Consider the following 131,472-nt stretch of genomic DNA (forward strand, 5'->3'; position numbering starts at 1 on the left):
TCAACTGAGTGATGGAAACAAAGTCTACTCTGGCTTCTCAAAGTTTTCTGCCCTCCAAAGGCATACTGAGTGACAGCCCGTTCCGCTAATGGCAGGCCAGGTCAAACCACCAGAACAATTTTCACTGGCTGATCAGTGACCCTGAAGGCAAGATGTCGTGTTCTAGTAATTTCTGAGACCGACGTAACCCTTTATGGGTGTGACAGCCAGAAACGGAGCTGCAAATTGTCAGGTAGGCAGAGGGCAAAAGCCCACCTCGCCCAGCTCCCGCTGGTGTAGCTATGGATCATCAGCAGTCTGGTGTCAGTTTTAGCTGTGGTAATGGGCTTGCTGCACACGCATACTGCACGGAGACTCTGCACACATGTATAGCCCGGGTGGGGGGGTTGCTTTCCAGCTGTGTTCTAAGGGAAAAAGAGTCAATGGTTGTGGCTGACATATATATGACCTCCCCCGATGAGAATTATCCTTTAAGAACACATAGGAACAATAAGAATTTAGACAAAACAGAGGCGGCAAAGACACGTTATGATTTCTGCTAGGTTATAAGAATGTCTTGCGTGTCCCATGGATTCAGGAGGATGGAGGAGAGAAATGCCTCCCACCAATTAAGTCCAGCAGTGTAATTAACACGCCGGCCGGTTCTGGATGATCCCAAGCCATTAATGAACCTTGGCACCACTTTAATTTCTGCAGTGCCCCACCGTCTTATTATTAAAACCAAGAGTGGGTTCTGTCAAATACCCCTTGAAGGAAAAAAAAGGGAAAGAGAGAGAGAGAATCAGGGCAGGATTCGTCTCAGTGAAATATGATAGATTCGAGTTTGCAAGAAAGTCAGAGTGGGGGTGGGGAGGGTATAAAATGTGAAATGTGTGTGTCTGCATGCACATGCATGTGTGTACACGTGCGACTGTGTGTGTGTGTGTGTGTGTGTGTATATATATATATTTTCTTTTGAAATGACCTCCTTATGCCCCATCCATCAGCCTGGGGTTGGCTTATTCTAACCAGCAGATTCTTTTCTTCTGTATAACAGGCCCATCAGACACAATCTGCATGTCAATTATTGGAACAGACCCCCTGATACTGAAAAATGGAAATTAGCTGTCAAGCGAAGGCATCAGCGGCCCAGGTTTGCATTCCCTGCTCGCTTGCGTTCCCTCAGTCAGCGGCTCATATGCATATGCACTCTGTTCTGTGGGCAGCCGTGACAAGGGAGCCCCCCATGGAAAAAGTCATCTAAAATAAAATAATAATAATAATAAAAATGCCCGGCACATTTTATTGTTCTGCGTGTTAGTTGCCAACACTTGGGGCTCAACGCAAAATTCCCTGGAGAGAAAGAACCATTCGGGGGAGGAAAAAAAAGGCATTCTGATAATTGCATTTTGGTGGTGAGCAGATCAAGCATTCCAATAAAAGGACATGCAAAGGAAATGTTAATGTAAGGGCAAATGGATCAGGCAAGGCAACGGTTTCCACGCTAGACTCAGACTCGCCACTTCCCCACTTAGCTGTGCACATCGTCAGGCACGCATGTGGGGCAGCAGCTCAGGGGGGTTTCAGCCCGGATCGTTCCAGGCTGGCACTGGCCTGTTGGAACAAATTGCCCCGGTCCTGACTGCTCTGCCCCGATCAGCAGAGCCATGGAGCGGCTGACTTGTTTGCAGCGCAGAGCTGGGCCCTGCTCTGAGCGTGGTGTTCATTTAACATCGACATCTCTTCTCCCAGCCTTTCGGAGGGGTTCCCAAACATGGAGAAAAGACGAGACATTCCCCCGGATTTGTATCAAGCCCTGCCCCCATTTCGCCCCTTTACTCTTTACCCTCCCCCTCCACGGCTTTCACTTGCAGCACAACAGTGCCTGTGTTGATTCCTATCTCCGCCAGAAGGGGTGCAGCTTCTTCACAGGACCTCCGCAGCTGTCCTTAGAGAGGTGGTCGGGCTATCGGCCAAAACTCAGACACATGGGAATGGATCGATCTGCCCCACATGCTCGGAGCAAGGTCACTACGAACGAGCGGGGAAGTCCAGAGCCCCCCTGCTCCCACTGGAAGAGCTGGAATCGGGAGTCTGTCACTGATCGACCTGTGACCTGTCCAGCTTGGATTTGCACAGCTTTTCACTGCTGTAAATCCAAGGCACCTTCCCCATTCCTTAAGCGAACATATTGTGTTTAGTGTCGTGCAGGACAATGAGCAAACTATGGCTAATCCGGCAGACAACACCATTATCACCTCCATCTGCTCTTCTCAAAAAGGACATGGCACCAAAAGAGGGGGTGAAAGCCAGGAGCCAAAGCTGAGAGACCTGGAATGATTCTGCTATGGAGAAAGTGGCACGACCAGGACTGGTTAATTTAGCGAGAACATGGCTTTGTGCCCCCAGGAAAGTTCTACCAGTCAGTACAGTTATCCAAGTTATTGCTGTCTCAGCACTCCCATGATGAGGTTGACACTCTTCCGTGTGTGGTTCTTTTCGTTGACACCTAAATCCCTTCCCAAGCAACATGAGTTCAACCAAAAATAACCCTCTCTCATACCAAAATAAGAGAGTCTAATTGGGGGGTGGGTTAGTTTGAGAGAACTACATCATGTGAATTTAAACCAAACAACTTCCCCATGTGGATGAGATCTAATAAGAACAAGGTGTCCCAACTTATGGCTGGGTTCTAGGAGGCAGGTGGGACTCTTCTTTAAATACAAGGACAGATGATGAAACTCAAAGGTAACTCATTGAAAAGTGAGACAAGGAAATACTTTTTTGTACAATGCCCAATTAATCCTTGGAACTCATTGTCACCAGATTCCATTTGGACCAAGACCCTACAGGATTTGCGAAAGAATTAGATATTTGGTATGGACATTAAGAACACCCACAGTCACATTAGGATAACCAGGTGGATTGTTTTAGAAGGGGGAATACCCTCCAGTATTAGCGTTTGCCAGGGGAATTTTATACCCCATGCACTCTGCAGTGCCAGATGTCTGATGTCTCCCAAAGTGTGGGGCCCACTCTACTGAGGGGGTGCAAAAATCTAGCCCAGGTTGGGGGACACAGACAGACCTTTCCATTGTTTTCCAGAGTCTCAGCTTCCATTTTTAATAAAGTATGTCTCTAGCTGAATCGGTTGCAAAGGAAACCTCCAAACCATGAAACAAATGTAATGGCTGCCGTTGTGTCTGCCTGACTTTGCAGGGAGCCTGATACTATAGCTCTGAGCTGTGAGCTGCCCCTTTCATCTCAGCAGATCCTAACTCAGATGTCAGCAATGGTACTTAAAGTGTCAACTCTGTTAATTCTCTGGCTGCTCACCAAAGCACCTAAGAAAAGAGAGGGGTGTATTTTGAAGGTCTGCATCATCTGCTCTGCTTTCTTTGGCCACTCATTTTTGGTGCCGTTTGCAGTTAAAGGGGAGAACAACTGGTTTCTTATGCTGCAGAGAAACTAATGCTCGTAGAACACAATGGTTAGTCATTTAAAATATTAACATTACTATGTTTCCACATGAGCTGTTCTCTTGAGAGGGGATTTGATAGCAGCCGTCAGCTACTTGAAGGGGGGTTCCAGGGAGGATGGAGCTAGGCTGTTCTCAGTAGTAGTAGATGACAGAACTAGGAGCAATGGTCTCAAGTTGCAGTGGAGGAGGTCTAGGTTGGATATTAGGAAAAACTTTGTCACTAGGAGGGTGGTGAAGCACTGGAATGGGTTACCTAGGGAGGTGGTGGAATCTCCATCCTTAGAGGTTTTTAAGCTGTGGCTTGACAAAGCCCTGGCTGGGATGATTTAGCTGAGGTTAGTCCTGCTGTGAACAGGGGGTTGGACTAGATGATCTCCTGAGGTCCCTTCCAACCCTAATCTTCTAGGATTCTCTGATTCTTAATAACAGCCCCCTTCGATATGGACCTTGGGTCAGGTAATAAATCTCGCTATGAGGTGCTCATAACATTTTGAAAGTCAAAATTTTGGCCGGCTCAGCAACTGGTGGAAAAATGAGAAGGGAGGGGGAAATCTATGCAAAACTTTGCCAAAGTGTTTCCTAGTTTTTTTTCCAATTTCAAAATTTCCGTGCAGGTTTTGCCCAGCTCTATTTATACAGAACACCCAAGCGCGGTAGGCGATAGACAGATATAAAAAGACAGGACATTCCCTCGGTAATCTCACACTCTCATTAAGACAAAGGGAGAAGAGGGGGGGCCCTGACAAAGGCACGGAAAGATGCCGACTGTGTGCGCAGGAAGCGAGCCACACTGTGATGAGTGTGTCAGGAACCAGCTGTGTGCATGGGAAGGCAGCATGTGTACAGGCCGGGACCCCACCGGGTGCACGGGGATGCTCCACCACCACATGCCAAGAGCTAGGCGGGTGGCTGGGCGGGCGGGCAGGCTGGGGGACTGGCCCTGCACGCGCTGTGTTTCTTGCCATGTGGCAGAGATTGCCAGTCCCAGGGGGACTCTACGGTACAAGCGCAGGGATGAGCGCTCCAGTGGGAGAATCCTTCCCCAAAGGCAAGGAGCTGCTGAAGCATGATGGCAGTCTGCACCGCGGGGGCAGTGACCCAGGGGACAGGCCATGGCGACAGAGGGGGGGAGCGATGGGGTATAGGATCGAGGAGAGAATGGAAGGGGGGAGAAGAGGGAGGGTTGAGGGGGAAGAGCAGACCGGAGGAATGATGATGTGGAAGGAGGAGCAGACAACAAAGGGTGAGAAAGGGAGGAGGAGGACAGATGAGTCTCAGTGGGAAAAGCCCAGGGCAAAGGAGGGAAGCAGCAGGGGCAGAGAGCACAATACCCTTCTGGGGAGCGACCCGCATGAATCGTCCCTGCAGCCAGCAAGGAGCAGCCTGCAGCCGTCACTGGGCCCCTCTGCACACGGCGCTCTGGGGTGAGGATAAAGAGCGTTGGATTGTGCAGCTCAGGCCTAGCTAGCGGGCGGGAGTCGTGTGAGCCAGGGGAAACCCTATGCGCCCTTCCAAGATGGGGAGGAGGGGTTTCTTCAGCTCCCTGGCTGTCCAGCTGGGGAATAGGCCACCACTGCCCCCCGGCCTGCCAAGCCATGAGATCATACTGCCTGCCAATAACCAGGGCACGCCACCCACCTACAGCCCAGCAGAGCCCCTCTGCTCTGGAGTGGGACCCTTCCCCACGTGCTCCCTCCCCACCACTTACTAATATATTCACGGGGCCCGTGTCACTGCAACACCTGACAAATATCACTTAACCTGCCTCACTGCTCCATAATAACCTCATCTATCAAATGGGAAGAGACCGCAGGGCCATTGCTAAAGGGGCTCTCTTTAACCAGCGAATATCATTATCCAAAGTCCCCCGCTCCCCTGGCTTGAGATGCAAAAAGCTCGCCGGCTCCCCAGGGTCCCTGGCAGAGAAAATGCCCTGCAAAACGGACATTTGTTATGTTGCCGGAGCTGATGCATTGCCCGGGAAAGGTGAGTGATTACACCGCTGGGCGACTTTCCGATGGGCCGAGCAGAGCCAGGCTGACACCCGGTGGCATGCAGAAGAAAGGCACCTCTTTGGGAACTGGGCCCAGGGCAGGAGCAGGGTCGGATGGACTGGTTTGGGCTGGGGAAAACTTGCTACATTTGAGAATGGTCCCTCGGGGTCTAGGGGGTTTAGCCACTTCTCAAGCAACAACTAACTTTGGCCCCAGTGGTTCTGGCATTCGCCAGGGTTGGCCTTACCTGCATGGCTGCTCTAGGCCGAGTGTACGTGTGGGCCATGCCCAAAGGGTCGAAATGCTGACAAGGGAATGTGATTGTCAACGGCAGCTCGGGATGCACAGGAGGTGTCTAGGTATCAGTCCCCAGCCCCAGAGAGATGTACCCCACGCGCTCAGCTGTAAGGAGGCAAGCAGGCCTGTTTGGTCCAGGGTAGGCGCTCCAGCCATCTGCAGAGGCAGAGCCCACCCCTGGAGCTGTCGGTGTGTCCATGCAGCACCCAGCACAGTGGGGCCCTGGTTTTGTTTGGGGTCTCTAGACCCAAGAGGAATACAAACCTGCCCCGGCTTCCACCTAAGCTATGTACTTCTCCTGCCCTTTCTTCCTGAGTGCCTCGTCACGTCATTCTTCTTGCTCCCCCATTTTCTCTCTCACCTTTGTGCCCATTTTTTTCATCTCCCACTTTCTGTCCTCTTCCTTGGGTCTACCTCTCCTTCCCCCTCCCCATGTCTGTTTCCCCAAGTCCCCCCTCGTTCTGGCTCTCCTTGCACCCCATCTCGGTGGAGTCTCCCCTCCAGCCTGTGGGGCAGGCCTGATCCCCGCTGGCAGCTGTTGGCGGGATGGGTGCATCGTGCTGCGGGAGGCTAGCCCAGCAGGCACATGGCCCACCCGCTCTCACCTGTGGTAGGTGTCCAGTCACTGCTCGTTCACACGTCTGGTGCTAACCCATCGGCCAGCCCCCAGTGCTGTATCCTGTGGCCAGCGGTTCCTGCCACTCACAGCCTGATCCAGGGGCTGCCCATACCTGCCGGCAAGTGAGGAACCAGCTGTAGCCACAGCCCCAGGAGCGAGTGCAGAGGATTTGAGCGAGGACAGGAACTGAATACGCAGGCCCCCAAAGGTGCATGGCCATGGAGAATCAGGCCTCGGGCACTGAGGGTCAGGGCTCCCAGCAGGACTAGCCAGGCAGAGGCTGGGAAAGGCAGGGACTAACACAAAGTGGAGAGGGCCTGGCACAGGTGCCATGGGGAGGGGCTGGCACAGGGCAGGAAGAGGGGCATGGGTGGCATGGGGAGGGGAGGGGCCAGGTGCAGCTGGGGAGGGGCCCGCAGGGAGCTACTTAAAGGGGCACAAGCCCTGCAAAATACCTGCTGTGTTGCCTCCCGAGGTAGGTGCCAGGCCCCGGCTCCCGTGCCCAGTGTGGTAGCAGGCCAGAGCAGACTGGGTTCGGTGAGGCGCTGGGGCCTCCTGTGGCCCCACAGCTACTGGGCCACGGCTCTATGGTACTGAGCTGCAACATGAGGCCCAACCTGCCGCTGTGGCCCTGGGCGGAGGCAGCTGCTTATCTTGCCCTGGCCTGGGGGAGCCAGGCCTCAGCACTAGAGGCCAGCAGGGAGCCAGGGGAGGCTGCAGGGGAACAATGGTCCCAGAGAGCCCAAAGGCTGCATGGGCTGGAAGGGCACCTCCACCCCGATCCTGGCCTCTGGGTGACGGAGGCAGTAGTCCTGGCAGCACTGCACTGCCCCAGTGCACGGCCAACCCCCTCCCCCGGCGGTCCGGATGGGTTGAGGGCAGGGGTGTAATTCCAACCACCCCTGGAAAAGTCTAGCCCCTAGCGCAAGGGCGGTTGGCCAGACCACCAAGCCCTACCAGTAAATAAGCAGGATGGGCCGCATTGCGTCAGCCACTCGCTTTATTCAGACTCCACTTGGTTTTCCTGGGAAGGGGGGTCGGCCCCCACAGCGGAGCTCCGCCAGCCCTTACTCTACGATGCAGCGGAAGGACTGGACAGTTGGGGACACAGCCCCCCAGTCAACGGGCTTGCGGTACTCCCCTTTCTCCAAGAGGTACTGCCTGCCCCGGAAGTTGGGGTGCTCGTAGAAAACCCAGGCCCCCTCCAGCACTTTGCAGGCGTGGATTTCCCGTATGTGGAACTCGTCCATGACCGAAGGGCAGTCCTCCGTGGATTCGTGCATCTGGCCACCAAAATCCCCCTTCTCAAAAACCTGAATCCGGTGCTGGCCTCCGCTGGGCTGCAACAGGAGACAGAGAATCACATGTGGCTGGGTGCAGCCGGGCGTTTCCAGCTCCTTCTCCTCTCAACACAGGAGCTGCCTGGCCGGATCGGACCCAAGGTCCCTCTCATCCAGAATTTCGTCTCTGACAACAGTCAGATGCTTCCGAGGCAGGTAAAGGACCCCACAGTAGACCGATGTAAAAGAATTTACCTCCTTAGGCTTCGTCCTACCCCTCGGTAGCTAGGGCTTGATTTACACAGTGGAGCGTTTCTATTTCCCTCCCACAACTCTTCGTAGCACCAGCTGCAAGTTCCCTCGCTCCTTGCCTGCCTGTGCAAGCCCCTTCCTCGGGTCACAGCAGCTTTGGATGGGGGGCTTGGAAGGCCGCTGGCTGCGGAGACCCGAGGTTTGCGTGTGACTGCGCTGTTTATGAGCAATTAACAATTGCGGACAATTAAACAGGCACCTTTACAAAGAAAGGGTGGGACACCTTCCTGCCCTCCAACCCTGGGGAATGCAGATGATAGGAGTGCATTGAATAGGGAAGGGTAACTTTGGGGACTATAAAAGGAAGGGCACTACCAAAACAATCTCCTGCCTTTGCAGTTCACCTAGCTTAGGCTATTGCACTGCAAGGTGGCCATGGGGTCTCCCACCACCTCCTTGTGAATTTTATTCCTGTGCCAGTAGCGGCCCCTTCACTTGAGCATGTCCCTGGAAGCTGAGGGGCTGTTTCCCCTCTGCTTTACATCTCGTGTAGCCCATCTGCAGAGGGTGCTAGCCACTGCCTTCCTGCTGTGCCCACGGTGGGAGCCCCATTGCCTGGATGGAAAAGACGGGGCAAGGGGCCAGGCAGGGCAGAGCCAGGCTCAGCGTCCAAGCCCCCAAGAGGGGCAGTGGATGGGGCACGGCTGGTGATCGCTAAGAGATGCAGCATGGCTGGCAGTGGCTGCAGTTCAGGGTTTTAAACAGATTCCCTCGGGGTGGGAGGCTGCCCGCTTCAACTCTTGGGCTGCTGCACGTCTCAGAACCAGAGCAGGCCCCAGCCCAGGAAGTGGGTAAGGAGTTGACAACACGGCCTGTGTTAGCATTTCACGTGTACAAGGCATTATATGTGCTGAGATTTGAAGCGCTGAATAGCCTTACATGCTGCACGTATGTTAAGATGCAGCTTCTTGTGCAGCTCAGCACACCTCATCCCACCCTCCCCTGCTCTGTTATCACCATCTCCAGCCTGAACACCACTGTTCTCCATGGAGGTGAACAGCCCCTCCTCAGGGTAGCCAGTTCCTCTCTCCATCCCCATGGGAATGGAGCGCTTCACTGCCCCCTTGGACGTACTGGAACCCAATGCCCACGAGGAGGCGTTTCCCAGAGCTCACACTCATCTACCGGCCCCCTAGCTGAGGGCACCCACAGGCTGGGTCTTTCAAGCATTAATCTGGAGGTTGGGGGAAGCAGTGCAGGAGGACAAAAAACTTCAAATCAGTTCGCAGCTGGCTGGGCTAAAGGTCAGAATTAAACACATCATTAAATCTTTCCACACAGTGTTTAATTATAAAACATGAGCAGGGCTACTTGGCTGATAAAGCAAGTGGGAAGTGGCAGCTCTCAGAGATCAGGGGCAGGGAAGGAAGTGTTCTTTGCTGAGCCCGCCCACTTGTCTGGGAGGGAAGTCCTGGTGTGCTAGAGTCCCCTACAGGAAGGTGGGCTCTGGGTGTAAGATGCTGAGGCAGCTGCCCAGGCCCATGGAAGACAGAAATGTGCAGTATTTGTTTGGATTTCCCTCCTCAGGCCAGGGTACCGGTTTATTGCCTCAGTTTATGCTGCTGTGATATACAGCATCACCTTTAAGCACAATGATTGCCTGCAGCATGACCCCGAGAATGGCCCCTCAGCATGATCTGCATTTAATATTTCATGGGCCAGCTGCAACATGGAGCTACGACTTAGCATTTGACCAGATAAAAACATTTTCCAAGCAACAAACACAGGAAAGATGATGCAAAGGGATGCGTCGTACCATCAGTGAAACACGGCTGAGCTGTGCCCCTTTAAAAAGGAGTTGTGTCCTGTATTTCTGATGCACCTGTCTTATTTCCTTCCAGGGGAGGTGGTCACATGAATGCCACTGGTGACTTTTCACAGTCTAGTCATGGCAATGTGTACCTTACGCTGGCAGGAAGCAGCAAAGCCTTGCTTTAAGAGGAGGGCAAAACAGCCAACCAAGAACTGCGCTCTCCTTTTAGATCAATGGGAGCACCCAGCGTAGTGAGGCAGGGGGATGCCCTAGGGAAACTACCTGCACATTGCTCAGGGTCACTTTGCCTGTACGCAGGGGTACCCACCTTTTGTTGCTCTACCCTCAGTTACCCAGTCAGACACAGTTAGCCTCAATGCCAGGCTGTGCCCATGTTCCCTGCCTCTAAGCTTCTGGAAGGAAGCCAGAGCTCCTCCTTTCCCTGCTCCCACCATATGCTTCAGCTGTTTCTTTTGCACCACTAGTGAACATGTGCTGGCCCTTGCTGACTCGGCAGGGTGAGCTGGGTGCCAGAGCAAGCTACAGGACAGAGCTTATCTCCATTCCTGCTGAAGAGCAGGTAATCGTGTGCACAGCCAGAATTTCCGAAGGCCAAGCCCCGTGCTCAAGTAGTGCTGGCTAGCCTAGGCGCTACTGAAATGCTTGGAGGGAGAGATCTGTGACCATGGCAGAATGAGAAATCTTAGAGCCAATGCCTAGATACGTTGTTTCTGCACTTCGGTCAGGTGAGAGGGGGGCTTAAAGGTCCCCATTTGCACTTTCTATTCTCGGGCAGCTGGGGGGGAGGTGGCTATCTGGCCCCCAGGGTAATTGAGAGCAGCCTCAGGGCTGCTCTAACTCACTCTGCTACCCATGGTGTGCTAAAGACCCTGAGAAACCAGAACAGCCCTTCCCAAAGCTCTAGCCCAGCAAGGAAGTTCTGCTGAACCCTTGTTTTTAGGAGTTGTTGCCGCCCACTGCTCCTGTCTGCTGCCAGTCTGCCAGCCGAGAAGACTCAGTGCAGTGGAGAATCGCCCTCTACTAAAAGTCTGAAATCAAAATGGAATTGGCTTTATTTACCATCATCATGGTCCTTTGCAGCCCCTGCCCTAGAGAACATGCTCCTTCCATCGCGGTTGCACACGCTAGAAAGAAGCCAGAAATTTGACTGACTGCAATGGAGGAAGTCTGTTTTCAGTTGATTCAAGGGGGAAAGCAGTCAGCACACTGCCTCTGCGTATCCAAACATACTTCTAAGCCGTGGGAGGCGGGGAAAGCAGTTTTGTTTTCAATTAACCTTCTTTTAACTAGGCAGATGGGGTGTAGGATCTATGCACAAAGTCAGGCACCTGCGACCCCTCACTGGCGGAGCGCTCCTCTGCGAACCATCCCCTTACCTGCGCCCCACCTTTGCCAGCCAACTCCTCTCTCTAATGCCAGTCACACTGAAACTGAATGACAGGGAGATTGGTTCGAGAAGGGATCGGCGCAGGAAACAAGTTACAAAGGTTCAGACAAACCCAGGGGGCCACAGTCAGTGCAAGGGAGATTCTCCAAAGCAACTGAGTTGGGAGCACAAATCCCACTGATTGAAATTCCCCAGGCGCTTGTGCCCCTAACTGACATGGGTGCTTAGGGAAATCCCAACCAGCGTACACACCAGCTGCTGCAAACTCTGTCTGCAACGAAGAGGAACAAGAGCAGAGGAGCAAACCACCACTCCTGGACAAATTCCAAACCCCAGCTGCCTAGAAGCAAACTGCAGCAACGTTATTTCTGAACAAAACGAACACTGACACCTGGATTTTTTTTAGATGTAACCACTGAAACTTACCCACAACCTGCTCAAAGCAAACTGTTTTTCTCATTGAAATCAGTGGGGGAGTTTCTCTTTATCAGTCGATATCAAACGTCTTTGCCACTGCACAGGGCCATGGGAAAGCTCAGAGCATTTCCCTGCATTGTGGTTTAGACTGAGCTGCTACAGTGTTTCAATAGAACTGCAGCCGGGTTCTACCTGAAAACACCATGGCTTTCCTGGGAAGGTTTTCTTACTCTCCCTTTCTCTTCCTGTCTTCCCAGGGTTGGGGCTTTTCCCTTGCCTCTCAGATTACAACCTACTGATGATGCAGAAAGAAATTGTCCCATGTCACCCGTTGGGATTCTGACAGTTAGTTTTCAAGTATACCTAGGACTATCCCATCTGTTGTATTATGGAGGAGCAGCAGCAACATGGGAACTTTGGGGAAGAGCGGGTAGAGGAAGGGAAGGTCACAGACTTACTAAGTGAATGACTTTGCATGAGCTGAGGCGGTCATTAAGGCCCATCCAGCGCTGGTACTCGGGGTACTCGCCCTGGGTCAGAACGTACATGTTCCCTGCAAAGTTAGGCCGTTCATAGACAACCCAGGCACCCCCCTCCACTCGGATGGAGTTGCAGCGGCTTAGGTAGGTGTGAAAATCAGGGCAGTCACTGTCACACTCATAGCGACGGCCCTGGAAATGCTTGTCTTCATAGAACGTGATCTGAAACACAAGCAGAGAGAGGGGAGGTTCCTTATCCCAAACATGTGGCAACTTCTCAGTCAATGGCTCTTGGGCAAAAGGAGCCAAGAGTCAGGCTGAGGGGACGCTGCAAATGCTGTCACCGAAGCAAACATGCGTTAGTTGAAACCGCACCAGTTGAACAAGACTGACTCCTTAGCTGCTGCCTGTAACATAAATGTGCACCATTAAATGTGAGCGGTTAAAGAGGACTGCCAGGGGAGAAAATGACAAAGCCCAATATTATTGGAACCGTTTGAATGACATTCAAAGAAAGATGCAATAAAAAAAAAAGGGAGGTGGGAGTATTGCTTACATTTAAATTGCCTGCAGTAGGCCCAATCCTAAGAGGCCTTGTGCCACCAATCATCCCTAGAACAGCGAGTAGCCTCAGGGAAGTCAATGTAATAAAAACTGCTGTTTGCAACCCAGACACCGCAGTTCTGTTTTAATTTTGCTGAATGAAATGGTCTATTTTCATTATCCAAGCTAAGGGAAATGCAAAAAGTAAACAAACCATCAATAGGAAAAAAGCTAGTTCGGTTCAAATCTCTGTCATTTTAATTATTTCAGGGGTGGTTAGTAACACAGGTAGACATTTAGGCTCCAGTCCTCCAAACGGAGTGCGAGGTCGATGGGGCAGTTCATGTGCTTTAAAGCTAAGCACGTGCATGTTTGCATGATCAGAGCCATATCTATTACCTGCATGATTTGTCCTCTAACACTCACCCTTTCATAGTTCTCACAGTCTCTGTGTATGATTCACTTCCTACACCATTGTGCCACTACATGACCATTTTGTTTTGCCAGTTAAAAACATTTTCAAAAGTGAAAATTTGCAAAATATATTTGATTCTCCTCCCCCCACCCCCACCCCCAATTTACTTTAACCAAGCAAATCAAAGTTTTGTAGTCAGAGAACAATTCACTGCTCCTCTTTTCAGGCTGCTGTTCCCCCTCCATCTTCAAACATGACCACCAAGAAACTGGAGAACCCCTAAAGGCTATGACCACAGGGCAGAGAATGGACTAATCATAAAGATCAGTATGTTTAGCCTTCCTGAGAAGAGCTGATGGGAACATGTAAAGAATACGCTCCTTCCCACCAGCCCTCCACTAAGCTCCTTTCACACACACTGACTTCACTGCATGTGGACAGAGATCCTCATTTCAGGTGAGGGAGTTCAGCTCTATCTAGAGCAGACTCACTTCTCACCTGCAGGGAAGTCACAGGTGAATTCTGGATTGCGGTTCTAAACTCTCTGCCCATCTCTGCAATGGGCTGACAATACCCACACAGTGCCAGTAGCTCAGCAGCCTGAAATACAAGGTGTGTGTGTGAAATTCCAGCCTCTCAAACCACCAATCTCTGAGTATAACTCTAATCTGTTAGCAGCCCGAACTCCAAGGTAGGGTCTCCCCAGCATATAATGTATTTCAGGTAATAGATATCGCCTGAGTGCTTATGTGGGGCCCCCATCACCATAGCATGAGCCAGTTACAATCGCTAATGCAGTTACCTTCACAACAGCCCACGAGACAGGGCAACAGGGCAGTGCTAGTGTCCCGATTATACAGGTGCCGAGCTGAGGCACAAAGAAGCTAAGTGACTTGCCCAAGGTCAGACAGCAAGTCTATGGCACAGAAGGGAACTGAACTCCGGTCTCTCACGTCCTAAGCTAGTGTCCTAACCACTGGCCCAATCCTTCCTTTCGGAGGACACTAGAGCCTCATGCTCCCCACAATTTAACGTACAACGTCAGCAACGAGCAAACAAGCTCCTGTCCCCAGTGGAAAAGCCACATACATTTCTGAAACGCTTTTTATTCATCCTCTAACTTGATCTTCTTTCAGAGAAAAATCAGACTCTCCTACCACTGTTCTAAATTCTGTTCCATTACCCCTAAGCTCTTCCTGCATTTCTGCCAAGTTTGTAAACAAAAGCAGCTTCCTAAATTTCATCTCTTCCCATCTGAAAGATATGCAAACAAACTCACCCTAGATCCTGTTTTGGACATTTTCCGTTCCAAGCACCACACCCCAGCTGCTGCAGGAATTCCAGAAGCAACTGCAAAGAGCCAGAATCTGGGGGCCCCTTTTTATAACCGGCTCCTTTATTCCAGACATTCGCTTTGTCATGAGAATGGGATCCAAAAATTGAGTCAGTGATTCGAGGGTTATGGATGGTTTCTAGAAAAGCAAACAGGATTATGGAATAAAGGGAGGCTTCGCTGCACCCTTTATTTTTTGCAGTTGCATCATCGGAGCTGAATGGTCTGCTGAGCCAGAACATCAGAACTCGGCCAAAAACATTCCAACTAAAAAGCCCCCTGCCTAAGGGGATGCGACAGTTTGGCTGCTCTCTCTCCTTTGAACATGCTAGAAAAAAGATTGATAGCCGACTAGAATCCAGGGTTCTTATGCCTTGCACCCCTCTGTAAAAAGGGACCAAGATTTGTGAAAACATTTCTCAAGTGCTGCAGGGTGCAGTGGGGAGATCATAAACACATGCTCAGTAGAAGGGTGGGAAGAGAGCTGGAAAGAACAGCCTCTGCTTAGAGGACACTATTTGAAAGATCTTAGCAGGAACGTCTGTGCAGCAGTGATAACATGTACTAGGCAGTGCAGCCTAGTGGACAGAGCACTGGACTGGGACTCACTAGACCTGGATTCCATGCCTGGCTCTGCCAATGGTCTGCTGGGTGACCATGTCTCTCTGTGCCTCAGTTTCCCCAACTGTGAAATGGGAATAGCGATACTGACCTGTGTAGAGCACTGAGATCTACAGATCGCTAGGTAAGACCTAGGTATTTTTACTATAGCACCTTCTATTCAAGGGGTTCAAGCTGCCATTACAAATATTAACAGACATACCCAGGGAAGGGAGGTATTGTTATCCCTATTTGACAACGAGGGGCATGAAGTACAGAGGGATTAAGTGAGGTGTCCACAGTATCACAGGAAGTTCGTGTCAGAGCCAGGCACAGAACTAAGATTGCCTGTGATTCAACCTCAAGACCATCCTTCTTAGGGACACCCTTACATTACTGAATACATTGAGCAAGGTAAATACTTACCACGATCAGAGGGGGAGGGACAAAGCAGGAAGCACAGGTGTCTGTGCCCCCCAAAAATCACTCTCTGTTATAAGCACCTCTCCAGCTATTGCCGGCACCAAGCCAAAGGCTTAGAGAGACAAAGAGAGCAGATGAATTTGGCATAGCAGAGCCTGAACCACATTGCTATTAGTTCAAGTCTGTCAGAATGGATCCATTTCATCCCAATGATTCTACATGCTGCCATCTACACAGTCACACCTTCAAACCCTGCAAACTCCAGAGGCACCCCAATGCCAACAGGCTGAACCAGAGATCCTCCCAATAATATCTCATTTTCAATAGCATCTCATTTTCCTCTCTGCCTAATCCTTGAAGTATCAGGGTATGGGCATTCCACACACTGGTTTTTTACTAGCAGGGTGTGAGTGCATTCACCGTCGTTAATCCAAGAGCTGTTTATGAAGATCCCAGCATCCAGACTAGGACTCGCTCCTATTGAAAGGTGGTACAGTGGCTCGGTATATTAGTCCCAGAGCTGGATTCCCTTTTGCTACCCCATGTTCCCCATTTAAATGCTGGGTAGGTGAATCTCAGAGCCAACACCTCCATTCTTTCCCGGACCTAGGACAGACATCCACGTTTGTTGGGGGGAGGAGTTTGCTTGACTAAGTTGTCCTGTGCAGGGCAAAGCTGTGACATTACAAGGCTATGGGTTTGGGTTGCCAAATTAGATTTTTATCATCAGCCTGAAAATGTGCAAGACAGAATCATCATCATCCACTTTGGACTGGGTAGTAACTCAAGGGTGTAGCTGGGTTTGCCTAAGGTCCTTCCTTCACTCGTTACTCATGCAAAACAAACACTAGGAGAGTGTTTGGCTAGGAGAGTTTTGGCTGAACAGCTGAAGGCTAGATCACCAGCTGCTGTCAATCCGATGGCTCCTCCACTGAAGTCAATGGAGCTAGATCAACTTGCACCAGATGGGCATGGGAGCCCCACTGTTTCTCCTCAAAACATACCTCTCAAATGCCCCCTTCTCTCTCCCACTGACTGGCGATAGGAGGCTGTTAGAAACGCTGACTAATGCATGCATAGTTCCAGCAGACATCACAGCTAAAGCATAAGATCCTGCTATTTTCCTTGGATCCCTCACGTTTGGTTTCACATTTGCCAGTTGGGTGGTTAAGATAAACACCTTGCCGTGTTACATTTAATCAACCAACCAGGCAACAGTTTGCCTCACTAATTGCAAACTGGTCACTTGGATAAATGTCCGGCAGCCCTGCGTCAGCTGACTCGGGCTTGTGGGGCTAAAAATCACAGTGTAAACATTCAGGCCCTCTGCCCTTGCAGCGTCCCAGAGTTCAGGCTTCAACCCAAGCCCTAATATCTATACAGCAATTTTTCAGCCCTATAGCCTGAGCCCTGTAGGCCTAGTGAGCCGACCTCGGCCAGCTGCGGGGCTTTTAGAAAACACGCTTAGAGACTGGTTGTTTCGATAGCAGAAAATGAGGATGAAGCCCACTCCAGGCGATTTTCAACTGGGAGAAGCTGAAACAATGGTGACAGAAAATGCTGCTCAGGTCATACTACTGCTGTACAGGGATGCCACTGCTGATACTAAATTCAGTGAGCTGCAGGACTGAAGTCTCACCTGCTGTTGCGAAGGGAATTAGCGTTTTCCCACCAAGAGAACATGATCAGGTTTACACTTCATAAGAGCAACACAGGAGCTAGGACCATAGGTGACTGGTGAAAGTATTCTTTGTAGTGGTGGGGTGCCGAGTCAAACTATCAGAGCCTGCTTTCCAGTGTGTGGCTGATCTCTAGGGCAGATGGCCATGAATGCTGGGAGCAGCAGCAGGCCCATACGTAAACAAGGGGTGAAGAGGGAGGTTGTGGGGATTGGAGGCTGGATGAGATTTTAAGAAGTGGATTTATTGGGAAATGATGAGCAGTGCCAGGGGAGGCTTTAGGGAACGGAGGAAAGGCTTGGGGGGTGGGTTAGGCAGGGCGATGGTTTATGGGGGTATTTATTTGGGGAGATGAAGGCTGGCATGGCAGGGCAGTATGATGTGACGGGAGGCGGCTTTGGGTGGTTGGGGAGTAGGAAGTTGGAGAGTTATCTGGGGCTGGGTTAGCAGGGGTTTGGATGGTTTAAGCAGGGGTTGGGGGGGTTAATGGGGGCTTGGCACCAGCTCCAATTCTGTTCACAGGCAGCAGCAGCAGGACTTGCCCCCACCACACCAGCGCTGGCCACATACAGGACAGACTCTGCACGATGCTGGGGCCTGGCTCACCCCTGCTGCTGCTGCCATGGGGACTCTTCTTGCTCATCCTGCTACTTGGTAGCCAGACAGCTTAGTGTCAGGTTGGCCCTGGAACTACTAGCGGCGGAGCTTTGCCCATTAAGCTGGGCTGGGGTGGGGTGCTCAGATCTGGGAGACTGAGCCCCCTCTATCCCTAGCCACCTTGTTACTCAGAAATCTTTCCCTAGGCAGCATCCCTGGCTTGGCTCGGAATTCCATTTATTGAAACTTCACAGACGCAAGGAGGCAGCAAAGAAAGAGACATAGGCAATTTCATGAAAGTTCATCCTTTAAGTGCTAAAGCATCTCCACATAAAAATAACTCTAGTGAATTTTATACACTTGGAAGGGGGGGGGGGGGGAAAATCAAACATTTGCTTTTTCATTTAAGAAGGGGAACAACAAGCTCTGCCTCACACAGGTGCATACAACAGCCATGGTGACCCTGCAGCCAGCTTCACACCAGGCCTAGAATTTTAACTCTGCACCCCGCCTCTTGCCTAAGAGGACCATAGCAAAGCACAAGCTTGCACCACTTTCCCTTACCATACAATCTTCGTCTGGTTTCCTCCTGAAGCTGGGTGGGGTTAATAGGACACATGTTGACGTATTCCACTTCCTGGGAAGGGGCAAGATGATGCAATGATGTCCTCAGCAGGACAAAAAAAAAAAAAAAGAGTCCAGCTCACGTGGATATTCATGGTCCGGATCTCCTAATTCATTAGCATCAGCACAGGTGTGTCTAATCAGTATGGCCCCAAAGTATTAACTGGAAACCACCTTCAAATCATCACCATCTGTCTTCAGAACACTGTAACAAAAACAAAATTTCACTCCAACCATGCAATCACCAGCAATTCAACGACTTCCCATCCCCAAGCCAACACTTGCTAGAGAAAAACTCAGAGCATGATCAGTTTGATTTAACAAACAATTCCTCGTCTTTTGAAATGTGTGGTGATGGTACCTATACCATGGACAAGTGCCTGGCTTTTTGTGCACCAATACTTGGAAATTCAAGAGAGATTATATGGGAAAGAATTCTCCGAAGCATCAAAGAAGTCACCGCTAAGAGTTTGGGTTCTCCCCCAAGATGCACAAGCAGCGGGCAGAGGAGGGGACTGAGCAGGAGCAGGCCTATCTGAACCCTCCGCACCGGCTGGGCTCCACGCCACCAGGTAGGGAGGGCGGGTGCTTGTTAGTTACTTTTAGGGCATAGCCCGGGCCACGTCTACATGCTGGAGGGCAGTAGCTGTGGCGCTGGGGCAGGCTGAGCCAACTCCTCCTGCAGGGGCATGTAAAGGTCAGGGGTGGAGCGTGAACAGGAGAACAGGGAGAAGGTCGGTGCCGCCCCACTCTCCTGCCCCGCTTCCCCAAAGACAGGTGTCACATGCCGCCCATGAAAATAGTGTAGATAGTATATGCCCTCCATGGCACAGGCTTGTAAAGAGTTGATGTCTGAGGCTTTAACCTGAGACAGAAGCGAAATGCCCAGCTGGAGAAGACAGCGTTTTGAAAACGTGGGCCGAGAAAGGGACGCAGAGGCTGGGGACCCAAAGGCTCCCTGCTTTCAACCACCAAAAAAGGCTGCGGCAGCCATGAGGCACTTGGCTCAGTAACTAGCACAGTGGGGTAGTAGAACAATAATAAATTGTAATGACAGATTACATGCCAAAGCTCCTTCCATAGGATCTGCATCCTCAGTCCCAGCCTGGGTTTCTGGCTGGGAATCACTCACAGAGCCAGAACCAGGGTCCTAAATCCCAAAGAGATCCTGACTTTCTGGGGAGAGGCCCTCACTGCTCTCCTTGTGTTCTTCCTCTGATGACTCTTGCTGCTTGTCTGGGATCTACAGGGGGAGCATCAGGGTCCAGAAGCTCCTCGGGTTGGTAATGATGTAATTGATCAAAACCCCATCCAGCGCCTCAAGAAATGGGCAGAATACAATTCCACTGCTGGTCCTCTTCCTGGCACCCCAGGCTTTAATCTAAGTCCTCCTGAGTGGTTTGCTCTTTATCCAGCATTGGTCAGCATCCTGGTTGTGGCCTCTCAGGGACATCTACTGAGGCACATCCACAAAGAGATCCTTAATCTGGTGGCTGCCCACAAGAGCTTGCTGCACTGACCTTCAGATAGCGATGAGATACAATACACAAATAGCAATGCGATCTGGGGCTCAGCAAGGCTCCAAGCGGCTGTTCGAGGCATGTTGTAAAGGCTGCTGGAGTGTGAAGGGATGCTGATATATCTGAATCCAGGAGCAAATAGGCAAATTTTGTTCCCATGACAGTTTTTAAATGGGGGAAGGAATATCCAGTCAACTTGACCCCAGAGCAATGGAGGGTGCACAGGTAAACAGATAAGTCAATAATGGACACATGCACAGCAACACGGGATACCAGGACTGCCAAAGTAGTGCATGGCAGCCAACTGCACTAACTCAATTTGCGTCAAACATAATATACTTTGAGAGAGGATTCCAGAGCTCACGGTATTACCGAGTTCTAATGAACTGCATCGTGAGTACACAGGCATTTTCACACCAGTCTAACTAGAGCTAATGCGGATTAAACCCCCATGTAGACAAGCCCTTAGATACCTGCTGAGCAACAGGAGATATGGGCAAGTAAGAGCATCTGAACAACTAGGCTGTTCTGATTTGGTTTCAGACCGTGTCTGAAGCGCACATTTTGTTTAAGCGGACACCTGCCCACTGATTTGTCAGAGACAGATACAATACACAGACCAGAGGTGTAAGTGAAGTGCTTCAACTTCATTTCAACATTATTCCTTCAGAAACTGAAATCAGAGATCCATACAGAGCTCTTCAGCCAGAAAGGCCATGGGGATGGAAGGAAGTGGAGTGCACAAGTGAGCAGACAGAAGTTCAGGGGAGATTTTGGCTCAAACTGAAAACCAAAGCCAGATCGGAGACTGTAGGGAAGAGGCCCATGGAACACAATTTCACACTCATTTTCCCCATCTGGATACCATGTGCACACAAATGTATGTGAAGTATGACAACTTCTCTATCATGTAGCACGAGAGAAACTGTCCCCGTACTCACCCTTCCTTTCCTTCTGTTAAAGGAAAGCATCCTATCCTGCTGCTTGCTTGGAGCCTGCTGCAGGAGGCACAAGGCTGTCCAGCTGCTGACGATGTCCTGTGTGAATCAGCCATTCATAGAATTTGTTCTCCACCAGCACTTGGAACTGCTTCCTCTGATCCCTGAAACCCACCAGAGCAGCAACACAGCAAGTGAAATACAATCTTATAAACATTCACACCACACTGCCAAACCTCTCTCCTTGGCTATCCAAACGAGTAGCCTTTTCCATCCTCACTGAAAATAAGCAACAGATCTACACCTTACCATGGCTAACAAAGCTGTTGGGTTTGGTTCCCCCATCGCCCACACTGGGAGATTGAATTCACCAAATAAAAACTATTATTTATAATAGCTCTGAAAGAGAGACTGCTGGTGTTGACATAAACCATGCAGACTTCCCCCCATTGCTGTTTCCTTACCTCTGTCCTGAATGACTTGTTATTCTGGTCCTAAGGTTCTTCGAGCGCAAACAAGCAATTATACCTAAGGCTACGAGTCTGTCACGTGATTTTATGTGACCGCCACAACTTCAGCCACAGGCGGCAAGGCTCTGGTTTCCATGATTTAATGTTTATTGCCCGCATCCTGTCTGTGACTTCTACTAAAATTACCCATGACAAAATCTTAGACCAATGATACTACTCAATCTCATTGGAAAGCTGGCTTCATCTAACTAAACTGAGAACTGGGACCATCCAAAATTAAAGACAATTCAGAGAAGCTATAGAATCTCTCCATGACTGGGCTAACATAACTGATTCAAAATATAGGAGCCCTAGGCTGAGCCCAGAACAGGAAAAGAAGCAGCTGAACATAGATGACTTGAACATACGCTAGGGTTGCTTCCTTCTCTTCTAGCCTTTAAAATTGAAGATTCAGATTTCTACCTCCATTGTGGGTTTGTGAAGGAGGTTATGTTGCAGTCTGTTTGCATCAAAATGATACCAAGAATAAAATTATGAAGACAGGGCCAGCTAAATTCAGAACTGTCACTATATAGAACCTTGCATGCCTATCCAGCCAATTGAGCAAATGAACATGTTTTAACTTATTCAAAACTTCGTAACAGATTAGGTGCTGAAAAAGCAGAAAGTAAACATGTATATCAGTTACAAAAGCATACTAAGTAGGCTGAAGACTTGATTCTGTTAGTATGTTTCACTTACAGAACTGCAAGCTTCTCATTTTGTGTTTGAGGAGTCAATATATTTAGAGTGAATCCCACAGTATGTGTGTTGCTTCATTTCATAAAATGGTTACACGATTTTTCCTGTATTTTGAGAACTTGGAATAAAACCATACACCCCCACAACACATTTCCTTAAAACCAAATAAGATGGCAGGAGTTTTCAATACAAAAGCAGGATACCAAATCCTATCAGTTCCTCACACTCCAGTGCACCCATGCACAAATCACAGACTAGATAAGCAGACCTCATCCAAGGGCATTTTTGTTCATTGATGTTGAGTCAGAGATTTCTATTTGTATGGACAAGTTGCGTTTCAGAGCATTAAATATACAAGCCTCCCCCCAAGCCAATTACTCACTTGGTCAGTCCTGCCTCCTTCACAGTTTTCTGCCAGACCTGTATCTTCTGTTCTCGTTGACTCAGTGCCTTTTGGTATGCATGTGGCAGCCCCCCAGGCGTTTCTGTCGTATCTCCTTCCATCTCGAAAGGAATAACAAAGGTATAAAACTCATTGGGGGGTAAAAGTCTGAAGACACTCACATCGCTGTTCTCTTTGCACACCAACATTGGACTATCCCAGTAGTTAGGCACTGTAGCCAGGCCTGTCCGGCCCATGTGGTCCTCAAGCATTGGGTAATGGGTGTGGTAAGGGGCAAAAGTCACTGCTTGGTTACCCAAGAGAATGAGAGGATGTGTAGGTGTGAGAATGTTGAAGGTGCAGCCTGTTGTAGAAGAGACAGACAGACGGTGGCAGATGCCAATGACTTTGACGTTATCACAGCTGTGAAGGTGAACGGCTGTCTGCACAGGGCCCAGGACAAAAGTGCTATTCCTGCACTTCTCAATGGTCACAGATCTGAAAGGGAGAAAGAACACAAGTAAGCCAGGAAGCCCAAGAACGGCACAGGGCCACACACTGCTCAAGTAGGATTGCCATGTCTAAGGGGAACCAGGAAATACCTGTGCAACCCCACCCAAAGATGCTTTACTGCATCCCAGGAGAACTCACCGTAAAGGGGACAGCAGATATATGAAAGATTCATTGCAGCGATGGATCTTCACATGAGCACCCACCAGGGTATCTGAGCTCTTGGCCAGCGTCTGTTTATAGACCTGGCTCATCACCACTATGCGGTGAACTTCAGGAACCATATGGGTATTGCAGGCAATCTTTGCTCTCTTGGTTGTTCCTTCAACTGCAAGGAAAAAATTACACACATTAGCAAAAGAAAAAAAAAGCACAAAAAGGAAAGTTTGAAAACACTTCCTAAGCACATACACCATGACATCACATCACTCACCACATTTCACCTGGCAGCCACAAAATAAATATTCCATCAAAACCACAGGGCCACCCTGCTGCTTGGGATTATCTAGGAGGTCTCAGCTCATTCTGTAAGATTCTTCTTCAACACAAGGGCTCTTTCTGCCAAGCTGAGATTTACAGCCACTGGCAGATTTTCACCACTGTGTTGAAGGAATAAGGGTATGTCTGTTCCAAGGAATAAGGGTATATCTGTTCCAAGGTATTCTTACCCAGTGGCACACTCCCTGTAGGTATACAGCCCTCAGACTACCTTGTTACCACAGGATGTTCTTCCACTCTTCCTGCCATGCAGTGTGAGAAACACAAAGGCCTAGCTTTCTCTCTCTCTGAAAACCTGTAATTGCATGTTAAATGAGATCAGTAGTCTTCATTCTGATGCCCATGGGCATTTGGCACCATCACAAAGGAAGTCCTTGCAGTTAAAGCACTGGCTTCGATGCCATGAAGTCTGGTTCAATTTTGAGCTCTGTCTCAGGGTGTGCCTACAGAGCAATCAGGAGGTGAGAGTGGCAGCACACATAGACATACCTAAGCTCACTTGGATCTAGCATGCTCAAGTAACCACAGCAATGAAGCCTTAGCAGCATGGGCAGCAGCACAGACTAGCTCTGCCTGTCCAAGACCCTGGGTACATACTTGAACAGCCACGACAGCTTCAACTGCTATTGTTATGTCAACACCTCCTAACTACAGCGTAGACACATGCAGAGACTGCACTCTGCGACCTTGGACAAGTCACTTAATCTACACTGTGCCTAAATTCCCATCTGTCAAATGGGGGTAAGAATGCCAACCCATCTCTGAAGGGTGTTTGAGGATAAATTCATTAATGTTTGTGAGGCATTCAGATACAACAGTGACCGAGGCCATGAAAGTACCTGAACACCCAGAGAGCTGGCCCTTTCATCTGTTAGCCCCCACTTAGGAACAGAAGTGTCGTAACACTAGTTAAGACTGAATTACAGTGACAGAGCTATATGGAGCAGCTTACACAGGGATTCCACGTAACCCTGGGTTTAGCCTGTGCAATCAATCCTTTGCTTTCTTGGGCATTAGTATTTGCTATGCAGAATACACTCCCAAAAACAAACAAACACATGTATCTTTAATAATAGTCTGCTAACAATAGCCAACATACACAAAGCACAATGGGGAGGGGGGAGGCACATGCAAATTAGAGAACGGAAAGGGGGTAATGAATGTTAAATAGGAGAGTCTGGAAACAGGAGGTGAAGGCACTCTGCATGACCAGCCCTTTCAGCTATGAACTCCTCCTTCTCTCCTATAAAGAAGACAGGCAAGAGAGACCCAATGCTCACACACCTGATTCCTGATCAACAGGAACAGAGGAGAGTGGAAAGTTGATCCTAAAACTAAGGAGCAAAGCCAAGGCCTTCATATACCTTGCTGCGCCCATGCAAGTTTCTTCCCAGACTTGAGGCAGGCAGATGTCCCAAACGGGCTCCCGGTCAGGCAGACTCTCAGCCAGGCCTCTAGCTTGGGGAACGAGAAGGTTTTGGTAATCTTTGAGTAGCCGTTCTTCGCATGCAAGGGCTGCCACAGAGCAAGCTCGTGAAGGGGATGGACAGTCCTGGTTTTGTTAACAGTCCCTTCAATGAGAAAGCTGAGAGATCGAACGGCTTCAGGAGAGACCAGGCTACTGTGAGTGGAATGGGAAGAGGCTGTGAGCTGGTCCGGGTCCAGTAGCAGTTCCAGCAGATCCAACAGGTGGTTCTGCACAAACGCTTGGTGAGTGTAATCATCCCAGTTCTTAGAAATCAAAACAAAAACAAAGAGGAGCTCTTACAGGGCTGATTCACTTTACCAATGCAATATCCATTGCATCCTGCTCAGATCCCACCCACAGCAGCTCTAAATGGAGAAAGTAGTAGAAGTAGAGTACAGACTCCTTCCCCTGCTCCTTTAAGTCTGCAGGTCTGCTGTTACCCACAACGGATTCCCCCAGCAAATAAGGGCTTGTCTACATTCATGGTTATGCCAGCAAAACTTTGTCACTCGGGTGTGTGAAAAAGCACACACCCCGGGCAATATAAGTTTTGCTGGCATAAGCAAGAGTGTAGCCACGTTAGGGTTAGAGAGCTCTCCCACCGACGTGAGCAGCAGCCACTATGTCGACAGGGAGCATCTCCCACCGACATAGCGCTGTCCACACTCACGTTTATGCCAGCAAAACTTATATCACTCGGAGTAGGATGCTTTTTTCACAGCCCAGAGGAAAAAGGTTTTGCAGGCATAACCGAGAGTGTAGACAAGCCCTAAAGGAAACTGGATCCACTAGCCATCTTCAGAGTGGAAGAGGTTCAGTAGTCCTACCTGCTGTGGCCATAACCAACCTTTCACTGTATTAGTTAGAATGGGAGAAGGAAATGGATTCCCATTCCACTCTGCTGAACCTTTTCATGAACTCTGGTACTGGGAAACGAGGGTGGGAATGACCTGTAATGAACATCTGATAGTCTAAGCCTCCGAGAAAGCAATTATGGTTACTTTAAAACCTAGATGTTTAAAATAGATGCAACCAAATACTAACTTAGGAGGAGCTGTGTGAAAAACTTCAGACAGTCCCTTACAAGGAAAAATCCCATTAAACACTCATCTGAAAGGATCATTAACTTATAATTCAAATGCTGAAGGTCTCCATACCAAGGGAAGACAAGAATGTGTAACAGCCACTGATGAAAACTCTAAAAGACATGAGCTTATGCTGGACAGGCCTCACTGGACCATGCAGAGAGTTACAGTCATCTGGAGTACCCATTCCAGATAAAGTTACTGTCAATGGTTCACAAAAAGATAACCCAAATGAACAGAGCCCCCCTACCCTGTGGGGGAATGAAGCTTCTGAAAGAGATATGGCAGATCCTTTATATACTCATGAGGCTTTGCAGTATGACCAAGTCTACTTTTGAACTTGAACTGCAGTTAACAAAAATCATCAACTATAGAATGATGCTGAATGCCCTGAACAGTACATGAGAAGAGCAGCATTCAGTACAATATCCTGGATAAGGACTTTCCCCCTTTTCTATTATAAGTCTTTGTGTTTAAAGTCCACTATTCCCCCATTTTTAGTTTCAGATGCTCCTGACTTGCAGTACAACAATTCTTGTTCCACGTGACACTACAGCATGTATGGTATTGATGTCACACTCATGACAGAATCCTGCTGACACTGGCAGCTGGCCTTTTTTCAAGGCACGGGTCACATAAGTGTCTCTATTGTGGCGCTGTTGGTTTGTAATTCACTTTCAAATATGGCAGCAGAGCAGGATTGGCCTACCTAGCTAACTTCAGACACTTCTGAATGTGAGATACAAGACTTAACCACCTGCATCTGATTATATTTGACTAGCTTATCTATTGCTCTGAATCATAGCTTTGTGTAACTTACTCAGACATTGCTCTGTGAACGGCTACCCTAGAAATCTGAACATGTACTTAGGGAGGAGCAGCCTCTGGAAAAAAAATGAACGTTTTCTGCTTTGTTACACTCCTCTAATTTAAAGGGTTACGATTTTGGGGCAAAATTTAAAAAAAAAAAAACGGTCACAGATTGAGACTGGATGTGAAAGTTCAGTCTGCAGCAAGTTTTACGGGCAAGCTAGATTTCTGAAAATTAATGTTACAGTGAACATCCCCAAATGATCTTAATCTCATTCATTGTTTAGCTCAATTGATTAAGTGCACCTCCAGGTGCATACATAAATCACCTTGGGCAGGGTTCACTCTCCCAACAAAGCAGATCTGTTCCCCATCCCACTTTAAGGTGAAGGTTTTGCAGCCCCTTCCACACAGTAACCTCTGCGGGGACAGAGTTACAAACAATACCTTATTTTGACAGGTGGATTTTCCAGTCAGATTGGCAGACTGAGATTTGGCCCTGGGACTTGGCCACTCTTCTCCAATCAGAGATGTCCGCAAAGAAACCTTGTTTAGCTGCTGAATGTACAAGAACAGCAGGAACTGCAGAGTGTCTACTGACAGCTGGCCAAGAGGAGAACACAATTATTAACACATAGCAGAACATGACCAATGCATGCAATCATTCAACTGAAGAGCCTATTCTTTCAGAATTTAGACAACAGGGTATCTACAATATCACACCTGATTGTGACTCCCTGACAAAAATAGATATGTTCAGTTACTCTTAGCTATTATATAACCCTGAAAAAAGCTCTACTTACATATACACACTGAGATTAGGAGGTTTATAGGTTTTGACAGGTGCCTGCTTGGTTTCTACAGGGTTTTTGTTTGTTTTTAAATACATACCCCTCCTTTACGAGCCTCACTGGTTACACATTACACCAGGCAAAAAACTCAGTCTCTCACACTATCTACATTACAATATTTACCATTGCACATGCCTTTGATAACCTTTGAAAGACACTCATTCTCAAAACCTTTTTCCACTTGCCCATAATTTCCTAACACCACTTTTCCTTGGACTCAATATGCATCGTTTGGGGCACCAAACAAACAAACAAAAGCACTAGGCCCCCCGAAAAATATCAAGTGCCTGATTTAAAAAAAAGAAAAAGAAAAAAAACCAGTTAAGTGTCATCTTCAGGGAGTGTGTTAAAATTGTTTTCAAATAGGTATACGTTTTTCACTCTCTAGCTCAAATGGCTGACCTGTGTTCAAATCCTGCCCCTAAAGGCTGTACATTGCAGAGAACAGTGTGCAAGAAGGCAGTTCTAAAGAAACCTGTTTTGCAGTCTTGACTATTGCAAGTGCTACCGAAGGCCCACTATGATAATAGCACATATACTTTGTGGGGGAACACAAGACTAAAAAGGCCAGTGCAAATGACTAATGGATAATTGCTCCTAAGCTAGGAAAGGTACCCTCAGGACTCCTGCTGTTTATGCTCTCCAGATTTCAGGACTATCACATGAATCTTTTAGATGTGCACTCCTTAGCATACCTCTTTGCACCACAAATGAGTGCATCATAGAACAGCACTACAATTTCCACTGGCTTTTCCAGTACAGAGCAAAGGAAATGAGGTCAGGTTCCTCCCACAAGAATAAGTCTTCATCCAGACCCTTCCACCTGGGCCACAATCAACAAATGCTAAAAGTGTTTAAAATTTAACAAAAAATGTGGCAAAAGTGGACTTGGGCTTTTTTATGTATTTAATTTTTATTTTTTTGCTTCTTTATGAAAGAAAAACAACCCAAAATGCGTGGCCCCCCTTCCCCCCACAAGGAGGACAAAAGCTTTCTTCTGCTTTCCCCCATGCCCCATTACAAATTTGGTCCCATCTAGCCTTACGATGACTAGAGAATAAATGAAACATTGCAAGAGGCAAGAAACAAAGAAGTGGATTTTTAATCAGACTTCAAATCTTGTTTCTGTTAACACCAAACTAACATGTTATAGTATGACTTTGCTGAATGGTCCCACCCTTTGTGGGGGAACCTACATCCTGAGATCTTTCTTTTTTCCCCTTCTCCCTACAAGTCAGCCAGCCAGCAAAACCAGAGGGAAAAAAATAGTTGACAATCCTTATAAAGAGAAACAAACAGAAAAAAAAATTTAGATGTTCCAATCTCTTTTATACAAAGCAGCAAAAAGGACTAGGCTAATTTAAATTGTTTGCAGGTCACCTTTACAGAAGTCTCCTTTGTGCACATCTTCCTATGTTGTGCAGTAAAACAGTAGTGTGTTAGAAACAAGTCAGACTGGATATTTCTCGCTTTTGAGGGTTTAAAGCAATACCCTGGGGTTTTTTCATGTCAAATGTTTTACTTTAGAGAGGTGTCTTAATTGGTTATACCAGCCATATGCATATATTAAAAGCTATAGTAGCATTAAAGAATTAATGTCACTCTGAGATGCAGATCTTGTTGCTGGTATTTATCCCAGCAAACAGAAAATACTAACAACTTGAATGATAGCATGATCTGCATTCACAGACACAATTAGCAGAATGATTAGGGCTTCCCTGCCATGAAGAGTGTGGGAAAAAGGCTGTTGGAGATGCGATTGTACAACACCTCAGATCAAAGGGCTGGATATGATCCCAAATGACTGTGCCAGAGTGGCAAAAGACCCTAACGACATAGACTCAACTGGCACACCCTGTGCTCAAATGCCTAAAATGGTTCACAACAGAAAGATTACAAAATTATATTTCATGCCTTATTCCTCTGCTTCTCTAGTTCCTCTTCTGACGTGCAGCTGGATACCATCTCCGCCCATTCCAGACGCTCCTCTGGAGTCCGTTCCATTAGACTGTCAAATATCTCAAAGTAGAGCCAGGCCAAATCCTTGGCTAACTGCAGCTTCCCACATGCAATGTGCCGCCACATAGGCCAGAAAAGGCGTGGGTAACAGCCCTCGCTGGCACGCGTTCGGACATATGTGGACATCTTCCGGAGATAGTGCATGCTGAACTTGGATGGAGGGGGGATCTGCAAAGCCCCCACCATGAAGGGTTCCGTTTTCACCCAGAGGTGGACCACAGGCTGATCCATTTTAACCGGCGCTGGGAGTGCCACATCTAGGGTTGAACTACCTCCCTGACAAACAAACAAACAAACAAACCAAAACAAAACATCATCCATTGATTTGAAAAACACTCAGCTTCACTGGCTCCTATGCCACCACCAGCTCTTGGGGGCCAGAGCCAGCGTCTGGCTCTGGGTTTGTACAGCGCCTGGCGCAGCAAAACAACCTGGTAGGGATGATCCCTGCTACGGGAGGCCACGCACCACATTTCGGGCCCGCTAGTGTAGACCCGACTTCCAACAAAACCAGCAGGCGCAGGCCCGCTGGGGCCAGCAACGGGCGTTACAGCGGGGGGGAGGGAAGGGAAGGGAAGGGGCAGTCCCAATCGCCTCTTCCCCACCCCCAGGATTCCCCACTCTCCGCAGGCAAGGCCCGGGGAAGATCTGAGGCGGGACCGCCCCAGCAGGGAAGCCGGCCCGTGGGGGCTGGAGGAAGGCTTTCTCCCGTCCCAGCCCCCCGCACTTCCCCAGAGCCCCGCCCCCCGCGCGTTGCCAGGGCTCCGGGCCCCGCCGGCCCGGGGAGGGCTGCACTGGGGGTGCGGCGGGCCGGGCCGGGCCGGGCCGGGCCGGGCGTGCTGGCTGCAGAAGGGGTGAAGGCTAGGCCAGGCTGCCCGCGCTCACCTGCGCGGGCCGGCCCCGAGTCGGCCGGGGGGTGGGGGGTCCCCGCTCCGTATTTGAATCCAGAGCCGTCCCGCGCGCGCCGCTCAGCTGCTGCACGTAGCAACGAACCACGCATGCGCATTGGCTCGCCGTTATTCGCAAACCAACGAGATGCTGGCTGGCCCCCGACAGCCTCGAGACAAAGGCTAGATGTGCTTGCCCCGGCCGCCACCGGGCTCCTTCCGCTCGCCGGGCCACACACGTCACGTGCCCCCCGGCTAGAGCGTGTCTGTCTGTCTGTCGGGCCCGGCTCGCTCCCTCTGTGCTCTCCAGCCCCGGGATTTACATATTGCCGTCAATTTGTGCTAGACCGTTGGGGCAGGGGGGTGCGGGGGAGGGGCAGTGTGGGCGGAGACCCAGGAACAGCTCCTGCAGCTCTCTCCGACCGGCTTTTCCTGATGGAATAAGACCCACCCTGCGCCGCGCGCTGCCAGTCTCAGTAGCGAGGTTCTGATTGGTGCGTTTGAGGATCATGAGAGAGGGGCGTATCATCCGCTCCGTGATTGGCCGGGGGAGGGCACGGCCGGCCGCTGATTGGCTAACCCCTCAGAGCTGCTGTGAGAGGTCCCTTTCAGTTGGTTTCCGGTAGTGAAATCACTGTCCTTCCTGGGGTTGCGATTGGACACTGGGGTAGGAGACGCAAGCAAACAGTGATTGGTCAGATGGCTCACTGATGACGTAGAAGGATATGATTGGCCAGTCCGGCCGGTCGGTTGATGAAGTGTGCGACTGTGATTGGTGCGGTGTGACTGGGGCTTGCGTGCTGTGCCACTCTCTGATTGGCCTGCTCTCTTCGCCGGGCTCCGTTTCATATCTATGGTTACCGGCGAGTGAGGAGGCTCCGCCGCTGCGGGACCCGGCCGGAGCGGAGCCACCCCCGCGAGCCTCGGCGAAGCGAGCCCCGTCCCATCCCAGCCCTGTGCAGGCTCGGCGGGGAGCGAGGCCGCGCCGCCGTCATGGGCCCCCGCTCCCTCGGCCGCCTCTGTCTGCTGCTGCTCTACCTGCTCGGGGAGGCCAGTGCCGGGTGAGTCCTGCCGGGCGGGGCCCGTGTGGGGCCTAGTTCCACTCCACGCAGTGGGGCATCATCCCGGCCCCAGGCCGAGCACCTGCCTCCGGCCCTAGCCAGGCAGCCCGCCACCTGCCCCCGCCCTTATCGCGTTCCAGTCTCCGCCTACCCTCCCCCACCCCCGATCTTGACCCACGCACACCCCGCCCATTCCCCCCCCCATTCCCCCCCGTCCTCCCAGCCCTTGACATCTCTTCCCCCCGCACATAGCCATAGCCACATAGCCGCTCTTTCACCCCCCATCTCCCCCGCTTCCCCCATAGCCCCCGATTATCCCGCCCGTACACCCGCCCCCCCCCCCAACCCCTGACATCCCCTTCCCCACGCACACAGCCCGTGGTCTCTGTTACCCCACAGCCCCCACACACTCTGTCTTGGGCCAGTCACTGGATGTATGTCTCCGTGTCAGCTCAGTTCCTCCTCTGTAAAAAATGGGGGGTAGCCCTGATTGAAACTCTCTGGTGTGCCAGGTTCACTACTGTTTGAGTTGTTTGGATGCTGCAGTGGCGCTGGTTTAATACCAGCGCCTAACTAGATGGGCTGCACATGTGGAATAGCACCATGTGATACAGACCGCAACTAGCTGCTTATTTTGCTTTGTATTTCTCAGGAGAGATTTCTATAAGATTCTGGGGGTGTCCCGCAGCGCATCAGTAAAAGACATTAAAAAGGCCTATCGGAAACTGGCTTTGCAGCTTCATCCGGACCGAAACCCTGATGATCCACGAGCACAAGAAAAATTCCAGGATCTAGGTGCTGCCTATGAGGTCAGTGAGTTAATCAGGTATCTTCTCCAAGTACTAATACAAATATGATTTTCCTGTATTGTTGGCATCTCTGCCCGTCTTCTCATCTGGGGAGAGTGGAACAGCTGCTCTTCTGGAATCTTCAAACAGATTATACTATTTTGGGATTTCATAGGTGTACCTCAAATAGATCATTTCAAATTATTTGTAGTTACTCTGCCCACTCCCATACCTGGGATTTGTCCCTAGGTTAGTAGGATACAGTGTAACCCTTCTGCCTGTCAGAGTCAGCAGCAACAAGGGCTAGGTTCAATATCCAGGGGGTTCAGTAACCTGGGACAATTACACACCACCCCTTGGATGCCTCTAGACATGACGCTTCCCCTCTCACAAGCACAGAGAGTGAGTATAGGAAAGAGATTTTTAATCGAAGAGGAAAAGTAACCCAGCATTAACTTGGAAAAATGCTCCAAGCAGGATTCACACATAAAACCATGAACAAAACACCCACCCCAGAGTACATTGGGCCAATTTCCTTTTGCCTCAGCTTTCTAAATCCAGCAACAGGAAGTTCCCTTTACAGCAACCTACTCATAGGTGTTATCCTAAAGGTCAGACCCAGAGTCTAGAGGTGTAGTTGCAGAGTTCACCTCCCACCCTGGTTAGAGGAAAGGGGGGGAGGAAGAAGGCACCTTACTTGCTCTGCTATCCGGCTGCTAGGTTTCAGCCGCCCTTCAGGCTGCTCCTTCTGTGGGCAGCCACCCTTCGCACACTATCATCTGCTACTACCTGCTTCTCCGTTGACTGCTGCAGGGACAGTCTCTTGACGTTCCAACCAGCTCTCTGATTCTCCGCTCTCAGTGCTGAAGCTGGGCAGGAGTGCTATGCTACAGTAGATGATTTCAGCTGTAGTGAGCACTTAAAACAAAAGAATCCTAAGGGAATCTTAATTAGCTGTATCTTTAAACATACAGGGGGAGGAGGAGGTTAAACCATTCCTAGGGCTCATAGACAGTGCCCACACTTCCAAGCAGATATACTTGTCCCCACCCCCATCCACCTTCACAGGGCTCTGGCATCCGTGCCTCTTGCTTAGCTAGTTCAGTTCAGATAATAGTGACCCTTCAATCAGAACAGGCTAAGCACAGTTCTGCTGCCCTTTGTTCATACACTAAGGGGACCAACATTTCATTACCCCTCCATTTAACACTAAAATGATTTGTAACCCAATATCAGCCAAAGGGATAATTTGGGCAAAGCAGTCCCATCACACTGAGTACCTAAGCAGGGTGAGTGAACAGCCAGCTATACTTGTTGCTGCTGGTAATTGTTCTAATACCAAGCTAAATTAGCAAACAAAAGCTACATTTAGTGGCAGTTAAGGTTGCATCAAGGTGCACCCTACTCCCTCAAAACCTGAAAAGCATGGAAATATGAAGTTAAGAGGAAATACTTGTGCCTTCCTTTTCACCTTCATATTGATTATAACACTGTCAACAACACACTCCAGTACTCCATAAGACTTTTGCTTCAATCTCCAATAGACACCCAAAAGCTGTTTGTATACCAGCTTCATCAAATTCTCACTCTGATGCCGAATTTTAACAGCCACCTCACATGCTTTTGGGTCAACAGAGCCATACATCTGATTGTCACACATTCCATGCATTTGGGAAGTTATTCCTCCTTAACATTGTTGAAGTCACTGCTCTCATGCTCGCTCGCTCGCTCCTTCCACCTCTCTCTCCCCCTCCCCCCCCCCCCCCATCTATGTTGTCCCAGGAGTGCCAATGTTTGCACCATAGCAGATTTGTCATATTTGGTGGCTTCACCAAATATGGTACTCAAACTTGGTTGTGGCTAAAAAGTTATAAAATGCTCTCTGGACAAATGTTCCTTCTGTATAACTGATATTGGGGCAAGGAGCAGGAGGAGCAGCAATGCTTGTTTACAAAGAAGCATGACACACTTCTGTGAAAGACTGCCAAAAGGGGTGTATTTTTGAACTCCTATTGTTCTCTCTATCAATTCATTTTCTATTGGACCACCATGAAAAATTCAAAGAGTGTTGAATTATATTGTGTCGTGGCTTTTACCATTCTAATGAGATGAATGCAAAATAAAGGTTTATAGCTCTTGTTAAACTGAAAACTTCTGACTTAATGCTAATTATGGAGTCATGACCAGCACCACCATAATACAAGCTATGTGGGTGCCTTCATTGCCTCTTGTTCCTCATTTAGGAATAATGGCAGGGTTCATCTCAAAAGCCTTGTCTAAATAACCCAGTTCACTCTACGCACTAGTGTTTATTGTCCCACATGCTCTGCCCTTCCAGGTGCTCTCAGATGAGGAGAAGAGAAAGCAGTATGACACATATGGCGAGGAGGGACTGAAGGATGGTCACCAGGGTTCCCATGGAGACATCTTCTCACAGTAAGTTTTCACCCCTGCAAACTGTTCTAAAGGCAGGGAAGATTAATTTTGTCTATAATATAAGGGCGCCAATACTACTTCAAACTCCAGCACTGGCCAGATGCTTTGTTATTAGGGTCCTGGATCTCCTCCTTTTTCTCTGGTCAAAAGATAAGTAAGAATGGCCATGCTGGGTCAGACCAATGGTCCATCTTGCCCAGTGTCCTGTCTTCCAACAGTGGCCAATGCCAGGTGCTTCAGAGGGAATGAACAAAATAAGTAATCATCAAGTGATCCATCCCGTCACCCATTCCTAGCGTTTGGTAAACAGAGGCTAAGGACACTTGAGATGGTTTTGCATCCCTGCCCATCCTGACTAATAGCCATTGATGGACCTATCTTCCATTAACTTATCTAGTTCTTTTTTGAATCCTGTTATAGTCTTGGCCTTCACAACATCCTGTGGTAAAGAACTCCACAGGTTGACTGTGCGTTGTGTGAAGAAATAGTTCCTTTTGTTTTAAACTTGCTGCCTATTAATTTCATTGGGTGACCCCTAGTTCCTGTGTTATGAGAAGTTGTAAAAAACACTTCCTTATTTACTTTCTCCACACCAGTCATGATTTTATAGACCTCTATCCTATCCCCCCCTCCCCCCAGTTGTCTCTTTTTCAAAGATGTGAAAAGTCCCAGTCTTATTAATCTTTCCTCATATGGAAGCTGTTCCATACCCCTAATCATTTTTGTTGCCCTTTTCTGTACCTTTTCCAATTCCAATATTTTTTTTTGAGATGGGGTGACCAAATTCGCATGCAGTATTAAAAATGTGGGTGTACTATGGATTTATAAAGAGGCAATATGATATTTTCTGTCTTATTATCTATCCCTTTCCTAATGTTTCCCAACATTCTCTTCGCTTTTTTGACTTCCGATGCACATTGGGTGGATGTTTTCAGAGAACTATCCACGATGACTCCAAGATCTTTTTTGTGTGGTAACAGCTAATTTAGACCCCATCATTTTATATGTGTAGTTGGGATTATGTTTTCCAATGTGCATTACTTTGCATTTATCAACAATAAATTTAATCTGCCATTTTGTTGCCCAGTCACCCAGTTTTGTAATATCCCTTTGTAATTCTTCAAAGTCTGTTTTGGACTTTACTATCTTGAGTAGTTTTGTATCATCTGCAAATTTTGCAAGCTCCTTGTTTGTCCCTTTTTTCAGATCATTTATAAAATATGCTAAACTCTACTGGTCCCAGTACAGACACCAGGGGGACCTCTTTCCATTTACCTCTTTCCATTCTGAAAACTGACCATTCATTCTTACCCTTTGTTTGCAATCTTTAACCAGTCCTGATCCAGGAGAGGACCTTCTCTCTTATCCCATGACCACTTACTTTGCTTAAGATCCCTTGGTGAGGGACCTTGTCAAAGGCTTTCTGAAAATCTAAGTATACTGTATCCACTGGATCACCCTTTTCCACATTAGGGATGTAAAAATTAGTTTAATTAAAAATCTATTTAAATGTTCTAAAAATAGAACATTTAAATGGTTAAATGCTGGGGAGGAGAGCGTGCTGGGCAGCTCTGACAGGGAGCTGAGCCGAGCCCAGCCCAGCTGTGGCTCCTCTTTTCCTCCCCCCCTTGTGCTGGGCTCCGTGCCTCCCCACTGCTCACGGGGAGCTGAGCCCAGCTGCGGCTCGTGCTCTCCCACACTGTGCTAGTATACTGGTGAGGCATGATTTCCCTTTACAAAAACCACGTAGACTCTTCCCCAACAAATCATATTGATCTGTGTGTCTGATAATTCTGTTCTTTGCTATAATTTCAACCAATTTGCCTGGTACCAAAGTTAGGCGTACCAGCCTGTAATTACTGAGATAGTCTCTGGAGCCTTTTTTAAAAAGTGGCATCCCATTAGCTGTGCTCCAGTCATCTGGTATAGAAGTTGATTTAAATGGTAGGTTACATGCCACAGTTAGTGGTTCTGCAATTTCACATTTGTGTTCCTTCAGAACTCTTGGGTGGATACCACCTGGTCCTGATGACCTATTACTGTTTAATTTATCAGTGGGTTCCAAAACCTCCTCTAATGACACCTCAATCTGGGACACTTCCTCAGATTCATCACCTAAAATGAATGGCTCGGGTTTGGGAATCTCCTTCACATCTTCAGCCATGAAGATCGATACATAGAATTCATTTAGTTTCTCCACAATGGCCTTATCTTCCTTGAGTGCTCCTTTAGCATCTTGATCGTCCAGTGGCCCCACTGGTTGCTTAGCAGCTTCCTGCTTCTGATGTACTTTCAGAAAGTAACAGCAAAAATTATTTTGTCTTTGGCTAGCTGTTCTTCACATTCTTTCTTTTTTGACCTTCCTAATTATATTTTTACACTTCTCTTCCCAGAGTTTATGCTCCTTTCTATTTTCCTCAATAGGATTAAACTTACATTTTTTAAAGGATGCCTTTTTGCCTTTAACTGCTTCTTTTACTTTGTCGTTTAGCCACAGTGGCACTTTTTTGGTCCTCTTACTCTGTTTTTTAATTTGGGATATGCATTTAAATTGAGCCTCTATTATGGTGTCTTTAAACAATTTCCATGCATTTGAAGGGATTTCACTTTTGGCACTGTACCTTTTAATTTCTGTTTAACTAAATTCCTCCTTTTTTTGTAGTTCCCCTTTCTGAAATTAAATGCTACTGTGTGGGCTGCTTTGATTCCCTTCTTCCCCCTTTCTCCCGCCCGCCCCCAGGGATGTTAAGTTTTATTATGTTATGTCACTATTACCAAGCGGTTCAACTTAATTCACCTCTTGGACCAGATCCTGTGCTCCACTAAGACTAAATCAAGAATTGCCTCTCCTCCTGTGGGTTCCAGGACTAGCTGCTCCATTTAAGGTGTCAAGAAACTTTATCTCTGCATCCCGTCCTGAATTGACATGTACCCAGTCAATATGGGGATAGTTGAAATCCCTCATTATTATGAGTTTTTTATGTTTATGTCTCTAGTATCCTTGAGCATTTCACAGTCACTGTCACCATCCTGGTCAGGTGGTCGGCAGTATATCCCTCCTACTATATTCTTTGAGCATGGAATTACTAGCCATAGAGATTCTATAAGATTTTTACTTCATTTGACTCTATGCTTTCTTTCACGTGTAGTGCCACTCCCCCACCAGTACAACCTATTCTGTCCTTCCGATGTATTTTGTACCCTGGTATTACTGTGTTCCATTAATTATCCTCATTCTTCCAAGTTTCTGTGATACTTCTGTCAATATCCTCATTAATACGAGGCACTCAAGTTCACACATCTTAGTCTTTAGACTTCTAACATTTGTATATAAGCACTTTAAAAAATTGTCACTTTTTAGTTGAATCAACGCTGACCACTAGTGACAGATGGGTAATCTGAAAGTTGTATTCATCACACTCATCCTTGCTGCTGCTTTCACACACACAATCACCCCTTCCTCCAGTGAGCAATGAGCATGAAGTCCATGTTTGTTCTCCTCCCCCACAAACTGGCATTGCTCACTTGGCAGATTTGCTAGTGTGAGTGATGTATAATAGATTATAATTGCATTAGATATGCAAAATCTTTCTTGCAACCTCTGGGATGTGCCTGGTTTTTATTACACTGTGACAGATAATGTTCTTTTTAAGGAAAACTCTACAATGTCATTTCCCATATCCCCAATGTAATTACTAATTTAAATAAAGCAAAATCTGACCTCTTCATTCACTAGCACTTCAAACAGCACCTCTTGCTTCAGGGTAAACCTGTGGATTATTCATTTCTGATAGAAATCTTTGCTACAGTTGTCCTTTAGGGTGCCAGGATCTGCTGGTGTGGCCTGCTTGAAGGATGAGAGCAGCCCCTATTGACTAATTTGATTGAATAAAAAGAAAGGTGGTGCTTGGTTTCTGTCTTTTCCTCTACTAAACACTCCATCTGCTAGGGCTGGGTTCCCTTGAAGCCAGATGGTGGGTTCTTGAAGACTCCTCATAGTGTCCACCTCAAATCTTGTCCTTGTCTGAATGTTGGTACTGCATGGAAGGATGTCCCAGAGGTTAGGACTTGGGAGACTAGAATTCAATTTCCTACTTCACCACAGGCTTCCTTTGTGAAGATGCAAGTCACTTAGCCTCTCAGTGCTTCAGTCCCCATCTGTAAAATGGGGTTAATAGCACTTCCTACTTCACATGGGTGTTGTGGAGATAAATACGTTAGACTTGAAGCACTCAGATGTTACTGTGATTGGGCCATGTAAGTACCTTAGATGTGGTGCCAAAAATTTATTCCCAACTGAGATGGCTTTAAATAAGGAAATCTCTTCCAAAATAACTGATTTCTGTTGTTTGTTTTTGAAAGCATGCCACTTGTGTTATCAGCTGAGAATAGGCATTTGGCTTGACAATGTTCAGTTTGCTGTACAGTGCAGCCTCTTCTCACCACCATATAAGATGCAAGGAAGCCTACTGCTGTATTAGCTCTCTGTGTTCTAACAGAGACCCTGTTTATGAAGCCACGTGGTTGGAGTTGAACTTAAACTTCTTCCTGAATTAATGAATGTCCATTACTCTGTAGCTTTTTTGGGGACTTTGGTTTCATGTTTGGAGGAAGTCCTCGTCAGCAAGACAGGAATATTCCACGAGGAAGTGACATTATTGTGGACCTGGAAGTTACACTGGAGGAAGTGTATTCAGGAAACTTCGTGGAAGTAAGTGTAACAGTCTACCTCTAGGAGCCTCCCTGCTGAACCCTTGAGCTTGCTGGTGACTATTGGTCTAACTTTAGGTGAGAGTGGTGCGTTCTTAGAAAGCAATGCAAATGGGTTACTCCCTAACAGAGTGTCTGAGGAGGGGTGAGGTGCAAACCAGAGACGGGTGTGAGGGGATGGTGGGATTTCTTATGCAGCCTCCTGTTCCTGCCAAAGTATCTGGTGCTGTTCTTGGAACCAAAAGCACTGTGGGGGAAGGCTTGTTCCCAAGTAAGTCACTTTGGAACACGACGGAAAGCTGCAGAAAGAGATGAAACATTCAACGAGACGTAAGCTTGTTCAGTCTCTTTAAGTCAGCTCCTCTGTCCTATCAACCCAGGCCTCTTTCAGCAAAGTAGCTGATGCCATATAAATCCAACTGCCTGCTTATGTGGCCAACCAACTCTGTCGCAACGAACATCTGAAATTCTGTGTTTAGCAACTATGCAGGGCTTTCATTTAACTAGTTATGGCTCCGGTGCTGTCAATCCCTGGGACAGAATTAAAGACAAAAAGTTACATTAATCGAACATTACGATTGAGGCTTCAAGTGTGTAAATCAGGCAACTCAAAATTATAATTCCCAAAGCAATTAACCATTAACTTAATGGGTATGTGTGTCTCCACTGCAATCAGGTGTGATTGCAGCACATGATAGGTCAAAGCTAGGTTGGGTGGCAGCCGTTAGCCATGCCCTCCCAGGGCATACGTCATTTTCACTGCTATTGTTACTCGAGCTACCTCTGATCTACCTAGATTACACGTGCTGCAATCACACCCCTCAACTGCAGTCTAGATGTGTCCAATGTGTGTAAACAGCAATATACAATATTATATATGTAAACTGCATACCTTTAATATATAAAATATGGTCAAATTGTGGTAGATTTAGGAACTGTAACTTTAATTTCCTGAATCTCAACACTGTATTAACATAGTTTTCACATTTAATTTCCTGGGGCTCTTCAATATAAAAAAATAATTGGATTGCCCATCTAAAGAACATAGAAATGGACACAAATGCATATCAGAAGTACTTGCATCTGGACCTAAAAATCCTGTTAGACTTTGAACCCAATAAAAATCAAGTATAAAAACATGTTTTGAAATAAAGCCAGGAATTTAGCAGTATGGCATGTTAAAAAGAATCATCATCGTATACTGCACTTGCACAGCTTGCAGTCTTCAAGTGTTGTCTTCAGTGACAAGTACCTCTCAGATTTAAAGCTTTAAAATAAGGTTGGTCAGAGAAATGTGAATATGGGGAAAAAAAATTCTAAAAATATCTTTAACTAGAAAAAAACCTCTTGTTTGCTAGTCACTGTAAAATGAATGTAATTTTAGCCAGCTTCGCAAAGTAAGTCATCAGAGGCCATGTTTCAGCCTAAGGTTACCTTTTTTATTTAGAAAGTTGTATAAGTACTTTGGAAGCAGGCTTAAAATGATTATAACAGCGATGCAGAAGATTCTCAGGTATCTTAGCACTTAGTATAACCGATGGTAAGTGTGAACTGAAGACTGTATGCAGAAAGACATTTCTGAGATCAAAGGCAAGTATTGTTTTGGGTGCAGCACAGATATCTTGATTTTAAAGGGGCTTGTTGTCTAGAATATGTTGCTTGAAGAAACCCTGCTATTTGCAAAGCATTGAGATCATTATACAGGGTTACTTGTTGTTATGAAACGGCTATGTTTGTTTCTTGCAGGTTGTTAGGAACAAGCCAGTCGCCAGACAGGCACCTGGCAAACGGAAATGCAACTGCCGGCAGGAGATGAGGACCACCCAGCTAGGCCCTGGGCGTTTCCAGATGACTCAAGAAGTTGTTTGTGATGAATGTCCCAATGTCAAGTGAGTGTGGTGTTTCTGCCTTGTATTGCGATGTGGATAGCTAATCAGAACTGGCCACTAGATGGGGGAAGGATATGCATGTTCTACCAGTATGACCCACGTGGGTGCGGTGGCTTACTGGGAAAGAGCAGTTAGAGTTATTGTATCTTTTGCAGTCGTGTCAGGAATGAGAAGCTGGATTAGGTGAAAGGGTCTTTTTTTTAAACTTGCTTCTTCAACTCCACTTTCCTTGACCTTACCCCTGTCTAAAGAAGTCGCTATGCAAGTGGCTAAAGTTGGACAGGAGTACAGTTCCCCACTGGAATTTGTGGAGATGGGGACTACTGCAATAGCTATGTGCATGGGATCTTGGGATGGTGTCAGTCGCCTTGCTCTGTGCTGTCTGTAATGGTTGACCAGTGAAGACAGAGCAAGAGGCACCTCTTGCCCTCCACTCTGGATAGTGTGCAATAAATGATATGAGCAGTGGGAAAGAAACAGCAGTGGGAGTAACCCTTGCTAGTCCAGTCAAATGAATAAAGCCTGCCTTCTTGCTGATACAAGCACAGCACCCACCCTTCCACTTTGTTTCTCTTTATCTCCCTAGGCTTGTGAATGAAGAGCGAACACTAGAGGTAGAGATAGAGCCAGGCGTGAGGGATGGCATGGAGTATCCCTTCATCGGGGAAGGTATGGAACTAGCTATCACCATAAAAATCAGCTTTGTTTTACTTGGTTGCTCTGGTAACGCTGGGATGATGAGGATGGCAGCATGAGGGAACCACAGTGCTTGCTGTAGAGTATTGCTTTGATATTATCATTTTAAGCAGTCAGTTGGTCCTGAGCATTCTCACTATCTAGAGAGTGCAGTCAGCATTAGTAATACCCTGCTTAAAAAGTTCAGCCCCCTTGTTTTGTATTAGATCTCTGGCAATCGCAAAGGAAAACATTTCTATCAGAAAGAGGACCTGTAATATATGTCTGCCATAACACTCGGCTCTATTTGAAGTGTGTACATACATCCCTTGGCCCAAGTATGCAGAGTGTTTCTCCATTATCACTTGTTCAGATCTGACAGAGTGAAAACAGGAAGCCAAAAGGGAAAACAGAGCAGAATAATAAATACTACAGCACAGTACCCTGTGCCTGAGGTCGCCCTTGACTTTCTGTAGGGGTGAAAGATATGTGCTTTAGAAACGGACCCAGTTTCTGTCTAGGACCTGCTTGATCTGCAAGTCTCCATTATGCAAAAATTCTTCTAGCCATTTAACAGAACTAACTAGTATCATGACGTCATATCCCAATAAACCATTAGTTGGCTTTAGTCATCCATGTGAGCCATAGCGCTATGCAGTATCTCAAATATAGTTGCATAGGTTTTGGATAACAGGACAGATCCACTCTGTCACAGTTCATGGCAGCTCCTCCTATCCCCCAAGAGCTGCCACTTTAAGGTTTCCAGCTTCTCAATAATCCCCTCTCTAGGGCGGAGGCCCGCATCTCACTCCCTCCTCACTGAGGGATCTTCCAGGCTGCACAGTTCCCAGTCTACACTGGGATGTCCCCAGCAAGCCAGACTGCCCAAAAGGCCAGTGTCTGTGCTTTGCTTTCTCCAGAGGTTATGACTTGTGTATTGCCCACAGTTAGGAGTTACCACACAGCTTTTTCTGAGTAAGCATGTTTATTGTTAAAGTGAAAGCTTTACAGAGAAAACATATTAACACAATAAAAGAACCTACACACATGCTAAAAAACTTACCAGGAGACACCCTGGCTCCAGCCTTGGGCTCAGTCCTTCAAAACCCAGAAGTGGGTTTTTTCTGTGGTTACAAGTTCATAACTGTCTCAGGTTCAGAGCCGGAGCCCAGGCTGAGCAGTTCAGCTGTTTCTTTGTATAGTCCAGGCCTTTGATCTTATCTCTGGGAACAAGTAATCAGCAGACATTGACTGGCTCCTCAGGAGGTAGCTTCAAAAGGCTGAGTTTTTGCATAACCAGAGGTGGGGAATTTGCATCAACCTCTCCCTAGGTTAACATTTATTGTTCCCCAAATCCATTCATCTGTCATGTTTTCAGTATAGTCCTTTGAACTCCCAGGTCTCACATCTGTCACATCTCTCACCGCTCCCCTCCACCCAGAGAGATTACATATAATTCCATCTGACAACCACAATAATACATAACTATTCACTTAATACAATGGATCTCAAAGATATTTCAACTTAATTCAATAAAGTGTCCCAAGAACATGGCAGGGCATTATCATATCTCTCGTGCATGCAATCTGTAGGTGAGTTCTCTGCCCTAATTTCATGCTCCAGTGTTCATTGAGACATGACTCCAAAAGCCTCCATCTGAGAAGTTGCATGTAGGTAGGGAGTCCTTAGTAAAAGTCGTCTGGATTTTTTCAGCTTAAAAGAAGAACACAAGACCAAGCCGCCTGGTGAGCCAAGCCTCTCTGGTGTCAGACAGGCTGGCTAATTGCTAATGAAGCATCTATCGATGACTGAGTCTAACACACTATTTCTAACTTACTTCCATAGGTGAACCCCATGTAGATGGGGAGCCAGGTGACTTACGCTTCCGAATAAAAGTTCTCAAGTAAGTAACCAGCCTGGCTTAACCCACTTCTCTGGTTAATAGAAAGAAAACTTAACAATGGCTTTTGTATTAGTGTTGCCAGTTCAAATGACACCTACGTTACCCATCAGCAGCATCAGAGAGGCCAGAGAGCCAATCCTCTTGATGGTTTTGATAGAGGGCTTGAGGCAGGGCTCTGCAGAGTGTCTCATATGAGAGCCCTACCAAATCCAGGGTCTGTTTTAGTCAATTTCATGGCCAAAGGATTTGAAAATTGGTCGTCAATTTCACGATTTCAGGTGTGTTCATCTGAAATTTCATGGTAGTATAACCCAAAATGAGGTTGGGGGGGGGTTGCAAACCTCTTCTTGGAGAGTGGCAGGATTGCCACCCTCCCTTCTGTGCTACCTTCAGAGCTGGGTTCTAAAGACAGCGGGGAGGTGAGTCTGATCTCCCTGTGGTGCTGGGAGCACCCCAGCCCAGCCAGGACTAGTAGGTAAGAGCCCCTGTCTGAGGCACTGCCAGCAGCACAGGGGAGATCAGATTTCATGGGAAAGGGCCAGTTTCATGTTCCGTGATGCATGCATTTTTCATGGCTATGAAATTGGTAGGGCCCTAGTCCTATGTTAAGGGTGTTGGAATACCTTGAGATTATTACAGATGTTCAGAGGATGCTTCCCCTTTGCTTTGTTTGGCCCAAACTTTTAAGTTTCAATAGCAGCTGTTGGAGAAGTCACATCTACTTTGGCACTCCTTTCCACCTCTTGCCCTGTGAATGGAAAGGTTCTTAGTAATACCCGTCCCGAGAACAGGAAAAGGAAGCTGCCGGATGAGTCACGTGGGACTGTTTGACATAGCTCTTGTGACCCAGGGACCCCTTTGGAACAACGGTCAAAGGGTGCAGGGGTGCTTAAGGGTTACAGGGATCCCCTCATCTGTGATCTACACACTAGTTCCCTAAAGAATGTTATGTAAGGTCTTTAGTGAAAGCCTGTGTCACACTGGTCATCATAATCCTTGTGAGATGTATGTACGGAAAATATGTGAGACGTTAGGTATGTATGTTAGAGTTTGGGGTAAAATGGAGACTAGTGAGGGGCTGTGTCACCACTTGCCCTGCAATCCTGGCTGCCTTACAATGCTTTGCCACTGTAGCTCTCAGTCGGGGATGCTCACAACCAGCCTACCTGCATATTTCAGTGACTTTACTATTTGCCAGAAATATTTGGCTCACCTCTAATCCTGACTCTTGCAGAAGAGGTGGGGTGAGAGGTCATAGGTTCAATTTACTATGCTCTGTTCACAGGCACCCGGTCTTCGAAAGAAGAGGAGATGATTTATATACAAACGTCACTATCTCGCTGGTCGAGGCACTGATAGGCTTTGAAATGGATATTTCCCATTTAGATGGGCACAGGGTGAGGCACAAGTTTATTTTCATGTTCTCTACACACAAAAATGATTTCAGAAATGAATTCCCTGTGTTCCACATGGACTTGTCCACTGCTGGCTGCAGCTGTTGGCTGTAGGAGAGTAAAGAGTTAAAAGCTGGACAAATGGTCAGGCCTAAGCTACAGGGAACGGGTCATGGCACGAGCAAACCTTGTTTCTGTTAATTGGTGTAAATTCTAGTTAGTCTGTTATTTCTCTTCTTTTCCTCCCTTCCTGGCCATCTGCCAGGGGATGAAACTAACAAAATAACTATCGCCACTCCTGCACAAGGCCAGGATGGGAAGAAAGCATTATCTTCCTTCCTCTCAGGATACCTTTACTTCAAAGAATGTTAGTGTAAAATTAATAGGTTTTAAGGTGATGTGCCTGCCGTCTGTATGGTAATCCTGTAAACAACAAACAGGGGTGGGTATAATTGTATTCATCATGTAGTTGTTAATATTCATGTTATAGGTGTCAATGTAACCAAATCAGGGTCTCTGGAGAGTTGCTGGAAATGTACACATTTACATACTGTCATGGATAAAAGAATTGTAAAGTAACCCCCTCATTGCTCACTCGTGGCATCAAGGTGGAACGAGCAGGTAATAAAGAGTTCCGTCTCCCCAGTCTGCCTCAGCAACCTGTCTTGGTTATTTCTAACATAGGCCACAGACAATCTTGTCTCTTCCAGAGATTAAAGACCGACCCATTTTGGCTATCTGTAACCTGCTCCAGAGGGTACAAGTGAGAGTACAATCCATGATTAACCTTCAGACTGGAGTGGGTGTGCTGACATATGTTATCTTAAACTCTGTGTCAGTGCTCTTACATATCCTGGTAGTGAATATTACAGGCTTTGGGGAGGATTTGGTATTGAACGTGTCTCTAATATTGCCATAAAGGAAATTTAGGATAACCGGATACTAAGACTGTTCTCAAATTTCCTTTGCTTTGTAGGTTCATGTCGCCCGGGATAAAATCACAAAACCTGGGGCCAAACTGTGGAAAAAAGGAGAAGGTCTTCCAAATTTTGATAACAACAACATCAAAGGCTCGCTAATAATTACCTTTGATGTGGACTTCCCCAAAGAGCAGCTGACGGATGAACAGCGGGAAGGTTTGTGTTTTAAAAACCTAGCCTCATCATCTCACAATTTTCTGACCAATGACAGAGCATAGTCTTGCGATGTAAGATAACTGCTTGCAGGGATCAGGAAGGAATTCTCTCCCCCGCCCCTGCATATACAGCATAATATAATTGGGTAGGTGCACTGTGGGCTATTTCTTCTTTCTTCTGAAGCATCTGGTTTCACTTGCTATACTTGGAAGGGTACCAGATTAGATTAGATGGACCACTGATATTTGTATAGCATTAGTAAATCTGGAGCTGCTTCAAAGCTCCCTTCCGTGTACAAGGTACAGACTGCCCTCTTGTTGGTGATGGGCTAATATTGGAGCTGGCCACGTACTGGCTTCACCCTTGTTAGAATGGTATCTCAGACTTAACACCACAGTTTCCCAGCATCTGCCTCCACTTCTCTTTGGAGGCAGGAGTTGGGTGTTGCTCTGATGTTAAGGTGGACTGCTGCATCAGGAAATGGATGTTTTCTCCCCACCTGTCCTTACCCTAAGCACATAGGCCAAGTGTACACAGGGACACTCAGGGAAGTTGAGGAGAATCAGCTAAAGGTGTCACATCAATGTGCATAAATTATAGCCCATTAAACCCCACCCCTGTGATGCTGTCACTCAGGAGGAAAGTGGCCAAGTAGCTCCTATACTTCAGACGGCAGCAGCCAGGAGCTCCTTTTCCACATGTCCCTCTAGTGGGGATGATGGAAACCACATTCTGCCACTGATAGGGGAAGGAATTGGACCTTGGCACAGGTAAGCATGGATGCTCAATGATAGACTCTCTTCTCCCACTTCCAAAGCAGCTTTGAGGGAAGGCACCTGGCCTACCTTTGGGACTGCCCTCCCCTGCTCAGGGCCACCACACACATTTTCTGAAGATACTGTTTGCCAGGAGTCTGTCCCCTGGGCATCTGCTTCCTAGTGCGAGAATGGCAGAACTGCAGCTCCCAGAGTTGAGAGAGTGGAAGCCAGGCCCTTAGTGGTGTCATGTGCCATATTCATACAATAGAAATGCTGCCTTCAGAATATTCCAGTCACTTCCTTCTTGACTAGTCACTGAAGGATCCTGACTGCAGCAGCACTAGCGTCCTGTCCACACACATCCTTTCCGACTTTATCCCTGCCCCTCCTGGTTCTGTGGCTGTTTTAAAGGGATGAGGTCTCCGCCTCATGCTCTCCATCACTTCTTTGGGTGGGTACTGCAGCTTTGGCCATCTGCCCAGGCTTCTGGCTGTTTTCCACAGGAATCTTGTCTCCAGCGCATGGTTGCTTTCTCTGATCTGTGCTGGACTTTCAGGGCCCCTGTTCCTCTTTGGCATGTATGTCAGAGGAGGAAGAAAGGCTGCTTTGCCCCTTCAAAGCATGCCAGTGTAGCAGGGAGATGTCCCTGACCACGAGTTGGTCACAGTGTGCAGGGACGTGAAGAATGTTTGCAAATGTCGTTCTACATTTACAAAGCAGGGAATGCGAATTCCCTCCAACCTGTCCTGACGGGAAAGGATCCCGTGGGTCTGGCACAAGACCAGTGCAAAATGCCTTGCAGAATAAATCCTGAGTCAATGAGGACTGGGTGCTGAGATGTACTAGTGCAGACTCTGCTGCCTGCCAGGAAGTCTTGTAGGGCAGTTCCCCTCTGGAATGCTTGTCACAGTCTTCCCCAGAGCAGAGAGCCCCTCTGGGTGTCAGCCCCATCTCGTTTACAGCAGGTGAAGTCAATGGCACTGAGTTCCAGCAGCTCTAAGGAGGTGGAGCCTTTGCTAAAGAGACAAAGGCAGGAGGGGCCATTAGCTCTGCATCAGGACCCCTGGCTTTCCCTCTCCTGTATTAGTGTGCTAGAAGCAGGGGCAGTGATGGTGCTTTTTGGTTACCAAGGTATGCTCGGCAGCCTTGCCTTGACACACTGTCCTATGCGAGGCTGTCACGGAGCACTCAGTGGCATTCCTCTGTTCTTCAGTGAGGGTGGCTGGCTGGGCAAGCTGGATCTTCTGGATCGTAGGCATTCTAGGATACTTCCTTCCCACCACGGGTCTGATCTGTTGGAGGGAACAGCACTACCAATGTTGTGCCTTTTGAGCTGGGATCAGTGCTGCACAGTTGAGCAAGACGGGGGGGAAGGGGAGGGAGCATAGCTGTAGCATAACTGCACCAGCTGGGGCTTCATGTGTTCTTCTTGGATGACTGACTGACTGGACACCTCTTCCTCCCCCTTCTCCTCCCAGAGGATGTCAGAAGATCAACCCGTGTCTCTCCTGGGCTATTGGAGTCAGTCGGGGGTTGGCATCATAAATTGACTGTCTGTTTGAAGGGCAGCTGTTCTGCCTAAATATTCAAGCGATACATAGCCTGGTACTTTTCTTTTTCTCTCGTGAGGCGAGGGAAAAGTCATCCTTTTCTGATTGTTGGCACTGCTATTGCTGCTGTTTGTAATGTTACGTGCGCCTTCTCATGAGCAGCAGTAGGGTGCCTGGCACGTGCAGCACTCCGCAGGGTTAAATGTCTAAGTGAAGTAAGATTTCTGCTGGTCTCATGCCAGGAAGTTGAGACCCAGGAGTGAGAATCCTGTCAGAATAACTTCAGAACAGCAGAACTGCATATGCTGTTTCCTGTCTCTCCTGCTCCCATTGCAGCAAGGCTGCTAGGTGGAGGAAGTGTGGGTCTGTCTGTCTTTCCCTTGATAAAGTGACCCAAGTAGGTGGGATATTGTTTTGCGAGTGCTGACCAGTACAGCTGTTATCCCGGCCTGTGTTATCCAATCCCAACCCTCTCTTTCAGACAAGATGTGAATACTGACAGGATGTCAGAATACAACTTCAAATTAATCCATTTAAATATTCTTAAACGTGGCTTTAGTAAGTGTGGTATCCATATTAATATGCAAAGAAAACTGTCTGGCATTTCACTAGTTAAGTGGATTCTCCTAGCAACACAGGAGGCCAGAGTGTCATCCCCACCCCCAAGTAGGATCTGAGGGTGGTGTATTGAATAGTGCATGTGGGAGAATCTTGAGCATCTCCTCTAACTGCCTCTTTTGTGTTGTTCCCCCCCCCCCCCCCGCCTCCCCCAAATCTGCTGTCTTACTTAGTTTGTAGCAGAGGTGACTGTCTCATTGGGTCCTAGCCCTTCTGTGTTTCAGCCATTTCTGTGGTGTGGGAGGACATGGAAGAAGGCTTTAATATAACAGTATTATCCACTTAGCTTCACCTCTCCTTGTGGGAGTTCAGGATTAGCTGAAATGGAGCTGTTCTGCCCTTCAGTTTAACTGTTCAGTGGGATAGTTGGACTGCCGGATGTTTGTATTCCATTGCTCAAATGTGCCAGCTGGGATGCTGTGACATTCCCTCCCTGCAATCCGGACTGGTGTGTAGCTTTGTCACCCCAATTCCTTATTCCTGGGCCCCAACTTACCCCGCTTTGCTATGTGAACCACCCACGCCTGGGTCAGCCTATGCCCAGCCTCCTGCAAGTAATCAGTCCCTGACCTAGTGAAGGAGCGCTTCTGGCCAGACACTCATGGGATAGACCCCCAGCAAACACCCCCAGTCCCAGGTGCAACCCTGGGAACTGCCGTCTTGCACGGTGCAGTGATGTGCACTGCACCCTGCAAGCTCATTTATGCTTGTCCATCAGTTTATCAAAGAAATTGATATGCACCAGCTCTGTCACTCTGAGGTCTCTGCACACACTCAATCCACATGCATTGTTTTAGATAAGACAAACAAATAAGTTTATTGATTACAGTAAGATTTTAAGTGAATCTAAGTCAGATTATTAATAAGTCAAGGAGTTAATCACAATTAACTAAAAGATTACTCTCATCCTAAACTAAGATTAATATTCCAGTCTCTTTCAATCTATGATGTTGGCTTACCACACAGGCTGGTTGAGATGCGTCTTGCAACCAGGCCCCCGCTCTCTGTGAGTAGGTGCCAGTCTTTTGATGTTGCTTGGAAGATGGATTCCAGGGGAGAGCTCCAAGACAAAGATGCCTCTTTCTTTTTAACAAGTATCCTAGACACCCCCTGTCGTCAGGTGATCATCCATGTCTGGAAATGGGTGTGATTTTTTTCCCCTCTTGAGCCAAAGTGCTCAAAGGTGCTTAGGCCAGTCCATTGTTCCTGTATGCATGCCCCTGCTGGGCATGAAAACACAGCTTTGTGCTTGTCTACATCTATTCAAGCCATGTGAGACACACATTTGGGGATATGACATAGCAGAGTTTCACATCTGTACACATGTATGACATTGCAGGGACATGCTACCATAATAATAATGTTCAGTATGTCATGAGCATTCCAGAAACACCTTACATGACATACTTTGCATCAGACCATACATAGTTACACTGTCAGGGTAAACATGAGTAATACACAAATCACACCATAAGGGTGTACATGGGATACAGGGTGTCACAGATGCCCAAGTGACTTCTGTTTAAAGTCAGATATGTAAATGTGGGACTTTTTCAGGCTGTGTGCTAACTGTTCCTTTTCTCCTGCAGGTCTCAAACAGCTGTTGAAACAGGGATCTGTGCAGAAGGTGTACAATGGACTGCAGGGATACTAACACACCAAATTGGACTTGATTGCAAATGAAAAGTGAAATCAGTGATATTTATCTGCGGTCCTTTCTTCTGCCCGTTATAGAATGAAAAGGAGGGAGGGTGGAGCGATTGTTCAAGCATATTTTTGCAAATGGTGAAGGTGTTCAGATGGCTTAAGGAAAATATTTCCTTTTTCAGGGCATAACTGGTGCTGCCTCTAGAGTTCCTGGTATTGGAGCAGTGAGCAGAGCCCCTGAGCAAAGAAAACGTTGGCGGGGTTAAACTCAGTGCAAATTGGAAATGATGGTTTTTAAATATATTTTGATGTTACTTTTCTTGACCCTCTCAATGTATTTTCCTCGTTTCTCTTTTTATGTCCCTCACATTGATCTTCTCCTAACATTTCATCTCTTATACTCAACCATCTCACCCCCTCCCCACAAAGCCGAATGGGTTGTATTCTTTCAGAACACACAATTCCACTGAAAGAGTTCGGTTTCTGTTAGAAGTGAACTTAGTGCGGACCGTGGGAGCTGCCTTAGAGCTATCAAAAGGAGGGGAAAAGAAAAGCACAGCAATGGTAAAGGGGGCTCCCTACTCCTTAGAGGAGTGGGCTGCTAGCCAGTAGACACAGGCCATTTCCTTGGCTTTGCAATAGTCAGCATGCTCCACCACCTCCGCTGCTTCCTCTGCATCCCTTCTGTGAATTGGGCTCTGCTGTGCTCTGCTTGGTGCTCACAGCTGGAGGTGGCTGGTCTGCACCTTAGACTGAAGTCTCTTATGGGCTCGTCTTGGGTGGAGCCTCCCTCCATATGGCCTGCAAAGAGAGTCAGCAGCCAGACTGACCCTGCTGCTTCCCCCACTCAGCCAGCTTGCTGGCCAGTGGGCTGTGAGAGTCCAAGCTACAGGGGGAGTCCTGTGTCCGCTGTAGCGGATGGACTGCACCATCTTGGTCCCACGCCTTTGCTGACATACAGTCTGTTTGGCATTTCTGAAGCACTTTCACATTTCACTTATTGTCAAACATCAGCTGGCTTCTTTTCAACAAGCTCTGTATGTTGCCCGTTAGTCTCAGCACTGAAAGGACGTCATTTAAAATGGGGTTAGGCCCTCTCTTATGATTCCATGGGGCTGGAGCAGGCTCCAACAGAGCCTGTCTTGTTTGGCTCACAGTGTTTTAAAGTTTATGTTCAAAGTATACTTGCAGCTTGATTTTCCTCGAGACAACTGGCCCCTTGCCATGAACTTCAGACCTACAACTGCTGCGCCAGCTAGCCTGCTCTGTATTGTAATTCTCCAAGTATATCAACTGTTGCTTTAACTGCTGACGTTATAACAACAAATATCGGGAGAAAGCTTTGGAAGGGGTCCACACCCACAAGGCATGAACTAACCTTTAACTCATGAGAGTTAGGAAGAAGCTTTCCCTGGGGCCAGTTAGCACGTAGCTGCTCACTAGAGGGGTTTCTTGCATGTTCTCAGAAGCAACTGGTGCTGGTCATAGGCGGAGACAGGAATTGTCCATCTCAGGAATAGTGTATACTGATTGTGTTGATTTTCACATCCTCAAGGGGGCAGCACCATACCCAAGCAATGTGTCATCCTACAATGCTACAGGCTCACACAGTCATGTTCTCCCTACTTGCTGTTCCCAAGGGGCTGAGATATAGCAGAGGAGAAAAAAACTGGAAGTGGGATTTTTCGGGGGGGATTTTTTTAAGCGATCCAACACGATGCCTTCCAAAAGCAAGGAACAGAACAAGCCCTGTTGCTCTTGCAAAATTTCCTAGGTCCTCTCTGGCTGCGAGGGGATGTGAGACCCTCCATCCCCAAGGGGTGGTGGAAGGGCAAAGAGCAGCTCCTGGGAGCCCCATCACCGCTAGCAATCCTCAAGCAAACCCAACCTCATCAGGCTTTGCTCTTTGGATGGGGACCAAGCCTGCACCGCTCCCAGGGATCCTGTTTGAGCTAACAGGACAGAGGTTCCCCTAAACTGTGCTCTTCGGACCCCAGCAGTGTGTGGAGCTGGCCGCCTGCGTGGTGCTGGCTTCTTTCTGGTTTCCAGCTGTTCCAGCCCATAAAGGAGCCTCTGCTGTAGCGATACCTTCTTAATGTTACTTTTCCCTGTGAGCAATTGCTGTTCTATGATTGGGCCGAGGAGGGGAAGGGCGTGTGTGATAACCTGATTTCATGGCATGTCGATGCTGCACTTGGGGGTGAGAATGCAGCTTACCTAGGCATAGCCCTCTTGATTGAATCTGGCTACCTCTGATAACGCCAGGGAAGCCACAGCAGCACAGGCTCTGTAAAGCTGTCTGGGACCCTGGGCACAAGCTGGTGTTTTTCCAACCCCCCCCCCCCCCCTGCCCTCCAGAATCAGAAGATTTGGGAGATCCCAATTTTCATTTGAAAAAAAGGAAGTCTCTAGATCCCATGGTTGCAGGGCACCACTTGAAAACATGACCTGAGCGCGCTCTTTCAAGAAATGAGAAGACAAATCCAAAAAACCCAGCGTTTATTGTCATTTTAGCTGTCATGATTTTTAAACCAATTTCACGCTTTTCTGCAGTCATGTTTTTCGATGAGGGTTGCCCTTTTTGGTTGGACAGATGGCCGGACGGTCATCATATGCCATGATCTTTGATTAAAGATGAAGTGTTGATGCCTGGAGACAGGACACTCCTGGAGGTAAACCAGCCACTGGGAATCCTCTCTTTTCTCTGGTTGCCTAGGGGAATGGGGGGGCTCCGGAGCTGACTGAGACCACCCCCAGGCAAGGCCTCTATTGTCGGCTGCTTGGGCAACTCCATCCGGATGCACAGCACCCGATTTAGGCTCATAGGGCAGAGATTGAACCATCCCTGACCTGGCTGAGTGCCAGCGGCGCCAGGACCCAGGCATGCCCAGCAGCCAGACGGCCATGCCCAACTCCACTGGTGGCAACCACCTGCCTCGTCCCTGTGCTTTCGCCCAGCCCACCGAGAAGCCCTGGGAGTGTCTGTGAGGCCGTCCTCCCACCTGGGATGTTGCTCAGCTGCATCCTGGCCCCCTTCTAATGAACCAGATGTCACTTTCCCCCGGCCCTTGCTGGGCACCCACCAAAGGGGAGGGCTGGCTTGCTCCTCCCGGCTGGGTGATGCCAGGCTTGACCCTGCATGTCTTGGCTTCCTCTCGGTGTGTGGTCAGACCTGCTCTTATGCGGCACACCTCAACCCACCTCACCCTCAGACCATGCAAAGGTGCCAACCGCACATCCCCCACTGGGGCTGGACAAAGGGCCTGATCCTGCCAGGGCCCCAAGAGAGCCGACTGGTCTCTGTGCAAGAAACAGGCAGTTATGGGTTGGCAGGGGGGGTGCGGGTTGGCTAGAAGAATGGAGCAGTGGGAGCAATGGATGGGTGCCACCCACACCAGCTCTGGTGCCAGCCAGGCCCATAGCAGGGGAGCTGGTGCTTTGGGGGCACTGAGCCGCACGCAGAGCTGATCAGCGCTGGGGAGCGAGCCGTGTTGCCCTCCCCTCTCGCTGGGAGGGTGTGGGGGGGGGAGCAGCATCTGCAGAGTCCCCCTCCCCATGCCGCACTGCGAGGGCCATCTATCTCTGCCCTCCCGTGCAGAGGAAGGCTCCGACGGCCAAAACTGCCAGGGCGGAGGCCCCCAAGGTGGGGCCCAGCACCAGAGGGGCGTGTGAGTGCCCGTGCTGTTCTTCTGCAAGACATAAAGAGGAGCAGGCTCAGAGCCGGACTTCGTGCCCAGGGGATCGCGCCGGGGGCATGGGGATGATCCAGGTTCTCTTCCCGTTCCTCCTTTGCCCCCCTCTCCTAGGCAGGGGCCCGAAAGGAGCCACTGCCAGCTCCTGAGGGGTTTGTATTCCTAGTGCGGGAAGAGGCCCCTGGGCGTGCGGCTGGCCAGTGCCCTACCCCATGGAGTAGGCCCAGTGCGCCACCCCCGAGTAACCCAGGCCCCGAGGTTCTTCCCCCACCCACACGTACCGGTCCCAGTGCCGTCCGCCGGGCTGTGCCGCCGCACGAACTCCACGCACGTCGTTTCCAGGAAGGCCCGCAGCATGGAGGTGGTCTCTGGGTACCGGCTCACCTGGGCGTGGGCGAACGTGGCCACTTCATCCCCCTCTCTGTGCCCCGGGAGCACCCAGCTGCTGTTGGCGGGCCGGAAGCTCAGGAAGCCATCTCCATTGAGTGCCACCTCGTAGAAGCTGTGGGAGGCGCCATCTGGGGTGAGCTGGCAGCCCAGTGTGCAGCGCAGGTCCAGGGGGTCTGTGGGAGGGCAGAGCCAGCGGGGTCAGGCTGGCATGGCCTAGACGCAGCTCAGAGGAGCACGGCCTAGATGCAGGCATGCTGGAGTCTCTTGAAAGGAGGGGACGTGGTGGAGCACCCCACCCCCTCCTTGCTTTGCCAGAACAACCCTCGGGCAGGTGGGGGGCATTCAGCTGCACCCTCCCCATTGCTGTCTGCTCCCTGGGGCTCAGGCAGGGAATCCCAGCACAGGGGAGGGACGTTCCTTCACCTTCCCTCCATCCTGCCCCCTCGCTTTTCCCCAGGCCTTCCCACTCTCCCCCTGCCCCTCCTGCCCACCCCGCTCCCTTTGCTCTCCCCTGATCTCGTCCGCCACTTGCTCTGTCACCCCCTTTCTCTCCTCTTCCCCCCCCCCCCCGGCCTGAGCCCGCTACCCTCCTTCTCTTCCCAGCCCCACCCCAGCCTTCTCTGCTGCCCCATCTCCAGCTGTGCTCCCCCCGCTGCCCCACACTGCTGGGTAATGGCTGTGTCCCCGTTCCCCAGAAAAGAATGGGTCCAAAAGGTTTTGAGCTGGCTGGAAACCAAGCTGCCCCTGAAGTGTTCCGTTTTGCTCCGGCCACTCCGAGTGTTTCACACCCTGGGTTTGGGTTGGGTTTATCTAGATGGGCACCATTTCCAATCCAACCGGCGCTGGGCGTCGGAAAGTCGCAGCGGAGCCTTTTAGCTTTGAATGGGGGGGAGGGGGAGAGTTTCCAGCCAAACTATTAGATCCCCCGGAAAAGCACATTTCTCAAAGCAATTAGCTGAAAACCGTTTGCCTGGCAATTCTGGCCAAGTGTAACATCCCCGTCCCCTGCCCTGCAGCACCTCCCTGCCCCCACGTTACACACCCTACCCGGGCAGCCTGCCACGTGTTGTCCAGCTGATGCCAACCCTGTTTCCTCTGCTTTGCTGCCACCCACCCCCTCCCATGCCAGGTAACCAGCACCCGCTGTCAGAGGAGCTGTGCCCTCCGTGCTGCTCCCGCTCTGGTACTCACACTGCACCGGCCTCTCCTTGGCAATCACCTGCACGAAGCTGTGGAAGGAGTGTAGGTAAGTCTGCAGGCTGCGCTCCATTGCTTCCCACCACGCCAGGGGCTCCAGTGGGAGCAGCTGGCTAGCGCGAAAGCCCTGCAGGCTGTGCGTCAGGACCCCGTCCAGAGAGGCGTTCCCCTGAAACTCAATGGCACTGCTGTTCGGGACGTGGGCGAGCTGCAGCATGTCGAAGGTGTGCAGGGCTGGGCGGGAGGGGCATGTGAGGAATCAGAGAGCAGCAGGGCTTGGAAGCACACAAATCCCCTGGGCACTGATGCTGGGCTTCCTCCCACACAAAGCCTTCCCCCCATTGCTGCAGTGAGCCCGCACTCAGCCAAGCACGGGACGGGATGGGGGCTCAGAGAGCAGCCCACGGGGAATCCTTGCTGGAGGGGTAGCAGGTGCTGGGATTTCCCTGCCTGGCCTCAGGAAGTAAGGGGCCTCCTGCCCACTTCCCCCTGCAGAGGCTCCTGCCCCCCCTCCCCAGCCCTGCCTGTCCCAGGTTCTGCGGTACCAGCACGGCTGCCACCTCATTGAGGTGGCAGGGTTGCTGGGAGTCGTTGCAGACTGGCCGGCACCAGCCTTTCCTGCGGGGCTTCGAGTGCCGGAAAAGCGTTTAAGCTGGAAAGGGACCTGACACTTCCCCAGGTCGCAGGGGCCGGGGGAGGGGGGGGGAGAGGTCTTGTTACAGTATCTGCAGGGGAACCATGGCCTGAGCCTCCAGCCCATCCCTCGGCAGTGGGGCTGGGAATCACACTCCCCCTTAGCTGGATTGATCAGAGCCAGCAGTCACCTCTGCTGTCCCAGCTGGTCCCGCATGGGCCGGGAACCCCTCTTACCTGCCCCGTCTCCCCCACGGCACAGAGCGCCCACGAGGAGCAGAAGTCGCAGCATTCCTGGCTGGGGGGGCCGGTTGCTGCTTGCGTCTAGCCTGGTGCTCTTGACTGGAGCCTGGGAGAGCAATAGGAGGATGCGAATAGGGATGCGAAGGCGGGGGCGGTGCTGTCGAGCAGCCAGGGCCCTGGGAGGGAGCTGGGGCTGGCCTGGAGGAAGAGGGCGGGCATGTTATTCCAGCTCCGTTCCATTTCCTCAGCCACAGCTGCTGACACCCCTTCTCTGCCAGCCCAGGCGCCCCTCCTTAGAACTCACCCACCCTGGGCTGACGGGCCAGTCTTAGGGGATCCCCCTGAACATCTGGAACGTGAACTGGGGGGGAGGGAAGGCAGTAAATGTGCTGTACCAGGGCCCAAATTTCTCTACTGGCCTGCACCCACCAGCCCCTTCCCCCAGCTGCTAGGCCAAGCTCCAATGGGCTGAAGAGAGGTCTGGGAGCCAGGACTCCTGGGTTCCCCTCCAGGCTCACAGGGGAGTGTTGTCTGGTGAGTTAGATTGGGTGGGACAGCCAGGACTCCTAGGTTCTGTTGCTAGGTCTGCATGGGGAGTGTTGTCTATGAACAGAGGCAGGACTCCTGAGTTCTGCTCCAAGCTATGGGAGGGGCATGGGCTAATGGGTTAGAGGTGGGTGCTAGGCAGTCAGGACCCCTGGGTTCTACGCCCAGCCCTGCTACTGACTGCTTGTGTAATATTGGGCAAGTCACATGCCTCTGGGCCTCAGTTTCCTCCTTGTAAAATGGCTGTGAGGCTCAGAGGGACTTGTTTTTTCCATGTTCTGCACCTGGGTGGCCTGGAACAAGACTTGGACCTTCAGCTCTGCCTCTTCCAGACCTGGAATATTTTCAACGATCCCTCCAGGTGAGCTTGTTCTCAATTATATCACCTAAGAATTTTTCTGTAAGAGCCACAGGCCAGGTAAGGTTCAGTTCTTAGGAGATATAATTGATAACAATGGGGGTCGGGCTCAGTGTGGGCAGAGGCCAGGGCAGACTCCCCATGTCATGGCGCCGGGGGTTTTGCTGAGACTGAGAATCGAGGGGTGGGACGCAGCGATGACTTTGCGGTGATGTAGCGGGTATGGGGGGGAGCGAGTATGGGGGGAGGGGGCACAGAGTGTGGCTGTATCTGTCGGGGGGGCAGTGTCTGATGCTGGGGGTCACTGGTGGGTGGGGAAGAGGCCTGGGGCTGTCTGTATTGGGGGGGATGGACCATGGAGGGAGTCTGAGGTGTTTCCACATACACAGGGCCGGGGACGGAGCTGTCTGTACATCATAGAATCATAGAAGATTAGAGTTGGAAGGTCATCTCGTCCAACCCCCTGCTCACAGCAGGACTAACCTCAGCTAAATCATCCTAGCCAGGGCTTTATCAAGCCGGGCCTTAAAAACCTCTAAGGGGAGATTCCACCACCTCCCTAGGTAACCCATTCCAGTGCTTTACCACCCTCCTAGGGGAAAACATTTTCCTAATATCCAACCTAGACCTCCCCCACTGCAACTTAAGACCATTGCTCCTAGTTCTGTCGTCTACTACCACTGAGAACAGACTAGCTTCATCCTCCATGGAACCCCCTTTCAGGTAGTTGAAGGCTGCTATCAAATCCCCCCTCATTCTTCTCTTTTGCAGACTAAACAAGCCTAGTTCCCTCAACCTCTCCTCATAAGTCACATGCTCCAGCCCCCTAATCATTTTTGTTGCCCTCCACTGGACTCTCTCCAACTTGTCCACATCCTTTTTGTAGCTGGGGGCCTAAAACTGAACACAATACTCCAAATGCGGCCTCACCAGTGCCGAATAGAGGGGAATAATCACTGCCCTCGATCTGCTGGCAATGCTCCTACTAATGCAGCCCAATATGCTGTTAACCTTCTCGGCAACCAGGGCACACTGCTGACTCATATCCAGCTTCTTATCCACTGTAACCACCAGGTCCTTTTCTGCAGAACTGCTGCCTAACCAGTTGGTCCCCAGTCTTTAGCTGTGCATGGGATTCTTCCGTCCTAAGTGCAGGACTCTGTTGTTCTCTTGTTGAACCTCATCAGATTTCTTTTGGCCCAATCCTCCAATTTGTCTAGATCACTCTGTATCCCATCCCTACCCTCCAGGGTATCTATCACTCTCCCCCACCCCCAACTTAATGTCATCTGCAAACTTGCTGAGGGTGCAATCTACCCCGTCCTCCAGATCATTAATGAAGATGTTGAACAAAACCGACCCCAAGACCAACCCCTGGGACACTCCGCTTGTGACCGGCTGCCAGTTAGACATTGAGCCGTTGATCACTACCCGCTGAGCCCGATGATCTAGCCAGCTCTCTCTCCATTTTATAGTCCATTCATCCAACCCATACTTCTTTAACATGCTGATAAGAATACTGTGGGAGACTTTATCAAAAGCTTTGGGGGAGGGAGCGAGGGTGTCTAGGGTGAAAGGGGGTTGCTGGGGCTGGGGTGTCCCTGGCAGGCGGGGCTGAGTGTCACTGGCAGGCGGGGGAGGCGGGTCCAGGGCTGTCTGTATATGAGGGTGGGGGCACAGGTATCCGGGGGTGTTGCTGGGGCCGGGCAGGCAGGGGAAGGGATCTGGAGCTCTCTGTATTTGGGGGCAGGGGTGGGGGCCGGGAGGTGTCTCCACTCTGCATGCAGGCAGGGCCGGGTGGGGGCCTAGGGAGGAAAGGCTGGGAGGGCCGGAGCCGGACGGGCCAAAAAAGGACAAATTATTAGGTGAGATAATTAAGAACAAGCTCACCGGGAGGGATTGTTGAAAATATTATAGATAAGTGCAAAGGAAGAAACAACTCACTATAAAAAATGTCTCTGGAACTTCCTGAGGAGTAGCTAGGAAAATGGTGATAACGCTACACAGAGCATTAATCAGGCCTATTATTGGATATAGCTGCCAAGCCTTTCAAACAGCACGGAAAACAAATCCATGTAGGTAGTGTGAGAACAGCTTGCTGTGTGCCCGCATCTGAGCACTAACTAACCTTATCTCTGTTTTTTTAGCTGAATTTCCAGAGATATCGCTGACACTAACTTAGGCAGTCCACTGCCCTGGCCATCCTCTCTGATTCCTTATCAGGGCTCCAAGCACCATACGATGGCAAGTCAACAGCAGAACTGATAATGCTTAATGAACTATTACTGCTAACCACCACATTGGCGCAGTTGGATGTCATGTGGCCATAGTAATAGCATGGATCCCAGAGCATGTAGAGAAAGCGGGCAACAAACTGGCAGACTAAGAGGCAAAAAATGCCATTAAACACGTACAAGTTGACCTGGAGATCTTTTTAAGATGTCTTTCAACAAACTGGAATTTAAACACTTCATCAAAAATTAGCTAAGAAAGGTATGGGAGGAATGTGGGCAGGTGAAATGAAGGGGAAAAAAATTCTGTGAAGGAAGCCCAAGGGCTGAAAATGTTGCTATAACCTGAGGCTCGGAGAGGAAGAGGGAAATGGCTCTATTCAGAATGTTAACAGGTCATTGTGAATGTAATAGTAATCTATTTCTAATACACAAAGGTAAGGATTGACTATGCAAAACATGGACCGGTCCAGAAAACCATTGATCATATCTTATGGAATTGTAAAACCTGTCCCAGAAAAGGAGATTTATGTGGAAAATGCAGAAGCCTTCGAGTAACATTTTCTTTGCAACACCTATCCAGAATACATTTAACCCTGCCAAGAGCAGCCGCTTGCGGGAATTAGCAAAAGCGGTTGCTTGTAGGAGGCGGTCTCTCTTCAAAGGTTTGAGCAGCGGCTGCTGGCTGCCCACCAGCTCCAAAGATAGTAAGAAAATATGGTTGCTGGCCCCTCTTTTGAGTTTCTTCACAGTCAAATTACAGGGGGAAAAGTTCTGCGGACTCTGCAAGCAGTCACTCCTGACAGGTGCTGTCTCTTTGGAGGGGGTCGCTCAGGCAGGTTTTACTGTACGAGGAAAATGGGCCTCAATTTTAAAAAGCTATTGTGTGGGTCTTTAAGAATACTGGGGAAGGTGACGGATTGTACATCAGAGCCTGTCTGCGGAGTTCAGGGAGTGGGTTGCTCCACCGCCAGCCCACAAAGAAGATGAAGAAGACAGAGGGGTTTGCAGGGAGAATGGGATTGACTCTGCAGTCACTCTCCTGGTAGTAGGGGATGGAGAGCTGTGTGGGAAGCAGGAAGCCTCCTGCATGGGGAGGAAGAGGAAGCCTGGGTGGGGAGGGAAGATACTTGCAAGACACAGGATTGAAGCAAGCTCCTGTGTTGGACCCTGACACCAGGGCAGGAACCAGACCTGGTCTGGGGAGGATCCCGGCCCCTGGCAGACGTTGTTTATCTCAAAAACCCGGGAAGCGGCTGGGGGAAAAGCCTGAAGAAATGCTAAGGGTAGGAAGGAGTCCAGGAAAGCAGTGGCGAGGCGTCTGAAGGAGCAGACCTTGGCTTTTCGTCCTATAGTCCCTAGACTGGAAGGTAGTGGGAGGGCCTGGGTTCCCCTAACGGCCACTGGGAAGGTGGAGTGAAACCCCCTGATATAAGGGGCTATGGATATATAAAAGCCCTGCAACAAGAGGGTGCAAAAAACACAGGGCCCTGAGTTGGGGCTGAAGACCTTCGGTAAGGACATTGCCAGTCTTGGTTGGACTCTGTTACCCTGAAAGGGGAGGCACTAAAACATGACCTGGCTGGAGAGCTGAGTCATGAGAAGAGCGGGGCCATCATGGGGCATGTGCGGGTCCCTAGAAAACAAACAGCTGCTATGCCACACGCAGCCAGAGGGGGCGCACCAGTGGCAAGTCAACCCTCCTACAGAGGTGGTGTACTGGGGTCCCAGTCTGAGAGTGGGGGAACTGCCAAATTCCACTCTGAGATAGGTAAGGGCGCAGGACACCTGGGAGGATGCTCACAGAGACCAGGAAGGGGACAGAGATGTGATCCAGCCCCATGATGGCCCCTCTGACACTTAGCTTGGTCAATTTGCCTGGCAGAGATCTAGTGCCCCAGAACAAAGCTGGGTTGATTAACTTAATTTTGAAAATGCTTGAGATTTTGAATACAGCGGTGATGTCAGAATGTGCTGGTCACACTGGCAGACCAGATTCTAGCTCATGCCCAGGCTCCAATGAGCACAGACAAATGCAAAGCTGGGAACCCATCTGGCTCATTTGTGTATTAACATCCTCGAACTAGATATGAAGTTGCTAAGACTGTGTTTACTGTTTAGACCTTCTGAATAGCTTTTTAGGATGCTGCATATAGTCTCGTTTATCCATACCCCGTGTTATAGAGCAATAGCAACGGTTTGCATAGTAAACCTCTGCAAGTGAGTAACACACCAAGCAGGAGAGAAGCATTAATTAGTGTAAAGGGCTGGGTCTGCAGACAAGAGGGACCAGTGAAATCAAATGATGCATTGTGTAACATCAAAGGACAAAGATTTGGTTGATTGCCCTGGCCATTCACATGAAGAGGCGAGGGGGGCAGGGCGGAAGGCTCTGACAGTTGTGCTATCAGTTTGGACTCTGGGGAAAGGGAATAAATATGCCAGAGCAGAAGAAACTTTATTTCTGTGCTGCTTGAACTCTGAGGGATGAGGATTTCTAAGCATAAGCAAGAAGTGCTGAGCTGTTTAGCCTGGGTTAGCCCTAAAGGGCATATAAAGTGTGCATATTAGAGCAGCTACTATGGTCTTTTGGAACCTGAGACTGTATCTCATTTGTGTGTGTATCTTCGCCTCTTTTAACCTTGTAACCAACTCTCTTCTTTCTTTTCCTAGTTAATGATTCTTCAGTTAGTTTATTATAGGATTAGCTGCAAGCGTTGACTTTGGTAAGAGATCTAGGGTGCTATTGAACAGGCGTGGGTGACTGGTCCTTCGGGACTGGATATTGTTGTGATTTTTGGTGTACAGGACCATCTATCACAAAAGCAGACTAACCTGGCCTGCAAGATAGAGCAGAGTGCCCAAGGGGACGGTCTGTCACTCCACATTAAGGTTGTTGCTGTGCTTGAGGAATTCATGCTTGTTACTGGGTTGGTGAAATCTAATTATAAAACACACAACCAGTTTGGGGTCCAAGCCCATTACCTGATAGTTTGCCCTGCTGGTGGCACTCAAGCTGGGGAGCCAGTCCAGACAGCGTGACCGTGCTCATCAGCAATCTTAAAACCTATCATGTGTTATCCAAATAACAAATATCACAGGATCTTTTTCAAGCCACCTTTATTGTGAATACAAAAATTTGATAAATAGTATCAATAATGCAAATACCAAGAAAACAGTATCAACACTGTAACAATATCAATATTGTGCTTTACTGATTGAAATAGTATCAATAATGTAAATACCAGGAAAACAGGATCAACATTGTAACGATATTAATATTGTGCTTTCAAATATAGAGATTCTTGTTAATAAAATATACTTCACTGACACGTTTCAATTGGTACTTTAATTTACACTCATACACACAGACAGGCATACACAGACAGGGAGACAGACAAACATACATAGGGGTCTCACAGATGTTATAGTTATCAGCCTCTTGGTGCTCATGGTAGTCACTGGCCAGGTGACTGTAGCATGAGGGTGAGGAGCAAGGTTCTGCCATGCACATCAGTAATCCTGCTGGTGTGGTGATGTAGACCCAAACCTCTGGTCTTTATCTTTCTATCCCATTTTATAGGGAAAAGATCCCATCTAAGTCTCTGGGTTTTTGCTCTGTCATGCTGCATCTGCATTTGGTGTGATCCTTAATCACCCACATTGTTGCAAGCCTGATCAGATTTTGTCCTGTGAAGTGGGCTGACTCCAAAGTTATCAGGGTGGGCTCCTCTTCGGCCAGTTGAGTGGTAAAAGTTATTATCTTTGTTCCTTTCTTCCTCCCTCAAACGTTTGGGATGAGGCTGGTGTTTTCTTCATCATGTTTCGACACTCCTTGCTTAGACCAATTGTTCAATAACTCTCCCTGTCTACACCCACCTCAATTGCTCAGCCATTCACACTCAATTACTCAGTGCAAACTCCTAGCTGAAGAACTTACATATCTTTTAAAGCAAACATTATTTCATTTTTGACTTAAGCACATAAAAAATAGGATTTTTACAAATATTCTGAAAGTGGGTAAAATCAACAGATAAAATTGTTGGTGGAATGTTTTACAAATAATCTTAAAACAGATAGAATTATTCAAGTAAAGACAGACTTGAATTATTACTAAATAATAGGATTTGGAACCATGTCAAACTGGAATGTAGGATTTACAGAGATTAGCTTAGACAAAAATCTGGGATCTCTCGTTCCAATGATATGCAGTAAATGAATATTTAAAAAAGACTGAAGTGAACATTTCAAAAGGTAGAACAATAAGAGTGAGTTGAGGTTTTAGCTTTTGGTTAAAGGTACAGTGTATCAGGCTGAAGTGCATCTTGGTGGGGGGGGGAGGTGTTTGTGGCTCTGTTCTTTCATATATTTCATAAAAGCAGGATTGGGCCAACACATGGAGTGGAGGGAGTGTGAAGAGGGAGTTCAGCATTTAAACTGACCTCTCGGGAGGGACCTGTCAAGGGGAAGAGGAGAATTTTCCCGAAACACTGACATTCATCAGACAGATGGTTGGTGCTTTAAGAAAAGTGTGTTCAGCTAAGTCAGGGAGCTCCATTAATGCTTCTTTGACAGATCAGAGAGAGGGAATCCCATAAAATGTAATGCATTGGATGCATGGGTTTCAATGCCTGCCTGATATCCTGCCTCACCCACTTCCCAAGTCCCCTGCTGAGCCCAGCTCCCCTCCAGCATGCACATCCTAAGAAGTCTGCATGAGGGGAGGAGAGAAGGAAGAGCATGGATCTTTAGAGGGCCTGGAGGGAGGCAGCAGAGTGGGGGGACTGAGGAAAACGGAGGAAGGGGAGACAGTAGGAAGGAGCATGGGCCAAGGCAGTGGAGTGGTTGGCAGTGGAGAAGGGGGAGCAGTGGAATGTGGGGATTACAGACCTTACAATTTTCATTGGCCTCCCTGTGAGTCTTTGGAAGCTCCGTGGGATGCCCATGGCAAGCCTTCTGGGGGACCCCTGCCCGTTCCTCAGACCGCAGTGTCACAGCAGGGTCCTCCACAACCCCCTCGCCCCTAGAAGCTGATCCCCATGAGTCTAGACAGGGTGGTCCTGAAAAGAATGGCCCCATTGTGCTTTGGCGCATGGTTGACAATCCAATGAGCTCATGCGGGAGGAACAAGCCTGGTGGGGCAGAAGGGTCAGCATGGCCCTGAAGAGCAGCCAACAGCTCCAAGCCACAAAGGCCGCCTTGACAATGGGTCCCCAGCTCTTTGCGAACAACATTCGTCTCAGACCTGACAAACTCAGTGTGTCAAATACATTGCAGATAGGGAATGGCCTGGCCAGGGTAACAGGTGAGGTCTCCACTGAACGCTTGCTGCTTATTGATGTTCATAATCCTGGTGCGATGTGTGCAGGGGTGATATTTAAAGAATAATTTAACTATATTGAAAATTATGCCCTGACGGTCTCTAGGGCAAAATTAGGCAGTAATATTACTCTACAACAGCCTATTTGGGCAGAGGGGGTAGCCACCCCTCTCTGATCAGCCAGTTAACTAATGCCAGGCTCAATGGCCTGTGATTGTTCTATCCCACAACAGTCAATGGAAAGTCATCAAAGACAACTGCAAACGATCAACCCCCCCTGGAGATCAACAAGGAACATGACAACAGATAGGGGATGGCCCTGTTTATGGATAAAGATTGAAGACTGTTTCAGTGCAGCTGGATTTGGCAGGATTCAATCTGAAGCCATGTTGGTCAGTAAACAGTTTCAGCTGACCCACTGAAATCAATTACAAACAGTTGGTGCACTTGCAAGCGTCAGGCATCCCTGGCCATGTAGGGAGCCCTCTGCAGACCTGCTGTTACTGGCCAGGAGTATATGAGCATCCCCAGACAGGAACCATTCAGCAGTGGGGTGGCCTTCGCTGTGGCTGAGAACTCACACTCCTTTTAGCCCTAGCTCCGGGTCTTGCTCTGCTAGGCCAGGAACACAGCCTCTTCTGCACCTTGCACCCTGTGTCTTGGGCCTCTTGCCTGCACAGGCTTTGTCCTACCCCACCCACACCATGCACAAATCAAAATAGTTACAAAGAGGGAAAATATCTTTAAATGGAAAATCTATCAAACCTGTCAAAATTAGTAAAAAAATAAATACATAAATAAACTCAAATTTACACAAAATGTAGGGAGAAGCCCTCTGCGTCCATTCATCGAGGAACCGTCATGCGGGGAGCAGGGGTGTTTCATGAGAGTTTGGGTCCTGGTTCCTGGGAAGCCAGCCACTTTTGCAACAGACTGAATTGGGGGGGGGGGCATGGGATGTAGTGTACTAGCTAGGAAAGGGAACTGCTCATAAGTATAAGCCTTAGTTCTATGATGTTGTGTTGGTTTGTAACCAGTTGTTTCTGTCAGTCTCTCTCTCATTTATCTCCCTTCTTTCTTAAACCTTCTCTCCTTTTGTTGTAAGTGCTCACTAGTGCTGTGTGTTGCATAGGGATGGTGGTTGAAGGTAACACTGGTAAATGGGATTGCACTGCTCCTTTGGGGGCAGAGGAGGTGCTATGGGATGTGGGTGCACCTATTGTTAACCAGAGGAGAGTGCTTGCATGGCTGAAAGGCTGGTGGTCTTGGGAGCTGACACCCCAGGCCAGTCTTCCTCTCACTAGACGGAGGGGGTAACACTGTGACTGGCTGTCCGGGGGAGGGGGCCCCAAGAACCATTGCAGGCTCATATGGGATGGAAGCCTTGTAAGGGGCTCTAGGGGAATGGAGGGTGTGACCAGGTTGAAGGTGGTGGATGGAGTGGTGGAAAAGGCCTTGAGACCTGTCTGGGAGAGGGTGACTGTTGCCCTTGGTGGGGCTGTTTCAGGGCACGGATGGGGTGGGAGCTGGACTGTAGGGTGCCAGAGAGGTAGGGTGGGGGGTTGGGCCGTGGGGGCAGGCGAAGAGGAGGCAGCAGGTGGGGTGTGAGCAGTAGTCAGGGAGTAGAGGAGGGACTGAGAAAGCCAATGGCCTGGTCGAATGCCGAGTGGGAAGACACCCCTGGGGAGAGGCTGGCAAGGCTGCGGGCCGCCAGGAGGGAGGGCAGGGAGCCAGCAGGGTGCAATGGGGGTTGGGCTCAGCACAGGCTCCCCCGTCACAGCACCGGGGGTCTCGCTGAGGCTGAGAACCGAGGGGTGGGATGCAGCGATGGCTTTGCGCAGTTGCTCGCTCACCCACCAGTGATGTGGCGGGTGCGGGGTCACGGAGTGTGGCTGGGTCTGTCGGGGGGGGGGGGGGGAGGGAGGTCTGGAGCTGTCTGTAGCGAGGGGAGGAGGCTGAGGTGTTTCTGCCCAGAAAGGGCCGGGGGCTGAGCTGTCTGTATATAGGGGCGGGGTGTCCCCGGCGGGCGGTGGGTGGGGGGGGTCTGGGTTAGGGGGTGTCTCCGCTCCGCACGCGGGGCGGGGCGGGCTGAAGGTCGGAGGCGGAGGCTGCCCGGCCCACACACGCGCACGGCGCAGGGACTGACTCGGAGCCGGCGGGATGGCGGCGGCTCAGGACCTGGAGAAGCTGCGGATGGCGGGGGCCGGCCTGGCCCTCGCGGTGCTGACCAGCGGCGGGGACGCGCAAGGTGAACTCCCCCCCCGCGCTTTCCGCCAGGAACGGGGGCGGGGAGTTGGGTCCTCCCCGGCGGGGGCTGCACCTACCCCGGCCCCCAACTCCTGGCCCTGGCGGGGGGAGGGGCTGCACGTGCTCCCCGCCCCCCCCCCGAGGGGGAAGGTCTCAGTTCGCAGCAGCACGTGCCCCCGAAGCGGAGTCACGTGCGCGCGCTGCGGCGGGGACTGGGGTACGTGCTTGCCGTCATGGTGGCAGGCCTGAGCAATAGAATCTCAGGGTCGAATCCCCTCCCCCCCCTCCGTCCGGGCGCTGCATGGTCGCGTCAGTGGGCAGCCGCGAAAGGTCCGTGGCAGAGCCCGCCTGGCGGGGCCAGGCATCATCAATCGATCCCTGAGCCCTTCCCAGTACCCAAGGTGTCATGTCAGCCTCTGCCCCCCCCCCCCCCCCCGAGGGCAGAGGGCCTGACCAGTGGCATGGGGGTCAGGGCGATGGGGGAGCAGCCCTCCTGCCCTGACACCCATGGGTGCAGTACCCAGGCCTCCCACGTGCCAGGCTTTGCCCGTCGCCATGGTGCCCTGTGCTGGGTCCAGTGGCGGGTGCGCCCACCCTGGGAGCTGTGAGCACCCAGCACCTGGCGACCCTGCATTAGCCCCACAGCTGCCACGGGGGGCACGAACCCCGCAGGGTGAAAGGTTAGGGGCACGTTGCTCTACTGCCCCCAGCCACTGTGCTGCTGCCTGGCTGTGACCTGCCTGGCTGTCTAGGGGGCTCTGTGGGGTTATGCTGCCCTATTGGCTTCTCTTACCTAGTTGCCAAGTGTGTGAGGTAGGCCAGATGATGGCCCAGGAGTGACCCACAGGGAAAGTGAGGAGGGATTGGAAATAAAGGGAGCAGGCCACAGCCCGTCCCTGCCAGGAGATCAGTGTATTATCGCTTTATGGCACAGACTGGCCCATTGAACCTGCGATTAGGGCTATGGTGAGATTACGTGTTTACACTGGCGGTAGAAATTTCAGAGTAATGAAAGTTAGATCTGCTCAATTACAGTCAGGATGTAAGAAACGAGTTACTATCTTGTATTTTTTTGTTTGAAAATGTAATCTTTAAGAGAATTTGGCATCTGAAACCGTTATTTCTTTTTTTTTTAAAAAAAATCAGTTCACCTTTAATATGGGTTAAAAAAAAAAAGTCAGGGCACTAACATGCTGTTTGCTGTGATCACATTCTCCAGTCTGCTTGTGTGATCTACACCTTTCCCCACCCTGTTTCTGTCTGGTGTATTTAGATCGTCAACTCTTCGGGACAGAGACTATCTACTATTCTGTTTGTACAGTACCTAGCACAAAGGGGCCCTGTTCTTGGTTAGTTCTCAGGTACTACTGTAATAACTAGGAGTAATAATAATAAGCACTCAAATGTCAAGAAATGGCAAGGGTGCAACAAAACTCTACCCCTTATAAAAGTCTATAATGATAAGATGTGAGCACAGGGTGCTGTTCTTTTTAAGGCATGGAGAGCTTGTATTGAACAGTTCCTTTGATTTAAACTTTGCATAACACAGCAGCAAGGGCATGATGGAACCTGCAGCCTGCCACTATCTGTTCTGTTCACTGCAGTCCAACCCCCACTTTCCAAAATGCAGAATGGGCTTTGATGTCTGCATTCTCCCCTTACACCTTCATGTAACAACTGCAGCTGCTCCATGTGCACATTATTTCTAAAATAAGGGAAATACTATGGTGCCAATTCCACCTTCACAACCTCAGCCATGTGAGCGCTGAAGCGGTTTAAAACAAAGATCTAGAACAGATTTTATAATAATGGCAACAGTGAGCATTGTCACAGTCCAAAGTGGCCGAACCAGCTATGCCCAGGCATTCCAGAAGTTTCACCTTGGGACAGAAAGCAATTCTGGAAAATTTGTTCCTTGAAGGTGAAAGTTTTGGAAAACTATCAACAACTGAAAACAAGGGGTTATTTGCAAATGATTTTGTACCTTTCCCCCTTGTTTTCTGTTCACTCCTCCCTCCAAGGTCTGTGGTAATTTCTTATTGAGTAATCTGTCTAATTTAGATTGTAAAATCTTGTGGCAGTGCTTTTGTCATTTCACTTGTCTAAAATGCCATGCACACCAGCAGTGCTGTATAAATCATCATAATACTCCTAGTTATTTGCCCTTCGAAAAAATCCTGAACAATTCCTCTTTCCTTGTTTACATTCTTCTAATGCCTGTGGTTACTATGTTCCTCCATTTAGCAAAATTCTGTACGCTTAGATCTCCTAATCTGTCCTTAATTCCTAATTTCTTGACTTTTGTGTGCCTCAATTTCTGAACCTTACTGTTGCAGTAACATTTCTTTTTGTGTGTTATATAAATGTGTTGAGCTCCATGGGCCAGGTCTTCAACCTGTGTGAATCAGCATAGATCCCTTGATTTCAATGAAGTTTTGCTTATTTATACGAGCTGAGGATCCAGCTCAGCATATTTATTGTATAGATAATGCACCCCCTCACTATAATAAGTATCACAGACCCTTTTTACATTCCTCTTCTTCCCTGGTGGCAATGGCAGTAATAGGTTGGAAAATAGAGGTTTGGTGGTGCCTAAATTAACCTCATTAAACTTTTTTTTAGGGTGTTGGGCTAATGAAACCAGGGGAAAGGAGCTTGTCTGCCTGATAGAAAATACCTCGTTTCCCCAAATACTGATTCAGGAAAGCACTTAAGCACATGCTTAAAGTTAGGGCTATGAGCACCTGCTAAAATGCTTTCCTGAATCGGAACCCTAGCACTTATTGTTATTCCTGCCAATGCATTTTCTCTTGCAGATCTGTACGGCTGGGATTACTGTATTTTGTTCGATTCAGCTTAATTCTCAGCCATAGAATAAACCCGTAGACAGCTAGTTTATCCTCATGTGGATTAGTTTGTTTTATCTGCTGCAGTCAACGGATTAGTGCTGGATTCTGGGCGTGGCTGTGCCCTGAAGGAGATGTATCCAAGACTCCTCTGACCTGTAGACAAGTGATTGCTCAATCCTTTCTTGCAACTTCTCTCCTACTTCTTTGATGTGTGTCTGGCAAGGCAAAGAGCATGTTAGTGGTGACAGGCAGTGCTCTCATTTCAGAATCGAAGACTGGGAGGAGGGAGGCTGAGGCATTTTTTACAGTTAGGCCAATTTAAGGATAAACTAGAGAAGTGATCTTATTTTATATGTTTAAAGGCTCCATCAGTCTTTTGTAAATTTCCTAAGGAGCAATAAGTACAGTACATAGTCATAGTTACACATGGTGGATCCAGTCCTGCAAACACTATGCCCGTAAGTAACTGGAAAAGATAATAGATCACAGTAAAGCTACTCACCTATATAAGTGTTTGCGAGAATGGGCCCAGCATAACTAGGGTTTTCGTTTTAACAAGACTGGATGACGGCTGGGCAGGTAGGGTTGCCAACCCTCAAGGATTGTCCTGGTCGTGGAGTCTCTAGGAATTAACAATTAATCTTGAATTAAAGATTATGTCATGTGATGAAACCTCCAGGAATATGTCCAATCAAAACTGGCAACCCTTGCTGCTCCTCATTGGTTGAGAACTGCAGGTATGCTGCTGTTACCCTGTTTCCCCCACCCTAATCCATTAGGTTGTCTGTTTTATTCACCTAGATTGTAAATGCTTTGGAGGATGGGCTATCACATTCTGGGTTTGTCCAGTGCCTAGGATCTGGTTGGCCTCAGATGCTACTGTAATGTTAATGTTCATGTGACATCACATGATGTTAGGTGGTTTGTGTATGTTTACTATAATGATGTCCCTGATTCTAACCTTACTGATCTCTCTTCACCCATCTTCCAAAACTTCCACATCCTATAATCCATTCTCTGTATACACTGCTAGCCCTTTGACAGCAGCGATTTTGGTATAGCCATAGGTTTTATGTCTAGCAGCTTTGTCATCTTCTTTCACGTGTGTTTCCTGGAAGGTTATGATGTCAATGTGATGGTCTTTGAGGATCTTCAAGAGGTAATCTGTTTTTTCCTGGACATCCCTTCTACATTAAGTTGGTATATTCAGAGGACTGGCCCACCTATTCTTTTTTGGTCCTGAAAAGGGTAATTAGAGGCAATATAAATGTTGCTACTTTCATGGGGAGGTCGTTAATGCGACATCCAGTGGCCAGTGAATGACATTGGTATGTTAGAGAATTTGCACAAAGCATGAAAAACACCAACACTTAACAGAAGCACCATGTGAAGGTTGTTGTTTGTTGTCTTAAGTCTCTTTCAACCGCTTAAAACAAACAGCTTGTCCTTAACTCTGCTGAGAAACCACCGGGTTTTGATTTATGAAAGACTGGTGCAGATTGAATCGCATCAGGGGAGATGTGGACTAACCCTCTTTAAATGGAAAATGAGGCAAACACCTGTATGTGCCTATGGTCACCAGGCACAAACAACGTAGTACATAATATCTGAGTGTCCCCTTCATTCTTTTGCTGGGGGCCTGAAAGACATTCACCAGCTCCCTGCTGCAGCAATGTGCTGGCTATCAAACCTAGATATAAATTTGTAATTGTTGCTACCTACCAAAGCCATACAAAAGAAAAAGAAGACTGTCTTCTCTGGTAGTCTAACTAATTTCCTAGTTTCGCTGCCAGAGTCAGCAGTAACAGTACAAATAACAATTAAATAAGCATGAACAAACTTCTTTCCATCTATCCTTGCTGAGGATAGCTGGTATGTCACTCAGTGTGTCAGAGGAGTCCTAGGAGGGCTACAGCTCAGATTTCTTTGGAATGCAAGGCAGTGGTAAATCTTTGAGGTTGTTTAACCAGAAAGCCCTGGTTCTCCTCTTAAACCACCATCTACATTTTTCTTTCTCTTAGAATCTTGTAGGCAAGATTGTAACTTCCAGCAGTGCTTCTGCACTTCACCTCTAAACAAACAAAGGATAGAAGGATCCCTCTTGGCAGATACTTGAGAAATCTTCTTGCTCTATTTCCTGCAGTGAATGGGAAACCTTCCTCATTGAGTGACATCGAGGTTCTGCAGATTCTGAGCTGTCACTTTAAAAAAAAGTTTCTAGTCCATATGACTGTGAAGAAGTATGAACTGCTGTCAACAGATAGAGTGCCACCTTCTTGAGTTTGCAGAGGCACCAAAAAAAATGGAGTGAAGTCAGTAGGGGAAAGAAAATAAAAGCAAGAAATTCACAGAAAATTACACTTAAAAATATGAAAAAGTAAGCTGATGACATTACAATTAAATACAACAGTCATCTTCCTGTCAATGAGAGATGGCCTAGGGAGGCACAGAGGCACCACTGTATTTTGCTGTAGTTGGTAGCCTAAGCCCTCGGGCTAGTATATGCCAGGTACATTTTCAAGGCCTGCCCCTTGATAAAGGGTGATGGTATGTGCGGGTAGGAGAATCACCTGGTCAGCTATGTGTTTGCTTTGGCTGACTGGCTTGATTTTTTTTTTAACAGAGAAAAGCGTTTCTGAATGCGTTTTAGCGCATACAAATATCCTGGGTCAGATTCATCTCTGGCCATGTCACTGGAGTTGGTCCATTATGAACACAAATGAAAGGCTGGGTTGTTTTGCAGTGTGTGGTCTCTTGAGCCAAAGGTAAGAGAGCCTGAATGCATAGGAAGCGTCAGGACGTGGAGGTTTGTTCTAGATGGTGTTCAAATAACTGCGAGCTGTCCTGTCACCCATTTGCACAAATCTAACCCCCTGGGATAGACACTGAAGTTTACTCTTTATGAAATGGCAGTGCCAAACACATGATGTGAGCGGTTGCAGTGGGACCTGAAACTGAAATTGCCCAATCAGGAGTTAAAACAGCCGAGACTTGCTACATTGTCTTCCGAAGGCCTGAAATCCCTTAGAATGAGAGGAGCAGGCATAGAGAAAGAGAGGAAAGTGGTTCCAGCGCTGTGATAAGTAACAGGAAAAGGGGATAGACAAGCGTTAAGGAGAACCTGGTTTGCACCACGTAAAGTTAATGTGTCAGAGCCTGGCGATCAGCAGTTGTGGTCAGATGTGACCACATTTTGTAGTGTCGAACCAGCTGTGGAGAGGAGAGTCTCACAGTGAGTTAACCTAGATGACCTCCTGAGGTCCCTTCTGACCCTAATCATCTACAATTCTATGAACTGCTTTTCATCTCCACGGAGTTGGAGTCAATCTGATTTAGGCCAAAAGTCAAATGATTCTGAAGGGCTCATCCTCGTCTGTTGTGGATATACGTTCACATCACAAAAGCACCACAATTCGGAGCTGCCTGAGCCTAGAATGGTAAGGCGTTACAGATCCTTAGGTTTACTAGCCCACTAAAGGTGTGGAGGAGAATTTATGAAGTACCTGCCTGCACTGTATCTGGTTCAAGGCAGGGTGGATTTATTTAAATGAAAGGGATTTAAATCCCCAAGTGGAAAGCCTCGATTTAAATAATCTATTTTATTTTTAATTTGTTCTTCAGTTATTTTCTAAAGAAAAGTGTATACTCATTGGCTGATATAACCATTAAAACATATTGATTTACAGCTAAATAGAGCCTTGACACTATATATGGCATGTCTTTTTGCTACCTAGGAGAGTACGCTATAACTATATACATTTATTTAAGCAATTATATAGCTTAATATTTTCAGATCCTTTTTAACTGTACATTTTATTATATCAGAATATAATATAATTATGTCAGGCAACTTTCATGATTTGTATCAAGCTGCATTAGGATGGTAACTGTAATTAAATTAAACACACAAAACACCATGTAACATTAAACAAACAACTTACATGTTTTGGATACAGAAACTTCTATTATCAAAACATGTATCACATTTACAACCAAATGATTTTTAAACAGAGAGATTAGCTGTATTTTTCATTTAAATCAGATTTTATGTTATTTTGTTTAAATTACAAATACATTTTTCTTTTTAAAAATAACATTTAGTTTGAAAAGGAAAAAATTATAGCGGATAACAAATTAAAAAATCCAATTTAAATAAAAAAACAGATTTTTTTTAATTAAAAAAAAATATATTGATTTTTATCCACCCTTCTTCTAGTCCAGCACTTTTACAAGTGGTAACTTTAATTTTTGGTTGTAACAAATGGGTTTGATTGCTTTTGTTTGGTGCACTCCCCGCTCCCATGTCTTTTCAAATATGGGGAGGGAGTGCAAAGTTGTAGACGAGAAGTTTTACGGTGAAATGTGCTATGGCTGCCAGTCTAATAGCAGTGGCTGAAAGAAACTCAAACAACACCCAGAACCCTTATCCCTAAAATTACATTCTCATTTCCTTGCTTCTGTTCTCATGTCTCTTTCTCCTTCCTCACCTTTGATTTCACAAGTTACTTCCTCATCCCCTCTTCTTTATTCTCTGCCTCTCATCTCTACATTCCTTCCTTCCTTCTTCATTTCAGTCTCTCCCTCTTCTCTTTTTCCCCCCAGAAACCATCTGGGGTTCCCCATTTAACCCCTGCAGCACAGGTAAGAGGGTTAGTCACGTTCTGGAGAACACAGAGAGCCAACGCCTGCTGTCATCCTAGAGACAAAGGAAGTCCTGAGGACAACGTGTATAGTTCTTCTCAAGGCTGAAGTGAGCCATCTGGTGACCACTGGGAATGCCTGGTCATATGAATAATCACACTGCAAGGGGAATCTGGGAGGACTGAGATACTGTGAGCCTATTTAGTGTATTGAGTCTGGTTTAACTGCAGATGAGGAAGTGGCTATTTATAATGTTATTTTCTTGTACGTGAAAGCTGCTTGCTTGTATTAAGTGTAGCTAGCTTTTTTACTCCTGGTTTACATATATGTGGTTGAATTGCCTTACTCCATGATTTTGATGGTGGGAAATAGTAATAAAGCTGTATTCTTACTCCCCCAACTTTGTGATTGATTATTCATAGTTTTCAAGATAATACATTGGGAAGCTGTGATCTAATAGCAACCTAAACCATCTTTAAACTCAGGATTATAAGGACCGGTCCCTGTCTTTGGCCCTTATGCCCAAGTGCTCAGTATTGGAGGGAAGAATTGATTTGTTCAGGGGCTGTGGTTTATTTTGTACTATCTTTCCAGGTATGAATGCTGCCGTCCGTGCTGTGACTCGCATGGGAATATATGTTGGAGCAAAAGTTTTCCTGATCTATGAGGTTCGAGTCTATATTTTATTTGGTCCTTCTCAAGGGGTAGAGATTGTACAACTTTGTCATGGAAATGGCTAAGTGCCACCTGTGAAACTTGGAGGGGGAAATAAACTGCTGCTTGATAATGCAGCAGCCTTTAGCTCACACGTGGGTTACCTGTGGTCCTGTCAGGGGTCTGTTTTAAAATCTCACCCTGTGGCTCCCTCCCATCTGCCTCACCAATCCCTCACCCTGGGCTGGCTGCTTGGCTCTGGCCAGCATCCTCGTTGGAACAGGCCAAGAGATGTGTAGCCCGAAAGGGACCAGTGAATTGGACCAGCCATCCAGGAGTTGCTGTGTGTCAGCAGGCTAGACGGGTCCTGCTTCAGTGGGAAGATCCTTTCACGTCTGCCTCTGTGCTTTCCTGTTTGCAGGGTTACGAGGGGCTAGTGGAAGGAGGAGAGAACATTAAGCGAGCCAACTGGCTGAGCGTCTCAAACATCATTCAGTTGGTAAGCCGTTATATTTTGCTGTTGCCTTCTGTGAGTATAAAGGTGTCTCTGTGCCGTTCACATGCATCTCTGGTGCATCTGCCTCATAGTGTGCTTTAAGCTGGTCTGTGGGGGTAAGAGCTGAAGGAGGTTTTCTGAAATGATGCGGTAATGACATAGAAAATCCTGGTAAGAAAGAGCTGAACTCCCCATCGTCCCACCTGCCCTGGGCTCAAACTGGGTTTGCCAACCTCGGTTTTATAACTCAGTTTGGCTGGTCATGATGGGCAAAGCTAAACCCTGTTCTAGTCTAGCTAGATGAGGTCTCGATGCCGGCTCCATCCAGCGCATGTTGAACTCCAGGGCACACTCTTTGGCCAAGGCACAGAGGCTGTACTTCCTGTTCTCCTTGGTCCAATGATTGCAGCTGCAGGCCCTGAGCATGCTGGGATGATTATACTGTGCTGTGTGTGCTCCATCCTTTGCTAGCAGGGGACAGCGTGGAGAAAGTGTTTGTTTGGAAAGAGACCATTCCCCTGGAGGGTACGTCAGTGTAAGCCCCCTGGCATCACAGCGAGGCCAGAGAAACAGTGTGAGCTGTGCCCCTTTCTTCCTGAGAGCAGGAGGGGGGCATCTGGGAGATGACACTTCATTAAACTTGCTAAAGCGCAGTGTTTGGTGCCATCCATTTCTGGGCATGCCCCTTTCCCCAGGCTCCTTGGGGCAGGGAGTGGGTCACCTTTCTTTGCGTCCCTCTTGGTAACAGTGATTCACATCCTACTTTGGTTTGATTTGACTCCATTGTATGATTTAGACACCCTCCCCCGCCCCAACACACAAATTATCTCTTCTGCCTTCCCGCTCAGTCCGTGCTTCTCACATCCAGGCCCCAGGGTAGCTTTGGTCTTCACTGCATAGCCAAACCAATCAAGAACTGGCGCACCAGATCGCGGTCGATCGGGGTGATGATACAGCTTTGGTGTCACCGTGTAGCCAGCCACAAACTCTTAAAAACGTGCTTGGTCCTTTAAGGGACCATTGACCCTACATTGTAAAGTCAGCTGTGTCAGCAATGCTATTGTCCCTGCCACTGTTTGCTCTGTAGTGTCGATGGGAGCTGACTGTGTCCCTGAACTGGGCTGCAGTCTCGGGCAGACCTGGGCCGTAGGGAGGTTCTGATTCATGGTGAACACAAGGTTAGGGCCATGTACGTTGCAAAGTGGAAACACTGTTGGGGACAGCTATGCTTGAACCTGGGCCCCCTGGCAGTGTATTTGTAGTGTAGATGGGCCCCCAAAGTTGGGACATGCGGACGGGAAACAAATTGGGTTTGGGACCTCTTGTCCATCTTCCTTCTTTCTGACACACAAAGGATTTGGTTTTGACTTCTGTGTTTGCTTGTTTTTTTACCTTGAAGTATCAAGACTATCAAGTCTGAGCTTTCCCTAGTTTTGCCGGCGGTCTCCTTGGAGGTCTCTCATGAGGGTTGAGGCTTTTTGAGTCCTTCAGTGAATGAGGGGTCGTTGAATCTTTAACAAAGGCACCTCCCATGTCTTGTCTTGTCCTGTCTCCCATGTGTTAGCTCTTTAGCTGGCACAAATCAGTACGGCTCTATTGAAGTCACACACCCAATCTCCACTGCAGGCAGTGCGGCACACTGACTTACGCCGGCTATGGATTCAGCTGAAGGAGATGAAAACAGGTGTCGCTAGCAGCAGTCACAGCCCTGCTAGAAATGCAGGAAAGAGAGACTGGAATGTCTAATGTCAAAAACAAGCAAATAGCCAATCTCCCTTAGATACGCTTCCAAAACCAGACAGCTTGATGTGCCCTTCCAGTGGTTTCTATCCTTCCAGCCCAGTTGCTTCTCCATCCTAGGTCCCCTTCCGGGCCCTACCTGCCCCACAAAACCAGCCCCATTTCAACACAGCAGTGCAGTGTGGTGGTGGCTGAGCTTAGCTTGACCCTGGACCTTCCTTCACGGGTGCTGAGAAGAGTCTTGTGAAAGCCATGCTGGACTGGAGCAGAGGTCCCCTTGTGGCTTTAAGCTGGCTCTTCCTGTCCACATGGGCAAGAGGAAACCCACAACCCCAAAAATACTTCCCAGCGGCATGTCAGAGTGGCTCTTTGCGTAGCACAGAGCCCTGGGCTAAAGCATGGATCGGCCCCGCACACCCGATGGGAATAACCTGGTTCTGCCCTGACCCAGGGTAACAGATGTTTAGGGGAGTGGGGGTCCTGGAGCAGGGACTTTGGCTCTTACAGAAATACCGGCTTAGCCCATGGTTAAGGGGCAAGGGCTTCAGTGAGGCAGGGGAGGGCTCTGCCTTGGAAACACTGACTTTCTCTAGCCTGAGGCTTCCCCGATGTGGGCCACTGACCCAGTTGGGATCTACAAGGTGCCCAAGAAGGCTGTAACTGCTTTGTAGCCAGGACCAAGATGAGCCAGTTACGCTGGCCACAGCGGAGCATCCCTCTGTTCCCTGAGCTCTTTCATTCTGTTCTCTTGTGTTTTCTCCCCTCTCCCTCTAGCATCTTCCCTGATTTGAGCAGTGTGTCTCTCTGCTCACAGGTAATGCTCTGGCACTGCGTCCCCCCGCCGCTGCCCCCTCCTTGTCCGTGTCCTGCTGTTGCACAGCCGCTGGCACTCAGCATGCCACGCCTTGCTTTGCTTGGCAGCGCTGCTTGCTCAGCCCCTTGCCCGTGGGGAATGGCCTTAGAAGCCTGGCTCTGGAGGAGTGGGGCAGGGACGTCATATTGGTGTCTTGGCCATGTCTGCGTGAGGGACATGGCACGTCCTCCCCCCACATTTACGCCTTTCCCAAGCAGTAAAACCAGCCGTTGCAGCAAACACCTGAAATTCATGGCATTCTGCTTCCCTTTTCTTCCCTCCTTTGCTTTCTTTTTCTGAACCCCTCAATGTTTTGCACGTGCCTGTGTTTTTACCGCAGTGGGTGTAGGTGCTCTGCTGACCTGGGAGCTGCTCTCCATACCTTAACGAGTGTGGGGTGATGGAGAGAACAGCGCCAGTTCCTGACTCCCCCCTACGCGCAGTGTCAGGGAATATGTAGCAAGGCAGCAGGGTTCTTGGGGATAAAAGCAGCAGTTAGGGCTCACAGCGCTAGGCAAGGTAGCTGCTGAACTGTAGCAAACCCCAGTCGGACGTACAAGCCGGAGACAAGCAGGCGCCTTGCTGGGACATGCCCCTGAATGAACCAGAAACAATTTGCATCCTGGGCTGTGACCCACAACAAAGCTGGACAGTCTCTCTGCAGGGACGTGGCAAAGGGCCAGGTGTCCAAGCTGTGGATCTGACACCCGGCTGCTGAACTTGTGGTAGGCGGCCTGCCCCAGCCAGCTCGGTCTGACTCCCAGAAGAACAGTCTTCCTTTCTCCGTCCTGTTCCATTGGAAGGCAAAGAGTCAAGATCCCAACAAACGGATGCAAGGGTCACCATCAGGGAGGCAGCTGGGGCATGTTTTAAGTGGAACCGTTATGTTGCTGGTTAACTCTACCCCAGCTGTTTTCTACCCTTGGAACAAGAAGACTGAAGATTTGAAATGGAGAAGTTGGGTAGATCCTACCTGAGCGCCGCTGCTGTGGTGGGGGTGGCAGCTTATTGTCACTGTACAGGACGGCTCAGGGAAGGTGGTTCTGGGGAAGGGCAGGTGGAAACAAAGAGTAGCAGCTTCCCCTGGCTAGTGTGTGCTGCAGCGCACCACCCGGGAGACAGCTGGCCAGTGGGCAGTGCCTGCTGCTAGCTGGGAGACCACATCCCCTCCGGCCAGTGGAAAGCCAGCGGGCACAGGTGTTGGACGCTTCTAGAGCGCGCCAGAGTGATAGGTATGGTTGAATCTTGGCCTACGTGGGCATTTAGGGCAGAATAAGGTTCCTACACCCTCTTTCCTCCCCTCTGCCCAGCAGTAGCAGGCTCGTCCTCCCCCCCTCCCTTAGCTGTGGGAGCAGGACACTTCCGGTGACTGATTCCCAAGGGGATTTGCCCCAAGAGCTTGTGCTCCGGAGGGTTGGTCCCACCCAGCAGGCCCCTTGCGACCACCAGCTGCTCGAGCCGTTTGTTTCCTTCCTCACGTCGTTCTTCTGTCCGTAGGGGGGCACGATCATCGGCAGCGCCCGCTGCAAAGCTTTCACCATGCGGGAGGGGCGCCTCCGGGCTGCCCACAACCTGGTGCAGCACGGCATCACCAACCTGTGTGTCATCGGGGGAGACGGCAGCCTGACGGGGGCTAACATCTTCCGGACGGAATGGGGCGGCCTGCTGGAGGAGCTGGTTAAAGACGGTACGTGCCAGAGTGGGCCGCAGTCTGAACTGCAGCGTAATACAAGCACTGTGCTGATCCCCACAGCTAAAGCCAAAGGGGGGGTAATGTCCCCATGCAGCAAAGCACTGAAGTATGGGGATAGTTTTAAGCTGAGATATCATCAGGCTACTCATTGATTCATAGACTTTCAGGCCAGAAAGGACCGTTTGATCATCTAGTCTGATCTCCTGCACATCACAGGCCATTACATTTCACCCAGTGTATTGAGCCCAGTAATTTGTGTTTGGCTAACGCCTCTTCCAGAAAGGTCTCCGGTCTGGATCGGAAGACACCAAGTGCTGGAGAATCCCCCACTTCTCTTGGTACTCTGTTCCAATGGTGAATCACTCTCACTGGTAAAAAAAATTGTGCCTAATTTCCAATTTGAATTTGTCTGGCTTCAGCTTCCAGCCATTGATTCTTGTTCCGCCTTTCTCAGCGTAAAGTCAAGCGTGTGCTTTGGTGCAGGGTCTGAATCACTAACATGACCTTGATGTCTCTTAAGTATGTCAAAAAGAAGTTAGAGTCAGGAAATGCAGCTGTCCATTTGAGCTAGGAAGGAAACAGAGTGTGATCGTGAAGTTGTTTTGATGGCTTCTTTAAAGGGCCTGGCTTAACAGAGGAAATCACAATTCAATTAACCACGATTTCTAGTTAAATGACTCTCCTTCCTGCAACTTGTCAAATCTCTGCTTTTCTCATGGATCAATTGGGAGCTGTGTGGCTATCTGCGTTCAACTACTTGGAAGATTCAGGACACTGGCAGTTTCCACAGAGAGGCCATTTGCACTGTCCAAGTAGAACAGGGATACCTAGATGTAAAATGGATTGTCAGAGTAACAGCTTGCTTTGCAGGTCTATAAGCCGGGCCTGTTCTGCCCCCTGCGGCTGGAGCAGTATCTTGCTCTCCTGGGAAACAGTTGATCGCTGCAGCCTGGCTGCTCCTGGAGAATGCCTCTCTGTTTTACCCAGGTAAGATCACCAAGGACGTGGCTAAGAAATACTGTCACTTAAACATTGTTGGCCTGGTGGGTTCCATCGACAATGACTTCTGCGGCACAGACATGACGATCGGCACGGACTCAGCGCTGCACCGCATCATGGAGGTGATCGATGCTATCACCACCACAGCTCAGAGGTGAGCGGGGAATCCTGCGCGGCTGCCCTCCTTGCTCTGCTGTCTCCCTCTCGCAAAACGTGTGTGGGGCTGAGCGCGGGAGGGTGGTGTGCAAAGACCAGTTGGCAGAGTTCGCACCAGAGCTCCCTACTACACAGTGACACAGCGCGGCGGTTGCTGCATATCCCTAGCTTAGGACCCAGCTTCTCGGTGGGGATGGGCCGGGGGGACCTTCTGGTGACTGAACTTGACTCTGGCCACGGCGCCTTGCTGTAGAGAGACACTTGAGCTAACTTGTGCAACTGCTCCCCAAGTTCTGATCCTCTTACCCCTCTCTTCGCAGCCACCAGCGGACCTTTGTGCTGGAAGTGATGGGCAGACACTGTGGGTAAGGAGAGGCCTTTGCTTTTTGGAGGCTGAGGGTGGCTGTCTGGGAGAGAGGAAGAACTAGCGGCGTGTTGGGGAGCTGATTTCTGGACAAGTCGGGAGGGGATGGGAGTAGGGGGGAAGAAGCAGTGGTGAGGACCAGGGAGAGGTCTGGGCTGTATAGACTACACTGCACAACAGCCAAGAGACGATCTTAATCAGTCCCCACAACCTGGGGCCTGGTGGAGTGGAGGCTGTAGCAAATGGGAACGAGGCAGTGGTTTGCTGTGGTGGAACAGGGGTGCTGTCGCCGGCCTCCACGGTTACTAGAAATGTCGTAATTTTGGCATGTGCAGGCACAAAGCATATTTCCAGCTAACTGTGCCACTAGCGCAGTCAGATGCTGTCGTGTGGGACAGGACCTCTCATGGTGATTGAAACAAGTTCAGGCCATAAGAGGCCTAACCGTGTTTCAGTCCCAAGCCATGTAGTTTTTACCTCCGTTGTGTCCTGTTGCTTGCAGACTGATGATCATGGCTGCTAACCTGAGTTTGCTTCTCTAGGTACCTGGCGCTGGTGTCTGCCTTGGCCTCCGGCGCTGACTGGCTTTTCATCCCTGAGGCGCCTCCTGAGGACGGCTGGGAGGATTTCATGTGCGAGAGACTTGGAGAGGTGAGTGCCGTACTGGAGGCGGAAATGGTCTTCATCAGCAGGGGGGGAATCCAGAGAGAAATACCACTTCTGGATGGAGCACTGTTCTTCCATTCAGCTAATGGGGAACAGTAGAAAGCTTGCCAGAGGGCTAATCATTACCTTGTACTGCAATCCCTCCTTTCCTGAGCTCCTACATAAGAAATGTTTCATCTACTCAGAGGCAGCTTCCACTCTTCTTCCTCCGCCTCTGCTTCCACATCCCTTTCTTTATTGTTCTCCGCTTCCCGGAAAGGGGCAGAATTTTTATCTGCCCTTACCATAGTCTAGCCAGTTGGGCAAAAAGGATCTTAATGAAGTGACACCCCCCATTTCCTCCCAGGAGTCTATTATTAACCTCAGCAGTCCAGTATTTTCAGCTAAACTCCTGGTACATTTCAATTCAAAAACACTTTGGGAGCAGAAGCATGTGGGCAAGATCCATGAGGCTGACTCGGATGCTTAATGTTTTGTCTTCATTGGTCCTTTACCGAGCTGTGATGTTGTTCATTTGTTGCTTTAACTGTACAATGAGCCCCCTCTGTGTGCCGTAGGGCCCACGTCCGTATTCTGGCCCCAGTCCTGTGCTCTGCTTTGTGCCAGCAGCCCCTCCTGCCCACACAGACCCTGCTGACTCTCGCACACAGTGATGGACATGGCCGTGTATAACCCTTGTCTTTTCAACTAAAGTTTCCATTCTGGTCTCAGTTCCTTGAAAACAGCATCTGTAATTATTAAGGCTCTTGTGGGTTAGACAGCATGAAGGCCACAGTGACTTCTGACAAAGCCAACTGATGGGGCGAGCCTCCCCTCCACTTTAGGGTTTCCACAAGTGGGCATGCCCTGGGTCTGGCCTTGTTCTTGTGCCCTCTTCTCTCCTGTTCTGAACACCTTGGGCCAGATCCCAGCTGCTGTGAATTGGGATCGTTCCTCTGAGATCGCTGGGCAATGCCGATTCACACCAGCCGAGGCGCTGACACCTTGGGAAGGCCAAACGGTGCCTTTCTAGCAGAGCTGGTGCACGAAGGTAGGGTGTGCAGGAGGGCTGTGCTAGTCTATCTCACCACTGAACCCAAATCCAGTTGAAACATGCCCGGGGGAGGCCCCGGGCATATTGGCAGGTAGGCCTGATCCCACAGAGGCAGAGCCCTACTGGAATCAATGGGGTGCTATGCGGGTGGAGGAGCTGCTTACTCCCTTTCCTTTGTGGGACAGGCCTCACTCACTGTGAGCAGGCATTCTGCGTTGCTGGGAGTGACCACTGTGTGCCGGCTGTATGCTGTGCTCCCTCTGGGCAGAGCTGTTCTTGCAGCGGTGCGTGCACCGGATTGGCTAACCCTCCCTTTCAGGGCCAGATTGCCAGCATTCTGCAGAACGGGCGGCGCCGGGGTACAGCCACATATTGCTGGGCAACAGGGTTCTGGCCTTGAGCGGCAGTGGTTGGAGAAGATTTTGAGAGATCTCCCCTGACTGAGTGAGGGGCGTCACGGCGTTTTAGCAGGGGGTACAGAAACCCACAGCCACTGGGCATCTTCTCCCTCTGTTTCCCAAAGAGCCAGCCATTGCCCACTCCAGGCAAGGGAGCAAATGATCTGGCCAGCTCCTGTTAAGTTTGGCTGTTGTCTCTCTCTCATGACAGACACGCAGCAGGGGGTCCCGCCTCAACATCATAATCATCGCTGAGGGCGCCATGGACAGGCACTGCAAACCCATCTCCTCCAACTACGTGAAGGATGTAGGTGACGTGCTCTGGTGTGCGTGCTCGTTTGGTGGGCATGGCAGGCTCTGGAATTGGCCTCTAACGAACCCGCTTTCTTTTCTCTGCTGACCAGCTGGTTGTTCAGCGCCTTGGCTTTGACACGCGGGTGACCGTTCTTGGCCACGTTCAGCGTGGCGGGACCCCGTCAGCTTTCGATCGTGTGCTGGTAGGTACAGTCGTGTGGGGACTTGTGCGCGGGCGTGTTCTGCATGTGATCGCCCCGAAGGGTCTGGTGGGTCTGCGTTTGGGAGGGTGACACGGTGAGCAGCAAGTGGGCCTGGGAGGTAAGCGCTCCTGGGAGATTCCAGATTCGTGGTGCACCTCTTGGGCAATGCGTGGAGTCACACGTGAAGTGGAGTGTTGGCTGGTGCCCGACCCCGTTGTACAGAACAGAGACCGATGCGTTTTCTGCCCTCAGGTGTTTACTCCTCCTAATCCACTGCTAACTGTACTGATCTCAAATAATTTAGTAATTCTCTTGGATCCTAATCATCTAAATTAGACAAACAAACCTGCTTAGCCATCAAATCCATCCAGTGACCAGACGATGGTCTAATCAGAAGCCTGTGCCCATTTCTCTCCCTGCCACCTCCGAGGGGCTGTGTCGAAGGTTTGTCTAGTAGTCCACAACTCTGCTACCTGTGTGCGGGAGTGAGTTAACGAGGGGGAAATGGAGCTCTACTGAGCCCAGAATTAAAACCTCCCAGTTACAGCAGCACCTGTCATGCTCCCTGGGGAGCATCTTTGTGATGTGGGTACCAGGGAGGAGATCCAGTTGTCAGCTGCCGCTGAAGGATCCCGCAATCAGGTGTGTTTGTGCCCACGCCAGTCTTTAGCATGTGGGTGTGTTTTGTGTAAACAAGCCCTGGAGATGCTCTGAGACACAGGTTGGATTCCCACTAGCGTCTCTACAAGGCTCCCTTATAGCACGAGCTGCCACTTCCTTGTGGGCGGGAGTCGCTGAGCGCAGCATGTGGCAGCGGCATGCCTGCACTAGAGAAGCCGCACTCTTACCAAGGTCACACATGTCCGTCACAGAGCAGTAAGATGGGGATGGAAGCTGTGATGGCGCTGCTGGAGGCCACGCCTGACACACCTGCCTGTGTGGTGAGCCTTTCCGGGAACCAGTCTGTCCGGCTGCCCCTGATGGAGTGCGTCCAGGTGGTGAGTACGTGGGGCAGCTCTGGGCAGACAAGTTCTACTTCTCAGTTTTGGCCTCTGGCTCTTTTATACTGTACTCTACTGTGGCACACAACAGCAATTAACAAAGGCCTCCAGAGTCCAGAACAAACAGAGGATGGCCTCAGAGATCTGTGCATCTGGGGGGGTTGTTCTAGCTCTGTTCAGGCGGGGTTTTATGCCTCATTAACAATGAGTCATCTCATACACAGATCCCCTGGATCTTTAGATTTCAAGTCCCAGTAAATTCCTTCTGCTGTCGTCCAAAGCGCGTGTGTGTGTGTGCGTGCGCAGCCTTTTATAGATTTGACAAGTTCTGCCCTGTTTGCCCCCAGCAGGGAATCAGCCAAGTGTAATTTCATTTTCAACCATGTCTTGTTTTTAGCTGACTTCCGTTGAATTACGTGGCTTTTTCTCTCACTGGGGCTTCACCATCACTCTTTTTTTTTTTTAAGACCAAGGAGGTGCAGAAAGCGATGGATGAGAAGAGGTTTGATGAGGCAATCCAGCTCCGGGGGAGGTGAGGCACCCGAGTTATGGCGGAGCAGCAGTTTTGCAGTAGCTAAGGTTGAGGGTCACTCACCTTTTTAAAGATGACTCTTCTAAGTGCTATAAAATCCACATGCTGATTCCAATTGTCTTGAAACTCGCTGTGGCTCGTGGGGGTGTGGGGTAGGGTTAGTGGTGCAAAGTTAGGGTCATTTGAGCAGGGGGTTCCCAAGCTACCCTCCCGCCACTCTCAAGAAATAACGTATTTACAAAATCACCTGGTTTTTCTAACGGATTCTGTGCACATCTGGGGCTCAAACGATGGCTTTGATCCTCCCCAAACTGATCTCACTCCTTGGGATTGATCTCAGTTTGTGCACCGCACCCTTGGCTCTTTGAGGAAGCAATACTGACAAAGTGAGGTCGGGGTGAGCGAAACTGACACACCCAAGGGAAATGTGCATGCGTGAGGCAGGGGCAGGGACTCTGCGTCTCCACTCTGCTGCCCCTCCCTGCCTCCAGCTGGTCCTGGCCCTTCTCCCAGCCCCACCAGCTCCCCAAGGAGGAATGACGGAGGCATTGAAGCAGTGCTGGGGGAGTGAGCAGGTGGAGGGTACGTGGGGGTTGGAGCTGTGCAGAGAAGAGAGGGGTGGGAAGGGGGGATCGAAGCTGTGCAGTGGGAGAGGTTGGGGACGTTTTATCTCTGTCCTCCAAGACCGCCCACATCCATGCCCCCCATTTCTGTCCCCCTTTCAAAATATACCCCCCACCCCGATTCCATGCTAGTCCCTGTATTATTCCCAAGTCCTCTGCCCAGTCACCCTGTGGGTTCCCTGCCAAAGCCTGCCTGCTTTGCAGGGGCGGGAGGTCCGGTCTGTGCTGAGCGGGCAGAGAGAGGGGTGAAAAGGAGATGGTGCCAGGCAGGGAAGGCGCTACATGCAGCCAGGGCATTCTCGGGCCGGGTAGTCACTGCCAAGGAGCCAGGGGCTGGGGAGAAGGACAACTGGGCTGTGGGACATGGGAAGGGGCGGAGAAGTTGTTTTGAAAAGCCAAGGACATTGACTGCTGCTGACACACCCTGCAGCACCCAGCGCTGAATCGAGGCAGTTTTGACCCTCCCGGTTCACATGCACCTTTTCTCTTGTCCCCGCGATGGCTCTGGCAGCCTGCTCCGACCCATCCCTCCTCCATTCAGTATGGCAACAGCTCACATGGTGACAGCAGTTGGGGGGCATGCAGAGAAGTGCTGCCATTCAAATATGTGCAACGCAACAAAGACGATGGGCCCGTTCTCTTAGACATCAGCCTTACTGTACCCTTTCCAGAGGCTATTGCCAGCTCCCGGCAGCAGAGTTAAGGTTGTGCGGGGGGGGGGAGCGTGTTCCTTAACCCTGTAGTTCCTGGTTTTCAGACGTGTGAGCATAGCTGAGCTCATCATTCTGGAAGGGCATGAGATGCCACTGGGTGATCTTTGCTAGTTAGCAGTGTTTTGGGGCGGGTAAAAGCAGCACAGCCCGTGCAATCAAACCTTCATGCCCTGCTGTGTGGAGCTGCTCATCGCTCAGCGTTTCTGTGAGAAAGTCACGAAAGGGAAGCTTTTCTAACTCAGCTGCCAAGATTTGAAAGCTGGCGCAGAAGGCAGGAACCTGGCATTTGGACGAGTTTGACGCTAATTTAAACAAAGGAAAATGTTTTTGCCATTTTCCAAGGCTTTGTGAGTACTAAAAAGTACCAAAACTGCCTTAAAAACCCCCTTGAAAAGATGAAATTTGGGATGTGGCTGCTCTAAATGGTAGAATTAAAAGGTATCTCAGAGAGAGAGATTAAAATTAGTCCAATGTTCATGCACAAGCAACTAAAAACACTAGTTTAAATCCTGGCAGTAAAATGATACAATGCCACTGACTGCCCACCGTCCCTCCACTGGAGAATGCAGACACCCAGCGATGGGAAATACAAGGATCGCACTTTGGTAGCTACATCCTCAGCTAGAACAAATCACCATTGCTGTACTAGAGTCAGTGGGACTCCCTGGCTGGACGTTAGCTGGGGATCTGTCCCCGGCTGTCCATATGCTGTATTAGGGGTTGTCCATGTTGCTTGCTGGGGAGAGGAGCAGTGGGGCTGAGCTGTGGGGAGTAGGAAAGTCCTCGCTTCACCCAAGGCTGGGGAGAGAGCTACACAGCATCAGGAGCTGATTTCACTGGGGAGGCTCACACCTGCAAACAGCTCCCAGCGTGGGACACTCTGGCACAAGGTCCTGTTCCCCCCTGCTGGAAATGGCCAGCTCATGTCTTCTCCATTACAAGGGCTCTCAAACAGCCCCAGACCAAGGGCCCCGTGCCCCGAACATCCAGTTCCTGCCGTGTGAGCCCTTGGAGTGGTTCTCCTAGGCATCAGGCCCTGACCCCTCCCTGTTTCAATCTGTGATCTCCTGGCTTGGTGTTGAGTGCTAGCTCTGTGGAGTGGATCTTGCTGGAGGGGTGTGATGTGATTGGGGCGTGGGGTGACTGGCTCATCGAGAGTGGTTTTCTTTCCAGGAGCTTTGAAAATAACTGGAACATTTACAAGCTCCTGGCACACCAGAAGGCAGCCCATGAAAAGGTAATGGGGGGAGAAGGTACAGGAAGGACTTGGGCTCCTGGGTAATCTAGCGGAGACTAGTGTCCACCCACCTGTGTGCACAGCCGCACTCACATGCATGCCCCGATGCCCACACCTGTGTGCATGCACCGACACACCCGCTGGCTTCCCTAACAGCGTGTGGTCCTTAGGGCGAGGGGGGAGGGAAGCCAAGTGTGCGAGGGCTCCCTAGGCAGAGCCCGTCAGTATCCGATCCTACTCTCCCTGGGGCTCCCGCAGCCTGGCAGAGTGACGGGGCTGATCCGGAGAGCTTGTGGCCACAGCAATCCCTGGAGCCTCAAACCCAGTGAGTGACTCTGGTGCTACCCGGCCGATGTGGCTGGGGCTGGCCCCGGGTGTTTGCCGGGCATGTGGTGGGGCTGTGCTGTGATCTCCTGGCACGCGTGATTCTCCCCACTGCAGCTGTCTATGCTGACCGGTGTTGCTTGTCTCCCTTCCTGCAGACTCTGTTCAGCCTGGCCATCCTGAACGTAGGTGCGCCGGCGGCCGGCATGAATGCAGCGGTCAGGTCGGCGGTGCGCATCGGGATCTCCCGGGGGCACACGGTCTACGTGGTGAATGATGGCTTTGAAGGCTTGTCGAAAGGCCAGGTACACATCTCCATTTGACTGGGGATGGGGCAGCTGGCACGATGGGTTTATGCATCAGCACTTGCCTCTGGGGAGCCTGCCTCTAATCCTGGTTTCGGTCCCAAGTGGTGGCTTTATGTAACATCCCTGGCGAGTGTTTGTCACATCACCAAGCCATAGGTAGGCTGGCCCCGTCCAGCGAGATCGGTAGGCTGATCTCAGCCAGCACTGAGACTGTAAGCAGCTAATTCCATCCTCTCACGCACCCTCCAAAATGTACCGTTATCTTAATGCCCAGAGCTAGGGAATTTACTGCCGGGTATCTCAGGCTTCCTGGCAGCTTGGCTGGCCCTGAATGGGAAAAAGCCAAATTGTCATCAGCGTGAACCAAGACCTTGCTCCTTGCAGATCCACGAGGTGGGCTGGCACGACGTAGCAGGCTGGCTGGGACGTGGTGGGTCCATGTTGGGCACCAAGCGGTAAGTGGCGTGGACAGGCGGGGTTAATCGAAGCAGCTGCTTGCTGCTAAGTTGCCCAGGTGGAAGGGCAGAGGGGGGATGTCATGTGCCCCTCCCACGGCACAGTGAGAAGTGACAGGGCAGGATCAGACACGGTTGGAGCCAGGCGCTAGTTTCATGAACTCCATGACCCACTGAGAGGCAGGGCTGGCCTTGCACATACTCAGAGCAAGGAGCTGCTGAGGCGCCGTGGAAGCCTCCGGCTTCTGTGCCAGCTCTCCACGTTTCGCCCTGGCCTTCTCCTGTGGCAGGGCTGGTGTGGGAGGAGGTCACTCCCCATCCAAACCCCTTTTCTGGTAGCAGGGCTGGAGGAGAAGGCAAATCAAGGTGGCCTGTTTTCTCCCTGCTGCCAGCTTGGGACCCCTGAATCCTGGGATGAGCCCAGCACCTCTGCCAAATGCCCGTACATCTTCTTGAAGTGAAACCTTTGTCGGCCTGCTGCAAAATGCTGTGAGTTCCCAGAGCAGAGCCCTGGGGTCGATCCGCTGCAGCCCAGGCATCACTCCAGGCGTTCATTGGAGCCAGCACCTCCCATTGCTGTCAAGAGGTGGAAAGGAAACTTCCCCCAAGTGGAGGGGAGATGGGGAAATGTTCACTCCAAAGCAACTGGCCCCTGGGACCCCACTGCCAGCTGCACTCCTTAGGTCCGGCTGTGAATTCTTAGGGCCTGGCTCTCGTGTAGCCACGTGCACCTGGAGTGGGAGCAGACCCTGCCTGCTCAGCCCACCTGCGCTTCCATCCACTGTGCGCAAGGGGCAGATCAGGCCCCGTGTCTCAAGCTGTGTTGGTTGTCAGATGTCCTGGTGCAGTGATCCGAGATCCAGGGTCCTAGCAGGGCCCGTCAGGCTTCTCTTCTCCCTCCCAGCTCGGCTTTGCTCCATAGCCACGCAGTGAGGCGAGCTGTTGGGTGAAAGCCTCTGGGGAGCCCACCTGAGTGCTGGGCGGAGCTGCACCTGGCGGGGGGCTAGGAGCACTGCAGCTCTGCAGAACTTCATCAGAGCCCAGGACCGTCTCACTGGGCTGTGGCTCTGGTGCCATCTCAGCATGGTTGCCAGACCTCTCCCAGGCTGTCGGTACAGAAAATAACCCAAGTGAGATACTAAACTCCCCTGGCCTGCGGTAATAGCTCTCTGCCTGCATCCAGGCCTGCTCCCGCTGTGCCGCGTCTTGGCACTGGAGTCCAGGGCTGAGCCGTGCGTCACACTTGGCCTCTCACGCTCCAGCTCCTGCCCCTTCCTGGCCGTCAGCTCCCCTCCAGAGGCATGGCGCAGAGGAGAAGCTGGGAACGTTGAGGGCGGGGAGCTAGGCTTGTGTAAGCCAGCAAGCCAACAGAATCACTGCACTCCCTAGCTCGCAGTGGTGTGCTCAGGGGCCAGGTGGCCCCTCTCAAACTGCCCAGCTTGTGCCGCTGTCTGTGGAGGGTGGGACTGGCAAAACCGCCTTTAGTAAGCTGGCTGGTTGGCTTCCCCTCCACCCTTATCGGCCCAGACAAACAGAGCTTTGAGTGCGGCTGTTAGCACCCACGGGAGACCAGAAGCAGGTGGGGTTGCCGATCCCATGGTCGCGCCATTCCCTATGGTGCCGAGTGCCGTTCATGCTCCTGGGAGCGTGTTCTCTGCTTGTGTTCTTGTGAGAGAGACGTTCTCTCCTCGGGCGTCCCAGCCAGTAGCCGGCAGCCACTCTCCTATGCAGCCGTCTGTCAGAGACATGTAGGCCAGAAGGGAGGGCTGTGATTATCTAGTGTGACCTCCCGTGTAACACCGGCCAGAGAACTTCACCCAGGGGTACCTGCATCAAGCCCGTATCGTATGGCTGAGCTAGAGCACGTTTCAAGACAAGTTCCTCATCTATCCTTGCTCTGTTTGTCCTGAAAAGCACTAACAGCTGGGTGGCAGGGAGTAAATTCTCTTGCCATCCAGTCAGGGGGGTGAGATTTCAGGTGACTTTGCCCCTCGATGATATGGGTTCCTTTTCACTAGGGCATGTTCTTCCTGGCATGTGGCCAGCCTGGCACCTGGGTGTAGAACTAATGCAGGTGTTGCAGGCTGGTGAGCGGGGTGCGTACTGCACTCAGCCACCTCCTTGTTTCTCTCCACAGAACCCTTCCGAAGACCTGCATGGAAAAGATTGTGGAAAACGTGCGGAAATTCAACATCCACGGCCTCCTGGTCGTTGGAGGTTTTGAGGTGGGGTGAGGCAGCTAGTCCCTTGGATGGTCTCTTGTGCCAAGGGGGATTATTTTGTATCTGTGTATTATGAGTATTCCAGCTGAGATTGGGGCCCCACTGCTACACACTAGACATGCTGATGGTAGGAGACAGTCCCTGTAGATCTGAACAGACAAGGCAAAGGGTATCGTCCTAGCCCCACCTTACAGAGGGAGAACTGAGGCCCAGACGGAGGCAGGGCCTTGGCCAAGTCCCACGGGCACTCTGTGGCAGAGCTGGGACGGGAACCGGGATCTCCTGAGTTCCAGCCTAGTGCTTTACCCACAGGCCCATTTTTCCACGTATCCCAGACTGCAAAATGTGTGTGCTCAGTATGGCCCTTGACACGCCATGTAAGTAGGTGGATGCTGTGCACGTGCAGGGGCTGCCTGGTAAGCCAGGATGTTGTCATGGCTATACCCCAGCCCCACCCTGTGAGGGAGGGACCACAGCTCTCCTGCCTGGGGGTCAGAGGTTCACAAAAAGCCAATCCCATTCAAACGGGGGTCTCTAGGGGTGCTGGTAGTAACCTGGCTGGAGGCACCCCCTTTGCCAGGCTACTGCTCCAGTCCACTGCATACAGGACCCTTCTCTCCCCTCCTGAGAGCCCACAAGCCTTCTTTCTAAAGCAGCTGGGGTCAAGCTGTGACCTTGACTCTGTCCCTGGAGTTGGGTGTGAGTAACGGCAGCAACTGCTGCTCCTGTCGTTCATATGTAATAGCAGCACTGACATGGTGAAGGCCCACAACCCCCCTGGGAGGCAGATATATGTTGTTAGCCTGTCCCAGGCCTGGCTGCCCTCCCCATCCTGGCCCCTCCACGAAGATGTCTGGACCCACACGCCGCATCTGTCTGCTTCTGGGTAGGCTCCAGCTGCCTCCTCTGGCTCTCGCTTCTCCAGCACAGATACTGCTGCTATTCCAAAGGAATGGTCCCTGTGGATAAGCTATCCTGGGCCCCCAGGACCAGTGCTGACTCCCCAAGATCCCCCAGTCACTCAGGAACACCCTCCCCAGAGCTCCCCCCCCCAATGGATGCTCCGGTTTATAGTTTAACCCGTCAGGGACACATGACAGTTAAAGCAAGTAGCATAGAGAGTTGTCGGAGGAATTTCTAAACCAATCACACTTTTACTGTTAGACACAGCACAAGACCTACACAGATTTAGGCAAATGAAGGAACCCCTGTACACCAGTCCCTCCCTCAGAGACTGCCCAGCTCTGAGAATTCCTTGGATTTTGGTCCATGCCTTCCGGGGTCCCAGGTCTCCCCCTCTTGGATGCCACTTCTTCATCTTAGTCTTCTCTTCATGATTATGGAGTCTCCTCTGACTCCAGAAACAAGCTTCCTTTACCAGCTATCAGGGGGTCCCCTTAGGTCAGTGAGCATAACAGCAATTTTTTAACAGCAATTCCTAACACTCTTTGTTCCTTTGCTTTTCCTGGGAATTTTCCAGTGCTTCAACCCCACCCCTTGCAGCTCTCCTGGGAAGTAGTGTCTCCTCCGCTGCAGCCATCTCTTTGTTTTAGGGTGCTTCCACCTGAATGGAAGGTTAATGACTCTTCATTGTTCCAGGCACAGCCAGGTTTGGGTGGAATGTGACAGACCCTGTTAGCAGATGGCTGATTAAATATATACTGAGGAATAGTTCTTCACAGAGCTCATAAAATCAGTTCTGCACTGAGATTCCCTGAACCATCACAGCCCTGTTTCACGGAAGGGATGTTGAGTGATCTTCTCAAAGGCCTAGGGAGCTGGTGTCAGTGCTGGGACTAGTAGTTAGTTCTTTGGCCCTGGCCCTGCATAAATACCACACCCTCTCTAGTAAAGATTACTTTTCTGACTCAGCGGAGGAAGGCCAGCCCAGAAAGCAGTGGCCTACCGTGGGCAGGGCGGGGAGGGGGGTCTCCGGGTCGGCCCTTCACCACATGCAGGAGGCTCTGAGGCCAGAGGGGTGAGGCTGTCCCCCCTCCCCCCCTGTCCGAGCTGGTGCGGGGCTGGAGCTGGGGGGTAAACGCCAGGCTGACCCTTCACAACGGGTGGGGAATGGGTGCAGGAGGCTCTGAGGGGTGCCCCTTAGCGCCTCCCCCCCGCCCATCATGAAGGGCCATCCCATCCCCCTCCCCAGGCTGGGGGGTGAGGCTGCCCCTGTCCGAGCTGGTGCAGGGCTACAGTGGGAGAGGTGGGTGCCGCGTGGTGGGTAAGTGCAGGGAGAGTGGCAGAGCCAAGCCTGTATTTGCAGCCCCCCCTCCAAGCCTCGCAGATACGGACCCCCCTTCCCTGGGGCAGCTAGGGGGTGGCGCCTCCTGCCCTGCTTGGGGGGGATGCAAATGTAGGCTTGGCCCCCGGGCACCGGAGACCCTCAGTACGCCACTGCAAGAAAGCTGTGCTCAAGCTGCAAACCACCACGGATAAGCAGTACAGCTGAGTGCACAACAGAACCTCTGTTGTGTTACTGTCACACACACAACAAAGGACTTGGATGTTTTTTCTCGGAGTAAGGAAACAAAACCTAACCCGGTTTCCTTATCGCTGTCTAGGACAGTCTGTGCAGTGCAGTCAGAGGGCACATGGCCACATCAAAAATATGCCCCCAGGACTGACCCATGGCTGGCAGGCTCAGCTGCTGATATCGTGGTAGTGCCTAGGGTCCCCAGCTATGGCCCAGGACCGCCCCGCTGCGCTAGGTGCTGTACAAACGGAACAAAAAGAGAGTCCTTGCCCCAAAGACATTACCCTGCGGGACGCTGAAGCAGGCTGTTGGGGGGCTGCCGTGTGCGCATTGCTGCTTCAGGGGGGGGGGAGGTAGATAAGAGAGCTGCTAACCCCCAGCACCTTTTGTGAGCGTGTCACTGCACTGAGCCTAAAGCCGGCCTTGTCCTGGGAGTGCCGCTCTCAGGGCAGACCCCAGTGTTGAAGGTGGTGGGGCTTCTAGTCTCTGCAGTGTCATGACCGTTCATTTGTGCCGCCCCTGCAGGCGTACGAGGGGGTGCTGCAGCTGGTCGAGGCACGAGGGCAGTACGAGGAGCTCTGCATCGTCATGTGCGTGATCCCGGCCACCATCAGTAACAACGTGCCTGGGACTGACTTCAGCCTGGGCAGCGACACAGCCGTCAATGCGGCCATGGAGGTGAGGCCAGCAAAGACCCGGGTGGGGGGGCGGGGACCACATCAAGTTCCCTGCAGCCTTAGTGAGGTGAGCAGGGCCTGCTGGAGACTTGTCACTGTGGGAAGGTGAATTCCCAGTGCAGGCCCGGATCCCCAAAGGGGCCTAGGTGTCGTGATACTGAGCATCACCATGCCGAGCTCGTACTTATCTAGATAATCCTAGTTAATGGGCAGTGGTCCCACTGGAAACCATCAAGTGGCTTTTGCTGACTCCCCATTTCATTTAGCTTGTTACTGGATAGGAGGGTGGCTCTCTGGAGATGACCTAGGGGGTGAGCTGAGGAGGGGCTCTGAGGAGGCGGCTTGTGCTGAATTCCGTGTTTCATTCTTAGTCCCTTTGTGAATAAAGCCACAACCCCAGGAAGGGGCAGGTTCAGACCCACACGGCAGCTTTGTCCTTCAGCCCAGGTCCTGCGGAAAACTGAGCAGGTGGCTGTCCATTCAGGCCTCCTGCAGCCAGGCTGGGGCTGTGTGTGGTGCACTTCACTTGTTGTTTTATGGAGCAGTCTCAGCAGCTGTCAACAGGTCTAGCAAGGGAAGTTGGGCTTTGCCTTCTGCTTTGCTACAGGGCATAGTGCAGAAGTCCCTGGGGCTGGCAAATGGCCCTTCTAAGGAGCTGATGTAGCAGGTGACAGCAAGGTGAGCTGCAGCCTGACCAGGCTGCATCCTGCAGACTGGCTGGCTCCCGAGAGATGCCGTTCTCCCTTCAGAAGAATGAACTCTCCTGCCAGTGCTCTCTGTACACTGGTCGGGTCGTGGGTGCATTCGAATAGGCATGGGAGTGGTAGGGCTGAGCGTGGATTTGAATGGTGTCTGCCGTGACCCAGTGTCCATTCAGCTTTAACCAGCGCGCAGCACTGCCAGGGCCCCAGCCTCACCTCGGCGCAGACTGTGCTACCGGCAGCAGGTGGAATCCCCCGTACGGTTGGCAGCGGGAACTTCCAGGAGCCCAGTGCAAGGTTTTTAGTTTGCTGGCGTTCAGCTTCCCATCTGCTGGGCAATGATACCAGCAAGGATCCTTCACTCCCCTAATGGGGCAGAGGGTCTGTTTTTATGGCCAGGAGTGGCCCCCACAGGTTCTCTGAGGACTGCATTATAGAACTGCTCAGTGGCTATTGCAGAGAACCCCCGCTCGAGAGAAACCCCAAGCGCTGCTGGGAGGTGGTTGTGCCGAAAGTCGGCTCGGCTGCAGTTTGTCAGCGATGGCCTCAGGAAAAGGGCATCCCTGGGAAGCTCTGAGGAGCTGGGACGTGTTGCAGTCTACGCTAGAAGCAGGTGGAGAGGCTGGTTCGGTTAAAAGGGATCAGATCGCGTCTGTCTACCCTGAGTCTCTCAACAGCTTATGGGATCTCATTGTCTGCAGATTAATTCAACATGTTCTTAAGCCTGGCAACTGCGGCTGCAGGGCCTATTAACCTGTGTTCTCCCTCCAGCAATGCCTTCTCGTGCCAGCCTTGATTTAAATACAGGGAGTTAACATTCAACCGCCTGTTATAAATCATAGATCTTCCAAGCCTGTGGATTGCAGCACATCACTGGGTGCTTGAGTTTCTGCTCCCGCTTGCCTGATGGGCTGAAACTACTCAGGGTGCCAGCTCGCTAGGCCAGGGTCTGGGATCCAGCCCCGCTGTTCCTGAGAGGTTAAAATCAAAGCAGACTTTCAGATGATCTGACTTCCTGTTCCCTTCTGGGTGTTTGTAGATGATCCCTAGAGGAGTGTGCAGTGCACAGAGAGCAAATCTCAGCTTCAGTCTTTGGTCCTTTATGAATTCTTTTGCTGTGCTGAGTAAAGCCCCTGTCCAGTGCGAGGATCCCTGTACGAAGGCCAGCTTTTGCTGTGCGTTCTTCACCCAGTTTCCTAGACCTGGGCCCAGCCCTTGCAGAGACATCTCAGTGTTGTGCATATCCAACAAGCACGTCTCGTCCTGCCTAGCTCCAAACCTGGAAAACAAGCCTTAAGAGCTGAGACACATCTCGCCTGCCTGCTGCGCCAGTGACAGCACTGGACGGTGTCACACAGGTGCCTGGTCTTGATTGCTGGGCCCAGGACCTCTGTTTCCCGGTTCAGCCTTTACATTACAGAAACTGCTGGAGCCGTTCTAGTGACGCCATAGTCAGGGCCCCAGGCAGCGCATGGTCCTGGCGCTGCCGTGTTTGCTGAAATCTATATAGGATCTGGCTTCAGAATCTACGTTTTCAGGGTATCAAGAAATCAAGAGCTGAGTTTTCAAACCTGAGAACCTAAAGCCCTGCGTTAGGCATTCAAATCAAGGATCTAGTTTTCAAAAGTGCCAATACCCAGCAGCTCCAGAACCCAGCTGAACAGAACAGTTCAGAGACCCAGGGGCTCTGCAAGGTGAAAACAGCTTCGTTTCAGTGTAGACATGTTAACTCTGAGACCTAATGACAACAATTTAAATAGCAGCATTGTGAACCACTTCACTGCATCCATATAATGTGCTTATCCCTCAAGCACCTCCTACGCCTCCCGCAAAGCCCCTTTTATTATTATTATGTGGTTATCACTTGTGTTAGCGTAGCATGCTGGAGCCCCAGCTATTCACTAGGACCCCATTGCGGTAGATGCTGTACAAACACAGGACAAAAAGAGATGGTCCCTACCCAGCTGCCAAGGCTTCCAGCCCCTTCCTCCTCCACCCCGACACATTCCACAGGGCAGCGATGAGCTGTCAGCACACAGACCTGCAGCCCATTGAGCAGGGAAATGTGAGGAAGAAGGAGGCGCCTTTCAGCTGCCCACCCTCCCCTGCATTTCCAGCATGGGTCATCCAGAGAGCCCTGTCCTCCCCCACTCAGCACTGTCTGGGAGGCTGCTCGCTCGCCCCCACGTAGAGCGTGGAGACCCAGCCCCGTGCAGCCCATGCTCCTGCTGGGGCCAGCATTGCAGCCTCTTGCACCTAGAAGCAGCTACTTCCTCCCCACCATCGCTCTGTGGGGCCTCGTCCTCCCTCCCCACACTGGCTAGACACTCTCTGCTCATCACCCTGCTAAGCCTGAGGCCTGCCCTAGCCGGGACACTCTGCAGGCCCTGGCTGCCTGCCTCTAGCCCCAGAAAGGCCAGAAGGCCCAGTCCTGTGTCACCAGGACATGCAGTGTAAGGTGAGGGGACCAAGGAGCACTTCCCCTTCCTCTGCCCGCTCAGCCTGGGCCCAGCACAGTGTCCCTGCCATCACCCCCAGTCGGTTGCACACCCCCAGTGCAGGGCTTGAACCTCAGGGCTGGCCTGACTCCAAGCAGATGCCTGCCGGCCGATAGCAGATCACTCCCCGGAAGCAGGGGTCGCTGGCAGTGTCCTGCTGGAGTGCGTGTGCAAGTCGAGGCTGGATTCTGTCAGGGACGGTCTAGCATGTCGGGGGCATCGTGAGGGCCGTGACGGGGAGAACAATCCTCAGCTGCCCACTGGCGGAGGAGAGCCTGTCTGCTGAGGGTGACAGCAGGCGCAGCTCTGAAACAAGGCTGGATCTCCGTGCCAGCTGCCAGGTAGGGCCGCTCCGGGAGCCAGCGTGGGGATGCCCATACTTGCTCTAATTCTGACGCCTGTGCTGATGAGCCCTCCCTCCTCTCCCCGGCGCAGAGCTGCGACCGCATTAAGCAGTCCGCCTCTGGCACCAAGCGTCGCGTGTTCATCGTGGAGACCATGGGGGGTTACTGCGGCTACCTGTCGACTGTGACCGGCATCGCCGTGGGAGCAGATGCTGCCTATGTGTACGAGGATCCTTTCACTATTCACGACCTGAAGGTGAGTGCGCTGGCTGGCTTCTGCGGGGATGCGCCGAGCTGTGTACGGCGCGTGTCCGTCCCTGGGGGCGGGACACGGGCTGAACATGCCTACGAGAACAGAGGGCATTCAGGGGATGGCTTTGCCTGCCATTCCCTGAGTGTCTTCGGGGCTGCTGTTGTAGCTCTGTCATTATTTCACAGCACCATTAATTAAAGGAAGAGAGAGCAAATGGGATAGAGAGAGGGAGGGAGGGAGCCTCTCCTCACTAGCTGGGCCGAGGCGATGTAAGCGTGCGGGTTTGCCAGTGGGAATTCGGTGAGGAAGCCAGAGGTAGATGTGAGCAGGGAGAAAAGGGCAGAGTGCTGGACATGGGATTGGGAGCCTCTGATAGGCATTGCAGACCGCAGGACCCTGAGATGGCAGAGGACAGCCATTGGCTGCCTTTCATTGCCTCGTCAGATCTGAATCTGAATGCTGGCGTCATGAAGGCCCAGTGGCAGAGGCTGTCATGGTAACCTCCCATCGTGAGGATCGTGTCACCGGCTGCTACAAGCGTAGGCTGCTTGGTCCCTGTTACGCAGCAGGTGGTGGGTCTCATGGGCATTTGAGAAGCAGGCTGTCAGGGAGGCAGAGGAAATGATTCCCCAAAGGCCCTAGCAATAAAGCTGGCCCAGGAGGATGGAGAAGGAAGGGAAGAGAATAATCCCTGGTAACGACCATCCCCCTGGGTGATCCCCAGGTGCCAGTGGGGGATGCTCATGTGGGTGCTCTAGTGCAGACCTGTGGAAATGCCCCCGTCTGATCAGCTTCCTCTCCCTGGCTGAGCACATGGTGCAGCCGCTGTTTGGACCCTGCCGGGAGCAGGAGGAGACGATGCCGATTGGAGGCGGGTGTTTCTGGAGAGGGGGGTTGGTTTGTGCCGAGCAGGTTGTTCCCACCCACCCGGTGGAGTGGGGCTGGTTTGGATGGAGGGGAGGGGAAGGCCCTGGCTGGGATGGTGCAGGGTGCTGTACTAGCACGCCCCATGTCTGTCTCACAGGCCAACGTTGAGCACTTGACTGAGAAAATGAAGACGGACATTCAGAGAGGCCTGGTGCTGCGGTGAGTCAGCCCGGGGGCTCTTCTCTCAGGGGCAATGCAGCTCTCTGGGCTAAGCCCCCACGCCGCACTCCAGCCCACGTGGGGTGCCATCCAGCCCCCTGTGCACCCTCTTACCGCCAGGCTGGAGAGCCAGCATTGCTGGGCAGGGCCTTCCCCACCTCCCTGGGTGCTGGACCTGCTTAAATTCTGCTGCGGGCGGGAGGGGGTAGGAGGGTGAGCAGTTTTAACCCTTTTCCTGCTGAGGAAAGCACCCCGTGGGCTGCACGTTTACAACGTAGAGGGTTCTTGAGTGCGCCAGCCGCAGGACGCAGCCCTGCTGTTGCACTTCGAAGGGCTACATGCGCCCACAGGAGTCGAGGAGGATGACGCTCCCAAGGGAAGCCATCGGGCTGAGCAATGTGGGAGAATGTTCTTGACACGGCTCAGGTTGAACTGCAGAGAGTTGACATCCCAAGCGCCCGTCGGGGGGGATGGGCTGGTTTTAGCTGTTTGAGGGCCAACAAGGAGCTCTGATCCTGGGCCTTCAGACTGATGATTCCCAGTCCTTGTAGCTCAGCTTCAACCAGAACAAGACTATGGTTGGAGTTAGGGTTACGACGGTTAGAAACTTGGGCAGGAAGTACAGTGACAAACTGGGGCTCGGCTTAGGAAAGCACAAGCCGAAGAGGAAGCATGTGAACCGGGGGGAGAGAAAATGGGACTGCAGGGGCAAGGGGTGAGACTTGGACGTGCCAGGGATCAGCCAGTGAGGCGTGGCTCTGCCGTGCGGTGTGGCATCGCGTGGCAGTCGGTGTGGTCACTGTCTCTCCTGGCCTGGCTGAGACCCCGGAGAGCTGCCGTGAGCCGTTGCATGGCTGAGCACTGACTGTCACCAGCTACGGTGCCTGGTGGTTGGAAGCCCAAGGAGAAGTTCCTTAGAGTGGCGCCCAGGGGGCTGTCTGAGAAGAAGGGGATGAATTAGATGTAGGCTCTGTGAGGGAAAGCTCCCTGGCAGGACGATTTCTTCCGCTAGGAATTGGTTCCCCAAGGGGAGAGGTGACAGGCCCAGCTTTAGAGATGTTGGAAGCAAGGCTGCGCAAGGAGCTGGCGACCACACTGCCAGGGCAATCCTGCCCCAGTAGGACGAGGGGGGCGATCTAATCAGCCTCCTCCATCTTTGATATCTAGGGCTTCAGCCCCACACCAGGTCTTGGCATACAGGGCAGAGGGAGTCTCCTGTGGCATCTGTTGACCTGTCAGGGTTTGGTACCTCTGTGGAAGCTCTCAGGGCCCATCCAGGGGTGGCAGTGACTGGGTCATGCTGGGATTTGGGATCATAGATGATTGTCACAAGCCGTGGGTGGGCTCCCCCGCCCCAGACACGCCCCCCCCCACCAGGACCTGCTGAATTGTGGGAGGGAGCCCGGCTAATGCGCTCTCCTTTCCTTCCCCCAAGCAACGAGAAGTGCCACGAGCACTACACCACCGAGTTCCTCTACAACCTGTACTCATCCGAGGGCAGAGGGCTCTTCGACTGCCGGATCAATGTCCTGGGGCACCTCCAGCAGGTAGGGCAGGTGAATCCGAGGCAGGTGGCCAGGGCCAGAGACAGGCTACTGTTTAGAGCAGGAGAGAGGCAACAAGCCACCAGCCTCTCAAGCCCCTCCGCCCCTTTGCTTTCACCATCTCCCTGCACTCATGGCCGTGCGGAGGCCTAGGCTAGCTGTGCATGGCCGGTCTTGGCGTCGCTCTACAGGCCGCACCCCTGGGAAAGCCCAGCACATGGCGTGCCGCACCTGCATGGGCTGTAAGCGCCGGGTATGGTCCAGAGGTGGGTGGCCATTTCCAGGGCACCTGCTGCCTCTGTTCCATAGTGATGAGTGGATGGCCACCCCCACCTTCTGCGCCCCTCCCCCCTCCCAAACCCCTGTGCAACAAGCTCCCTTTGTTCCTGGTTTAATGGGCCACCTGTCTCCGTTTCCAGGGAGGCGCACCGACCCCCTTTGACCGTAACTATGGCACCAAACTGGGGGTGAAGGCTGTGCTGTGGATGTCGGAGAAGCTGCAGCAGGCTTATCGCAAGGGTACGTTTAGCGTTCTGGGGTGAGGGGAGCTGTCATCTGGCACGGGGAATGTGGGCAAAGACGGAACATTGCCCTGGGCTCCGAGAACGGAGGCGTTGACGCCAAGCCCCTGGTGTCCATCAGGCAGGCTTCTCCCCCTCCCCCCCCCAGCGAGCGTCCATGGCTGGTAATCTGGCTCCACGGGCCCTGCCACCCATGGGGATCTGCAGAAACAACCTCTGGAGGTGACGGGGGAGCAGAGGCTCCACCGCTCAGTCAGCCCTGGCCTCTGCTGAGTTTGCCAGCCAGGGGATGGATTGTGGAGGTGACCATCCATTCACCAGGACCCGGGCTGGGCCCACGGGCCAGCACACAGATCTGTGCGCTGCAGCCAGCCAGTAACAATTGCTACACGAGCCCACTGCCGGCCAGCGGACTATGGAGCAAAGGCTGCGTTCCTGCCCCCCTATCCAAGCTGGGGAGCTATGGCTGGTGGGGCAGTAGAAGGGGAGAGCGCCCCATGCTGACTGGAAGCATGCTGAGAGCTAAATGAGGCGCTTTGCTCTAGGGGTCGGCCAGTGCTTTTTGCGCTGTCAGTTAGAAGCATCTCTGCATCCTGCTGCTGGCTGGTATCTGGGGCAGGGGGTGGCACAGCCACGGGCATGGAGCCTGTGACTCCACTTCCTGCCCACATCCGGGCCAGGGTGCGTGATTTCGCTGGCTGCCTGCTCCCCAGCGTAGCCTTGAGTGGTCTGTTACTAGCCCCTTGGCTTGTCCCTGGGCTCGTCCCTAGGCTCTGGAAGCCCCTTGCTGAGTCTGGGCTTTGTTGCTGGTTAAGTAATGCTCCGCAGGGAGGTGGGGGACCCCGCGTGGCTGCGTCTGTGCTGCTGATAACACCCTGTCTGTGGTCCCGCAGGGCGCGTCTTCGCCAACTCCGCAGACTCAGCCTGCGTGATCGGGCTGAGGAAGAAGACGGTGGCCTTCAGCCCCGTGTTGGAGCTCAAGAAAGTCACCGACTTCGAGTAAGTTCCGGGCTGGGAGCCAGGAGAGCTCCCTTCTCCCCCTGCACCTGCTGCACGGGAGCTGGGGCCTCTGCCAGCCCAGCCACCAGCGATGCGCCTCTCCCATGCTGGCGGCAGGGAGCCGGGCTGGGGTGGGCGGTGCCTGGCGGTTCAGACGCAGCGCTCCCAGCCTCTTGGACAGTGCCGGCAGGGCGACGCCATCAATAAGAGCAGAACTCGGTTTATTCTCAGCCCTCTGACATCCCCAGGAACCTGCTTTTCACCCGCCAGGCTCCTCCCTGTTCATTTCGAAGCCTAGCCTCGCTTTCCAAGAAGTGGCCAGTTCCCTTCTTCGCGAAGCCTGGGAAGGTGTCTCTCACGGGCTGGAAATGCTGGAGGGGGGCGGAGGGGGCCATTCGTCAGCCAGGAGCACGAGTCTCTGGGCTAGATCCTTCGTTGCCAGCCTAGGTGCGGGGCTAATCTCTGTCCCGCTCTCCCCGGCAGACACAGGCTGCCGCTGGACCAGTGGTGGCTCAACCTGCGCCTGATGCTGAAGATGCTGGCCAACTACCAGATCAGCCTGACCGAGTACATCGCCGGCAAAATGGAGCACGTCACCCGGCGCACCCTCAGCATCGAAAAGGGGTTCTAGAGTCCCCCGCCCGGCTGCCAGGACACTGTAGTGCCCCTCCCCCCGTCTCTCTCTTGCCTCTCAGTACAGTGTTAACCGAACACCAGACCCCCCACCCCGTGTGCAAGGAGTGGGGGCTTCCGGCCTGCCCTGGCAGTGACCGCCAGGGTTTCCTGCCATCTGGGAATTCCAGCCATCCTCTGGGATTTGCTGACACTCTTTTCTCCCACCCAGCCTGCAGCGTGGGTCTGTGACCTGCCTCTCCCAGCAGGGTAGCTCCGGCTGCAGCACACCCACTGGTGTGAACCTGTGGTTCAGTGGTTCTGGCGCTTGGCTAAATGAACCGCCTTACAGGGGCCTGATTCTCCGAGAGCTCTGAGGACTGGGATCCTCCAAGGTACTGAGGTGCCTAACTCCCACTGATTTCAGCGGGCTGTCGCTGCCTAACTCCCCATCAGGATCCGGGCCCAAACCAGGCCCCTGTAAGGATCTCCCGGTGGGCTCGTTCTGTTGAAGTGGTCGGCCCTGGCGGCTGGTGTCGGGGAGGAGGGCTCTCACATCCCATCTGCACAGGGCTGATCCTTTCTCTCACGCTCTGATTTTGTTTAACGGATTGGGCATCTAATGAATTATTCCATGGTCCACTCGTGGCCAAAGGTGCAGCGGACACGGTCGCTCTCAATGAACTGGAAGGCAGCCCTGGCAGGAAGCAGGGCTGAGGGCTGGATCCCCACTGGCGCTTCCCCATGGCTTGCTCTCGACCTCGTGGAGGTACCCAAAATCTCCCCCTGCTCTTCCCAAGCTGGCAGACATGTCATGTTGCCCGCTGGCCCTCGTCTGCTGGGACACTTGCCAAAATACATTTCTTCCTGGCAACCCGGGCCAGCTTTGTGGTGTGCGGCGAGCCCCCAGGAGACAATTTTGCATGAGTGCTTGGCTCCTGTTTCTCTCCCATTTCGGAGGTGGCGTACCCTGGCTCTTAGCTCCCTTCCAGGCTCTAGCAGCTGTTTCATATGAGCCAAATGGCTTGGCTGCAGTGGGCTAGTCACCGCTGGCAAAGCTTGTGCCTGGAGCCAACCTTTGCTGGCCGCGCTGTGTCCCAGTGTTCTCTGTGCGCTCCCTGTCTCATGCTGTCTGTGGCACTGTATGTCTCTCCTAGAGATAAACCCCGCTGAACCCGAACCTGTGTTTCTGCCACGTGGTGATTGTGCCCCTGTCTGCATGGCCTGGCACCCGCGGGGGAGAGAGGGGAAGTTTGGACAAGTGACGGCGCAGCTCCCAGCAATCCGTGTTGATGGAGTCGTGGCGTTGAAAGGGGCAGACGAGAAGGACTGAAGTTCGTAGGGAAGGGCGGGCTAGTTTGGAAAACAAACCCCTCTCCCTTGCTGGCACTGGTTCACTCCCCCCAGGCTGTGGTGTTCTTGTCTGTCTGTCCTCCCAGATGCTGAAACCCCACCGAAGTGGCTCACTGCAGGGTCTCTGGCTTGCTAGGAAGCAGGGCAGAGATGCGGCAGGAAATCCCAGGCGAGATGTGCGGTTTGGCTGGATGGCCTCTCTGCACCTCGCCTGGGACCTCTGCTCCCGCAAGGCGTCTGCTCCGAACGCTATGCAGCTGTCCGAGAGTAAAGGGCAGGACCCCAGGGGCCATGCATGGGGGCTCCAGTGACAGGAGCACAGATATGAGATCTGCCAAGGGAAGCCGGCGGGGGGTGAGCAGAGCCCAGGGCGGGGTGTTGCCCTCACATGTCCTAGGAGGGCCAAGGCCAAGCTGCCAGGAATGCCAGTGGGAGGCCAGGGCTGTGGGCCAGAGTTCAGGCCTGAGGCGATTGCGAAGTGAAATATGCCAGCAAGGAAAGGAGCTTTCGTTGGAGCTGGCATCAACTCAGGGCGTTGGGGCAGGCCTACAAATGGGGGCTGGCTTAACTGTCCAGGAGGGAGCGTGGTTAGCGAGAGTGGCACCAGTGCTGGCCTGAGGAGAACCAGGCTGCAGTGACAAGCTTAGGTGGCGCAGCTGGCGTTCGGACGTACAGTGAGCTCCCGAGGGGCAGCGCGTCACAGGGAACGGCTGCGGTGAGGCCGGAGAAGGTCCTGGGAACCCAGACCGTATGGAGCAAGCCCGCACGGGCCCCGGGGGGACACAGGGGGAATCGCCCCAGGGCTCCCACCCTCCTGCAATGATATAAAGCCTCAAGGAGGGCAGAGGAAGCTGCAGGAGCTAAGGCTAGCGTGGGAGTGTTTCTGGGACCTGGAGGGTGGCGGAGTGTGTAATGGCTGGATCCTCCTCCCATCCAAGTCAATGGGAAAAGTGCTACTGGTTTGAATGGGGCAGGTCCTTCCCCTAGGGCCCCTTCCCCTGGGTTCACACTGCCCCTTGCACTGGCTGGGAGCCAGGGTTCCACCATCAGTTACCTGTCAACAGGTATGAGCAAGGCTTGGTGGGCTGGATGCTGGAAGCCTGTTCCATGAGCTGCGAGCTGCTAGGAGCCCGGAGGGGTCAGAAATAGTCTACAGGAAGGAAGCAGTGTGGCCTAGGAGGTAGTGCAGAGGACTGACCTGGGTCCTCTTCCCAGCACTGACCTGCTTGACCCTCTCCAAGTCACTTCCCGGACTTCTCTTGCCTTCTCTAGGAAAGGGAGTGACATTCGCAAAGCCAGCCTCCTCCCCCAAATAAGGAGCGAGACCAGCCAGAGTTGGCTGCCCTTTGCCCTCGGTTCCTGGGGCCGGTGGGTTTTCCACAGGGGCGCTCAGCTCTGGCAGCAATGGGCTCAACGCGAAGCCCTGTAGGCCATTGCAAAGGCTATTTGTAGGCCTGCCCCCACGCCTGATGCCCTTTCACCCAACGGGGTCCCCACATGGTGCCCCATCTCTGCTCTGTACCAGGACAGAGAGCCAGGCAAGCGGGACGCCTGGACCCTGCCCAGCAGCAGGGACCTGGGGAGTGTTGCCCAAAGACCCTGGTAGATCCCTTACAGCCAGGATCACAGGGACAGGGGCCAGGCCCCAGGCCTTTCAAGGCCCCTCCTTCAGAGCGGGCACCCCAGCGGGAGCTGCCTGCTTGCAGAGACTTGGCAACCTCAGAAGGACAAAGGGCTGAGTCAGCCAAACCCGAACACAAGCTCCTGCATCAGCGTGTCTACAGGTGAGACAGCAAATGCCTCCAACTCTGGCTCGCTGTGCCAGACTCCCCAGGGAGTCACAGATGGGCCCCACTGCTTGAAGGGGACTAAGCTTTTCCTCCCACACCCGCCCGCACCAGTAATGGAATCGGTCCGTGCCCCCACCATTACTGCAGTTGGCTCGGCAGACCGGCGGAGCTGGAGGCAGAACTGGGGCCGGGGGAGGAGCTGGGGCTAGAAGCAGAGCTGGGCTGGGAGCCAGCACTGAAGCCAGGGTCGTGGTTAGGAGCTGGGGGCAGGAGTGGAGCTGGTTGGCGCTCCCTTCCCACCCCACATGGGGGCTGGTCTGGGCCCTGCCATGCCCCCTGAATGTTCCCCCATGCCCCCCTTAGGGGAGCTCGCCCCACAGGTTGCTAACCACTGCCTTAGACTCCTAGACAAGCTAGACTGCATGATAAATTGTAGCAAAAATCACAAATAGTCCAGGTTACTCCCTGTCTCAAGAGACGGTCACTCACCCAGGTCAAGTTGCACCCTAGATTTCACCCCAAAGACGGCACTAGTAGCCAATTCTGTAGTTAACTAACTAAAGGTGTATTAGCTAAGAAAAGGAAATCAAAGTTACTGAGACATTAAAGCAGGTAAGAATATATGCACAGGCGAGATGCAGTTTGTAATTCCAAATGGTGGCAGAGCTATAATAAATGGCTGGTTTCCCAACAGCCTTTTCAAGGGTGCAGATTTTCTTGGGGGATCTCCGCTTAGCAGGTGGTACCCATTCCTGTAAGAACAGTTCAGTGATGAAGGACCTTTCCCCGAGGCCATATGTACGGATTCGTGTCACAGAACGCAAGCTGACAGGGTCACCATCCTCATGGGCTTGTTCTTTGATTGATTGGTGGAAAGAGAGGAGCACCTGTAGAGACCTTGATCTCTGATCATCACCCACGATGACCACTCGCCTTCAAACGCCCGTGAGTTAGCACTTTCCTGCTAACGTTCTTCGTTTGCATTGCTCAAGGCTGCTTTTGCCTTTGACGGGTTATTTAGTTAGTGGCGTACATACAAGGGAAATGTTGCATATATATCGTAACAGGACACAGAGAAGTGAAAACAATGCATGTCACACCCCTTGGTTTTCATGAAGCTTAAGCAGCAGATTAAAGCGGTTTTTAATTTTATAAGCATGTATCTACACTGATACACAAGTGAATTGGCTGGGGGCTTTGGCAGGAGCTGGAACCATCCCCATTTCACACATGGGGAAACTGAGGTCCAGAGAAGTGACTCTTCCCAGGTCCTAGAGCAGGTCACTGGAAGAGAATAGAGACCCCATCCTGACTCCCAGGGCCCTGCACTGGGACCAGGCAGTCTCGGAGGCTAATGATCCTGTCTTTGGGATGTGTTTTGAGCGCTGAGGCATTAAGGTTACAAGTGTTTCAGTGGTGGTCCGCTAACACCTGAACACTGGCTTTCACTGTTACGACAGTGCTACAGCCTGAAATGCCAAGGAGTCTGGGAATGATTCAGGGCCACCTACCAAAGAATGTGTCATCCCTCACCCTCATCCTCTCAGCTCACTCATCTCCAGCCTTGTTTGACCCTTATACCTGTGTGTATTTTGCAAATTGTCAAAATACATTCATAGGAGATGATAAGCCCCTCTTTCCTACTCAAGGGCTCCGCGTCCTACTACAGAGCAGGTAACACGTATCATATGGCTGGAAAAATGGAACTGGCCCAGAAACCTGGACAGTATTGGGTGGTCTGTGTGGGAACACCTCAAATAAATGTTTCCCAGAGATTTTGTTCCTACGTCAGATCTCAGCGCACAAGCACAAAGAAGAGGAGTTGCTTCATCCGGAATCTAGGGCAGGCCCTGCAGCTCTGCGTGCCGCTCCAAGGGGGGGTGTGGGGAGACAGACGGTGAGCTGAGTTTGCTGGAGGGAGTCTCAGAGAAGATTTTGGCCCAGTCCCATGGAAGGACTTGGGCGCCCAAATCCCAACCGGCGGCTGTGAGCCGCACAACTCCCGCTTGGCTGCTTAGCGCATGCCTGCCAGATTGGTCCCTCTTCCAAATCCAGCCAGAGGAAGAGGAGGAGAATAAATAATCAATTGCTGGAGAAGGGGACTGGACGCTGGGTCTGCTGTCTCCTAGGGGAGTGCCCTAACCATCTGGCCCTAGAGGTCTTCTTACACTCTTGACGGCACCTCCCTTTGGCTGGCTCAGGCAGCTTCCCACCTAGCATGCTAGCTCTGTGTATCCCATTCCTAGATGCCCATCGCTCCCCATGCGTTGTAGAGCCTGGGTGGCCATAGCAGGGGTCAGGGTGAGAGCCCAGTTCAAGGGGTCTGGAAGAACGGCTGCAGACACTGGGAGAGAGGCAGATGGTCCAGATGAGCAGTCAGTGTCCAGGAGAGGGATGGCAGGCCACTGTACCTTTAAGGACCAAGACCAGGTGCCTTGTATGGGCTTCTGCTCTCCCATCCAGTGCACACAGGGGCTTGGAGTTATTAGAGCCACCTGGGGAGGATCAAGGGTGTGTTCAGGTGAATGACTCAAAAAGAGGCTTCAAAGCTAGGATAAAAACACCACCAGCACATGGGCCCAGGAAGGAAAGCTGAGAGACCCTGGCTTTGAGGGGTGAGTGACAGGCTGGGACACCAGAACTTACAGCCATTGTGCCTAAAAGGAGGACTGTGAAATCCTGAATTTAAGGGGGGCAAAAGAGGCTCTTCTGGGAGCCAGGTGCTTAATGAACTAGAGCCCAAAAGCAGGGGGCTGTTATTGTGAAGACATTTTGCTGTAAGTTATTTCTGGGGGCTCAGAGGGAAACTGAGGCAGGGTGTCCATAAGACCATGCTCAGCCAAGAAGGAGTGCCATAGGATGGCATCTGTCTATAGTGCCTCACTCAGGCTTTCTAGATCCCCAAGATTTGCAAGGCATCAAAAATTGGTGGTTGCAATGCTCAGCCCTGTCACACTGACTGGCCTGGCTCATGATCGTGAGTGCCGACCTTGGGGCGGAGTGTCAGAAACAAGGCAGCCACCCCAAGCTGGTAGTGTGTTCTCTCACTAGATTTCACCAAGCCATACCAAATGTGAATTCCTGGATCACTGTAACAGTCTCACTGTGGAGTCACAGACAGTCCTCTTGGGCTCTCCGGTCCAGCTTGCCACGCTGGCAAACTGGACTTAGTCATAAATAGTCACTCACACCAAAAATCACACCCCATTCAGGTTGCTTCCACTCCCCACAGACCAGTCACTTACCCCAGATAAATTAGTACCTTACAGTCTACACTAAAGCAAACACCTGTAGCCAATCCTGTAACAAACTATCGAATGGTTTATTAACTAGGAAAAAGGAATATGAGTTATTTACAGGTGAAAGCAAGTAAACCTGCACCAATTAGTTATGTTACTGTTTAAATCAGAGTAACAGAGTTGTAGTGATCTGTCAGTTCCAAGTCTTTCCAGGCAGCCTCTGGGGATCTCTGGCTTCAGTTTAATCTCTGGCCCTTCAGAGTTCAAACAGCCAAAAAGATGCAGTTTCTTCTTGTCAGGGATTTTTATTCCCTTCCCCCAGAATTCCAGATGATGGGACGAGTTCACATGCACATCTGCTCATCACGGGTGTTTGGGGGGGGACAATCAACAAAGTCCTTTGCCCTGATGCTCACAATGGTTTGTCTGGTGTCTATGGCCCTCGTTTGCTGGGCAGGAGAGAACATCTCCTGTGGCAAACTAGTATTTCACCCTTGGGAATGCTTCTCGCCTGATGAAGGGTGTACAGTTTCAGAGCAAACACTTAAATATCACCTTACAACATGGGCTATAGATATTATAAGTGAGATTAACACATGCAGCAACATACAAGCATTTCAGAGTCTAAACACTACCTACATTCTTCTAAAACTAATACCTGTTTTGAGCAAAGCTAACCTATAGATGCTCTGGTCCTCAGCTACGAGGTTGCCCACGCTGCAGGCATTAGCTAAGAATTGACAAGAGCTAGCATCTGGTGCGCCAGCACCATAAGCACTGCAAAACCGAAGTCCCTTTGTACCTAGGGACCAGACTTGTAAGTAGAGGATGAAAATCCATGCTCCCATTAGCCTTTCCTTGCAGGGTGTTCATATTAGTGCTTGTCTGGAGTGTTGTGATGGAGCAGGCTTTCAACAGGTCCCCCTAAGCCTGCGATCTCTGTGGTACGGGCATGGAAAACTCCTTCCCCTTCCCAATTCTGTGCCTAGTGGGATTTTTTTTTAAAGGAAAATGACCTCATCCCTGTCCTGTGTTGCATGTCTGAGCTAATTACGACTCAAGCTGGTCGAATAATGGGCTCAGTTGGAATTATTTAATCAAAGATTATCAGCCAGAGACTTGTACAGCATCATAAAGAAAGACAAGATACAACCTTTGATGTGGTGGTGATGATGATGAAGCGCTAGCTATGTAGCTCTCCTTCATGGTAGCTAGAGGGACACAGCAGATTTCATTCCCCAACTAAGTTCCCATACCAGTGTCATTGTAAAGAAAACCTCTTTGCCAAAAGAAACTTGTGATGTCATCTCTATACGTTCTCTGTTTACTTGATTTATGTGCGACGGCATGATTATTTGCAGCTGAAAGCACTAACAGGATAATTTATTCAATGTGTCTTTCTTCCCCCATAATTGTTCTTTCCTACCTGCAGTAACAATTATCACTCATCAGTTTCCCAGGTTTCTATATGCTGATATAAGCAATACATATATCAAGGGAACAGTTTTCCAGACTATCTGGAGTTCTGTGGACACCAAGGTGCTGAAGATTGTTTAATACAGTTTAACACCTAGAATTTCTGACTAGAGATCTGCCGAGGACCAGCGTTCTGGGTCTTAGAATTCAGTGTACATTTTGTTAATATCCTAAAGAACAGCTAATATATAAATGAATCAAATATACAGAAAGAAAAGGACTAAAAGGGTTTATATTTACTAACATACACCCCCTGGTTGCTATAGTTAACTAACTATAGCAACACCTGCCTGTCCCTCAGGCACATAACATGGGCATCATCTTTGGCTCAGGCCTTTCTCTACGTCCTCCCATCCAGGCTCTGGCTAAGCCTTGCAGGTTTTTCCTATGCAATGTCTCTAAGATACGGCCTTTGCTGGTTATCCGCACAGCTGAAACTCACCCAGGCTCTCTTCATCTTGATTCCTAGCCTTGTTCATATCCAGTCAGAATACTGCTGCAAGGTCCTTTCCCTAGCCGATCACTTCGACCACATCTCCACTCTTTTTGCATCCCTCCAATGGCTCCCCCTTCTCTATAGCATCAGACATAAGGTGCTTGTCTTCACTTTTAAGGCCCTTCACAGTCAAACCCTACTGTCACGGCATTCGGGGTGCAATCCAGACCTGTGAGGCGTTGTGTCACCACTTGCCCTGCAACCCTCGCTGCCTTACAATGCTTTGCTGCTGTAGCGCCCAGCCGGGGGTGCTCACAACCAGCCTGTGTGCATGCAAGTCACACCTTGAGTATGTGTGCTAGACAGCCCTGGCTCAGGCTGCTGGGGTCAGAGCTGCTGTCTACAGCCCCACTGTGGCTTCTATCAGCCTGGGTTACAACCAGCGAGGTGACCCCAACACATTCCTATTCCCGAATATCCCCCAAACTGAGTGCCCTGACATATCCAACCCTCCCCTGGACAGCTTGGAGAAATAATAAGGTTCATTGCTCCTTTAAAGAGACAAAAGCCCAGCACAGCTATTAACTGGGGTAAATCCACCCTTCCCTGTGAACACAGCACTGAATTGGTCTATAGTAAAAATAAAACAAAAACATTAACAATAGGACATAGGTTAAGCGACGCCAGGAAAAGGAATAAAATTAGGGCTACGAGCAAATAAAAGTGAAAACATGTAGCTAAAAGTCTAAAACTTTCATCTAACCAGGTACAGGCTTTGTTCCCAATGGTTTCTCTCCCCAATCTTCCTTCTTCCCAGCCATGGCTGACTTTCCCTCCATCGGGACCTTCCATAGAAGTACAAGGAACTGGCTCCCCTTGTCTTCCTAGGTGAAAGACCTTTGCCTAAGCAGGTTTCTCACCTAAATTTGGATTCCAGAGACTTCAACCTCCCCCCTTGGCTGAAGGACCCATCTTTCTCAGCGTGCAAGAACTCTGTTCCCTTGTGTCTGTCTAGTGACGGGTGCCAAAGAAGGCTTCTGGCTTTGCTTGTATCTTCCAAAGTTCAATGACTATGTTTCAAGAGGCAGTTTTTCTGTTTTTCCTTTTCTGTGGGCTTCCCATCCCTCTGTATGTAAATTGCTTCTGATCACACCTTGCTTCATTTCATAGGAGACAAGTAGAGAGCTGCCTTCCCTCCTGGCTGAGGCAGACCTGTTTCTCCCTTTGTTTGGACCCTCCTTGTAAAGTCTAATATTGCTGGGTATCCATCATTCCTTGTAGAGTGTTAATACAGAGATTTTACGATATTAATCTCCAGCATTTCAGAGGCTTTCATAAAAGCCTCTTGTGTTCACTTTTATAATACAGCTGTACTGTATGCAGTTAGTTGATTCCATTGCTTATCACTTGATGTTCAGTCCCATGGTCTTTCCAGCCCAGTAAACCTTTGCAATGGATTCTTTGAAAAGTACAACCCAGACCAAGTTTCTCTCCTGCTGGGTGTAGGTGCCATGCTTTCTCCTCCTCCACTTGTTAGCTTGAGGGCTTGCTTTGTCTGAGGCGTAAGTGGCCTTTCATTGTCACTGCCTGACGCTTTTCAGATAATTTGACACATTCCTTTGTCTAGGGCAGATCGGTTTACCAATGCCCTTGACATGCATGGTTTAAACACATTTCACTCATTATCCCATCACATACCCATATCTCTCAATACACGCCACCTACATACATCACACAAGAACATTAATGATCAGTGAGTGTCATGGGGGCCACTACTCACCGCTAGGGTGACTCCTGGCTGTGACCCCCCCCAGCCTCATTCCTGCTTTGAGCAGGGGGTTGGACTAGATGACCTCCTGAGGGCCCTTCCGACCCTAATCTTCTATGATCTCTCCAATAAAATATACTGTCCCGTTGTCCACTCTTGACATCCAGATAGCCCTGCAGGCGTGTGCCACTCAGACACTGCAGAGCCTGCCCACCCTACGTTCTTCTTAGATATATACATGTACATTTAGCCATATTAAAATTCATATTGTTTGCTTGGGCCCAGTTTCCCAAGCCATTCAGATTGCTCTGTAGGAGTGACCTCTCCTCGTTATTGTTCACCACTCCCCCAAACTTTGTAGTATTTGCAAACTCTCTCAGTGATGAGTTGGTTTTCTTCCAGGCCATTGACAGAAAAGCTAAAATAGGATATTGCTAAGAACCGAGCTCTATAAGACCTCACAAGAAATGATTCCCCATTTAGATTTTGAGACCTGACAGTTAGACAGTCTTTAATCCATTTAATGTGTGCCATGTTAATTTAGTATCATAAAATGTATCATTTTAGTTTTTTAATCAAAATGTCACACAGTCCAAGTCAAATGCCTTACAGAAGTCTAAGCATGTTACATCAATACTATTATCTTTATCCACCCAACCTGTAATCTCATCAAAAAGTTAGTTTGACAGCATCTATTTTTCTTAAACTCATGTTGATTGGCATTGTATTATCCTCCTTTAATTCTTTATTTATTGAGAGTCTAATCTGGCACGCCATTATCTTGCCCAGGATCAATGTCAGACAGACAGGCCTACAATTACCCAGGTCATCCCGTTTACTATTTTTAAATATTGGCCCAACATTAGTTTGCCTCCAGTCTTCTGGAACTTCCCTAGAGTTCAAACGTTATTGAAAATCAACCTTAATGATCCAGCAAGCTCTTGGCCAGCTCTTTTAAAACTCCTATGCAAATTTTTGGGATCTGATAAAACTAACTCCAGGCAGGGGGAAAACAGAGGCACAGAAAAGTAAAGTGACTTGCCCAAGGTCACACAGCAGAGGCAAGACTAGACCCCATGTCTCCAGACTTGCCCTGTACGTTACCTCTCAGGCTTGACTATTTGCTGCCAGAGTTCAGTGAGGAGGAAAACAGGTGGAGGTAAGCAAAATTAGACCTTTAATTCTGCTAGCTCATGTCACCTGATTAATAAGCCAGGTAGAACAGACTGGCCTGAAGAGAGAGGCCAGAGCATTAATACTCCCATAGACCATTCAGCACCACAGCACATACTGGAAAAGACTCCTCTTTGTGAAAAATGTTCCTAAACCAGATGAAAAATGCCATTGCCTTTTTAATACAGTGCATGTGATAGCGAGTGCTTTGTCAAATTCTGCAGAGTGCTGGGCAATTTCACTACAGCACAGCATTCCCCATAGTAATGACCCTCTGAGCTTGCAGTATGTAGCCCACAGACACATGCCCCACTTCAGCAGTATCCTCTGCCAAAGCAGCTGAGCGGTAATCAGTGCAGAGAGCTGGAAAGGGGTGGGTGACGCTGGCTTGGTTGAAACCTTTAGCTGGAAACTTTTAAAACATTAACCCTAGGTTCAATAGAACGGACAATTATATATTTATGAACAGCAGTAATTAGAGAGAATTTAATGTTTTTGGATACTTAGAGAATTACCAAGACAATGATAGCATTCTTTTATGGCTCCTGAGTCCTGACCCTTCATTTCAGACTCTCCTAGTGCCAGGACAGTAACTGGGGCCAAATAACAGAACTGATTTCAGTTGCATGTTTTAGGGGACAGTTGTGAAGGCGATTGAGAAATGCTGTTCAGTACGGCAGGAAGAAGGCGTGGAAAAAATGGAAGTGGGAGGGATTGGAGCCTTTGGAACGGAACCTGGGAGAACTGACTGCAGGGGTGTTGACAAAGTCCTACATCCTTGAAGATACTTAGGGGCTTAACTCCCACTGAAATGAATGGGAATTAGGCCCTAAATACTTTTGAGGATCTGGACCTGAATTAGCAAGGCCCTACTCTGTTCTCCTGTATAAAGTTCAAGTAAATGGGCTATGTGCAAGGGACCCCCCACTCCAATGCTAGGGGCCAGAATCCTCTCCCCCAACCTAGCGATGACAGGGAAGGACACCCATGCTACATCTCCTGTGCTGAGGTCTGGCAAATGGAACAATGCAATATGCAGACCCTGACCCAACCCGCTCTTATGCTGCTGTGGAGAGAGGCACCGAAGAGCAGAGCACGTGAAAGGCAACATTACCCTGAGTGCATTAGCGCAGCTTGCATTGCAGGTGTTGTGCTACTCTGTAATCCGATCAGCATTCAGTGCCATGTGCTTTGCACCCCGAAGAGAGGGTACCCATGTGGCATTGTGGCTGAAGTCACACTTGCTCTTCCATGGCCTTGTATGTGATTTTTATTGTCAGCCCATCACTCCATTGGGTGGCATCCCTTGCACTATGTGGAAGAACATAACTGCAGCCTGGAGGACTGCTTTAGAAAGACAAAGAGCCTCAGCTTTTTTCCATCCAGACAATTAAAGACTGAATTGTAGCACTTTGCTTTACTACAAGAGTCTCTGCTCCAACAGTGAGAAAGTAGTTCAGCAATATAAAGAAATAATAGCTGCTGGTGATATTTGCAGCAACAAGGTTACCTATTTACATGGCTGATTTAAGTAGGGCACAGTTCAGGCTGCCTGGATCCTCCTCCCTTTCGCAGGTGAAGAGTGAGGTTAGTATGTGTGATGATCACCCCTAGTCTAAGTATCCTTACTAGTACCAGACATGATTCGACAGACTCCATCTTACAGGGACAGCATTTTATTAAGCATTTAACAGCTCTGTACACTTTTTAAGAAGTTCAGCCTCTTCTGTAAAGAAAAATCCCACTGTTCTAAGCAGATATCAGAGTGAACATCCCCAGCTTGGTTTTGTCTCCACTACTACCATGGTCAGAACACCTGGGTTATTTTTCTCTGCATTAGTTGTGATTTTTTCTTATCTGCTCTGAAGATGGAAGAAGTAAGTGGTGATGGAAAGCAGAGGACAACTTTCAGCATACAGGAAAGTCAGTTACCATCCACAATCTTGAATTTAGGCTCAGTTGCAAGAAGATAATCTTTGGAGTTACCTCTTTTGACTGGACAGGAGGCTGTAGCTCTGCAGGCAGAGCACTAACTAGGACTAGGAAAGAGTAGGAGTTGAAAATAAACTAACAGTTTGACGCTGAGCTTCAAAAATTGTACCAAAAATTTGAGTGAGTGATTATGTTTAGGACACGTCTGTTCACAAGTTTGATTTTGTGAAATCTCATCTTTGATAGAAGTTGCTTTCCGTCTCCTCCCACTCTTGAAGGCATGGCCTAGGCCCTTGTTGCGATATTACAAGAGAAGCAGAGGAAAGGAACCACAGAGCTTGGCCCAAGCGTTATTCTGATCAAGCCACTCTTGGAACCAGCCAAAAAGCAATGGCATTTGCAGCTGCTGGGCAGTTATCAGCAGAAGGCAGCAGGTACAGCTATCTTTCTCCTCCCTTCACCATTTGCTTTACCCCAGCTCAACTTCTTCTGACTCCCCTGTGAGTCCTAGGGGAGCATGGAGTTGAACTGCATGGATTTGGCCCCATTAGTTATGAGCATAACAGAACCTGTTATGCAGGATGAAAGCACGTTGCAAGATGGGCCCAGAAGCTCCCAGCACAGGCATGGCATGCACAGTCAAGGGGGATGTCATGTGTTACAAGAGGTGGTTTCTTCCTACTGTCAGTACCACACCCCACCCCCAGGTAAAGTGCAGCAGGCTACAGAGAGGATTTTACTGGAGCCTGACGTGCGTGTGGGCAGAACTGGTGCTGCTAATCTGGTTCCAGTTCTATGGGCCCAAAAAGTGGCTGCTTTGGAGAATTCTGCAATGGGCACTATCGCTCTTCCTGAAGCTCCTTCTTCTGTAAGGCTTGGAGTCTCTTTCCCACTGTTTGTTGAATGATTTCCAGGCCCTCTGTGTCCAGCTCGTTCATGAGCAGCAGGATAGCATTGAGGATGTTGTTCTGTCAAGATGGGACAGACATTGTTTATACTACAGATATACAGACTCTTACCAAGCAAGCTGATGGGTCATTTAGGGGCTGATTTTCAAAGGTTAGTAGATTGTATTTTGATCCCTTCTCAATTGTTTGCTACTCTGCCTGTTGTAGGAAGACAGTGCCCTTCTACTGTGAAGATTACTCTTTTTGGATACAAAATCCAAGGTCTGGGGAACAGACACCTGCAGCTCTGTGGACAAGGACCCCAGCTGGCTCCAGGGGGAGAAGAGGACAACTACATACGCTGTAACTGGACTTCATGAGGATTGCAGTTCTCTACATCGGCTCCACCCTGAAAGCCACCTGCTGGCCTCTACTTCCCACCAGCAGCAGCTGGGGGAATGGGAAAGGGCTGGTAGTTCAGCCCTGTTCTCCTTCTGCCCCCCAACACTGGCACAGGCAGGAATATTTGTATTTCCCAGAGCACACGTGTCCACAGCCTGCAGCAGCACTCACAGCACTTCATAAAAACAGTATGCTCCAATAATAACCTGAAATCTGACTCAACAAAAGAACAAGGGGGATTGCTACAAAAACAAAATAGACCAAGACTGGTCTAGAACTCATTTTGACCTGCCCTTCTTCACTAAGGTGAGAGCTGTGAGCCCATCCAGGCCTGATACATGCTCTGTGAAACTTAATTCCATGGAGTATTGTTGTCACCCACAGACTATAACTGGTGAGGAGAATCAGGGCCATATTTTCTACACGAAAGGTATAAAAGCAGATGGCTATTAAATTCATAGGTTAATCTCCTCTATAATTATCCAACGGGCTCTAACCTGGCCATTTTTCTTATTAAAGGGATTACAGAATCTATTCACAGGCTAGTCTCCAGTGTATGCTCCCTGATGCCTAAGGATGGATCTCAGGGACTAGCTAGCCATTTAGCTCAACAGCACCTCTGCCACGAACCAACAGCCTGCAAGCCGCTTATCCCAAAGGCACCTGATCAGCACACACTTCCCCACCACAGAGTTCTATGCAGGGACAAATGCAGCTTGTGCCCAAATCTGGCAATACAAAGTTGGATCCAGAGATTTATTCTTTAGACTTGTCCAACACATTAGAAAGCAGCAAGTTAGCCTTTAAATATGCTCACCCTTTTCTTCCTGCTGCCATCCGTCTCCCTTGGGGAAAAGGAGGAAAATTTATCTCTGGGAACAGGCTTCATGCCAAGTTGCTCTCGAATCTTGCTGTGGGCAAAAAAGACAATACACAAAATATAGGAGAAGGCATTGCCAGAAGGAGCCTGCCCTCAGCACTGACTGGAATGACAGAATCCGATTCCCAATGCTGGAAATACAGGAGAAATGCTAAGCGGGACCACAGACTGACCCAAGATCCCTAGATCACACGTTTGGATAACAGGCGGCACATTTAAAAAGGACAGGTGAGAGGGACCATAACTTACTATTCAATTTGAAGATCCTGCACCTCTCATGCACACACAGATGTTCTACTGAAAAATAGAAAGCTTCCTATGGAAGGACCTATTCTGTATGCACAAGGCCAGGTCCTCAACTGGTGCAAAATTAGCACAGCTCCGTTGTCTTAAGTGGTGCTACATGGATTTGACCAGCTGCGGCTGTGGCCCATGGTATTTTGAAGTTGGTTGTCATGAGTATTTTTAGTAGGATCCCCCCATGTGATACACACAAGTCTAGTAAAGGAATCCCAACAGTTAATAACCGAGCCCTCACTTTGTCTCCTCCAGGGTGAAATTCAGATGTTCACTCTCTGTCTCTGTTGTGCATTCAGGGGTATTTGATTCGTTGGACTTCAGGCAGCTGTTCTCCAGATTTTGTTTAGTTGGGGGTGCAGTGATCTCCTCCCCATCTACCAGGGCCTGTGACAATTCTTCTTCCGTTACGGCTTCAAAAAACAAACAAGCACATATTAGAAGCCTCGTCTGATCCTCTGGAAAATTCTATCAAGAGGGAAAATACACCCTCACTCTAATTTGAAATGTATTACTGCAACAAGTAGTGTACCATAAACAACACGAGAGAGCATGTACAGTCAGCTTGTACGAGAGTAGGGATATAAAGGGCGGCTACCCATAACTATCAGCCTGTCTTCATTTTCCCCCTTTATTCTGCAGCAAAACCTAAGGGGGAAGCCTCTGGCAGCCCTACTGCCTCCAAATAAAGATGGAGACGTGTCAGAGGCCCCTTGGAGCCCTCCCCATTTTTGCCAGCAGCAGGATCCACAGATAGAGGCTGTTGGATGCATAAGCCCTTGTTTTGACAGCAGAGAATCCCGCTACCAAACAGAATGACATGTCCTACTTTTCTCTGATGGTTGGAGCAGATCCAATTACAGCATCTGCGTTTTGCAAGAGCAAAGGAGTACGGTAGCAAACTCTAACTAGTGGCACAATATCTGAGTCAATGACTATGAAGACGTTCTAGTTTGGTCGCAAATTCCGTGTGGCAGTGTTAACTACTGCTGTGCCAAAAGGGGAAAGGAGAGGAGAGTTTGAAAATGCCAGCTGACAATAAAGGCAGAGTTATCTGCATCATTATGTACAGTGCACTACTGAGTGGATTCCTGCTGTGTTGTCTGATCCCACACGAAAGCCAAGACAGAATGTTTTATTACGTAAAGTACTCAGCTGTTCTAGGGAGTATACCTTGAATTTCCAGCAAACTCACCAAGACGCTCCCTAGGGATTGGGGCAGTTCAGAACCCTGGGTTTTTTTTGGTTTGTTTGTTTGTTTAAACCTTCTGCCTCTGCGATTATTCTGAGATACCCACCTTGGTTGTCAAGCTTCTGTAGGTTGGGGAGGTTGCGCAGCACAGTCATTCTGTAGCGGTGGGGGTCAGGACCACAACAGGGGTTCTCAGACAACCACAGGACCCTCAACCGGGGCAGGTTTTTCAGATGGAAGAGCTCATTCAGGCTTGGGATGCTGTTCTTTCTCAGATAGAGCTCACTCAGGTTCTGGCACTGACTCATTGGCTCCAGGCTGGATATACCATTCACACTGGACAGAGATTACATGGACATCAGAAGTGAGCCTCTGATTTCCAGCCTCCAAAATCACCAGCTCCACCCTCAATACAGCTTTCAGGCAAACAGGACTCCTGCAACACAGCAGCTCTTCAGTCCCAGTTTCTGCAGCATTCCTACAGTGGGAGCCTGCAAGCTCCTCCAAGGTAGTGCAGTACATTCTGGGTACCCAGCTGCCAAACAAATAAGTTGATAGCAGTAGGTCACAAAAAATAGTTTGACCTGATCGAGGCCAACTGTGCTATTTTTTGGGCCCTAAAAATACTATCCAGCAGTCAGCTAGCAGAAACAGGTTCACGTAACATAGCCAGCTTGCTTTGCCCTTCCAAATGCTCCAATCCATCTCCCTGCCTGTGGAACGCCTCCCGTCCAGTGTGTTTTTATTTTCTAATCTTCGCATTGTCGTTTGGCTCTCAGGCTTGAAAAGACATTTTTGCTGAGACACAGCTCTCCTGGATATGGAAGCTCGCTCCCATGGGCTCTGGAGGCTCCCGCTGCCAAGAGAGACAGGTCAGTGGGAAAGAGAAAAGCAGTTTCCAAGGAGGAACTATGTTCATCCAGCTCTTATTTCTCTTTATAGATTCTTCCCTGAGCCAGGGCAGCGGGTGTCTTCAGTGCACAGAATGCTTTAGGACCCTGATTGGTGTGGCTATGGAGCTATGCAGACACTCCAAGGTATGGCTGAGACGCAAGGCATGGGCTAATTTGGCAGGCGCTAGAGACCTGTTTTGAAGGAGAAGGCAGGTATGTTGGTGGGAGGGGGGAAAAGAGCAATAAGTAGCTAATATTAATGACATGCTTTGAATTACAGAGCAGAGATTTTTCGTTTTTAAACAGAGAGGGGGCATAGGGTTACATAGATTAGCATATTCTTGGCTCTTTGCTTAATTCTGTAAACAGCTCTTGCTCATCACAACCATTTATCGTATGTTTTATCCCCTTTCTGTAGAAGCTCCTTAGACACACCCAAAGAGCAGTTCTTGCATGCTCCATAAACCAAATGGCTTTAAGGTTAAGATTTTAAAGGCTTTACAGATTTCCCAGTATAGTTTGCAAGATCTACATGCCAAGATGGCATTAGAAGCTCAGAGAGACCCCTCCTGACTCAATACTGGAGATCAGGCAGAAGAGCCACACAAGGCAGAGGCATGGTCACAAGGTCAGAAAGGAGTAAAATACCAAGGGCATAGTGCTAGACTGTAGTCATTTACTGGAGACAGGATTTCCCCTGTTCTACCAGCTGCTGCTATGAGGCTGGTAATTTGAAACCCACCTGAACGTGATCACTTCAATGTTTGGTAGTTCACGGCATATTGAAATCTAGACAGAGAAAGACACAATAAACAACTGTACTCTACTTCTAAAGACGTCTGTCTATAATCAGGAGCTTACTCATATAGCACCAGTAATGTGCAAGGTGACTTGATACTTTAATGGGTTTAAGTCAGTGTCAGTTTAACCTGAGCTTACACATGGAAAGGGTTTCCTGGATCCAACCACTCCTTTTTTTGTCACCAGGCACAGTGTAGCCAATAACTATTCCATCTTCTCCCAACATGCCCAGAAACACAGATAATCAGACACTCATATTGTGCAAAGAAAATAAGACCCTGCACTGTTCCTCTCCTCCAACTACTCAGAACATGGGACAAGTGCTCACTGTACTGGTATACTTTTGGTGCTGTAAGATCCGCCCACAAATACACACATGAAGGGCTCAGCTCTCCTCTCACATGACCTTCCCAATAAAGAAGATCTGTACTTTGAGGGTATGTCTACACAGTAGGTGGGAGAGTGCTCGCCAGTGTGGATAGACGGCTGTGGTGGCCTGGGCTAGCCACCAAAGGGCATACCAGAGTGTTGGATGGGTTTGTACTTAGGCAGCTAGCCTGAGTCACTGTGGCCACACAGCTATTTTTAGTGAGCTAGTTCAAGCAGAGCTAGCGTGTGTCTACCCATGCTAGGAAGCATGCTAAGTTAGCCCCCAAGCTCTCACAGCCATTGAGAGGTGTAAGACTAGCGAGCTTTGGAAATCACCTCCAGACATTTAAACTGCGTTCCGAAGCCCTCAAAATGACATTCTTTCAGACATTCTAGATTAGTGATGCTTCACTTCCAGGGAGAGTCAAATCAGGGTGGGGCAAGTGTGTTAGTTCTGCATATCAGGCAGATAAGTTTGTATTGGACAAGAATGGTAGACAGATGATTACAGCTGAACAGGCTACAATACAGTAAAATTTCATAACCTCACATTTAAGAAAAACCTCACCGAACAAGAAGCTTTTTTGGTTCCCAGTCCCACCATCTTACTCACAGCATCCCAAAGGGCCGCTTGGCTCCCTCCATTCCCAAGTGAGGCGGCAGAGCTCACGGCAGCAGTTGGCAGCAATTTGCTATGCCCAATATCAATTGCCCAGTACACTACCATTGGTGGTGACCGCCAATACAGGGGCCTAGATCTCAAGGAATGTGCCTTCACTTTAATTAGCTTTAGGGGAATTTTAGAAGAGATTTGTTTGGGGAAGGGGTCCTGGAAAAGGCTTATTTTAAGAACTGCAAGAATAGTACTTACATCTGTGAGGCAGCTGCCCCTGAAAGAGAAAAATAAACCACTTTGAAAAGTGACAACAAAGCAGAGAATTAATTTAGAAATATTTTTAAAAGAGGCTTTATACCAAGTGAAAAGATGCAATGTATGGAAAAAGCCATGGCTGAGTGCAAGTGTGTGTTTTTAAAATCTATGTTATCTTATAAAACTGGATTCTCAGAGGGTTCTTTTCATATTTTTTTAACAATAGAGATTGCCAGGTATTGGAGCATTTCCTGTCCCACCTCCCAATTCTCACCCCTAGGAAACTGTTGACACCCCAACTGTCCTTCAATCACACAGGATTTAAGTCCAAATGGTGCTTTCTTTCATAAGGCACTAACTAAAGATTCTGCAAAAGCTCAAATGGAGCATGACAGTTTTATTGCTTCCACTCTCCCCTTTAGTCTCAGCTTCTCTGTTGCATAAAACCCATGATTCCACACACTCAGTAGCTACTTCATCTCCTTATGAGCATACCATGTGGCTCAGGAGGAAATACACTCCTTCCAGGCCAGACTGCTAAGACAATTCAGAGCCATCTGCCATGTCAGCAAGTATGAATCCTGCCTGCTCTGACCATATGGCCATGTTTAAACTGTTTCCTGTAGATCCTTTTATAATATAGTTTGATCAGCTGATGTGGATAGGACCAAGCTGTGTTAGAACTCATCCTAGGATTCATCATGATTTGGTCCTGTCCTCTGCAGCTGGCCAAAGAGTTCAGTGGGGCTTGTGTTTAATCAGAGACCCAGGTGGGAGGCACTTTTCCTTTCCTCCCCAACATACAATAATAGCTGGGCAGTACGCATTAAACTGAGTGGGTTTCATTTCACATGTGGGATAAGATATAGAAAACTCCTAGAATTCTAAATGCAAAACACCATGTTTAACTCTTAATCTTTACATTGTATTAAATATACAAAGTCAGGAAAATTTAAAGCTAAGCTTCAAGTCTCTTAGCCACATTGACTCAGCCACATTGACAGCCAAATGTAGCATTTCTTGATTACTCATGCTGTTATGCTAGAAATTTAATACATTTAAAAACACACCTCAAAGACAATTTGTCCAAGGAAAATCTGGATCTCAGATTTGAGTGTCTGAAAGACTATGATTGCCCCAAATAAGACCTGCCCTCTTGCTTCATTTCTTTTGTAATCTGAACTGCAGCTCTACCCCATACTGCATTTTCAGGCGAGCACATCTACAGATGCACTCTCCCCACAGGTCAGGATAGGATACAATTGGTTTAGTAGAGCTAGAGGAGAATTTTCACTGCACAGCTCACATTTTGCTAAAGATCCATTTTTCTGTCATTTGCTGAATTAAAAAATAAGCAAGACGTGCCTCAGTCTGTTTTAACCTGCCAGACTGTCAGTGAACCTAGGATTTTTAGCTACAGAGCAGCAATTTGTTTATCTGACAGTAAATCCTTTCATTTCACATATTTGATCTGGGCCTTTGGTTGTCCTGCACTGGTAAGCAACAGTTTCCTTAAACTGACTTGTTTGGGTGTCTTTAGATGGCATGGAAAAATGGCCAACATTACCATGTTTTGTTTTTTTTTAAAATTAATAACTTCCTAATTCCAAGGCCAGAAGTGACCATTGTGATCCTCTAGTCTGACCTAGGATACAACACAGGCCAGAGAACTTCCTCAAAATAATCGCTAGAGCATAATTATTTCACTTACTTACTCAAGCTTAACACTGAATATATATATATATATATATATATATATAATTTATGGTGACAGGAGTACGATGCATTTATTGCACTATTCTACTGCAGATAAATAAGAATGGCAGTGTGTGAAGGAAACATGTATATCCTCCTGGGTCTGCAATCAGTGGATGTAGTGAGGAAATAATTGCCAATTTGGGATCAGTAACTACAGGGAGACAGCCAAACAAGTGTGATCACTAATAATACCGATTGTATTACAGTTGTTTATCTGAAACATGTTTTACAAACATTACTAGCTAAATCTATCCTCCCGGGTGCAAGATAGCTGTGGGAAGAGGGTCGGGTTGGGCCGGGGCAGGGTTTGACAGGGGACAGGTTTGCCAGCATTAGCAACGGTGGGTTCAGAATGAAGGAAGATGCAGAGACCCAATTTGGTCAGGACACTCAATCAGCCCCCCCCATGGCAGAGAAGAGCATGGCTGGCCGGGATAGGGGCTGGGCCTCTCCACCCGTGCCCTAGAATAACCAGCCAGAGAGCTCCAGTCCACACACAGTTAGGGGCAACGAATGGCCCTTCCCCCATGCTGGGTGCCCCTCCTCAGCCTGTTCCCCCACCCCAAATTACCCTCCTTCCTTCCTGCCTTACCTCCCCGCATTACACCCACCCCGTCACTCCATTACCTCCCACCCCACGTTACCCCTCCTCAGCCTATTACTCCCCGGCGGGAGGGGGCGGGGGCGCTGCCGGCCGGCCCCTCCCCTCACCAGCAGTTGAGTTTGCGGACGCTGTCCAGCTCGGCGGCCTTGGCGCGAGCCAGCACCGCTTTGCGCGTCAGCTTCATGGCCCCGGCCCGGCCGCGCCGCGTCTCCAGGGGCGGGGGCAACGCGGCGGACGCGTCTCCAGGGGCGGGGCCAGGCGCGGCCGCCATCCCAACGCCTCGCCCGCTTCCGGCTCCTGGGCTGGCTGACGCTACGCGCGCGGCCTGCTGGAGCCCCGCCCCTTGACGGCGGCCGCGGAGGGCCAGGCGGAGGAGGGCCAGAATCAGTGTCTTCAGGGGCGGGGCTAATGGCGGTAATCTCTAGGGGCGGGGCTACGGCTGGCTCCTGGGGTGGGAGGGGCTGCCTTGTTGGGGGGGCCTGGTGCAGCGGAGAGGGGCTGTCTGGTTGGGGGAGGGGCTGCGTAGGTGGTCCCCGGTACAGTAGGGAGGGGCTGCCTGTTTTAGGGGAGCTCCAGTAGAGCGGGGAGGGGCTGCCTGGTGCGGGGTGGCCTGTGTATGGGGGCCCCCGATGTAGGGGGTGCTCCCCTGAGGCCTGGATTCTCAGTTCTGGATGGGATTTTTGCAAAGCGTTGCACTCACCTTTCACAACTGCCAACTGCTGTGGGCAGGTTTAAACGGTGCTTACTGCAGGTGTGGTTCCTACCCCAGGCCTCACATCACACCTAGACACTTAGCTAACGTCTGTCCTGCTTCCTGTAACAGGATGCAAGTGGTGTCCCAATGGACGAGCTGTAGCAGCAGTAGGCACATTTAATTGTCTGGGATCCTATCTATCCAGCCAATTAGGCTATTCGAAGGAAATCGGAAGAAGGCTAGGACGGGCTCACTCAGCTGTGACCTTCCTTAAGAAAGTGTGGGAAAACTGTGACATCTTGTAATGGATGAAGCTGTCACTGATGCAAAGCCTAATTTTTTCCATAGCTATTTATGGATGTGAATCACAGGAAGTTAGTGCTGCTGACAAAAAATAATATGGAAGCTTTCGAAATGTGGTAGCAAAGATTCTGGCATATCTCCTGAATGGAAAAAAAAGATGAACACCTATGTTGGAAATGTAATTAGAGAGAAACAGACCCTGATGTCAGAAATCAACAGAGGCAAACCTACGTACTTTGGCCACATCAGGCATCCAGTTGGTAATAACCTTAAGAAGGGTGGAGGGTCATCATAGTAGGGGACAACCAGTGAGGAGATGGATGGATTGTGTGCAGCAAATCATTGGACGGTCAGCTGCTGAGTGCTTGAAGTTGTCGGATTCGTGAAGGCTTCAGAAAATTATGTAATGACGTCACCAATTCTCAGCCATGAATAAATGGATTTCACTTTGTTTATACCTGCTAGTATATAATGTGTAAACTATAAATAACTATATCCCCCATGTCTTAACTGCAATTCTTATTTTAGTGTCCCCTGCATATTTAATAATTTGGACATATTTCAGTTCATCTATAAAGCACTGATCAAAATTGTTTAAAATACTGTTCCCAGTAGAAAGCTGCACAACATTCCACTCACTAGCTGCCATGAATAATGCCTATGCTAACTCTCTTCTTTCTACCTACAAACCCTTGATTTCCCCATCTTAATAATTTACTACCTAAAACACGGAGAAGGACAAGTGCAGAGTCCTGCACTTAGGACGGAAGAATCCCATGCACTGCTACAGACTGGGGACTGACTGGCTAAGCAGCAATTCTGTAGAAAAGAACCTGTGGGTTACAGTGGACAAGAAGCTGGATATGAGTCAACAGTGTACCCTTATCGCCAAGAAGGCTAACGGCATATTGGGCTGCATTAGTAGGAGCATTGCCAGCAGATCAAGGGAAGTGATTATTCCCCTCTGTTTGGCACTGATGAGGCCACATCAGTGCTGTGTCCAATTTTGGGCCCCCCCACTAGAGGAGGGACATGGACAAATTGGAGAGAGTCCAATGGAGGGTAACAAAAATGATTAGGAGGCTGGGGCACATGATTTATGAGAGAGACTGAGGGAATTGGGCTTATTTAGTCTGCAGAAGAGAAGAGTGAGGGGGGGATTTGATAGCAGCCTTCAACTACATGAAGGGGGGTTCCAGGGAGGATGGAGCTAGGCTGTTCTCAGTGGTAGTAAATGACAGAACGAGGAGCAATGGTCTCAAGTTACAGTGGGGGAGGTCTAGGTTAGATATTAGGAAAATCTTTTTCACTAGGAGGGTGGTGAAGCACTGGAATGGGTTACCTAGGAAGGTGGTGGAATCTCCATCCTTAGAGGTTTTTAAGCTGCGGCTTGATAAAGCCCTGGCTGGGATGATTTAGCTGAGGTTAGTCCTGCTTTGAGCAGGGGGTTGGACTAGATGACCTCCTGAGGTCATTTCCAACCCTAATCATCTATGATCCTATGAGAGAGTTTGTTACAGATCTACCAAGCTGTCAGCTTCACACACACTGGGGGAGGGGGGACAGGTCAGGCTTGACAGCCCGGTAGGCTGAAGTCTTCTGTTGATTCATAGAACAACGACAGCACAAGAAACAGCTGGAGTGCAAGCTTCACACAGAATGGGAAGGGGAAGCTGATCAGAAGAAAGTCCTGCTGGTAGCAGCATATAGAGCATTCTCAGATCCATGGAGAAGCACCTATTCCATGGTGCGCCTGCCAGAGTACTTGATTCCAGGCTCTCAGATCCTCTCCAGCAATAAATACTCTAGAACTAGAATTCAGCTGACGGTTGTGCGGCAGGCATATTTTGCCTAACACAGCTTGATTTTTCTGGTTGCATTGGATCTGAATTGTCAACTACATGTACACTAACCTATGTGGATATGGATTAGAAGACACAGATAGATATGTACCATATTAATAGACCATTTTAATTGCTTTTCTAACCCATTGCTATCACTTTGAGAAGATTCACTTAACAAATCATCAATAAAACTGACTAGTCTATGTAGTTAGGGTGGGAGGCAATCCATTTAGCTCCAGGTCAGCATGACTTTGGAGTCAGTGCTGCACAAAGTATCTTCCTAAATTTCCTAGTTTTTTACAAATGAAATAGACTGAGAAGTTTTTGAGGGTCTGTGCCATTAGCTCAGCAAAATATTGAAATGTGTTCTTATTAAAATGCAAAAGGGATCACATTGCCTTCTCCTGTACTATGCGGAGAGGGAAAAGAAAAGGGGGATGCAACTCAGTGACTCTGAAAAATGATAACTATTGGAACTGGGGGGACTCTTCGGCCCTCTGTGCTCTGGAACAGTTTTTAAACAAAGGAATCATCAACGATGGATGAGCAGTTCTAATGTGGGGGAGAGGGTTTTATGGGGAATTTGAAATATTTTTGGGGAGCACAGGAAAAGCCAGCAAATGCAATCCTGCTTTTCCCTTTGAAAAATGCAAGAACCTTTTGGAATCTGCTCATTGAAGCAGTGCAGTCACATGGCCTCCCAGCTCAGCCTAGAGGAGATGATTAGCCCAGACACTGATTGCTAGCCCGGATAAAAAGAAGATAATTAATAGAAGACTCAGGCAGAAATCAGATTTGCCAAAATAATAGTTTTCCGAATACTCTCTACAGATTCTGCCTGAGCTGAGGACTCTTCTCCCCAACTTTGCGCCTGATGTCAAACTCTTCGTGTTGCTTCCTTTCGTTCAAACCATAGATAATATCCTGTTCAATTCTGGTGTCTCTCATAATAGCCAACAGATGCAGACGGCTGATGGCATTCACTTTGGCTTTGCGTGACTTGGGTGTCTAGGAAAAATGTACTTTCCATTTTTTCTAAAGTATGTTAAAATAATTACACATAGATTTTCCTTTCACTGAGCTGTAATGACTTTTCAAAATAATCTTACTGATGTTCACTTAGCGCCTGATGCAAAGTCCATTAAAGTCAGTGGAAAAACTCCCACTGATACCAGTGGGGTTTGAATCGGGCCTATGCTGTTTATGTTGTAGCTATTCTCTACGTATTGATAACATGAGCAGACAAGCTCCTAGTTGTTCCTATTCTCTGCTAGTTTTGTCTTCAGGAACATGTCAGGACTTCACTTCCCTGGGGTGAGGAGACCCGTAGGCTAGTGTAGGACTGGGTTGCCTCTTGTCAGAGAGCGAGACTATCAGATTTGGAGGTGGGGGCGGGGTATTGAGCACCCTCAAACTCAGTTGTTCCATTTAGATTAGGTTTGATGGTTTTAATGAGTATCCTTGTAAGCCCTGCTCAGCTTGTCCGTGGCTGTTAATTGCACTGTTCTTCTCTTACTGTTAATCTTATAAAATATTTACATGATGCAATATATCAGAACTTCATTCAGAGACAACTCCTGTGCCATCGGTGACCACACAGAGTACTGTGGTGCCAGGGAAAGGGTCTTTAAATGGAAGAACAAGAGGCAGGCCATTCTCAGCATATTGAAATCTTTCAAGAAATTAAATCATAGCCTGTAGCTCTCAGCCACTGAGAAGAATGGAAAAGCACAGAAAAGAATGAAAAGTTTTCTATCCTGTGGGAAGTGTGAGAGTTTTACAAGTGGCCAGTGGGCAGGTTACTCTCTCTCTCTCTGGTACAGGATTCCTACTGTTACAAACCAGGTGTGGGCAGTCAGGCCTAGTGGTTGGGGCAGTAGGAATTCAGCACCAGGGACAGGAACCTGGAGTCATGCCAAGGATCAGCACTGGAGTCAGGAACCAGGCGAGGGAGCAGGTCAGGAATAAGGCAGGTGCAGGAACAATCACCGCTGGGGGCATAAGCGTGGAACAGCCACTGGCCTAGTGCTGTGGTTGGGTTTAAAAGCAGTCCTGGTGATGCCTCTCAGCCAATCAGAGAGTATGTTTGATCAGCGCGTTCAGCTGCAGGTCTCCTAGCTGCTCCCAGACTCAGCTGCAGGTCCCGATTCCTGACACTTCCTCCCGATGTCCAGTTTCTCAGAAGCCATATTAAACATGCTGCACAGGGTGGTTAAAATTGTGATTTATCTTTTTAAATTCTCGGGGGCTTGCATGGTCCTGCTTGTAGGCAGAGGACTTAGCAGGGAACCGTGCAGTCAGAGTCTGTTTGCAGCCAGTCAGCCTTGAGTACGCCTGGGTGAGTTGTGCCTCTGTTTTAGGGAGCAGCCTACTTTGTCTCTCTTATGGGGCTCTTATGTGTTATCACTCTGAATTCAAAGTAATAAAGCAGCAGCATGGTGCAGCCTTCCAGCAAGAGTATTTAGGTTTCCATCTAACTTCTCTGTATGTATGCTGTGAACATAGCACAGA

The 131,472-nt window shown here is 50.0% G+C and overlaps 6 protein-coding genes across 6 annotated transcripts; 2 read left to right on the forward strand and 4 right to left on the reverse strand.

Annotated features, from left to right (window-relative positions):
* Positions 1-7,360: 7,360 nt before the first annotated feature.
* On the reverse strand, positions 7,361-12,236 carry CRYGS (crystallin gamma S). Its single transcript, XM_067538729.1, has 2 exons — positions 11,999-12,236; positions 7,361-7,710 (listed from the first exon to the last, which is right to left on the reverse strand). Exons 1-2 carry the CDS (start codon positions 12,086-12,088, stop codon positions 7,438-7,440), a joined length of 363 nt encoding a protein of 120 aa, XP_067394830.1. The 5' UTR covers positions 12,089-12,236; the 3' UTR covers positions 7,361-7,437.
* A 5,671-nt stretch (positions 12,237-17,907) lies between these two features.
* TBCCD1 (TBCC domain containing 1) lies at positions 17,908-30,527 on the reverse strand. The gene is made up of 8 exons (XM_067538727.1): positions 30,411-30,527; positions 29,421-29,801; positions 27,103-27,258; positions 24,657-25,023; positions 22,936-23,122; positions 22,285-22,782; positions 20,695-20,855; positions 17,908-18,438 (listed from the first exon to the last, which is right to left on the reverse strand). Exons 2-7 carry the CDS (start codon positions 29,754-29,756, stop codon positions 20,726-20,728), a joined length of 1,674 nt encoding a protein of 557 aa, XP_067394828.1. The 5' UTR covers positions 29,757-29,801; positions 30,411-30,527; the 3' UTR covers positions 17,908-18,438; positions 20,695-20,725.
* A 727-nt stretch (positions 30,528-31,254) lies between these two features.
* Positions 31,255-52,149, forward strand: DNAJB11 (DnaJ heat shock protein family (Hsp40) member B11). The gene is made up of 10 exons (XM_067538730.1): positions 31,255-31,473; positions 32,126-32,282; positions 34,600-34,697; positions 39,276-39,408; positions 41,154-41,296; positions 41,883-41,965; positions 43,817-43,874; positions 45,160-45,271; positions 46,245-46,404; positions 50,920-52,149. The coding sequence occupies exons 1-10, from the start codon at positions 31,406-31,408 to the stop codon at positions 50,982-50,984; spliced, it is 1,077 nt and encodes a 358-aa protein (XP_067394831.1). The 5' UTR covers positions 31,255-31,405; the 3' UTR covers positions 50,985-52,149.
* Positions 52,150-53,474: 1,325 nt separating this feature from the next.
* On the reverse strand, positions 53,475-57,221 carry PROCR (protein C receptor). The gene is made up of 4 exons (XM_067538624.1): positions 57,127-57,221; positions 56,251-56,490; positions 54,951-55,232; positions 53,475-54,666 (listed from the first exon to the last, which is right to left on the reverse strand). The coding sequence occupies exons 1-4, from the start codon at positions 57,179-57,181 to the stop codon at positions 54,554-54,556; spliced, it is 690 nt and encodes a 229-aa protein (XP_067394725.1). The 5' UTR covers positions 57,182-57,221; the 3' UTR covers positions 53,475-54,553.
* Positions 57,222-67,689: 10,468 nt separating this feature from the next.
* Positions 67,690-107,281, forward strand: PFKL (phosphofructokinase, liver type). The gene is made up of 22 exons (XM_067538731.1): positions 67,690-67,835; positions 75,919-75,992; positions 76,400-76,477; positions 80,565-80,754; positions 81,748-81,913; positions 82,236-82,280; positions 82,822-82,930; positions 84,588-84,683; positions 84,781-84,873; positions 85,746-85,871; positions 86,342-86,406; positions 88,916-88,979; positions 89,462-89,608; positions 89,996-90,066; positions 92,204-92,291; positions 95,290-95,442; positions 99,076-99,240; positions 100,262-100,323; positions 101,759-101,870; positions 102,287-102,386; positions 103,282-103,387; positions 103,871-107,281. Exons 1-22 carry the CDS (start codon positions 67,748-67,750, stop codon positions 104,016-104,018), a joined length of 2,346 nt encoding a protein of 781 aa, XP_067394832.1. The 5' UTR covers positions 67,690-67,747; the 3' UTR covers positions 104,019-107,281.
* Positions 107,282-116,894: 9,613 nt separating this feature from the next.
* Positions 116,895-126,454, reverse strand: CFAP410 (cilia and flagella associated protein 410). Its single transcript, XM_067538732.1, has 7 exons — positions 126,228-126,454; positions 123,759-123,777; positions 122,460-122,506; positions 120,931-121,160; positions 119,874-120,045; positions 119,273-119,366; positions 116,895-118,134 (listed from the first exon to the last, which is right to left on the reverse strand). Exons 1-7 carry the CDS (start codon positions 126,389-126,391, stop codon positions 118,006-118,008), a joined length of 855 nt encoding a protein of 284 aa, XP_067394833.1. The 5' UTR covers positions 126,392-126,454; the 3' UTR covers positions 116,895-118,005.
* Between the last annotated feature and the right edge of the window lie 5,018 nt (positions 126,455-131,472).

The sequence above is a fragment of the Emydura macquarii genome, unplaced genomic scaffold (genome assembly GCF_026122565.2).
Source record: "Emydura macquarii macquarii isolate MOO-44397 ecotype Brisbane River unplaced genomic scaffold, CSIRO-AGI_Emac_v2 contig_499, whole genome shotgun sequence".
NCBI lineage: Eukaryota > Metazoa > Chordata > Testudines > Chelidae > Emydura > Emydura macquarii.

Coding starts and splice junctions, on each gene's coding strand:
- CRYGS (XM_067538729.1), bottom strand. CDS start 12,088: ATGTACGTTCTGACCCAGGGCGAGTACCCCGAGTACCAGCGCTGGATG. Junction 7,711..11,998: donor CATGCAAAGTCATTCACTTA/GTAAGTCTGTGA, acceptor CTCCTGTTGCAG/CCCAGCGGAGGCCAGCACCG.
- TBCCD1 (XM_067538727.1), bottom strand. CDS start 29,756: ATGGATCAGCCTGTGGTCCACCTCTGGGTGAAAACGGAACCCTTCATG. Junction 27,259..29,420: donor TAGAGAAGCAGAGGAATAAG/GCATGAAATATA, acceptor CCTCTTGGCCAG/CTGTCAGTAGACACTCTGCA. Junction 22,783..22,935: donor TATCTGCTGTCCCCTTTACG/GTGAGTTCTCCT, acceptor TCTCCCTTTCAG/ATCTGTGACCATTGAGAAGT.
- DNAJB11 (XM_067538730.1), top strand. CDS start 31,406: ATGGGCCCCCGCTCCCTCGGCCGCCTCTGTCTGCTGCTGCTCTACCTG. Junction 39,409..41,153: donor ATTCAGGAAACTTCGTGGAA/GTAAGTGTAACA, acceptor TGTTTCTTGCAG/GTTGTTAGGAACAAGCCAGT. Junction 45,272..46,244: donor CCCATTTAGATGGGCACAGG/GTGAGGCACAAG, acceptor TTTGCTTTGTAG/GTTCATGTCGCCCGGGATAA.
- PROCR (XM_067538624.1), bottom strand. CDS start 57,181: ATGCTGCGACTTCTGCTCCTCGTGGGCGCTCTGTGCCGTGGGGGAGAC. Junction 55,233..56,250: donor CAAGGAGAGGCCGGTGCAGT/GTGAGTACCAGA, acceptor GCCCTCCCACAG/ACCCCCTGGACCTGCGCTGC. Junction 54,667..54,950: donor GGCGGACGGCACTGGGACCG/GTACGTGTGGGT, acceptor TATGTCTTGCAG/AAGAACAGCACGGGCACTCA.
- PFKL (XM_067538731.1), top strand. CDS start 67,748: ATGGCGGCGGCTCAGGACCTGGAGAAGCTGCGGATGGCGGGGGCCGGC. Junction 80,755..81,747: donor GGAGGAGCTGGTTAAAGACG/GTACGTGCCAGA, acceptor TGTTTTACCCAG/GTAAGATCACCAAGGACGTG. Junction 84,684..84,780: donor CCTCCAACTACGTGAAGGAT/GTAGGTGACGTG, acceptor TCTGCTGACCAG/CTGGTTGTTCAGCGCCTTGG.
- CFAP410 (XM_067538732.1), bottom strand. CDS start 126,391: ATGGCGGCCGCGCCTGGCCCCGCCCCTGGAGACGCGTCCGCCGCGTTG. Junction 120,046..120,930: donor ACAGAAGCTTGACAACCAAG/GTGGGTATCTCA, acceptor TGTTTTTTGAAG/CCGTAACGGAAGAAGAATTG. Junction 118,135..119,272: donor ATGGCAGCAGGAAGAAAAGG/GTGAGCATATTT, acceptor CCATCTTGACAG/AACAACATCCTCAATGCTAT.